General features: G+C 49.5%; 2 protein-coding genes across 8 annotated transcripts; both read right to left on the bottom strand.

Annotated features, from left to right (window-relative positions):
- Nucleotides 1-5,510: 5,510 nt before the first annotated feature.
- B9D1 (B9 domain containing 1) lies at nt 5,511-8,768 on the bottom strand. Of its 6 annotated transcripts, none has more exons than XM_088174236.1 (7): nt 8,691-8,765; nt 8,127-8,195; nt 7,939-8,050; nt 7,776-7,872; nt 7,340-7,402; nt 6,566-6,633; nt 5,511-5,670 (listed from the first exon to the last, which is right to left on the bottom strand). In XM_088174236.1, exons 1-7 carry the CDS (start codon nt 8,745-8,747, stop codon nt 5,516-5,518), a joined length of 621 nt encoding a protein of 206 aa, XP_088030362.1. In that variant the 5' UTR covers nt 8,748-8,765; the 3' UTR covers nt 5,511-5,515. The 6 variants fall into 6 exon arrangements, with proteins under 6 accessions (XP_088030362.1, XP_088030363.1, XP_014749915.1 ...); XM_014894429.2 differs by lacking the exon at nt 5,511-5,670 and adding an exon at nt 5,861-6,460 and having other exon boundaries at nt 8,691-8,768; XM_088174239.1 differs by lacking the exon at nt 5,511-5,670 and adding an exon at nt 5,861-6,453.
- A 6,137-nt stretch (nt 8,769-14,905) lies between these two features.
- Nucleotides 14,906-130,507, bottom strand: LOC106863785 (voltage-dependent T-type calcium channel subunit alpha-1H). Of its 2 annotated transcripts, none has more exons than XM_088174233.1 (33): nt 130,401-130,507; nt 128,723-128,856; nt 125,135-125,232; nt 120,278-120,437; nt 110,979-111,276; nt 99,219-99,311; nt 96,390-97,167; nt 91,724-92,139; nt 67,748-67,899; nt 66,389-66,574; nt 64,935-65,052; nt 63,330-63,485; nt 60,091-60,181; nt 57,840-58,048; nt 55,347-55,781; nt 53,586-53,686; nt 53,104-53,227; nt 52,917-52,985; nt 52,635-52,819; nt 50,448-50,574; nt 49,979-50,104; nt 48,789-48,878; nt 47,710-47,923; nt 39,341-39,492; nt 36,868-36,977; nt 36,265-36,398; nt 35,422-35,492; nt 29,169-29,247; nt 27,211-27,332; nt 26,271-26,576; nt 23,016-23,199; nt 19,645-19,781; nt 14,906-17,680 (listed from the first exon to the last, which is right to left on the bottom strand). In XM_088174233.1, the coding sequence occupies exons 1-33, from the start codon at nt 130,491-130,493 to the stop codon at nt 16,583-16,585; spliced, it is 6,846 nt and encodes a 2,281-aa protein (XP_088030359.1). In that variant the 5' UTR covers nt 130,494-130,507; the 3' UTR covers nt 14,906-16,582. The 2 variants fall into 2 exon arrangements, with proteins under 2 accessions (XP_088030359.1, XP_088030360.1); XM_088174234.1 differs by having other exon boundaries at nt 47,731-47,923.
- Nucleotides 130,508-133,471: the final 2,964 nt, after the last annotated feature.

The following is a 133,471-nucleotide window of genomic DNA, read 5'->3' as shown; positions in this document are numbered from 1 at the left end:
GGATTCTGGAGGGTTCTGGAGAGTTCTGTGGGTTCTGGTGGATTCTGGAGGGTTCTGGTGGGTTCTGGAGAGTTCTGTGGGTTCTGGAGGATTCTGTGGGTTCTGTGGGTTCTGGTGGCTGTGTGATCCAGGGGAGCCTGAGCTGCCCCAGCCCCTGTTGAGGTTTCTGCTGACCTTGCAGATCTGCTCCCCCATCCCACATTTCCTGTTCCTCTCCTGAGGAGTGAGGAGGATTTTCCTGCTCTGCAGAGGAAGAGGGCTCTGGATAAGGATTTATCTCTTGGCTTCCCCTCGCCCACGCTGCCGTTGCTGAAGATTTTGCTGAGGTTTGTGCTGGGCTGAGGCTGCAGCTCTGCCCCTTCTGCTGCTTTTCATGGAATTGTGAGGAAAGGGCCGGGCCCATCCCGTGCTCTGGCTTTGGCACAGCCTCTGTAGAACCCTGCAAGCTGCATTTCAGGGAACCAACGGGATTTATGGACCCCTCGTGCTCAAAACTCCCATATTTTTCCGAGTTAATTGTCAAGCGCTTCCCAGGTCACCTTTTCCCCATTTGAGTTTATGATAAGGAAAATCTTCATGGAAATTTGGCAGTGCTGATGAGGATGAATGAGTTCAGTGTTCACTTGGCTTGGATTTCCTTCCTATTTGAAGACTCCAAGAGGTCTTTTAACCTTGAGCTTCTTTATTTATCTATTTTCAAAGTAATTAAACCCCACCGAGACCTGAAATGAAATAGATTGGCCTTCCCCAGTTAAAACTGTGTTCTGAAAGTGAGGAAAAAAAACCCCCAAACAACAAAACCCCACTTGCATGGTTTTAACTTCAACTGGAACTACTTTAATTCAGTACTGTTTAGCAGTTACATGAGCATAAGAAAAATCAATAATTACGGGATATAAAGCTAGCAATAGTAATATATAGTAGTTATATATTATTTCCAGGGAATTGTTACATTTTAGGTTTCCAGATAAAAATACTTGTCTTCAACAAGTTTTCCTAAGGATTTCCTAAGGACTGCTGTTTGTTTGGGAGCTCAGGAGTGGTGCAGGGGCAGGGTGGGATGTGCTGGTGGCTGCTCTATTTTGCTGTTGATGGATTGTGCCCTGCAATTGTTGAAGCCAAGGAATGAGAAGTTCCCCTTTGGTGCCATTCCCATGGCAGGGTCTGGTGATCCACAGGGAATTGGGAGTGGGGATCCCCTGGGGGGACACAGCACATCCTGGGGCTGTGCAGGGAGAGCCTGGAGCTGTCCCACACCTGTGGGACCCTGATGGTTTTGGGAAATATCTCCCTGAGAGATTAAAGAAAATCCCACCCCTGCCATGGCAGGGACACCTCCCACTGTCCCAGGGTGCTCCAAGCCCTGGCCTTGGACACTTCCAGGGATCCAGGGGCAGCCACAGCTTCTCTGGGAATTCTGTGCCAGGGCCTCCCCACCCTCACAGAGAGGGATTTATTCCCAATATTCCCACAGGGAATCCATTCCCTGTGTCCTGTCCCTCCAGGCTTTTGTCCAAAGCATTCCAGGATCAGCGGTGTCCTCTCAGCCCACGCTCACATCGCTCAGCCTGAGCTGTTCTTGGCACTTGTTGAGCGAACACGTTCCCATTTCAGGTGAAGGGAAATCTGTGACACCTCAAACCACCCGGATAAAGCCGGAGCAAAGGTGCAGTTTGCCTTCCCAGCTCCCTGCCTGCTGCTTCCCGACAGGAGCCCTCTCTGGGCCAGGGGCACTGCCAGCTTCGATCACTCTGAGATCCTCCCAGGCAGGAATGGCATCCTGGGCTCTGCCCTGATTAACCTGGAGCTGCTGGAGGTTGGGTCAGAGCTCCATCCGAGCCAGGGGATGTTGCTGGAGCAGAGATATCGGATTTCCCGGCTCTGATGAGCTGATTGATAACCCCCGAGTGAATCCATCCCCTCCTCCTGCTCCTGCGGGATCAGCGCCCGCGGCTGGGCTGCCTGGGCTGGAGGAGCGGGTGGAGGCGAGGATCCTGCACAGGACCCTGAGCCAGCATGGGCTGATCCCACCCATCCACTGAAAACCTTCCTGATCCCATTCACCCATCCCCAACCCTCCTGATCCCACCCATTCACTTCTGAACACTCCTGATCCCACCCATCCATCCTCCCCTGAGCCCTCCCAATCCCACTCATCCACTGAAAACCTTCCTGATCCCACCCATCCACTGAAAACCTTCCTGATCACACTCACCCATCCCCAACCCTCCTGATCCCACCCATCCATCCTCCCCTGAACCTTCCCGATCCCACCCATCCACTGAAAACCCTCCCAGTCCCACCCATTCTCTCCCAGCCCTCCTGGAATTCTCCCCAGCGCCGTGGCTGAACCACCTCGAGTAACGCCTGCGATGGAAAACCATCAGACACCTTTGTGTCCTTCTTTCCCTGGAACCCGTGAAAACCAGGCCTGCGTTCTTCCTAAGGGGCTTTTTCTACCCATGGAATGAAATTCAGGGATTTTCCAAGCTCCAGGGAGCCAGTTCTGCTGTGCTGAAGCAGCCCTGGAGTCCGTGGGCTGCCTGGGGTTGTCTTGGGTGATGGTGATGGGGGATTTTTCTGCTTTTTTAATATCTTCATCAGCAAGTCTGGCACTAAATGGAGTGATGATATTCTCCGAGGTGAATTTCGGTACTTAAATATCCTGGCCTGAATAGGGAGCCAAAAATAGACATCTTCAGCAGCATCTGCTGCTCTTCCCTCTGAAGGACGAGGCTGGATCCCTCAGATCCTGCTGGGAATGCAGGTTGTGTTATTCCCTCCCTCCCTCCTGGGGGCTCAGCCCTGCTTTCTATGCCCAAAGGATGAGCTCTGAGGGGTTTGTGCTGTCCTGTGCTCCCCAGTCGGGAGCACTGGAGGCTGCTGGGAGCTCTGAGCTGGGTGGGAACTGCAGGTTTGGGAGTTTTTGCTTCCAAAAGTGGAGGTGGCTCCTGAGTTTGCAAATATCCACGGGTGTTTCAGAACTTGGGGTTTGAGCTCGCTCATGTTTCCCTCCCAGGGGATTCCTGAGCTGATGGAAAAAGCCCTCAGGGATCCCCTCTGCACCCCAAGGGTGGATGTTGAGGGGGACAGGGGTGGGATTGGGGTGGTCTTTGCCCAGCTCTTCGCTGGGCTCCTGCTGGGGGTTGTATGGCCTGGAAAACTGGCCTGGAAAACATCCCAAACAGCAGCTGGTGGCTGCTCCAGATGTGCTGCTCAGCTGTGCCCGGACCTTGGGCTGGGTGGTGGGGGGTTCTCAGTGCCCTCACGGGGGGCTGGGACATGAGGGACACCCCGGACATGTCCTGGGGGTCTCCCCAAGGCCACCAGCCCATCCAGCTGTGGAGGCCCAGGGTGGGGGTTCCTGCTCCATTCCCACATCTGGATGTCCCCAGGAATGGGGAATGCTCCACCCTGGGGGTGCCAGCCCAGCTCTGTCACTGCTCCCACCCCAGCTGTCCTGTCCTGTGACCCCAGATGTGTGTCCAGAACCTTTATCCCCCCAAATCCTCAAAGGGAGGAATCGCTACAAACCTCTCAAGAATTGGAGCCAAACCCCCGATTTTCTCCTTGCTCTGCGCTTGAGTGTTCGATTTTTTTTCCTGCTCTTTTTTTTTCCCCTTTGGAGAATTTCACAGATCTCCTGCTCCCAGCCCGACACTGCTGCTGGGGAGAAGCTGCTGTCAGCTTGAATCCGTCTCATTTTCAGACGGAGATCGTTCCCTGGTGTAAAGCAGCCTGGCAGCCTCGGGGCAGAGCTTTGGATGCTCAGATCCCTGGCTCAGCCCCGGGGGGAGTTTGTCCCTGCTCTGGGGACAAGGGGCGGTGCCAGGACAGCCAGCACGGAGCGATTTCCATGGAGGAACGGGAAAAATTCCCAAGTCTTCATTCAGCCTCGGAGTGAATTTTTATTAAACGCTTCCAGCGTTTTTCTAAAGGTTGGGAACAGCCGCGAGAGGGCAGGAGCTGCTGCTGCTGTTCGGAAAGGCTGCAAATGCCAATTCCTAAGGATTGTCCGAATGATTTTCCTTTTCCTGGAGGGTTTGGTGCCCAAGCTGCTGTTCAGTCCCTGGGTAACAGCAGCAAAACTCCCATGGGGTGAATCCAAAGCCTCTCCAGGAGAGCTGCAGAGACCCCAAACCTCTCCAGGCTCCCTGGTTTGTGACGGCCTCGGAGCCCCTCCTGTGTCAGGATTCGTTCTCCAGGAAGATTTTCTCCCTGCCCAGCCGGAATTGGGAGGATAATAACCAATTTCACCATCTGGGAGAGATTTTCCAGCTCAGAGCCTCGTGCTGCTGTTGTGGGCTTGGGAATTTCAGTGGAGGTTTGAAGGGAGAATGATTAACCAGGAAAGGAGCAGGGTGTTCCAGCTGCCTGGAAATCACCCTGAGCCTCTGCTGCTGGCTTTTACTGGGATTTGGCTGCTCTTAAAGCATTGATTCTTCTAGGGTTGAACTTCCATGAACAATTAAGGATCCTAAACCCCTTCCTTGTCACTGTTCCCTGTCCATCTTTGTTCAGAGATTGTCCCCAGGTGCCACACCCGAGGAGCAAAGATTTCAACCAGGAAATGATAAAGGCAGAAGCAATTTCTGGGAGAAGTTTCTGAGGGATATCCACAGCTGGATCTGAGGAACGGCACTGGGCTTGGGAAATGCTGATATCAAACATCAGCTCCTGGATGATGCCCTGGGGGAAACACTCACAGGAAATTTAAGTTAGAGAACTTGCCCAACCCTTGAGGAAGGTAGGTGAAGATTTTAGATGTGCTCAAGCCATTGAGGAATCCAAACCACCCCAAAATCCAACTAAACCCAGAGGAAATAGGCAAAAAGCCCAAATAATGCAGGCAGCAGTGTGGGATCTGCTCAGAGAGCAGCTTAAATACCTCAAGGTGTCTTTAATCCTGTTTTATGGAGTTCAGGATTTTTGCTTTTCACTGTTTTTAACCTCCCTTCCTCTCAGCTGGCTCAGGTCTGGTTGGCCTCACTGGGGTTAAAACACCCAAGAGTTCCTTTGGAACAGGAGGAATTCAGGAGTTTGGAGCAGCAGGAAGGAGCTGCGTGTGAATAAATCCCCTGTGGGCACCAGGTCTGGGCTCTGCCAGGTTCCTGTGCCTTTTTTTCAGCTTTGCTGCAGTTGGAATGTGGGCAGGAGCTGTGCTCCAGGGGAAATTGGGTGTTCAGGCAGCAGCAGGGGGTTCAGGGTTTGCCTCCCAAGCCTTTCAAGCACAGATATTTATCCTGCTGCTGGAGCTGACTGCTTCCCAAACTTCTGAAAAAGAAACAAAATTCCTCGAGTCTCCTCTGAGCCAACAGGAAATGCTTCTGAATTTGGATTCCAGCGTGATTCAGTTCAGAGATTACAAATTACCAAAACAACTCCCCTGGAAGTGTGGAGTCAACAAAAACAAGGCAGATGAAAAATGATCCCTATAAACGTTTGGAAAAGTATTTTTATGTCGTATAAAAGGAGCTGCTGCTCCCAGCAACGTTCCAGTGACCACTTGATGTTTTCAGAAATTGAATATATTCCATCTCACTGTGGATAAGAACAATCTCTGCCTGGGTGTTCGGGTGAGCTGTGTCCTGGAGGATTTGTGGTTCATCCCTGGGTGTTTTTCTGCACTTGGAAATCTTGGTAGTTCCCTTTTAGGGAGGTGTTGTTCTCCTTGGATTTGCAGTCAAATACAAGAGGTTACATGCCCAAAATTAAATAGGAAAATGACTCAGCAATTAATCACTGCATTGAAACACTTATTTTTCTCTTCTACCTTTAAGTTTAGTAGAGCTTGGATGATTTAGAGCTTAAAAACGTCCTGGCACAAACAAATAAATTAATCAGCAGAAAGACAAATGAATCTATTGATGCAACAGAATTTATTCAGCCTAACAGAGCTTAGAGGGGGATGCATTTGACAGGACTATTTTTGGAAGGTGCAATAATTTCAATTCCTCATTTGCAACACAAATACAAAAAGAAAATCACTAAAAAGAAACCGGGCTTGCAAAGTTTTAACAGCAGGGGAACTGCTACAGCTCAAAACTTTAATATCATTTATTAGTGTCATCAATTCTATAAAAAAGTGTGCAAAAGGCTGCTATAAAAATATTTTGTCACGGGCTCTGAGACCCTAAAAACACTGAATATCAATAACACTGTTATCAACAACATCAATTCCCACAATATTCAACCTTACTGAGAGGATTAAGCTTGATCATTTTCCCAAATCCTCCCGGGCTGCTGGTGGTGTTTTTGTTTTTTGGGGGATGATTGAGTTGAAGCAGCTCCTCCTTTCCCTAAGAAGAGTTTTGGGCAGGTCCTGGGGGGGCTCAGAAGCTGTGGGGCCCCTGAGGCCCAGGCCCCTCGGCTGTGCCCACGTCGTAGCCCAGCCTGTGCAGATCTTTGGTCACGACATTGAAGGACACGGTGACAAAGCCCTGGGAACGCACCCTGGTCACTGGCACAGAGAGCAGGGGGATGAATCCAGTGAAAAGAAGCTTTGGGATGGATTGTGGAGCTTTTTTTTTTTTTGTTTTAGCAGCCAGGAGCTGTCAGGACTCACCTTCCCGTCCTTCTCCCTGCGCCACCACTTTGGGGTCGGTGAATTCCGGGCGTCTCCCTGTGAACCAGCTGGGAGCAGAAAATACAAAATCATCATTTTTTGTGGCTCAGATTGACCCAGGGCATGAGAGGAACGTCAGTGAAACTGCCAGGAGGGTTCATTGATCAATCAAAGGTAAGTTGTGCCTTCAGGGAAAAAAAAATGCAACTGGTTTCATATAGATTTTGTTAAATCCAGTTTTTTTTCTGGGAAGAAATTTTTCTGGGAAGATTCTTTTTCAGAAGAATCTTTCTGTGGCAAAGATATTGTTGAAAAATTCCTCTTGATCACCCACAGAACCATAGAGGCTTGGAGATCTTGAATTCCTTACAAAAATGTAGAATGGGAATTGTTTTTTCATGGGTTTTGCTCTTGCTGTGGCTGTTCTTCCAAAACAGCCCCAAGAAGATTCAGGCAGTAATTTAGTGCAGTCAGCAGGTAATTAGTATATTTGCTATGTTATATATTAATATAACATGTTGTATTAATTATTTGATATTATAAAAAATAATTATATCTATTTTATTAGTATAATTAATATTGCAGCTAATATGTTTATGAAAACTTTTCAAAAGACCCAGACACCAGAAAATGTGATTTTTACCTAAAAAACACAAAACTGGTTCTGGCACAGAGCAGCCACACCTCTGCACCACTGAGTGGCTGCAAATGCCTTTGTGGCTAAGGACAGGAGAGAAATGAATTCCTTAATGAATTAAAGTCATTAATTATTACCTTGTGAGCTGCTGCAGCCTCGAGGTGGACTCTGGGACGAACATAGCAATGGTTCTTTTGTGCCTGAAACAAAGAGGAGCCCCCCAGAACCTCAGGGATGAATAAAAAGCAGTTTTATATTTATGAAGGCACAGAATTCCTGACACTTCAGGCACTTTCCTTTCTCACAGAAAGGGTTTGTTTGCACAGGAACAACAGATCTTCCTCCATTCCCAGTGGTGGGAATGAGAATTTATTGTGTGAGCAACTGAGCTTCACATTTGGGTTTTTTATAGGATTACCAAAACTTCTCTGATGATGAAAGAGTCCTGCCAGAAAATCTTTGTGAACTGATATGGCACAACTGAGGAGGTTTTGGGGAGCTTTTTACTTTCTGAAACAACACAATAACTGGCCAAGGATGTGTCTGAGAGCTGCAGGTCAGGCTGGCACTCACCTGCCCGGCACAAAGGGCACGTGGACAGCTCCATAACCTCGGACCACGTCATGGCCAAAGAAGTCAGGCCCGTAGACGCTGAGCACAATCTGTGGCCCTGCAGGGAAATGGGGGTGTGAGAGGGGGCTCGGCAGCAGGGCAGGACCCCCCCAGCAGCACTCACAGCCGAAAGGGTTGGTGCTCTTGAAGGTGATGTCGATGGGGAAGTTCCAGACCAGCGTGGTGGGTGAGACGCTGCTCTTGGAGGTGATCTGGGAGATTCCCTCCTCCAGGCCCTGCAGGGAATGTGGGGTGAGCCTGGGGCGGGGCTGAGCCCGGGGGATGGGGGCAGGGTGGGGACAGAGGCTGTACCGCCGTGGGGACCCAGTCCTGGCCGTAGACAAAGGAGAACTTGCAGTAGAGATCATCAAATCCTGGGAACTGCAGGAGAGAGAGAGAGAGAGAGAGAGAGAGGAGGAGGAGGAGGAGGAGGGTTCACTGGGAATTCACTGGGAATTTCTGGGGGTCAGGATCTGCCCGAGTCAGGGCTGTGAGACTGGGACAGACAGGCTGGGTTTGGGGAATGAGGCTGGGATGGGTTTGAGGGATGAGACTGGGATGGGTGTGGGGAATGAAGCTGGGATGGGTTAAAAGGCAGATTAGGGGGATGAAGGCAGGCAGGGTTATGGGGGGCTGAGGGTGTGCAGGGTTGAGGGGAATGAGGACAGGTTGGGTTTGGGGGCTGAGGGTGTGCAGGGTTGAGGGGAATGAGGACCGGTTGGGTTTGGGGGCTGAGGCCGGCCAGGCTCAGGCAGGGCAGATTCTCATCCTGCGCAGGCGGACGCAGCACCGAGACCGAAACCAGGCCCGGGCGATCCCCCCATCCCTCCGTGTTGTCCCGCTGTGTTTGCCGTGGTGTCCCCGCGTCTCCCGCACCTCCCCGCTCTCGATCTCGCCGCTCACGGCCAGCAGGAACACGCTGGGCGCCGCCATGGCGGGCGCGCCGGTTGCCGTGGCGACGGATGGGGCGGCGTAGAGGCCAAACTTCCCCGGCTCCGCGCTTCGCTTCGCTTCTCTTCGCGGGCCTCCCGATCCGCAAAATCACCCCAAAATCACCCCAAAATCACCCCAAAATCCCCCCAAAGCGCCGTCACCCCACCCCTGGTTCCCACAGCACCCCTGGTACCGCCGTGTGTCCCCAGGCGGATCCTCCCCGCTCCCCTCAGCCGCTGAGCCCGCCCGGCGCTGCCCCGTTATCCTCGCACCGCCACGTGTCCAGAACTTTATTAATTATTATTATTATTTAATATCAGCCTAAAGCAACCCCAACCGGAGATTCGGCCTGCTCAGGAGATGGGCACAGCCCCAGAGCTCAGGGACAGCCTCTGAGGGATGCTCAGGGCCAGGGTTTTGGGCTGTTGGGGCAGGACGGGATTCCAGGATGGGCCGGGATGGTTCCAGCTCAGGATATTCCCGATCCACACATTGACACATGGAGACCGTGGCCACTAGATGATGCTGCCGGGCAAGGGCCGGAGAAAGAGGAGGAGAAAGCAGGGAAATGGTGGATTTAGTGCTCTCCGGAGGGTCAGCGGTGAGCAGAGGGGCTCGCCATGGCCCCAGCACGGCGATTTTTAATTACGGATATCGGGAGAATTGCCCTCATACCGCTGCTGTGGGTGGAACACGGTGCTGGTTTGATTAACCCGCTCTAATTAAAAGGAAATGCGAGTTGGGTGTTTAAATGAGGAGGGTGAATGTGCTGAGGCTTGGCAGGAGTCGCTGAAATCCGCGGGATTGTTCCCCATAGGGAAAGGGGAAAGGGCTGGGACAGTGCTGAGACAGTTCTGGGTGTCAGGAAAATGAATCCACAAACACCAGAGGTTTGTGTCCAAAAAGGAGACAGAGGAGTCCTTTTACTTTATTCGAATAAAGAGAGAGGCCATGGGATATTCCCCTGGGATCTCTCAGATTTTTGGAGGATGCAGCCTCCCTTTTTATCCCAATTTCCCAGCCACATTTCCCTCTCTCTTTTCTCATGGGCTGAGGTACTTGAGAGGTACAGATTTCCCAGAACACCTGATACCTGAGATTCCCCTCTAATACATAACCCTCCCGTTTTAATTTTTAATTCTCATAGAATTCCTTGTTGTCCCCCATTGCTTCTTTCATATTTCAATATCCAATTCCATTTAGCAGCAAACCTACACTTTGTAAAGGAAAATATCTTTTCCCATTCATCAATCAGTGGAATCCTTCCCATTGTTTCTTTTATCTCTCAGTGCTAATTCTATCTACCAGCTTGTTTGTAAAGACAAATTCGTCATTGCTCTCATGGGTGACACAGTGCTGTGACAGTTCTGGGCTGGTGACACAGTGCTGGCCCATCAGGACTGTGGCTGAGCAGGGAATTTGCTGCCCACACACACGTCAGTGCCATGGACGCTCCCCAGCCTGGCCACCATCTGTGGTCGATCCCTTTGCCTCCTTTTTGCATCCCAGACCACGTTCCCCTCTCTGTGAGGAATTTTGGGGGTGATTGATTGCTGCCACACCCTCTGGGCATGGGTGGGAGGACTGGTAGGAGCCCTTCCACATTTCAGTAGATGTGAAATTTCAGTTCTCTGATGTGATTCACATTCTAGATGTGAAGTTTCGCATTTCAGTTCTCTGTCAATAACTATTTCAACTCAGTTTTTCAGGCCAAACAAATTTGGCCAAGAGAAGAATGGGATAGGAAAGCAGGAGAGATGGGAAGGAATGCCTGAAATGTTATCCTTTCTCCACAGCCCTTCAGAAATGCTTCAGGGAAAAGAATTCATTTGAACTGAAAATGATCAGGGGTGTGGGGGAAGTGGAGCAGTTCTGGAGCAGCTGTCTGGAGCAGCTAGTGAGGCTGTTTAATTAACACTGCTCTTGGCTACCAGCTACCTTGGAGCCAGTTTCAGGACATTTTTGTTGCCTGGCAGGTGATATAGAGCTGCTGGAGGAGCTCTCCCAGCACTGGGAGACCTTCCCCATGGCACAGGGACAGCAGGGGGGTTATTCAGCAGCCCTGACTCATCTGTACCTGCATCTGGAAGGATTCTGTCCCCTCCCAGCCATAACAAGACCTTTTATTCTTCCCTTCTTTGCATGCCAGCCTTGTTTTAATTAGCTGTATTTTTAATCTTTGTGAGCAGAGTGAAATCCCAGGCAAGGAAGTGGTTTTATCCTGCTGGAAAACTTAATTAATGCTCCATCAGAGAGTTGGATTTCCATGCATGATGAAGGTTTATTCTTAATAACCATGGGTGTTATTTAGCAATGATGCTGTTTCTCCTGGCCATTTAAAACATTGTCCTCTTCTCCAGGACTTGTCCTGATCCTGTGATTTGTGATGGGACTCACGGGAAGCCTCCCTGGAGACTTTGGAGCCGTGGTCATCCTCACAGGGAGGAAGGACAGGCTCCTGCTGATCACTGACTTGTCACCTCCTCCAGGTTGGATCCCAGCTCCTGGAGAACCATTCCCAGTGTCCCTGAAGCACTGGCTCTGTGCTGGAGGCATGTCAAACAGCTGAGGGAATTCTGTTTGCCAGGGGACTGGAAAAATCCAAACTGTTGGGATCTCTGTCACTGCGAGCTTCAGAATCAAACCCAGGCACTGTGACCTGCCCAGGCTGCCTGGCTCCAGGTCCAGGGGCTCCCAGGGAGGCTGGAGAGAGTTGGGGTGAGCCCTTCCCCTGCATTTCCCTGGAATTACCTCGGGATGAGCCCTGGGCAGAGCTGTCAGGCTGCAGTGCCAGCGGGGGATACCTGTGGGAGGTATCTCCTGCCCATCTCCCCAGCTCTGGCCTCATCCACTGCAATTGCAGATCCCCGGAAAACAGAGTGGGAAGAGGACCCTGTGCTGCAGGGAGGGAGCAGGAGCAGCTCCTTTGTCTCCATTACCTGCTCAAACCCCGGGGGCTGATCCAGGGAAGGTGGGAGAGACACAAACACCACGGCAGTGGCACAGCACAAAAGTTTATTTCGAATCCCAAATATTTATGATCAACACCTGGTAAATGGCCAGTGAAATACATTTGATGGTGTCATTAATCTGCAATAAAGCCTTTGTATTTTTAGAGTTGTTTGCACAGCGTTGACTCATCCCTGCCTGCCAGGAGGCTGCAGGGAGCTTCCCTGCCCTTTGTCTTCCCTGCCTTGTGCTCCTGCTGCTCAAATCAAACAGGGAAGGAGTGGGGTCTCACAGCAGCACACAGCGGGGATATCCCTGCTGTAATTCCTGCTGGATATATTTACCTGGAACCTGAGTGTGGTGGGAAGGCACCTGGGTGAAGCCAGGTGGGTTTTGTGTCCTGTGGCTGAATCCCAGAACGGTTTATGCTGGAAAGGACCTTAAAGCTCATCCCATTCCACCCCCTGCCATGGGCAAGGACACCTTCCCCCATCGCAGCCTGCTGTCCAAGCTGTCCTTGGACACTTCCAGGGATGATCCCTGTGTCCATGTGGCCGCCAGCCCCATGCCAGGGGCCCTGCTGGCTTCTGATGCTGTCACTGCCAAGGGGCTGTGAAGTGCCTGGTCTTCCCTGAAGAATTAATTGGTATTGGAACTCGTTATCATTGGTGAGATTTCTTCTGGTTAATGAGCAGAACTAATTAATGAGCCGGTCAGAATAAACTGACACAGAGGCAGGGAGGGGAGAGGGTGAGGAAGACCCGGGGAGGTGGTGCCCAGCAGGGCAGCTGGATTTGATAAGGACATAAGGAATGAAAGCAGGGAGAAGAGGGGAGGGTAAACGAGCTCCTTCTCCTGCCAGGCATGGAGCCCTCCTGCTTGTTGTCCAGTGGTGGCTGCATTTTTTGGGAATAACTCAGGTGGGAATGCTGTTTTCCATGCATCCAACAGAGCCTGCACACATGGCCACAGGCCCTTGGCAGCTTGTGCCTCCACGTGGGGCAAAGCAGAATCAGAATAAGCTGCTCCAGGGGACTTCAATCAAATATTCAAATCATTAATCTGGTTCTTCCCTGTGGTGTGACTTAATGAGGGTCGTTGGCATTTTCTCCCTTTCATTGTGAACAGATTTATTTTTCACTGGATAACCCAACACCCCCAGCTGGAACAAACCAACCCAAGGCTGACCTACAAGTGAGGGACATGAGTGAGGGGTCCTGGCATGAGGAGCAGCCCAAGCTGGGTATGGAACAGTCCTGGTCATGTCTCTGCATCAGTGAATTTCAGGGAATCACGGAATTATAGAATATCTTGAGTTGGAAGGGACCCACAGAATCATGGAGTGGTGCCAAAATCCAGGGGGTGCATGGGTGCAGCTGCACATCCCTCATCCCAAGCAGCCCCTCAGCACTTTCCCAGCCTCCAGAGAGGGGCTGGCCCCATGGAAAGGGTTAAATAATGCTGGAGGAGGATTGGAGCACCCACCTGGTGTGAGCTGGAGTTATTCCAGGGGCTCAGCAGGGCTCCAGCAGAGAGACACGAGCTGCTCAAAACCCAAAGAGCCACAGAGATTTCAGCCCCTGTGGCTCTGTCAGGGTGTGCTAAAATTCCTAATTAAGCCCCCTCGTCTGGAGGATGAGGTGGCCCCAGCCATTAAAACCCAGCCACGGCTTGAAAACTTAATAGGGGAAATTTAATGGATGAAGTCAATTGAATTATTCATCCCCAGAAAGCTTGTACAAATATCAAATGCTTATTAGCATTCATGCAACCTGTATGATCTCACAGCTCTGACAGATTAAGGTTGGGGCTAATTGCACCCAGGATGGCGTCAGATTTGGTGGTTGGTATTTTTGAAAGCTTTTTTCCCTCCCCAGCACGACAAAGAGAATTTCAGATCGATGCCATCTGAGATTTACCCTTGAAGCAGAGCCCCTGTGATGGTTTCCTTCCTCAGCACGGTGGTTTTTAAATCCCTGCTTGATTCCTGCTCCTCAGAGGGTGCTGAGGTGGCTCTGGGCCAGCCCAGATGGACACAGCTCCCATCCCTGCGGGCTGTGGCTTTGCTGGAATGGAAAGTGGTGGGGCAGAGTCTGGTTGATAAATGGACAGGTCTGAATGGCCATTAAAAATGCAAAATAGAAATCGATCCAATTAAATAATCATGACTTGCATTTACCCCGTGCTTTTCACTTCCGATCTTAAGCAAGGCTTGCAGACAGTCCGGGGGGAAATTGCTTAATGCTGCAGAGATTTAATCAACAAAATTAACACTGGCTGATATTAAATAGTTTCTCTGGTCCTGGCCAGGTCTGAGGATGCAGCTGTGGGGGTTTTGCACCTGCAAGTCCAGGTGAGTGTTCCCAAAAGAGGCACCAGGGAGCAATCCACGGTCACTCTCTGCTCTTGGAAAATTCAGCTGGAGTTCGATCCTCCCCACGCTGCCAGGATGTTCCTGTAGGCTCAAGGATGAGGTTTAGGGTCCTGATGAGCTTTGAGGGATTTGGGAAGGCCTTTGGGAAGGGTGAGCAGGGCCAGAAGCAGGAGCAGATATCCCAACTCATTCCCAACCCTGCCGTGGCCTCAAGCCCTTCCAAGTTTTTCCACGCCCCCCTCTCCATCACCACCATCAGCCACCAGCCCCGTGCCGAGAGGATTTACCCCCTGAAGGGAATTCAGGCCCAAGGCCAGGAGAGAATTCAGACTTTTTCCAGCAAAGCTGAATAATCCCAGCAGTAAATGACACCCTGAGTGTCCCCTTATGTTAAAAACACCCCAGAGCATCCCGCACACCTCCAGGCAGGACTCAGCCTCCCCTCCTTAAACTGCAGCAAAAGGAGTTTGCCATCCTCCCCGAAGCGCAGTTAATCATGGATTTCGCAGCTCTTTTCTGGAATTCCTCGCCATCCCACCGAGACAGAATCATTATTTACAATAATTCTAAATGACTCTTAATTACAGCGGCGCAGGTGCTCCTCGGAAGCAGCAGGATCAACATATGGAGACTCCTGGGTGAGGTGAGGGATTCTCTGAGCTCAGGGGGAGGTGGGAGAGAAGCCCCCGGCTCCAGCAGGGACGGTTCACACCTGGAGGGGGCTGCACCTTGGAGAGGTTGAACAAAGATTTTTTTTTCAGGGCATGCCGAGCTCTGGGGGAGGGAGGGAGGGACACCTGGGCTCCCCCCGCTGCGGCACAAAGGGAGGCCACGCTTCCAGTTTATACAGTTTAATAGATGTGAAACAAGATACATTTCCTTTGGAGTAATGGATGCATCGATAACAGAAGATAAATGTGAAGGCATAAATATGAGGCGGCACGGAAGGAACCAAACGGAAAGGGCTGGATGGGTTCATTCCCCCCTGGGTGTCCACGGGCTCCTTCCTGCTCCCATTTCCCATGGACACAGAGCCTGCAGGAGGGGTGGGGGAGGAGGGGGGAAAAAAGGAAAATCAACCCCAAAAGCTGCAAAATAACCCCCCCCCCCACCCCAAAGTAGTGGTAAAAGGTGACCTGGATTCCTCTAGAGGCTTCTGGAAGGGCCTTGGGAAGGGAAGGTGTCCAGGGATGGGGAGTGAAACTGCCCAGAGGGGTCGGAGTTGTTCTGCCACGAGGAGGACAAATCATCACCTTAAATGCTCACAGAGAACATCACCTACGACAGCTCTTTACACCTTTACACACTGTATCAATAATTTACTTAGAACTGCAGTAAACAAAATACATTTCTTAAATAATTTACTATTTATTTGTTCAGTTTTCTTTTTTTTTTTTTAGTCTCTCTGTAAATGTAGTTTTTTTTTCCTTTTTTTTTCATTAGTCTTTTCTCTTTGTAACACAAGAAACCGTCTTTGTGCACGTTAGTTCAGATTATTGCGACGTTTAACCTGAATTTCAGTTAAAAAAAGAAAAGGGGGGGAAAAAAAGCAACAGGACAGTTGGACACACAAGAAGAATGAATAACTTATTATTATTGCACTGGCTACAATTCAGTAGTGATTTGGTTTTTTTGTCTGTAATTAGGACAACCTCTAAAGTACAAAAGAAAATGAGCAAGACGTCAGAAGCATCAGCTGTGAGAAGAAGCTGGTGGGGTGATGGTGGAGGGAAGGGAAAGAAGGGAAGTGAGGAAAGAGGAGAAACATTTGGAAAATGAATGTCTGGAATAATTAATTCCACAGAAAACCCAAGGAAACACCACCCATGTAATGCAAAAAACAGCATCTCTGTTTCTCTATAAAAATATGTGCATTATGAAGAGAGAGTTTTTGTGGGTCTGTTTTTTTTTTTTCCCAGGTTTTTTTTGTTGTTGTTGTTTCCTCGTTTTGTAGCTCACAAATACAGAATTTTTATTTATAGAACTGCTGATATACAGACAATGTCCAGCTCCCAGGCACTCCAGCGTAACGCGACAGCTCAAAAAAGGTGCCTCAGGAAAAGTTTGAGCATCTTTAAAATAAAATAATAATAATAAAAAAACAAAAAAACAAAAAAACAAATCCAACAAAACAACAAAACCCCAAGAGATTCCCCCCAAATCCCAACCTCCACCACCTTGGACCCGAATCAATGTGATCGAGGCCACGGAGCGGGGTGGGAGGAACGAAGCCACCCCTGCATCAACCCTTAGAAAAGAAACCCCAAAACCTTTTGCCAAAACCCCCCCAAAAAAACCCATCCCCAGTTTCCTCCAGCCGTTGGTTTGGTTTCCTTCTCATTTTTTCCCTCGTGTGTGTCTGTGTGTGTATGTGTGTGTGTGTGTTTTTTTTTTTTTTTTTGCAAACTTCCACAGCGCTTCCCAACGAGTGGGTGGCCCTCGGTCCCCTCGCTTTGGAACCCCCACGTTGGTGACAAGCCCTTGAGACCCCCCCTGTCCCCCATCCCAGCAGCTATACTGGCTCGTCCCTGCCTTCTTCTGTGGCGACAGTCACGGGGCCCAAGTCCTGCTTCCGCAGGGCGCTCTTGGCAGTGCCCAGCTGCTCTTTGCTCCTCTCGCCGTTGCCCCGAGGAGTTTTTAAGAGCTCCGTCTTTTTCGGCTCCGAGTCCGCGGAGGCCGGCGTGGACTGGCCACTGTCCCGCAGCTCCGAGAGGCTGCTCAAGGAGCCGCCGTCCAGCTGCTCGAAGGAGAAGTTGGGGATGCTCAGGTGCTCCCCACGGCACGGGGGTTGGCTCTCCGGGAGCTCCAGGGATTCTCGGTACGCCGGAAACTCGCAGGACGGCGTTCTCCTCCGCAGCAGGGTGTTCTCGGAGGGTTTGGTGCGCGGGGCCGCCGCTCCCTCATCCTCCATGGGAGGATCTATAGAAATGCAGGGCGGGCTCATCTTCTTCTTCCTCCGGGCTCCGTGGATGTAGTCGGCCTCCGGCTGGACGTGGCCAGGGGGCCTCTGCTTGTCCTCGCTGGGCTCCTGGAAGCCGCAGTCCGGGGCGCTGCCGGAGGGGCAGATCTCGATGGAATGCCGCCGCTGCTCGTCGGCCCAGTTGGGCTTGCCGAGGAAGCCCTTGGCGTCGGTGCTGTAGAACTTCTTCAAGTCCTTCTCCTTGCGGGAGAGGCTGCTTGTGCTGCAGTTCTTGAGGGGCACTGGGGACGGCGCCGGGGAGGTGAAAGGCGACGTGGAGCGGCTGCCGGGCTCCGAGCGCTCCTGTGCCCAGTCTTTGGCCGAGCTGTTGATGTGCCGAACCTCCTCATCGGCCAGGTCCGAGGGCTCTCCTTGGCAGCCCTCGGCGCTGGAGGGGCTGCCGGGGCTGGGCGGCCGGCTGGGAATGCCGTGCTGGCCACGCGTGTGCTTCCGTGCCACGGCGGCCGGGGGCCGGTGCGGCGAGGACGGGGGCGAGCGTGGAGGGGTGGCCGGGAGCGGGGAATGGAGAGGGCTGGGGCTCAGGCTGCCCTGGGGTTGTTGTGCCGATGCTTGGGGCTCTCCAGGATCTGCTTGCAGGTTGTCCTGGCGTTCCGCAGCCTGGCCGTCCACCGAGTCCGTCCGAACGGCCTCCTGGAACGGGAGCAGAGAGAAATGGGCTGAGGGAAAAAAATCTTGTGAGAGTTTTTTCCAGTCCACTTCTTTCCTAAAGCCAGCTGGTCTCCTCTGATGTAAACAGAAAAGAAGAATTAATAACAAAAATAAGGCACCTGTTGGATACGTGTCTCAGCCTGTGAAGAGCTGTCACCTTCTCTGCACCCATTTATTCTGCCCTCGGAGTTGTGAGAGACTCTAAGCTGTGTTTTACAATAAAGTTGTCTCTTTAAGGTGACTGTGGGACACAGATTGAGAATAAGAAAATGACAGCCTGAAAAATATTCCAGGTTTTTTTCAGCTCTGTTCCCAGCCCATGAGCTGGTCCAGCTCAAGGCTAGGGAGAATTTCTCCCATGGTGATAATTTGGTCAAAATAAAAAAGAATTAATAACAAAAATAAAACACCTGTTGTAGTGTGTAACCAGACCCTGAAAATAGGGTTTCTTCTCTCTGAACCAATCTCCTTTTCTCTACTCTTGGAGTTGCAGTCCTGCCATAAAACCAAGAGTGTTTCTGAATAAACTTGGCTCTTTTTTCCTGTCAGGAAAGACACCATATAGCTGTGCGTCTTATTTCCGCCACACTTAAAGGGTTAAAAATTTTAAAAATTTGTATTTAAAATCTATGTTTAAAATTTATAATTAAAATTTGTAGCTGAATTTGTGTTTAGAATTTATATCTAAAATTTGTACTTCAAATTTGTATTTCAAATTGATATGAACAATTTGTATTTAAATTTTGTATTTCAATTTTGTATTTAAAATTTATTTTTAAAATTGCTATTTAAAATTGATAGTTAAAATTTATATTTAAAACTTATATTTAATTTTTTTTAATGTATAGATATTTATATAATTTATATAATAATATATAATTTAGGTAATAATATATAATTCTTATAATTTATATTTATATAATTTATATATATTTATATATATTTATATATATTTATATTTATTTATATTTATATATATTTATATATTTTATATTTTATATTTTATTTATATTTAAAATTTTCTATTTTAAAATGATATTTAAAATTGCTATTTAAAATTTCTATTAAAACTATAGATATAAAAATTGTATTTAAATTTTATATTTAAAACTTAGAGTTAAAATTTATATTTAAAATTTGTATTTAAAATTTATATTTAAGAATAATATTTAAAACTTGTATTTAAAATTTCTATTTTAAAAATATATATTTATTATACATATTTATTATATGTATTCATTTAAAAAAAATCTTTCTTATTTAAAAAAATATATACTTGAAATTTCCAGCATGTTTTGTTCCGAAACAGGAATTCTCTCTGCTCCAAAGAAAGACACACAAAGAGACACCTGGCAAAGAAGGGGAGGAAGCAGGTGACAGCTCAGGTGTTCCCTGTGTGTGACACTCAGAGTTACCTGTGTGACACTCAGGGTTACCCGTGTGACACTCAGGGTTCCCTGTGTGTGACAGCTCAGGTGTTCCCTGTGTGACACTCAGGGTTCCCTGTGTGTGACACTCAGAGTTCCCTGTGTGACACTCAGGGTTCCCTGTGTGTGACACTCAGGGTTCCCTGTGTGTGACACTCAGGGTTACCTGTGTGTGACACTCAGGGTTCCCTGTGTGTGACACTCAGGGTTACCTGTGTGTGACACTCAGGGTTCCCTGTGTGTGACACTCAGAGTTCCCTGTGTGACACTCAGGGTTACCTGTGTGTGACAGCTCAGGGTTCCCTGTGTGTGACAGCTCAGGGTTACCTGTGTGACACTCAGGGTTACCTGTGTGACACTCAGGGTTACCTGTTGACACTCAGGGTTCCCTGTGTGACACTCATGGTTACCTGTGTGTGACACTCAGGGTTACCCGTGTGACACTCAGGGTTCCCTGTGTGACACTCATGGTTACCTGTTGACACTCATGGTTACCTGTGCGCGCAGCTGGCCGCTCACCTGTCTGCAGAGCAGCCTGTGCAGCGCAGCCGATCGGGGCGTGCCGGGCGGGGCCGGGACTTTGCCGCGCCGCCCTTCCTCGGGCACCCGCAGCCACGAGCTCCCCACGGGCTGCGAGCGCGTGGAGCTGATGGATCCTAGGGAGGACAGAGGGAACAGTCACTGCTCGGCCTGGGCATCCCCAGCTTTGAGGGAGAAAACGCAGCAGGGAGAAGGGAAAAAGCCTTTGGGGATGGCTGGAATTCCAAACCTCAGCGTAAACCTTTGGGATTTTAATCCCTTTGGGATTATAAACCTTGTCCCTTGTCCTGTCTGCTGCTTGGAACCTCAGCGGGGATGGCAGGGAGGTCACAGATGTTGGGGTGGCTCTGATCCTCCTGGGTCCCTTCTAACTCAGGATACTCTACAACTTCTGCACGTCCAGGGCCACCACAGCCCAGGGCCACCACCAGGGGCTGTCCCCAAGGCTCAGCATTGTCCCAGGGCCACCACAGCCCAGGGCCACCTCCAGGGGCTGTCCCCAAGGCTCAGCATTGTCCCAGGGCCACCACAGCCCAGCGCCACCACCAGGGGCTGTCCCCAAGGCTCAGCTGGGCTCAGCGTGGTCCCACCAGGAGCTGCTCCAAGTGCTCTGACATCCCTGAGCTGTGGACAGGCTGGAATCTTTCCTTCCCAAAGCCTCCCAGGCTGGGTCTGAAGGCCATCCCTCCTCCCCAGCCCATCCCTGGTGCTGCTTTCCTGCACTTGGGAGTTGTTTGAAAGATCTCCTGCTCCTCTGGTTTTTGGCTGCAGGATTTATTGTCCTCATTAGTTTGAAAGCCAGCGGCTGTTCCTGCAGCGCTGCCCAGCTCCGTGTTAAAAACACCCCTATCCATCACTGCAAGAGATCTCACCCAAGGGTCAGGGAACTTGGACCCCTGGCAAAAGCCATCCAGACACATCACAGTTGCACTTCACAGACAGATTTGTTGGTGGGGACAAAGAAAAGTGAGTGTTTAATAATTTTTCTTTTGGAGCTTTTCTCCAGAGCACCACAGAAGGAGTTCCCACCCCCATCCCGCTTCTCCCCGGTTTTTTCTGGGCTCTCCTAGACCTGAGTCTGTGCTGTTCATGTGTTATTCCAGGCTTTATAAAATGCTTTTTATGATGTAGAAAAGCTCTGACATAAAATCTGTCACAAACACAGTCATAAAATCCAGACCCGATGCTCTACTCCCTGTCCTCAGTTGGAATTTCCTCCTGTTGGAAACTTTCCATCGAGCTCTCATTTTAGGAAACCCAAACCCTCTCCAAACTGGATGCTCAGGAGCACTGAAGATCTCTGGAATTGGATATTTTTTCTCTTATTTTTCTAAGAAATCAGCAAACTGTATCTAAAACCAAAATATGCTGAGATCTGCTCATCCCACAAGGTTTTCACTGTGTGGTCAGTGCAGTATTGGGAGAAAATCAGACATCCTGAAAACTGTGGAAACACAGGGCTCATGGGAGTCTCCATGGGCTCAATTTTATTTGGATATAATTTATGGATCTGTGGCTTGAAGCAGAATTTGGGCACCTCAGGATCAGCACAGCTCGGGGTGCTGCTGGTTTTGCCACCAGGTGAAAAGTCACAGCCATCATATCCATCCCTTCAGTGCTTTTGGAGAGAAATTTAGGAATTTGGGAAACATCAGAGAATTCTTGGTGGGTTCTACCCACCCCTGCCAATGTGCCAGCAGTTTTATATGGATATAAATCCTGCTTTACAGCTACTCCAGGGATGAAAAGCAGCCCCAGGAGGCCGCCCATGAAACTCAACCTCTGTTTTCTTTCCTTCACGAGGAATTTGCAGGTGAAATAATAATAAACACTGAGCAGAGAACATGGCCTGGCTCCCAGAGAGCCTGAACAAACACAGAGTTCCTTCTCCCAGGGAAATCAGAGCAAATCAGGGTGTGCAAACCCACTGAGCAGTTCTTGCATTTCAAACCACGCTGGATCAAAGGAAACCAGGCTGGGGAAAGTTCTTGGGAGCCACTCCAGGAGCACGTGTGCTTTTAGGGGAGGCAGAGATTGTATTTCAGATCGATTTTCCCTTCAAAGCAGCTCGACAAAAGAGGCAGAAAGGGGAATTTTCAGGGAAATGCACTCATGAATGCCCCCGCAAAGGCTCCACGCACTCGAGAATCCCGAATTACGGGGTCTCTCCATGACATTCATTACAAGGCTGAGCTTGGGAAGAACCAGAGAGTGCTTTCAAATCTTTCTGCTCCCCAGGAAACTCCTGCAGCTCTGAACTCGGTGTGTGGTGCTGAAAGGCGCTGCCCTGAGGCTGCAGCCTGCCTGGAACCATGAGGAATTGTGCTGGAAGCAATCCCAGCTCCAGCTTTTATTCCTGGGGGTGTTATTGATCGGCAGGAAGGAGTCAGAGGGAATGCAGAGCTCCCTCTTCCTCAGCTAAAATCCTGTACCTGTGCTTGGGAGCTTCACTTCCCCCCAGACATCTGAGCCAGCTTGCTCCTGGGAAAGTGATGGCTTGTAATGCAGGCTTTTCTATTTAATTACAAAATACTACTTACACTTATGAAGAAGAAGGTGAAAAAGAAGGACAAAGTTCCCTTCTAAAACTTCTGTCTTGTTTGATATCTACATTACTATATTTTAAAACTTTAAATTTTTCACTGTGTGATATTACACACTTTTATTTAAGCTACACACTTATAATTTTGGTTCTATTATTCAATTTTGGAAGCCTTTTCCACGGCTTCAGGTTAAATGCAGTGTTCTTCTGGAGGGTTAGCAGAGAAAATCTAAAATTCTCAGTGACCAGGGTTCATTATGCAGAAACCACAGTTGTGCTGATAGAATTAAATGAATGAAAAGGGATCAAACCCTGCTCAGGCCATGCTTGGGTTGGTTCTGAACCCCCCTGGGCACCCCGTGGGTGCAATCATGAATTGGAAAAATTGGGAAAGACCACGGATTCCAATGAATCCATTAATTCCATCAATCCAGCACTGCCAAGGCCAGCACTAAATCAAGTCCCCAAGTGCCAGATCCAGGTTTTTTGAACCTGGTGACCCCACCACTGCCCTGGGAACCTGCTCTGATGCTTGAACACCCTCCCAGTGAAGGAATTTTCCCTGATATCCAATCCAAACCTCCCCTGGCAGAACTTGAAGCTGTTTCCTCCCATCCTGGCCCTATTCCCTGGGAGCAGAGCCTCACCCTGCACCCTCCCATCAGGGAGAACTTTCCCCCTGAGCATCCTTTCCTCCAGGATGAGCCCTCCCTTCCCCTGGACACTCTCCAACCTCTCCACATCCTTCTCGCGGTGAGAAACCCCAAATTTTTTTGCCCGAGAGCAGGGGGATCTGCAGGGCTGGTACCTCTTGGGGCTTTGCAGGGGTAGGTTTCCATCTCCACCTCGTGCAGGGGCACTGGAGCCTGGGCTGGGGTCACTGGCCGGAACATGTAGCTGTCGTTGGGCAGGGAATGCATCCTGGACACCGAGATCTTCCGGACTGTCAGCAGGTTCTGGGGATCCTGGGGCCTCAGGGAGGCTGCACTGCCCTGCAGAGCAACCAGAAAGGGAATTTATGGGGGAATTTCCTTCTCTTTGGTGCTTCCAAACCTTGTGCAGGTGTGTCACCCAGAGGCTGCAGGTGCCGTGATGCAGGAGAGCCAAGGGACAGAGAGGGAAGAGCTCAGGATGGGGATGGAATAAAGGGAGGCATCAATGACCCAGCACTAAAAAAATCAGCTTTTTGTCCAAAGTCAGCTCTTGGACACACAGAGAGAAAGGAAAAGCCAGGGAAAACACACAAGGCAAGCAGCATTTCTCACATTTTCCTCATCTGAGGTTCCAAGGAGCTGCTTCCAGGAGGGTGACATCCTTCTCCTCAAACTGAGGGGCCAGAACAAATCCTCCTGGAAATTCTCCCCAAAACACACTCACAGGGCAGACATTTAAACACATTTAACCACTGCACACCTTGAGGTCTCTCTCCTAAAACCTGGAGCATTTTGGGCACCACTGAGCCCTGAAGGAGGCAGAGGGAAGGAGAAGGTTGTGGCAGTGAGGGTGGGGGTAGAAAAGGGAATTTTCTTTGTTGTCACTGAATGGGTCTGGTCGGAAGTGCCCACACAGAGCACACCACAAACCTCAAACCCGCTCAGCAAATCCATGCTGGGCTCACGGGAAGCTTTAGGGACACAAATGATGTCCCTGAGGTGCTGATGGAGGAGCTTGGCCACAACTTGGCCAAGTGTTGGGGGAGCAGGAGCCCCTGGGCCAGGCCCTGCAGCCTGGCTGGACACTTCCCCTCCCAAATTATCCTTTTATCTAAACCTCAGCTAATCCCTCTGGTTTTTCTTTAATGTCACCTTCCCAGTGACTGATTGAAAACATTTTCCCAGCTGCATGTCTTAAATTAAATGTATTTTGCTTTGCTCTGCTGGGCTGTTTTCCCTCTCTGCCAGCAAAACCTGTCCCTGAGATCTCTCAGGGTTGGAGCTCACCAAGGATCTGGTTAAATCTGTTTTTTTTCCCTTGTATTTCTGCCTTATAAATGTCTTTCCTCATCTCCCTGAAGATGCACACCCCAAGATCAATTATTCCATGCTTGTGGAGCTTGGCTGGGAAGGGGGGGCCAGCAGGTATTTACAGCTCGTTGGCATCCGGCTCTGCCAAGCGTGGCTGTGCCCAGGAGCCACCCAGGGCTCTCAGCTGATGGATTAAAGCCTCAGCAGCCAGTGCCAGCTGGTCCTTGGCCATCGCAGCTCCATCAGCTCCATCCCCACCTGGGCTGGGGGCAGCCTGGGGCTCCTTCACAGCCCGGAGCCACTCTGAGAACAAAAGGTCTCAGCACTCCAACAAAAGGATCTCAGGGTTTGGCTCCTAAAGCTCAGTTTGTCTCTGGCTGGAACAAATGAACAGAGAGCCCTTCTTGACATCAGCCACTTCAGTTTTTAAGGGTTCAGCTGCTGAGACCTGACTGAATTAAGGACGTGGGGAAATTTCAAAAGGAAATAAGTGCTTGAAATATGAAGCCTTTGTTGGCTGCCACCTGGAGAGCTGCTCTGGACAGTGAGGATGGTTTGGAGACATCACTGCTGCTCCTCCTCCTGCTGCACTCCAGAGCCTGATCCCATACCCTGGAAATCGGGATGGGACCTGGGCATGTGGGGTGATGGGGAGGGACTGAGCAGAGGGGGCTGAAACCTTTCTGGTTTGCTGGGAATCTTCCTGGAGCATCTCCTGAAGCCCCAGTTCCTCCAATTCCACCAATCTGGGGATTGCTGGAAGCCCGAGCTGTTGATCCCTCCCTGCCTCAGTTTCCTCAGTATCATAAATTCTTACAACAACAACAACAATAAAATCAAACCTGACGCTGTTTTCTCCACAAACCAAAACTCTGCCTGCAGCTCTGGGTTTAACATTTGAAGTCACCTCACCCTGCACACCAAATGCACATTTTAAGGGCTAAAAAGAGGATTTCACTCCTACCCCACACAGGGCTGATTCCTCTGGGATTTCCCAGCTGCAAAGGACAGAGGCTGGGAAGGTTTGGGACAGTTCAGCACAACCCCACGATGGGTGGGACATCAGCCACCTCAGCCTGGTGGCCTGGGCTTTTGTGGGACGGTGGCAGGACATGGTTAAACCCTCCAGGGTTAAAAGGAGGCTTTGCCTGGCTCCTGATGTCCTTGGGAAGTATTGGAAGATGAGGAAAACCCAAGGAGAATGCACTGTTTGCAATCCCAGCCCTTGTGAAAGGATGTGCCCTCTCTTCCCTGGATTAGAAAAGCAACCTGTGCATTTCCCTGCAGGAATGTCTGTCAGGAACAACATTCAAACAGTCAATTCCCCATTGCTGTGTAACCAAATCTTTTTCCTCGCCCTAATGGAGTCTGATAGATTTCACAAAAATCTAATTTAATGTAATTTAATCTCCAAGCCCCCACTGATTTCGCGGTAGATTTATTTGTGATGGCGGTGACAGAGCAATTCCATGTTCACTCTTAATCACAGGCTGCTGACATGGGATGAGACAATTATCTCACGCCCTCCTTCCCCTCCCTGCACTTCTGATTGTTTTCCTGGAGGACTGATAGGAATCAGTGTCTGGAAAATCAACCCAGGAACCTCCAGCCTCCCAAGTCCTGCATGTCCTGAGCAGAGCCAGTGGGGAGCTGCAGGTTTACACCAGGATCCTCTGGAAATCCCAAAGTGGGATTAAATGGAACCTGAGCAGTGCCCATGTGAGGGGAATTTGTCCCATCCCATGTCAGGGCTCCCAGTGCCAGCATTCCCAGGTTTTTTGGGATTGCTCCTTGGTCCTGCTGCCCTGAAAAATGGCCAGGGGCTGGCTGGGACAGCAGCACAGGGACCTGTGGTTTTTATGGCTCTGAACTTAAAATCCACAACCTGAGAATGAAGTGGGGAGACGGACTTTAAATCCTCCCGTGGAATTACGGCTGGGATAACATTTCCAGCACCTTCCACCTGCAGGGCGTGGAGTGGCAGTGACATCCCTGCTGTCCCTGGGACAGCTCCTTGTCTCCCGTTCCTCTGGCTCCGTGTGGAACCCCAGAGGTTTCCTCCCAAATTTATCCTAACCCAGCTGTGTGCAGGCTCTCACCAGGCTTTGCTGCTTGCCCTGGCTCTGCTCCCGGTGCCCGTGCAGCCCCCGGCTCTCCGTGGCCGCCGCCCCGCTCCTGCTGCCGCCGCTTCCCCTGGACATCTCCAGCTCGATCTCCGCGTCCATCTCTGCGTCCTCCTTGGCCTCCTTGTTGCTCTCCTCCAGGTGCTTCATCAGCACTGCCACCACCACGTTGACCAGCACGAACTGGGCGATGAGGACGAAGGTGACGAAGTAGACGGGGGAGATGACGGGCAGGTACGTGAGGCAGTGCTTGTCCTCCCGGGTGCACTCCCGCAGCGTGTCCTGCACACCAAACGCACATTGTGAGGGCTAAAAAGAGGATTTCACTGCTATCCTAAGTGTTAAGGGACGGGGCAGGGGTTAGTGGGGCTCTGCTGGGGCTCCAGGTGCACAAACACCAAAAGGACACAAAGCACAGCTTTGTAAGTAAGAGAAAACACAGAGATCGTGAATTAAAGGGGGAGAGGCTGCCCAGAAGTTTTGGGTTTCCCATCCCTGGAGTGTTCCAGGCTGGGTTGGACAGAGCGTGGAGCAACCCGGGATGGTGGAAGGTGTCCCTGCCCATGGCAGGGGGTGGCACTGGATCAGCTTTAAGGTCCCTTCCAACCCAAACCATTCCATGATCCCGTATTCCATAACACATCCCAAAGACACAGAGCACATGACTACTCCTCCCAGCCAAAACACTGGCATCATTTTCCTTAACTATTATATCCAGGAACAAACCTTCAGGCTGGCTGAGACTTAGGACAATTCCCTGCTTGAAAACACACCTGGCTTTTACACCAGGAAGCCTCATTTTGATGCTTTAAGAGGAACCATTTTAGTTTTCACCCATGAGTCGCCTAAATCCATTTGAAAACTGTACCTACAGCTCTCCCAGAAGAGAGGAGAAGCCCCCAGAGACTGCACACACCTTCATGATGCCGTTCCAGTTGTCCCCCGTGGACACCCTGAAGAGGGTGAGGAAGGCCATGCCAAAGTTGGTGAAGGTGGCGTGGCGGCTCAGCCCCTCACAGGGATTCTCATCACTGCAATCTGTGGGGCAGGGAAGGAGCAGCACATCAGCCAAGGCACCCTGGGTTACCCACAGCAGCCCCCAGAGCTGGGGGTGGCACCCTGAGCTACGTCCCATGGATTTATTTATTAGGGAGCGGTGATGTCCTGCTCAGGAGGAGCAGGGGGAAAGGGGATTCCAGCTGGAGAACTTTGGGACAGGACACCCAGGAGGTGTGGAAATGCTGCTGGTGGAATTTTCATCCCTGGAAACATTCAAGGCCAGGTTGGACAGGACCTGGAGCAACCTGGGCTGGTGGGAGGTGTCCCTGCCATGGCAGGGGGTGGCACTGGGTGGGCTTTGGAGTCCTTTTCAACCCAAACCCTTCCATGATCTTATAATTCCTGTGATTTTCCCTTCCATTATTCCATGATCTTATGATTCCTGTGATTTTCCCTTCCATGATTCCATGATCTTATGATTCCTGTGATTTTCTTTACTCCTGCTCTCCAGCCTCCTTTGTCTGTTTTCCCGTTGATGATTTTTTTACATCCACCACGAGGGATATTTTCACTGAGATAAAGTGGAGCAATTTGACATTTTCCCCCTGAGAATTAATAGCCTAATGAATGCAAATTGAACATATGAAATATCCATCTTCCCATAAAACACTGCCTCGTTAAATATCCATTAGGACAGGCAGCAATGGCTCTTGCTTGGGCATTTCAGTCTTAGGTAATTATTCTGAGGTAAATTGGAAGGAAAAACAACAAAAAAATATCCAAGAAAAACCCACAAATGACCAGTCCTGGGGGAAGAGAGGGTTGATGGTTCTTGTGGCTGGTGTGGACTGACCAGGAAAAAGGAGAGAATATTTCCATTAAATTGGGCTTGGAAGCAGAGTCCTGCCCCAGTGGGGTTCCTTGGGCTGGCATTGCCCAGCTGGGTGTGGAAACACCAGAAGAGCCATTTCCCACCTCTGTGACTGAACAAACACACCCATAACTCCAGGGATGGAATATGAACCCACACTGTTTCACTCAGGGTGGGTGCAGAACTAATTCTTTCCCCCGGAATTTGTAGGAGACTGAAAAATAATTTGGTTTTGGTTGAAAGAATTATTCTGCTCTCAGGCACTTGTAATCTGAGCAGAGGGCTGGGCTCATAAAGGGGATTAATGACAGCCATAAACTCTGCTCAGGAAGGGCCCTTCTGGTGCTCCTGGAGCTCTAATTGGGATGGAAATGTTGAGGATGCAGACACAGCTCCTTCCACCAGCATTTCCCAAGCTGGGCAAGGTTGGGTTTGCTCTGATTTTAGTGCTGGGCACATTCCTGAGCAGCTCCAGTGTCCTCAGACTGGAGGATTAATTAATTCTGGAGAAGCAGGGAGTGCTGGATGGCTCCTGACTGATGGAGAGAGGGGAAGGTGATGCTGAGAATTTGGGAGAGACGAGCCCTGGGAGCTGGAAGAGCAGTGGCAGCCAAGTGCACAGAGCTGATGTGGGGAGCAGGGACATGTTTGTGGTGGCATCTCTCCAGCAGGAACATGACCCCCATCCAGCTCTGTCTCCAGTAGCAAACTTGAACAAATCCATGATATTTAAACAGCAAAGAGCTCCTCTGCAGCCAAGGGTGGCGTTGGACAAAGCCCTCAATGTGTGTGTGTGTGTGTGTGTGTGTGTCAGAAAGGTTCTGGGTTCCATCCTCGTGTGTCAGCTGTGACCCTGAGATCCAGAGAAAACTTCCATCTCCAGGACATGAGTGTGAAGCTGAGGAAGGCCCAAGAATGAGAGAGGGAGAGAGAGAGAAGGAAGCAGCCAGATACCAAATAAACACCAACCGGATGGAGCGAGCGGCGTCAGAACCATTACTCACCGAGCTTGCCAAACAATTCCACTCCCAGGGCAGCATAGATAAAAAACAGGAGCATAAAAAGTAGGCCAAGGTTCCCTACCTACACAGGGAGAAAGCAGAAGAAGGGTCAGGCAAGTCGAGGTCATGAATGAAATCACTCCATCACATTTTCAACGCGAGCAAAGCAGGGAGAAATCAGCTTCCCCTTGGCTCCCAGCAGCCTGGGAGTTCTTTGTGCAGGGGAAGGAGCAGAAAATGGCCCTGGGGAAAGCAGCAGCTTCTCCATCACCCTCCACTCATCTGGAATTTGGGCACCCCAGGGCAGTCTGTGGGGCAGGGCTGCTTTGGGACCTGGCTCTGCTTTGGGTTTTGGGTTTCCTTTCCCCTTTTTGGGACTCTGAGACAGCAAGAAGCCACAAGAGGAGCTGGATCCCAAAGGTTTCACTGGCATGGAGGGTTTGCAGTGCTCCAGGGAGTGGAGAACACCCTGAGCCTTTTGCTTTTCTTCTCAACAAGAACTTCCCAGATTTCAGCTTTTGGTGTCCCACGGGAAAATCCTTATCCCAGACACCAACACCGGCAGCTCCAGGTGCTGCTGGAGGTGTTCCAAGCCCCCCAGGGGAGCTGAAGGACGTGACAAATGACATAAAAACAGCACAAAAACTCTTCACACCACCAGCATCACAGCTCTCCCTGCTGGATTCCATCCCAGCACAGAACCCAAGCCTCACAAACACCTCCCGGAGCGGATTTTTGGTGATTCAGGCAGAGAACACCAAGGGCAGAGCGACCTGACCCGCTCCCACCTGCAAGGAACTGCTCACATTTGTCTCTGCTCCACTTTAATCGCCCTGTTAGCAGCTCCTGACTGAGACAAAGCGAGTTCTCAGCACCGCGAGAGGGATTTTATCCCTAAAAAACAAAGAACTAGGAGGTGATCCAGGCAGTCAAGCCCAGGGATTCCTGGTCTCTGAGGTGCAATTTAGTGAGCTCTGAGTTTGGGAGAGTTTTCATCTCTGAGGTGGCACAGCCACAGTTTTTTTTGGTTATTTTGACTGTGCTTCATTTAATCAGAAAGTTTATCAGTGTGATATCTGTCATTATAAAATTAACACAGCTCTTGCTGATGAAAGAGGGGATTTTTTATATTAAAGAAATGGGAATAGTCCAATCACCCAGTGCAGGCTGTAATTGCTATAAAGCCTAAACTGGCTCTGCAATTTCCCTAACATTATTACCATCCTCCAGGGAATAATAAAGATAAAACAGGGATGTGGATGGCTGGGCTGGGTTATTTCATCTGCCTCTGCTGCCTTCTGGAATAGCTTTTCCTACTCCTGTCTGCTGGACCACTGATGGTTTGGGAGCCATTAGAAATGAGCACAAACACACCACAGACACTGCTGGGGAGGCAAACGAGCAAATAATTACAGGGAATTAAAATAAAAGTGATAAACAAACTTTCGAGGTCGAGGTAACAGAAGGGGGCGTTGGGTTTTGCTCTAAGCAGCCTGAGTATTTTGATGCCTGAAAAATCAGCCTGCAAACTTGTGGCATCGATGAAACCCCAAAGAATTTAGGGTGACATGGGAGTTATTGCCAGGTTATCTGTAAAAAGATATTGTCTGGATTTTGATGGAGGGAAGAGGGAAGAGGGAAAGGAGAAGGGGATGGAGAAAGAGAAGGAGAAGGAGGAGATGGAGATAGATGGAGATGGGGATGGAGAAGGAGAAAGAGAAGGAGAAGGAGAAGGAGAAGGAGAAGGAGAAGGAGAAGGAGAAGGAGAAGGGGATGGAGAAGGAGATGGAAAAGGAAAAGGAAAAGGAAAAGGAAAAGGAAAAGGAAAAGGAAAAGGAAAAGGAAAAGGAAAAGTCCTCTTCAGCCCTTGGCCTCCAGCAAGGCCTGGGCATGGAGAAGGGCCCCAGGCACATTCCCAGGGATGTGCTGAGGAGCAGGAGCTGGGTCAGGGACAGCCCGTGTGTGTGTCTGTGACCTTGGAGAATCATTGCCATCCTGTAACTCCACGTTCCCCTTTGGAATTCCCTCGGGGATCCATAAGTGATGCCTCCAGAGCGCTCTGAGATCTACTGAGAGCAGACAGGGAGAAGGTGCATGAATCATGCTGGAGGGAATGGGAGGGGGCAGCAGCTTTTCTCCACAGGCTGGGATGCTCCACCAGGAGCAGGAATCCAGCTCTGGCAGCAGCCTCAGCTCTGGCAGCCCCAGCAGGCCCTGAGAAGTGGCTCTGGCTCTGAACAGCTCAGCTCTGTGATCCATCCAGCTCCCCTTAACTTGGGCGCGCAGAAAACTCCAGATTTCGCCTCTCTCTGGCAGCCAGGGGCTATCCATCATTTCCTGGGAATCCAGCGCCAAGGGGGGCTGTGGACTGCAGGGAGAGGAGCACAGATGAAAAATGTTTTGGAGATAATTCTTGGTGCCCTGAGGATCTCAGAGAAGCCACAAGAGCTGGAGATGCTGGTGAGTATCTGTGACTCTCCTGGACCTTCCCTTCTGGGACGCTGTGGGGACACTGCCATTGTCCCCAGGGCACCCAGAGGGGCAGGGAGAGCTTCCAGGAGAGGCTGCAGCCTCTCCCGGTGTATCCCAGCTGGATTTGTGCCCTTCCACTGCAAATACCCTGCAATAACCTCCTCAGCTCTAGGGAAGGGCTTCTCTCTCCACACCCCCAGCTGGCTCTGAAGGAATTTTGTGTTTCCTGCTGCCTCTCTCCTGGGTGAAGCCGCTTCCCCCTGTGCCTCTTGGTGCTCTGGCATCCATTGGCATTCCCGTTGTTGGTGCACTCAGCTCCCTGGGATGCCTGTCCAGAGCAATTCCTCATAAAACTGAACTCCTGCCAAGCCTTTCCAAGGCCCCGAGTCCTCCCCATCTTCCTTCCATCCCTCTCCAGCCAAGGCAGCAATGCTGGCAGTGGGAAAACACAGCCTGATTAATGCACAGGAGAAAATGGGCACATCTGCCTGGAAAACAGAGAATCTGTGAGAATTCCAGGACTGGTGGAGAGCCAGAACCTTGGAGGGTGAAGTCACCTCAGGCTGACCCGAGCAAGGTTCTCCTTCTGTGTGCCCTCAGCCCCAGGAGCCAGCAGGATTTTTGGACCTGTGGAATCCCCAGCAGGATTTTTGGACCTGTGGAATCCCCAGCAGGGTTTTTGTTCCTCTGGAATTCTGTTCGACCCCTCAGGGATCTCTGCAGCACAGCCCACACTTCCTCATCTCCCCAAATCCACCATTCCCAGAGCTGGCTGCTCACACATTCCCATTCCTGCTCCCTGAGTTCACATCCCTGTGGCTCTCCAGGGTCTCCAGGTTGTTGTTTTTGTCCCCCAGCTGCTGTTGGGCAATGCCAGAAAAGGAGCTCGGGTTGAGATAAGCCCAAGAATTACAGCACCAAGAGGAGATAAAATCCTGGACAGGAGCAAATTCAGGTCCTGCCCTTCAGGGCTCTGCTGGGGCGAGGAGTTCTTGGCTTTTTTTTCGTGGCACCGAGTCCCCGTGGGGACAGTTCCAAGCTTTTGAAGTCAGAGAGGAGTCTCTTGTCCAGCCTGCAGGGAATTAATGTTCCATCCACGGATCCAGTGAGACCAGAGAAGGGAAAACAACCCAGATCTTTTGATAGGGAAGCTCCACATCTTATTTCTGCTGGAGGGTGGGAATTGGGCTGGATTCCAGTTGTCCTCCCCACCAGGAAGAGCTGAGGCAGCTCAGCATTGACTGCTGGGGGTTCGCCCCCACCAGGAGCATTTTAACCCAAATCTGACACAGCAAGGCTGAACTGGACTTTGGAAAGCTGAGATTGGGAAAAGGACAAAAGGAAAACCCTCAAACAGGAGCCTTAGAGAGCAGCCTTTGCTTCCAAAGCCAGGCACAGGAGCAAGGAAATGGTCAGTGATGGATGAGTGGTGTAATTCATTATGGAGCCCTAACGAGCAGCAGCTCAGAAAGAGGAAAACACTTGAAGCAGGTCTTGAAAAGCTGCTCCACACCGAGAGATTAAAGGAGTTCACTGCTCTCCTGCTCACCAGACTATCAGAGTATTTTATCTGCTGTTCCTCTGAAAAGGAGAAGGGCTACAAGAAAGAAGCAAAATCACATCCAGTGAAAAAATGAACTTGGCTAATTCAGACTAAACTCACCAGATTTGTATTTTTAGTAGAAGAATAAACATGAGTGTATTCCATCCACAGGGGAGGGCTGATTCCCTAACACTGAATCCTTCAAACAAGAACCAGGAGCTGTTGTTTTGTTTTTTTTTTCTTTTCTTTTTTTTTTCTGGGGTTGAGAGGACGTGGAGAAGGTGAGCAGAGAAAGTGCCAGTCTCAGATCATTCCCTGACCATTCTTTCTGTCTCTGTGGCCTCTCCTCATTTTTTCCCACTTCTCCATCTCATTTTTTCCCACAGATCAGGTGGAGGAGAAGGCTTTGACCTGGCAGACAGAGGTTACCACACAAGGAGCAGCTCAAGCTCAGTCTGAAATCCCAAAAGAGGAGCTCAATCCTGTGACAGTCATGGACCAAAATGTTACATTCCTCCAAATTTGGGGATAATTGGTTCTCCAAGTGTTCCTCAAATTGCTGAATAAAAACCAAATCCAAAGCTGATGAAAATCACCCCCCAGAAATGCAGTGACAGCTCCTTGTCATTGTCAGCCCATAAATGGGAATTCTCCACACACCAAAGAATTTCCCCCCAGACCTGAATGAATAAACATTAAATTAGTATTTTTTTTGTCACTTAGAAACCACATTCTATGAGGATTTTCCAGCTGTGGCTTTAGGATGCTAATTCAATTAGGGTAGGAACTCATGCCCTGCCTTGGAAATGAAAGCTGCAGTTTTTATGAAGAGTGATGGCTGTCAGAGAACTCTTCCTAAAATTCCCTTCTCATTTTCTGAGCTTCACTCGAGGCCAAAGTGGCATTTTTAAAAAAAATCTGCACGAGATGTGCTGGGAATATCCCTGGGGTTTTCCCTTGACAAGGGACCTTGCTGGGAATGCAAACTGCAAGAACACCCCAAGGAAAGCAAAAGCCTGGCCTGGAGCCACCCTATTGTCTGGGGGAGGGACAGAAAACAAGGAGGGAGAGAAAATATGGTCTGTGGTGACAGTGCTTTGGAAATTGAATAAAATAGACACAAACCCAAGGATTTCTTCAAATGCCAGCCCAGGGGTCAGGTTGGTAAATCCCTGCTTTAGCCTCAGCCCAAATCTTCAAGGAAATCTGGATGCCAAAAGGCTCAGACTAGAAATTTCTTCATGGCAGTGATGAAGAGCAAAGCAAAGGGGTCTTTGCAAGGAAAATAAATTCCTTTTTTTTTTTTTCCAAGGAAAATAAATTCCTTTTTTTTTTTTTCCAAGGAAAATAAATTCCCCCCCCTTTTTTTTTTTTTTTTTCCCCAAGAAAGTTTTCCAGCTCTTTTGGAATAGATCATGTGTTGCTGAGTCCCAGGGGTGTTTTTTTGGGTAATTCCATGTTTTCTGCTGATCCTCTTGTGGCCACTCATCCTCTGGAGGAGACTCCCACACTGGGTCTGCCCCTGGCTGCTCCTGGGATCCAGGGGATTGGGATGGGCAAGGATCTGAGTTAACTCCAAACACTGAACCATCAGAGCTCACACCAGCACACCCACAAACCAGCAGAAGACATCTTAAAAAGGATAAAATTAAAAAAAAAAAAAAAATCTACCCAAACACCTTGGAATTCTGATGGAGGACTGAAAGCCAGCAAAAAGTTTCTTTCCTTCTTTTCTCAGATCCATAGAAAGGCAGTCCCAGGAAATGAACACTTGCAGGATTCTATCAAATTCCCAAAATCTGGAAGTGTTGTTTCTCTTGCAGCTCAAGAGAATTTGGTCATTGGTGACCCCAAATCAAGATTTTAACCCTCAGAAGCATCTCCCCAATTTCCCTTTCCAAGGCTGCAGCACCTCTGTCAATAACTGTGGTTGTTCCTGCCTCCCAAATAAAACTCCTGAGCTGGAAGCTCCCAGTGCTTTCTCCAACATCCTTCCCTGTCCCTGCTGCTGGTTCCCAAACCTGCCAGTGAAATCTGGGCTTTGCACGAGCTCAGCCGACAGGAATTTGCCCTCTGGGAACTCTTCTCCCATCGTTTTGGTCCTGCCATCAAACACCCTCCAGGATGAGCCTGGAGAAAGCTGAGACCCTCCCCAGGTGGCTTCTAGAGGCCACCAAGCACAGAGCTGTCCCCAAAGGCACCTCTGTTCCCCTTGGGCATGGAGGAATTTTGGGGGCTTACCTGGGGCAGGGCTTGCACCACCGTGTCCAGCAGAGCTCTCATGCCCGTGGCCATTTTCAGCAGTTTCAGCACTGAAATGAGGAGCAAATCCTGCTCAGCAGGGCTGGGGGGGGGGTGTGGCAGGGAAAATCCAGGATGGAAATCGAGGTTCAGGCCTTGCAGGGAAGGTTTAAATCTCTCTTGTTGCTGTTCAGACACGTGGGGATCTCTCTGCATCCCAGCAGGGCTGAACATCACTGTCAGTCCCAAGGGGAATGGATTCCCACTGCCACAGGGCAGGGTTATGGGATATGGGGAAGGAATTCCTCCCGGGGAGGGTGGGGAGGGGCTGAAATTGAATTCCCAGAGGAGCTGTGCCTGTCCCTGGATCCCTGGAAGTGTCCAAGGCCAGGCTGGATGGGGCTTGGAGCAGCCTGGGATGATGGAAGGTGTCCCTGCCATGGCAGGGGTGGCACTGCGTGGGATTTAAGGCCAACCCAAACCATCCTGGAATTCTATGAAAATGGACAAAAAAACCCTACAAGAACTCCAAAAAAAACCTACAAGAACTCCAACGTGCCCAGGCAGGAAAATGGGAGGCACCTCATTAGTGAAAAGCATCTTCCCAAACCCTAATTGCCATTGCTTCCCACTGTGCTCTGTGATCCCAGGCTGGAATCAGAATCCAACCTCAGAACTGGGAAAAATCCAACCTTCAACTGGGAAACCTCATGGAACCCCCAGCTGAGTCTCTGAGCTGCCCATTCCATGTTCCCCACTGGAAATGGAGCAGCAGGGGCTGGAAGGACAGATGTCCAAAGGGTTTCCTGGGGTGGCTGGAGACCCCCCTGGAGCAGGACACACCTCTGGCTATCCTGAGCACCCTCATGATGCGGATGATGGTGGGGTTGATGGGGAGGGCAGCGTTCATCTCGATCTCCTCCAGAGTGATCCCCACAATCGACAGCAGAACTATGGCCAGGTCCAGCTGGTTCCACCTACAGAGAGAGGGAGGGCACACAAAATCCAAATTACACACGGATAATCCAAGAGGAGGGAGTTTTTATGTTAATAACAGGCATCAGCAAATCCCAAATGCATCTCCTCATCCTCATGGGCCCGTGATTTTTGGGTGGTGTAAAACCAGCTCAGAGCAGTAGGCACAAACATCCTGTGAGCCACAGAAATTGGGAAGTGTTTCTGACCTCTAAGCTGAGCTGGTCAGGCCTGGTGGAAAGGGAAATACTGGGGGAAAAGATGCATGTGGAATTTTGGGAGATTTCCTCCTGCAAAGCACAGCCAGCAGTTCTTAGGATTTTTAGTTCTTACACTGCAAAGTTTGCACCCACAGAGAGCCAGCCCCGGGCTCTTCACCACAGTGCTGCTCCACCTCCCCAAAAACTGGCTCTGAAACGGGGTCAATCCAGCCCTGAATCCCAAATCCAAAGGGATTCAAAATGTTCTCACCTGTCCTTAAAAAACCTCCGGAAACCAAAGGCCACCAACTTCAGCAGTGCCTCGAACACAAAGACAATGGTGAACACGTAGTTGCAGTACTTGAGAGCTTCATCCAGGGACTGGAAAAAGAGATCCCAGTTAGGCCAGCCCAGTTAGGCCAGCCCAGTTAGGCCAGCCCAGTTATCCCTTCCTAGACCCCCCCAGAGGGGCTGGCAGGGAGCAGGGTGAGGGAAGCATAGAAATATCAGGGATTAAGTCATAAAGGCACGCAGAGCTCACTAAATCACCCAGCAGAACTCAAATATTAAGGCTCAGCCCCTGAGTCAAACCAAACCCTCCAAAGCACTAAGATTAGTTCTGCTAAAAATGTCAGGTTCGAGCTCAGTGCACAAAATGCTCAGACACAAAAAAAATTCACCCCTTCCCCATCTCCTGAAGATTCCTTGGTCTGAACTGCCCAGCCTTGGGGAGAAGAAAATCTTCCATGGATCATTTCCTGATTCCAGCCCTGGGGACAAAGGCTTTGCTTAAAAAGCTCGGGGAAAATAAATAAACCTTGGAGATGGATGAAACCTTTCCTTGTTGAAAAATGGGACATCTCCAGAGCTGGGCAAAGCTTGTCCATATTTGGTGCAACGTTCCTGCTCTCCACGGAGCCGCTCTCGGAAGTCAGGAATCCACAGTGTTTATACTTGAGGATGATGAGTGTTTATAATGGATTTCATTGGAGCTGGGGGCCAACAATAGCAAAGGAATCTTGTGGGGCCTTAAAATAGACAGCAGGGGGTGGGGGAAGCAGCTTTTGGGATGGGGAGGGATTGGGGGACAGGAGGGAGGGGAGGGGAATTTAGTTCAGTGTAGCACAAGACTCTGAATTTCCAAGAAAAAATGGGAATTGTGAGCATCAGAGCAGATAAAATTGGAAATAAATGCAACAGAGGAGCCTGCAGGAAAGCCCAGGGCACAGGAAAACTCCTTTTGTCCCCTCTGTGGGATGCCTGGCTTTGCTGACCCCACACACAGCGAGGTCACCAGGGCATCCCAAGCCCTTGATTTTTGGGGAATGAGAGCTGGAAGTTTCTTAGGTGTTGGCAACAATCCTTATTTTTGATCGAGGACCTAAAATAAAGTGTCAGCTTAAAAACCACGGGACAATTCCCTGTTCCATCCAAAACCCGAGCCTGACTTCTCACATTTGTTTGTGACCGTTTGCATTTGGATTTACAACTCTGTGCTAAGTGAACGTAAACCAAGTGTAAATAAAACCTAATCTGGATAAACAACATTTCCATAGGAAACAAAGGAATTACCCTGGTGCCAAAAACACACACACACACACATGTTACACTCTGGCTCAGCATCCAGCAGGCATTTGCAGGTTACCATGGAATGCTGGAAAAGTAAATGCTGAGCCAGAGCTTCATAAATGATAACAAAATTTATACATGGAAAATTTATAAATTGATATAAATTGGTGCATGAGCCCCTTTGATTTATGCCCAAGGTGTTCTGAGGGGAGAATGATTTTATAATACATTAAAAAGGGGAGGATTGTACTTTTGAATTGGTTTAGTTTTAGAAATTCATTGAGGAAAAGAAACGCTCTGCAGCCGTAACTCCGAGTTTATATCTGTTAATGGAATGTTCTAAACTCCAGACTGTTTTCCAGTGTGAGGCTCAGTCACGTTTGGGATGAGGGGAGGAAATGTTTGGATTGGTCTTTTCCTGGTAAAAGCTTAATTCACTCTCCATTAGCTTGGGGTTTTTTTGATTTTTACCCAAAGCAGGGAAATCAAGGTTTTGCCTGAGGCAGAGTTGGATCAGAGTGCTGAGGATGCCCAAGAACTCGTGATGCCTTTTGGGGACTATCTAAAAACAGAGGCCAGACAGAATTAAGGGTTAAAATTAAGGGGATAAAAAGTTTTTTCTATTTATTGAAGGGCCTTCAGGTACATTTAGGGCAGACAAAGCTCCCCCAGGGGTACAGCCAAAAATGGACCATGGGTCATGGGATTTCACACTTTTATAAATTTGGTCTAGTTGCATATTGGGGGTTAATCTTCCAATTACAGCTTTAGGTAATGAAGTAATTGACCCCAAATTTGCTTCCCTCCAACTCCCTTTTGTTCACATTTCTCAGGGCCTGAGGCAGTGAGGTGTCCTTGATTGCCAGCCTGGAGAGGAATTGTTGTGCCTGCCCAAAATGGGAGAGCAGCAGCTCACACTGGGTGTGGAGTTGAGATTTATACACTAAAGAATTACAGGATTACAAATAGACAGAAAATATAAAAGCCCAAACCCTAAGGAATCACTGGGAGTGGCCAATTTTCTCCCAGTGGGGAGCACAGCTTGGGGCTTGTTTATGTCAAACACCTTTGCCATCAACCAAAGGGGCTGATATATATCAATTTATATCCATTTATATCAATTATAAATTCTCCACCTACACCTTTTGCAACTCTGATTGCTGAGTGGCTCCTACCTTGGGCTGGTTGTAGTGCTCCATGGACATGGTGATGACGTTGACGCCGATGATGAAGGTGATGAAGAGGTCGAGGTAGTGGCTGGTGCACAGGCTGTGGATGTATCTCCTGGCCGGGGAGTAGTCGGCGTAGTAGGGCCTGCGCTGGGCTTCTGTGGGGACACGGAGGACAGCGCTGAGCACGGGGGGCTGCAGGGCTGGGGGCGTGGGGGTCACCTCCCACCTGGACACGGGGTGGAGGGAGGGGCTGGGCAAACCGTGGGAAGGGCTGAGTGATTGCTGTGGGATCCCGGAGTGATCCTGAAATGATTGCTGTGTGATCCCTGAGTGATCCCTGAGTGATCCTTGAGTGATCCCTAAATGATTGCTCTGTGATCCCTGAGAGATTCCTGAGTGATCCCTGTGTGATCCTTGAGTGATCTTGAATAATTCCTGAATGATCCCTGTGTGGTCCCTGTGTGATCCCTAAATGATCCCTGAGTGATTCCTGAGTAATTCTTGAGTGATCCCTAGATGATCCCTGAATAATTCCTGAATGATCCCTGAGTGATCCCTGTGTGATTCCTGAGTGATCCCTGAATTATTCCTAAATAATAATTCCTGAATGATCCCTGAGTGAGATCCCTGAGTAATCCCTAAGTGATCCTTGTGTAATTCCTGACTGATCCCTGTGTGATCTCTGAATAATTCCTGAATAATGATTCCTGAGTGATCCCTGAGTGATCCCTGGATGATTCCTGAGTGAACCCTGAATTATTCCTGAATAATGATTCCTGACTGATCCCTGAGCAATCCCTGACTGATCCCTGTGTGATCCCTGAGCAATCCCTGAGTGACCCTGAGTGACCCTGATGATCCCTGTGTGACCCCGGCTCCCACGCCAGCCCCGTGGGGTTTTTTTGGGATGAGCAGACCCCGGAGCCAGCCAGGTCCTTCCCTCTGTGCCCCAATCTCCGGGTGGAATGGGAAGCAGGCAGGGCAGGAGCAGGATGGGCACGGCACCCAAAGCCGAGGGAGAAGCTTCAAACCCAGCAAAGCTTCAGCTGCAGGACAGGGCAGAGCTCAGGGCAGGACTCATCTCTCCCAATCCTGCAGGAATATTCCAGGTGGGAGAAGGACATGCCCCGAGCTCCAGAAGGTTTTTTTTTTTTTTTGGGGATGTTCAGAAGGCTTAAGGAAAAGCAGCAGAGCATTCCTGAGGGATGGGAGCACACAGGACACAGCCACAAAGCGCTGGGCTCTGCCAGGACAACCAGCACAAGCTCCTCTGGAAAAAGAAATATAAATTTATATTCGTAAAAGATAGAATTAAACAATCAATGTAGGGCTCAGGGCATGGCTGCACCTAAAACCATTCACATGAATTTTATATCTCTGCCTCTGCTCGTGATTCCTCCTTTTTTTTTTTTTTTCTCTTTGAAAACATGGAAATTTCTGCCTGTGACCAAATTCCTGGGAGCGTTTGGAGCCCAGGGCTGCATTTACTGCGTGTGTCTCTCTGCAATGAAAGCGTGGCCACAGGGATGCTGTGGGCACTGCTTGGAGTCAAAATTCCTTCCAAACTCCAGCAATGTAAATATTCCAAGTTTACACAAGGCCAAGCATTACTGTGGATTTTACAAGTGGAAGAGACACTGAGGTCACGCCAAGTCAGAGCACGATTGCTCCTCACAGAGAGGGGATTTTGCAAATATTTCAGCAAATTCAGCTTCGAGTGCATGAAGAGCTCAGAAAAAGTTGCTTCACCTTGAAAATAAGGAAGGAAATCAGTTCAGGGGCACTCAGTGCCCTCCTGAAATCCATCTCCCACTCCTCTCATCCTGCTGATACCTTTCAGATGGAAAGACTCTTGAAATGTGGGAGGTTTATTTATTTATTTTTTTATTTTTTGGTGCAACTGATGCCAGATCAGAATCCAAAACCTTAAAATTAATTGGATAAAGGGAAACAGGATCTGCAGCTCTCTTTCAACTTCTTTTTTTATCCCTGGTAGTTAAAAGTACAGTGGAGGCATTTGAAAAACATTTCCTTCTGACCAGGGTCACCAAAGCTTTTTTTTTTTTTTCTCCTGCTAAGGGGTGTGGAAAAACAAGATGAAAGCAACCAGAGCTGGTTTTGAATACATTTTTTTTTTTTTTCTGTTGCTTTCATGTGCCTTAATCCTACGAGTCATCTTGGACTGCTGGGGCTGTCTCTGCTACTGAGCTCAGCCTGCCTGAAAAATAATAATAAAAACATTGCAGTATAATATTTATTTCAGCCTGTACGATGTGCTTTTATGTGTTTTCAGGATTACAACATCCTTGTCCTTTTTAAAAAAAAAAAAAAAAATTAGGGAAATGTCTTCTTGGGAGTGCAAAAAACTTCTTGGGAGATCTGAGAACACCCTTAATAGTTAAATGTTATATTAAGGGGCTATTTATTAATGATGAATGGTTGATTAATGGATTCCAGGTTAATTAATGAGCAGGGATGGGCTGGCAGCACATAAGGAAAAAAGGTTGCAGGTGGTTTTAACCACCCCTCACCTGCCCAAATGTCAGATTTATTCACTATTCAGCCAAAGATCAGGCGTATATTCTATTATTTTATATTATTTTATATTATTTTATATTTAGTTTTACCAACTAATTACAGAAGGACAATCACAAGAAGACATTTCCCATTGTCAGGCACCGAGCTGAAATCCTCCTAAATTCCCTGGAACTCCTTCATCCATGGGCTGGAGAGGAAAAATCCAAGGAGGAAGCAGCCAGACCCAAAGGTGGCTCTGGGCTCAGAGGGGTCTCCCAGGTCTCAGCACTGCCCAGGCCTGCCCAAACCCCTGCTGGGAACACTTAGGCCAGGCTTAACCCGAGGCAGCTCGAGGAGAAGCCTGGCTCCTTTAGGATACACACACAAAAACCCCAAGCCGGAGGGAGGGACAGGAAAGGAAACTCCCACAGGGGGAAAACATCCAAGGCCAGCGGGGATGGAGGTGACAGAGGTGACACAACAGCCACATGCAGCAGGGCCATGCTCACGGGGACCCCGTGCAACGTCCACTGGAGGAGATGCTGCCCCTGCCAGGCTGGGGAGGGAGCTGGGATGTGCCCAGGGAGAGCTGGGATGTGCTCAGGGAGAGCTGGGATGTGCCCAGGGAGAGCTGGGATGTGCCCAGAGAGAACTAGGATTTGCCTGGAAGGAGCTGGGATGAGCCTGGAGGGAGCTGGGATGTGCCCAAGGATATGCCAAGGAGCTGGGATATGCCTGGAAGGAGCTGGGATGTGGCCAAGGAGCTGGGATGTGCCCAGAGAGAACTGGGATGTGCCTGGAAGGAGCTGGGATGTGCCCAGGGATATGCCAAGGAGCTGGGATATACCTGGAAGGAGCTGGGATGTGCTCAGGGAGAGCTGGGATGTGCCCAAGGAAGTGCTCAGGGATGTGCCCAGGGATGTGCCCAGGAGCCAAGGCTGGATCAGAGATCCCGGGAAGGCAGAGGGGTTGCAGTGGGGTGGGAGCAGCCCCACACAGCTCTGGCAGGATGGGGGGAGCGTTCCCGAGCTCCAGAGCCTCAGCTCAGGCCATTGCCAATCCCTGCAGGAAGTTCCAGCTCTGTTGGCAGCACAGCAAAGAGCTCTGGGCTCCTCTCAGGTCACAGCTTTAACTCTTGGAGGGAATTTTGAGTCCCCAAATTGTGCTGAGGGTTCACTGCACACACCCTGACTGCTGCTGGCACACCCAGAGCTGTGGGATCTGTGGGAGAACCTGGATGAGGAGGACACTGCTCCATGGGATGTGGGCACAGCAGCCAGGGGACACCAGGGGACACCAGGGGACACCAGATCCATTGTTAATCCCAGCAGGCAAAACACAACCTGTGCCTCGGGCTCTATGGGAAAATGTTTTTTTGGGATGAGACTCCCAAAAGATTTCTGTCACCATGGAATGGTTTGGGTTGGAAGGGACCCTAAAGCCCATCCAGTGCCACCCCTGTCATGGGCAGGGACACCTTCCACTGCCCCAGGCTGCTCCAAGTCTCATCCAACCTGGCCTTGGACATTTCCAGGGATCCAGAGGCAGCCACAGCTTCTCTTGGGAATTCCATCCCAGCCTCTTTCCACCCTCCCAGGGAACAATTCCTTCCTAACATCCCACAGCCCTGCCCTGTGGCAGTGGGAATCCATTCCCCTTGTCCTGGCACTCCGTGCTCTGTAAATGCTCTCTCTTCATCAAACACAGACAAATTTCCCTTCAGCTGCTGGTTTGAACTGGTGGAAATGCAGGAGGGAAAAAAAGAAACCATCAAACAGATGAAAAAAGGAAATTCCCAGCCTTTCCTGCCCCTGCTTTTAGATGCTGCCTAATACTGGAATCTCACCTCTCTGCAGAGTATTTCAACTTTGCTTGTGGTTCTGCTGACAGGGAAATTAATGAAGCCCCGTCCCCTGGCTTAAAAGCATTTTTAGCTGGCATTACAATCCCCAGCTCCAGCTCCTCCATTACAATGCTCTGCTTGAAACATTAGAAAGCCCTAATGGGGTTATTCATGGCTGGAACAGAGCAGCTCTGTACCTGCAGCTGCCTGGAAAAAAAAAAAAAAAACAAGCAGCAGGGTTTGATAATTCCCTGCTTGGAAACTCTGAACACTCAGGGATGCAGCACCCACAGTTGTAGCTCCAGCCCAAGTGATTCTGCTGGGTACAGAGAGGCTTGTGGCACTGGGAGGATGTTTAAATTGAAATATCACCATGTGCCACCCTCTAGAGAAAGGTTTGCAGTCACTGCTTTGAAAGGCACCTCTGTTTCATCCTTCCACAATTCCCAGCTCTGGTGGGAAAAGCCTGGGGGGGAGGAACAGATTTGTGGCCACTCTCCTCTCAAAGAGCTGAAATCAGGAAAAAGTGTTCCTGAATTCTCAGTTTTCGGAGTTTTCCTGAAGGGACAGCACTGAAAGGCACTCTGCTCCCATCTGGAGCTGTGATTTCCAGCTTTCCCAGCTTTCCCAGCTCTGCTTTCAGCCCCCAGTGTCACCCAGACCCTCTTGCAGCCTTTGAAGTCTCCAGAGCTGACCTGACAAGGCAGATCCAGGAGGGCTGGGTTTGGCCCTGGGTCCCACAGGCAGAGCAGATCAAGCTGATCCACATGTTTTTAATCAAAACCTTCAATCTGGGGAGGCTGGTTCCAGTCTGTGTCTTCTGAGAAGCTCATTAAAAGGCTGAGAGCAGCAGGATTGTTAAATTACACTTGGGTATAATGGATGGAGCAGGGACAGCGTCAGGAAAAATATTCTGGTTTATCTTGAATTTTTTTTTTTTTTTTCTTTTCACATAAAAAAGTTCTGCCTTTAAAACCACATCAAATGCATTTCTCAGTGTCCTCACCCTCTGCCCTCCTTGAGCAGAGTGAACCTGCTGCCAATCCCTTCAGCAAAGTGGCCCTCAGATGGGAAAGAAGAAATTTTCTGGAAAGATCTGAGGTGGTGACAGCAGAGAATTGGGCTCAGAGGGACCTGCCCTGAGAAATCACCCCAAAGCAGGTGATGATTCCCCATCCCACCTGAGACAGAGCTGGGTCCTGCTGCAGGGCTGTGTCCTCCATGGAGCAATCCCTCTGCCATCTCCCAAATCCTGGATCCAGTCTGGGATTGGCACCCAGGACCATTCCCAGGGCTGTGTTTTCCACAGATCAATCCCTCTGCTGAGTTCCCAGACACCAAATCCTGCATCCAGCCTGAGATTGGCACCCAGGCTCACCCAGCTGAGGTTTAACCCATTCCAGAGCTGTGTTTTTCACAGATTAATCCCTCTGCCATTTCCCAAATCCTGGATCCAGCCTGGATCTGGCACCCAGGCTCACCCAGCTGGGGTTTAACCCACTGCCAGCCCCCAGCCCAGCCTGCCCCAGCTCCGTGGTGCATTTTTGTGTGTGCAGGTAAGGACAGATCCCCCAGCCCTCAATCCCCAGGGGACACCACAGACAGGGGACAGGACACACAGACAAAGTGCCAGGCAGACAGCAAGCCCAGAGGGTGCATTTGTGACCTAGGCTGGATTTTCCTCCTGTTAAAACACGAATTCTTCCTCCTCTCCTGCTCTGCCCAAGGCTGGGAATGCTGACTGGGTTAAAAGCAGGGATCTCTGTCAGCGTTCCCAAATTCCTCCCTCGTCTCCCTGGGGTGACCAGGCTCCCTCCTGCTGCTCCCCAGGGGTGGCACACAGCGCTGGGACACATGGAAGGGACACATGGAAGCAGAGGAAGCTGCCAGCTGCTGTCACCATGCAGATCCCACAGCTCCACGAGCACACACACACTGCCCACAGTCACAGCTCACATCTTTCTGAGTCTGCCACCGTTTTTTTTTTTTTTGTTTGTTTTTTCATCAAATCCATCATTACCTAAATCACCCAGGAGGTTCAAACCCCCTCCCAAATCGAAACAAAAAAGAATCCCTTGAATTTAAGCAGCGATTTCCCAAATGTGTAGCAGATATTTGGGTTCACCTTGTGAACAGCTCCAGTTTGGATGCCAGGCTGTCCTTGCAGGTAGAGCCAGACAATTTCAGGGAACCTTCTGGAAGCCCAGCACATGGCCAAATGTCTCATTCCTCAGCTGCTCTATTGGCTTGATCCCCTTCCAGAAATCTGTCCTCCTCCCCGTGTGCTCTCCATGAAATGTTACAACCCTCATCTGTGCAATGGCTGGTCTGAAATAGCTCCTTGGAGGTGGTGGATAAAGAGGGACAATGTCAGTGTCCATCACTTTGACAGGGACTGGCTCTTCCTGGTGTCTGAGCTGTGCAGTCACAGCCAGGCTTTAATAAGATTTATTTCCTAATCAGGAGCTGAGCTGTGCCTCCATACCTGTGCCCCTGTTTTCTCTAAGGATGCTTAAAATTGCTTTTTTTTTTTTTTTTTAATTTCATATAAACTTTGAGTTTATCTGAATGTCTTTTAGGTCAGCACATTGGGGTAGAAGCTGCACAAGGAGGACCCCTGGGACCCTAAAACTGATTCTCCTCCCTGTGCTGGAAATGCTGCCTTCAGTATTTCCACCCTCAGACTCACAAAGCAAAATGGGAAAAGGGGAAGGAAATTGCATTTGAACTCTTGGAAATCTCTGCAGAGACTCAGTGTCTGAGCTGGATCTCATTTTGAGCCAGGCACTGGACTCAGAACTGGCTAAAATCAAATGGGCTTGGCCCTCCCTGTGGTGTCATTAAGGTCCCGTGGGGACAGCAGTGCCACCATTTAGTGCTGAGGTGTCCCCTGGCTCTAACGAGGAGCACCAGAGGAGCAGGAGAGGGGCTGGAGGGATGCAGGGAATGGGATGGGGTTTCTGCCAGCACAGCCTGCCCCTGTTTTTCCAGCTGGAAACGGATAATCCACGGCTGGATGTGTGGGACACAAGCAATTTGTCCCAGTATTTGCTCCTTCCAGGAGATGACACGGCCAGGCAGAGTCACAGCACTGCTGTGAGCAAACAGGGCCACGAAAGCTCAGCTTTACCCCTGACTAAGCTCAGCTTTGATCTCAGTGGCCAAGCCAGGTTTGCTCACTCCCCAGAAATGCCTGGCAGGCTCTCCCTGCTCACTGGAACTTGTGGGAAAGCTGGGGCTGCTCTCCTGGCAGTTTTCCTGGGAATCCCCATTGGCTGCTGGGCTGTCCCAGGTGCAGCCCACCCGGGGCAGGTGGGAATGAGCAGGTTTGGGGCAGGAAAGGAGCACAGGCTCAGGTGGTTTTGGGGTTTGATGGTCCCTATTAGACCCACTGAGAAGGGAATTTTGGCTGAAGGCCTCTTTTGGCTAACGGCCCTGCTCCTGGCCAGCGTTCCAAGGACAAAACGAGTCCCAGGACTGAGTCCCAGCCTGGAATGGGACGAGCATCTCTCGTCATGGACACCTTCCCAAGAGGAATTTTTGGGATTTGCAGTCCCACCCCGGGGCTGCCCTGCTGTCCCCAGGCCGTGGCTCTGCCCATGCCCCCATGCAGTGTCTGTGGCATGCGGGGCCATGCTCCCTGATCCCAAAATCTGAGGAAAGAAATCCCAAATCCAGCCCCACCGATCCATCCTCAGCCGCAGGCGGCGCGTTAAGGCACGGGGCAGGCAGGGATGCTGCTCACCCCGGTGTCCCTCAGTGCTTGGGACACAGAGGGCTCTGCTGGAGGAGGATTTTCTCCCCAGCCAGGTGAGCAGGTGACAATCCCCAGCATCCAAGGTGCCACCAGCCCGAGCCTTACGGCGCCGCCAAAGCGGCAACGAAGCAACGCAACCTCCTGAAAAAAAAAAAACACAAAACCCCCCCAAAAAAACCAACCCCAGAAAAGAAATCTTGCTTTGGGAGCAGGCAGGGCTCAGAAAGATTTTGGTTTGTAAGGCACTCTACCGACCAGACAGGTACATCTCCTTACTCCTGCGCTTTTTCTCCAGGCGCCGCAGCCGCTTCTCCTCGCGGCGTCGCGCCTCCTCCGCCTCCTGGTGCTGCCGGCACTTGTGGAAATTCTCCACCACCACCCCCACGAACATGTTGAGCACGAAGAAGCTGACGATGAGCAGGAAGGAGATGAAGTAGAGCAGCATCCAAGGGTTGTGGTTCTGGACGGGCTGGGGGAGGGAGAAATGAGGGAGAAGCGGTTTAAATCAGGTTTTGGTTTGTTTGGTTTTGTTTTTTTTTTTTTTTTGGAGCAACAAGTTGTGTGGGGAGGAGGAGAGGACTGGGAGGAGGTTTTTCCCAAAGTGTTTTCATCTCACCTTCTCACTGACTGAAATTTTACAGTTTGGTGCAAAACCCACCCAAAACTGCCTTACGGGATTTAATTATTTTGGCATTTATTTCACACAGCTTCAGATAAATCTCAGTGGATGAGCATCAACCCACCAGCAAGATAGTTTCGGCTAAAGATAGGCTCCAGATTTTTAATTTTTTCAGATGTGGGCTCCTGCTTAATGTTTCTCAGTTGTTAGCAGATCTTCAGAAGTGGGGGAAATGCAGTCCAAAGCGTTACTGTGGCTCTGGGTGGGTCCTACTCATGCGAGACTCGACTTCCCACGGAAAATGCCACCAAACTCACAAACTGAATGCCTTTTCCACAACATTCCTGGTGGTTTCCCATCCTCAAGTACCCTCATTCCAATTCATTCTACATCCTCTGATGTAGGACACGTCAGAGCTTGCCTTACATGGGAAGCAGCTGTGGAAAAGCAACTCCAAAAAAATGAGAAATTCAATCAGGACCTTGAGGAGGTTCTGCAGCTCTGCTCGTTCCTGGGATTTCAAAAACCCTGGAGTACCCAGGGCTGGGGCTTGATCATCTTTCTGAGTCTGCCACTGTGTGTTTGTTTTTTTTTCATCAAATCCATTGTCACTTAATCACCCAGGAGGTTCAAACCCCTCCCATTCGAAACAAAGAATAATCCCTTGAAATGGAAACAGCGATTTCCCAAATGTGCAGCAGGTATTTGGGTTCACCTGCTGGTCAATGCCCACGGCATCCAGCCCGTCGTACATGATGTTCACCCAGCCATCCTTGGAGGAGAGCACGAACAGGGACATCAGGGCCTGGAAAAAGGACACAAGAGGTTGGTTGTTGGACCCCAGGAACCTGGGATTTTTGAGCTTTCTGTGTTTTCTGGCACTGACCCTCAGGAGAACACTGCTTTGGACCTGAGGCCTTGGAGAAGGCTTCCAAAATTGAGTGATGGAGTTAAAAATCACGGGTGTGGAGTTAAACAGAAGTGTGTGATTTCACACGGTGAAGGGTTTGGAATTTGAGGTTTTTCTAATGTAGTGATAGGTATGGGACAAGATGGAGGATTTTGGGTGTTGCCTCTTTTCAGTTCATCTTCTTCAAGGTTTCAAGCAGCAGTTTCTGCTTGGACAGTGAGTGCTGCACTGTGGTCACAGGAGTTTGGTTATTGGGTCAAAAGCACAAATAATACAGGTGTTAATTCTCTACTGGACTGTTTATCTTTAAGAGACTTTGTAACCAGCTCGATTCTCCTCCATTTTGCTCACTTTCAGCTGGTAGCCAGAAGTGTTGCAGAACTCTCTGTACTTCAGATAAGATTTAATAAACAACCAAGCCTGAACACAAGAAATTCGTCTCCTTCGTGTTTTTTAATCCTGGCTCTGAGTGAAGAAACTGCAGACAAGCCACTGATTAAGTGCTGCAAACACCACCCTTACATCTGATCTTGCTTTTCAGTCCCCAGAGAAGGAGCTCCCAACCCCTCCTATGGCCTGGCCTGCTTTTCAGCCACCATAAAGCACATTTTTTCCTTCAGCTGCAAACAGGACAGCAAGAAATCAAGAGAATAAAAGGGGAAATTGAGGGATTGCAGCCCAAAGCAGTGGCTTTAGGACAACACTCCTAAAAACAAGCAATTGTACAACTGTAGCAAGAGGTCAAGATTTGATCTGATCCATTTTTACACACTTAGGGTGAAAGACAGAGATTTCCAGATAAAATCACAGAATAACCAAGGATGGAAAAGGCCTCAAAGATCACCAAATTCAAATATTAACCCACTGATAGATGATTGCAGCATCAATTTTGGAAACTTCCTAGGATGGAGACTCCACACCCTCCTGCAGCCACCCATTTCTAGCATCCATCCATGAAAACCTGGCACAGGAAATCCCTGCAGGGAGGACTTTACCTGCCCCAAATTGTCAAAGTTGTATTTCCTCCGGACCCATTTGTAGTGGGCATTGGTGCAGTCAGCCTTCGTGGTGATGTTTTTGACATCAGGGCCATCACAGTAGTAGAACTTGCCTTTAAAAAGCTGCATTTGAGAACACAAATTAAAAAAAAAAAAAATTAAAAAAAAAAAAAAGGAACAAAGGAAAAAAGAAAGCAGCTTTGAAAAGTCTGTTCTCTGATTTATCTTTCATTCCTTTAGTGGAGTTCATCAGGGAGGTCTGTCTGCTCTCCTAATCCTGAGATCCTTGCTGGGAGCTGCTGCCAACCCCACCCTGGATCATTTCTCCTAAAGCCTGGCTCTTCTTCCCAAGCTGAAATCTTCCTTTGGAGGCATTTCAGCTCATTATTTCCACCTCAACCCCAGCAGGTGAGAAGAGCAGCTTCTCTTTTGCAGCAGTCACGTACAGGGGAGGGAAATACTCTACCTGGACCCCTAAAATCCCAAAGATAATGAAGAAAGCACAGCAGATGAGAACAATATTCCCAATAGGCCTCAAGGAGGAGATCAAGGTTTCCACCACCAGCTTCAGACCTGGGGCTCTGCTGATGACTCTGGGGGGAAAAAAAAAAAAAAAAAGACAAGACCAGGAAACTTTGAATTTTTATCCGTGTCCTGTTATCACCCTCTGCTCTCCGAGGTTGGCACGAGCCTCCTCTACCTGCAGGCAGGGATTTTTTTATTTTTTTTTTTTTTCAAGACAGCCAGAACATTCCCAATCACCTCAGGTGGAATTTGTAGCCGTGGGAAGGGGTATTAACCCTTTAGGAAAGAAAGAGGCTCCACCTAAAGGGTTAATTCCCCTTTCCACGGCTACAAATGTAGCCGTGGAAAGGGGAATTAACCCTTTAGGTGGAGCAGAAAAAAAACCACGCAGCTATGTGATCTCTCTTTCCTATCATGAAAGAAAATGATGTGGCTGCGTGTTTTATTTCCGCACCTAAGGGGTTAACACCCCTTTCCATGGCCACAGGAATTCCAACAGCGACAGCCGGGCAGAGTGAGGAGGGGACACTCCCCATGGGCAGGTGGGGTTTTTGGGACCTGACCCCAGCACAGGGACACGGGCAGGACCCTCCTTCCTCTCAAAACACGAGAGCAGCTTCCCCGTGGGGCTGGGGGACTGCACTAGTGACCATGACAACTTTCCAAACAGAGTAATTCCAATTTGTTCCCTAATTAGTTCCTGCACTGGCTCTTAGCTTAACAGCAGCCTGTGATCAACAGCTCCACAGCCAAAGGGTCGATCCCGCTGGGAAGCACATTCCTGGTGTGCTCTGAGGCAGTTTTGGGGTGTTTGGAAGAGTTTGGAGTGTTGCTTTCCTGGAGGAGAGGCTGGAGAATGCACTGCCCTCCCCTGGGGATGGGGGAGTGGAACCAGCCCCAAGCCAAGCTTTCCTGGGAAAGGCCAGGTGGGAGTTTTTGCCTGAAAAACATCCAAGTTGGTTTTTAGGATGGGCTTGTAGAGGGTGAGTCTTGGATAATGATGCCTTGTGCCTGCCAAGCCCAGAGAAAAGGAGTTTTGTGCATTTCCACAGGGTCTTGTTTGAGAGAAATCATGTGGAGACTGAACTGCACCTCCAAAGTGTTAGGAATGGTCCCTGGAGCCATCCTGTGCTCAGTGAGGCCGTGGTGAGAGGTGATAAATTCCTTTCTATTCATAGGATCTGGCCTAGTTATTCTCAAAGACCAATTCCCCCTTTCCTCATGAACTGCCCGTGCCCTGAATTCTGTTCCCACTTCTGTGGTGGCACAGGGTGACTTCAGGGTGTCCTGGGGGGCCAGCACTGCCAGGGGACCCTGGTGCCAGCAGCAGAACAGCGAGGAGCCAGGAACACTGATTTCCTCACCACTAAGGTGACAGGGAGCACAAAGAGCTGTTGTTCTCATACTCCAAAGGATTCTCCCTTCCTCACAAGCACAGCTTTGTCCCAGAAAGTTTCCAGGTTTTTGGAGGTGACTGTCTCATTCCCCTGAAATTTCAGGGGGAAAAAAAGGCTCCCGTTTCTTGCCAAGCAGGATGAAACCAGAACAGGAGCTGATCCAAATCCCACTCCCCAAGCATTATCCCTCCTTATTGCGTGATCATAACCCAAATATAAATTATCTCCTATTATTATTACTATTATTATTATTATTAATATTGCTCCTTTTCTGAAATACTGGAAGCTCTGCCCTCCTGTGCCTCGCTGAGGGAGGAGCTGCTTTGCAGGGATGTTTGGCAGGGTCAGGAGAACAGGGAAGGATGCTGGAGTTTATCAAATCCTCATCAGCACCTGCTCAACTGCAAATCCCTCTTTTCTGGGGAAATTCCTGAGAGGCTGTGCAGTTGAAGGAGGAGGCAGAGTGATTGGGAAGGGCTGATGAAATTGCAGCGTGGAGGAGGCTCTGACTGCACTCACTCTGGATTATGACAACACCTCTCACTCCAAACTCCCGCCGTGCGTATCCGAGCTGGAGATGATGAATTGGAATTCATTTCACCGTTTCCAAACAATTTCTCACCGAGTTTAGGAGATCCCCAAAGATGTTTCTACCCGTGTTGTATTGCAGCTTTTCGTGTTATTAAGCAAGACCTCGTGCATTTCCCAATCTCGGATTTATCAGCGCCTACCGGAGAGGTCTCAGGGTGCGCAGAAGCCTCAGCACACGAAGGACTCCCAGGATTTTGGCTCCTCCCGCTGATGCCATGGACACAATGATGTCAATGATGGATACAAAGACCAGGACTCCGTCCAGGACGTTCCAGCTGCTCTGCAGGTACGTGTTCTCCCCAGAGAAAAAGCCAAGAGCTACCACCTGCAGCCAGGGGAAGGGACACATTGAAATCTTCACTCTGGCACGGTCTGGTCTTTGCCAGAATTTGCTCTGGGCCATGGGATGAAGCTCTAATTACCTTAACCATCATTTCAGCCACGAAGATGGCAGTGAAGATGTAATTAGAGACACTTAGGAATATCCTTTCCTGGAAAACACAGAACAACAAAGAGAGACGACTTAGAAACCCAACATTTATCTTGAGGGGTCTGGCCCTGAGGAGATGAAGGTGAGGCTGGGGGATGGAGGAAGGAAACGCCTCTCACCGTGCTCAGGGGGTCGATGTCTGGTCTCTCCAGAGCAATGGTGATGCAGTTGAGGAAGATAAAGACCAGCACCACGTGGTCAAACATTTTGTGGGCAATGACCTTCTGGCACATCATTCGGAACCTGGGGAAAGGTGGGAAAAACAGATCCTTCCGAAGTTTGGGGCAGGAATAACCTCCTCCCAAAACCCTTCTGTTGATGTGCCACCAGCACCAGCCCAGGTGGTGAGGCAGCATCTCCACAGGCTACAGCTACTATTATCATTAATAATTAATTATTACTAATGCTGGCTAAACCACTGACAGCAATGGGGTGAACCACACAGTTCTGCCCACACCGAACTGACAACTTCACCTCAAAATCAGGAACTGGATTTCTGAAACCCTGAAGGATTTTTTTTCCCAAGGGGAGATTTGCTAGGAATGCAATATTCCATTACCTCAAACACCTGCTGGGCTGGAATTTCACTGGAATTTCTTACCTGTTCTGTGGGGAAAACAAGTAGAGGGACCAGTCCTCGTGAGTCTTGCACCACTGGGGTCTGTAGGGCTCCAGGGCTTTGCGGATCCGGTAGCAATAACTCTGGATTAAAAAAGAAGGAAAACCTTTTCTTCCTCTTTTATTTTCCTGCCTCTTCAACTTTCACAGGTTTTTTTTTTTTTTTTTTTTTTTTTTTTGTGGAAGGAGGGGGCAGTAAATGGCTTTTCATTGTGTCTGTGGGCAGTCAAAGCTTTTGGGAGAGAGCTGTGGTGGCCACTGTCACATTTGTCCAAGAAAATAAGGAGGAAAGGGGTGGGAAAAGGGAAGAGAGATGGACAGGACAAAGCAAGACTTGTGGGAAGGTGTCATTTTGAGATACAGAGTTGTGCCAAACCCAAAAAGGCCTCAAGCAACCAAAAAGTTAAGTGGAAAACATTTCTTTTTAGGCTTTCAAGCTTTCCTGACACCAAGCAGCTCCTGTGAGTAAAACCATTCACCTGTTGTGTCTGCAGCTCATTTTTGGAGGCATCCTGGGCCAGGGGGACAATCCCAATCAGCCCAGAAATGGGGCATTTTTGGAAAAAAAAGGGAAGTTTTACCTCCTGGGACACCACTGCAAAAAGATCTCTTAAAAAAGGGATCTTTGAGGGAGTGAAGACCCATCCCTCAGCTCGGGACTGCCATTCCCAACCCCTTGAGGTGGTAACACATTCCTACCCCAGATACTCATCCATCCTTTCAGGGATGGAAAAACCACTTGAAAGATGAATTCCTCCCAAAAACTCCCGCAGGACTCATATGGTAAATGAGACTGATAGCACTGGAGATTTAATCAGCATGTACAGCCTGATAACGAGGATGCCCTGGCAAGAGCAAACAGAACTCTGACCGCAAGAAATTGAATCAAGTCTGGCTTATGGGAAGTGAGATTTTACTAAGTTGAAAAGTAAAGTTTGTCTGTGTGATGGTTAACTGGATGATTGCAGTAAAATATGACCAGCCCTCCTGTTAATGGTGTGTAAGCACACGTAGTGCTCAGTAAAAATTGGATTCATGGTTCAGTGTCCCTGTTTCTCTCTCATCATCAATAATTGGTGAGACTCTGTCTTAGGCTGCAATACAGGATGTGACCAAAATTATGGATTCTATCACCATCTGTTAACCCAGCTGGGGCAGTGTTCTTTATCTTTTCCCAACCCATCCTTCCTGCAGGAGATATCTGCTGTTAATGGGCCATGGAGTCCCAGTGCAGGGCTGATAAAATTCCATCATCCCATTGGGAGATGCTCCAGCCAGGGGGAGGAGCCAAGCCTTTCCTACCCAGATCAAAGGTGAGATTTGGAACAGCAGAGCAGCCTTTTCCCACTGGATCCCAGAGGAAAACCAGAGCCTTGCACATCATCCCTGCAGCTTTGGAGGAAAACTGCACCTTGTGCAGGAGCCCTGCTCCAGCAGAACCACATCTGTCACTGCAGGAGGATGCAGCCACCATGGAATGGGACTGCACCAACCCTGACTGACTGACAGGGGCACCTTGGATTCTCACTCTGACACTGCTTTGGGTTTGTTCTCTGCAATACTGGATTCTTATTGTAATTTTCCTAGTACAGAACAGTTATTCCCACTCCCATATCTTTGCCTGAGAGCCCCTTAATTTCAAAACCACAATAATTTGGAGGGAGGGGGTTTACATTCTCCATTCCAAAAAGAGGCTCCCGCCTTTTTTAGCAGACACCTGCCTTTCAAACCAAGACAGACTCACATCCTCCATGTCATCCTCGTAGTCCAGGCCGTCCTCCTTGTGGCCATCCACCCTGAGGAAGAACTCGGCGCCGGGGCCGTGGCCCATCTTGCCGTTGCAGTCGTGGAACTCTGCGGGCAGCAGAGCGGCGGGGCCCAGCCCGAGCTGGCGCACCGAGGGCACTCGGAGCAGCTCGGGCAGCTCCTGGGAGCCGCGGTAATCCAGGGATTCCGCCCGGCGCGGCAGCGAGGGCCGGCTCAGCGTGCTGGACTTGGCGTCGTCCGAGTCGTCGTCCGTGCTGCCTTTGCCCTCTCCCGACAGCAGCGATTCCCGTTCTCCCGACTGGTTCTTCTTCTTGAGGCTCGGAGCCCTGCCCAGGCTGTTCCAGCTCGAGCGGCGGCTGCCCCAGTTGCTGCTGGTGCCCCAGTTGGCGCAGGGGGAGCTGCGGAGGCTGGACTGGGAGGGAAGGCAGGCGTGGGATCAGATTTGGAGATCCCCAAAGATCTCTACCCATGGTGGATTTTAGTTTTGTTTCTACCTTGTTATTTTTTTTTGTTTCTACTTTGTTCTTTTCTTGTTTCTACTTTCTTTCTGCTTCTTTTGTTTCTACCCATCTTGTATTTCAGTTTTGTTTCTACCTTGCTCTTTTTTTGTTTCTACTTTCTACTTCCTTTCTACGTCTTTTGTTTCTACCTTCTACTTTTTTTCTACTTCTTTTGTTTCTACCTTGTTCTTTTTTTTTTTGTTTCTACTTTCTTTCTACTTCTTTTGTTTCTACCCATGTTGTATTTCAGTTTTTCATATTACTAAGCAAGACTTTGTTTAAACGGGGTTGTTTGCAGCAGGAAGAGCCAAAGGATTGGGGTTTTTTTGCCCAGGTTGGTGAAAGTCATGGCTTTCCCCTTCCTGCTTTTTGGTTCCAGTCCTCCTCCATCTCCCTGAGATGGGAGCACCAAGGCCAGGCTGAGGGTGGTCCTGGATCATCCCTGGAGCACAGCCACCAACCCTCTGTCCTGGTGACTCCCTGGCAACACCAACTCTCCATAAAAATGAACCCAAAGATGTCAATAAATGGCATTTTGCTGAGCTCACATTCAGGTGGTTTCAGCTCCCAAATTCCTTGCCTTCCAAAGGGAACCTGAGCCCCCCAAGACCCTGCTGGGAACTGTGCCCCTATTTCCATTACTTTCCTTCCATTTGCTGCGTGAGGAAGTGGAGTGAAAGTTTCTCCTCCACAAATTTCAGGTACCAGGCAATTCCCAGGATGAGAGAGCTTAAGGTCAGCGCAGAAAAAGCCAGGAGTAAACTCCCTTTTCCCTCCATGGCTTCCTGCCAGCACAAACCAAGGCAAACTGCCTTCCTCCTCCTCCTCCTCCTCAGTGCTGCCAGCTCTCCCCTGCCTGCTTCATCTGCCTCTGGCTGCTGGCTCTGCCACGCTCCCCGAGAAGGGATTGGAAGGATGAACATCCCTCTCCAGCACTCTCAATCCCGTGAAAGCCCAAGGCAAACAGCAGTCAGCTCTGTTTTCTTTTCAAAGGCATGAGGTTGACTAAGCAGCTTAGAGGGGGGTGGTGGCTGTGAGGTGCTTTCACGGTCTGCTGCCTTGATTTGAACATGATCTCGCAGTTACAGAGCAGAGGGGTGGGATGGAACAGCAGCAGAAATCCACTCTGCCTGCTCCGTGTGTGCTCAGAGCTGCCTTCCCACCCCTCTGCTGCAGGCACAGCCAGCAGCTCCAGCCACGTCCTGGTGCAATCCTGGCATCAGGTGAACGGCACAACCTCCTAAAGGGCCCTGGGGAACTCAGTGCCTTCCAAAGGAATCATGGAATTATGGAATGGCTTGGCTTGGAAGGGACCTTGAAGATCATCTCATCCCATCTCCTCATTTCCAAGCCTCCTCATCCCTTTTTCCCTCATTTCCAACGGGGCTGCAGGACTGTAACCAGAGCTCAAGGGAGAATGCTTCACCCCCTGACACAATGTAAATTCAAGATACAACCCTAAAACACTATGGGGGGAAGCAAGTCTGATCCTCACAGAGCACCTGACAGCTTTTCCAAGACATCCCAAATGGCCGGAGTGGCTGGGAAAGGTTCCTGCTCCTCCTCCTCCTCCTCCGAGGGGAACTGGGCTCGTTGAGGTTGTGGCTCTGCAGTGAGGTGGTTTGGCAAGGGCACCAGTGAGGCACCAGGCAGGAAAACGCTGGATCCTGGTACATTCCCTTTGCACGCACTCACCGTCCTTGGCTGTTCTGTTGTCACCGCACACCCCAGCTCTGTTCTCCTCCTGCCTTTATAGACATTTCCCACCTCCATCACCCTCCTTTTCCTTCTCCATTGTCCCAAACGTCTCACACTGCCCTAAACCGAGCTCAGCCAGTGCTGATCACACCAAACTTGTGGGATCAACCCCCGTAAGGACCATTCCCTTGATCCCGGTGGGTCCCACCCCAGAACATCCCACAGCCCCGTTCTGTGTCACTGAGGGGCAGCTGCCGCCCACAAGAACCTACCAAGGACTTCTGATCGTAGCCCGTGGGGTCCAGCGAGGCGTTGCTGCCTCTCCTCGAGTCCCCGAGGGCGTGCAGGGAGTCCAGGTGTGGGGAGCACTTCGGGGTCGGCATCGGGGTGGCCGCCGTGCGCATGATGATGGGCGGGGGCACGGCCCCCCTGCCCTCCAGGTGCCCGTTGGGGGTGACAGCCAGCGAGTACATCTTCATCTCTGCATGGAGGGGGACACAGGACACCACGTGAGGGGACACTGCTCCTGGGGACCTCCAGCAGCTCTGCTGAGTGGAGCTCTGGGCAGGAAGATCGTCCCACGGCGTTGAAAGGTGTCAGGGGAGTGCCACGACTTCTTAAGGGGCCTTGGGGAACTCAGTGCCCTCCAAAGGAATCCTGGAATGGCTTGGCTTGGAAGAGGCCTTGAAGATCATCCCATCCCTTCCCATCATCCCATCATCTCATCATCTCATCCCATCCCATCCCATCCCATCCCATCCCATCCCCACTAGATTGGGTTTCTCCAAGCCCCTGGAGCCTTGAGCACTTCCAGGATGTTTTGCTCTCTGCTCCTTGGGATTTAGAGAGTGGAATTGGAGTTTTGGGGCTGACAGAGAATTTCCAGGCTGAATTCCACCTGGGGATTTCACCTCCTGTCTGTGTCACTCACAGGTTTTTAGGATTTTGTGATGTGCCTGAAGTTCACCCATGGGGAGGCACTCAGCAAACTTGGGGACAGGAAATGGAAGTTGTCTTTACCCACCCATAACAGAAACCTAATGGCACAGCACTGTGGCAATCCCAAAAATCATCTGTTTTAGCTGTGTGGCAAGAACAGACTGCAAATCCCAATATTTGCACTGAACCAAACCAGACCCAGCACTTCCAGCCCTGTGATAGAACCAAAGGCTGGTTTCAAACTCCAGACTAGAGCTGAACTGACTCCTGTTTTACTGGGCTGAGTGGGCTTTGGTTTTATATCAGAAATAATTGAGATTTCAGAATCAACCTTTTGGAGGGGGAAGGATCAGAAGGGAAGCAGCTCAGGTCTGCAGGGAGAAATCCAAGCGAGTCCCTTACCCCTGCTCTCTTTGTTCCACTGGGGGCTTTTGCAATAAAATCTGCTTTAATTGGATCTGGTCTGTGCACAAATCCTTGATCTGCACCCCAGAAATCCATGGGGACACTGGCATTCACCTTGAGGGTGGAAATTCCAGGTAAAATTTGCTGCTCTGCCAGAGAGGTCCCTGCTGCCCCTGAGTGTGTTACACACCAAGAGCTCTGCACTGGAATTGTTGAAACCTTTTTGCTGTTGAGTCACCAGCTGGTCCCTGGACACTCTCACTCCTGGAGCACGTTCAGCCCTGTTTTTATCTCCTGAGCAGAGGTGACAGTGTTTATTTCCCCCAGCAATCTCTCCTCACCTGGAGCTGGTGCAGGTTTGGTCCTGTGGGCTCCTTCCCAACCATTTTGCAAGGGACATTGGATCACTTGGTGTTGGGGATTTGCTGCTCCCCCTCCAGCCTGAGCAGCTCCATCTCCTCCCTGTGATCCAGCTCTGCCTCAGCCTCCCCAACAAATGATTCTGCCCCTTCCTCAGCTGAATTCCATCTGCTCCCCTCAATCAGCATTTCCTTGGCTGAATCAAATCCTGGTTTAGGAGCATTTGGAGGGATCCTAAGAGAGCCCAGGCTGGGAATCAAAGGAAGCAGGAACTAAAGTGGCTCCTGTTTACCATCATTCGCTGTTAAAATGTGTGATCCCTTTTTTGTCACCCCTCTGGCTGCAAAGTGAAGGCTGTCACCTCCAATTCCATGTTTTTGGTACACCAGAGCAGTGTGGGCCTTCCCCCAAATCGGCTGCCAGACCCTCCTGGAGCACAAATGAGCAGCAACATTTTCCATCCATCAAAGCTCACCCAAATGCATTTTGTGTGGGAAACCAAAAGGAACAGATGAGAACATGATTGACTGGAAAAGCTGCCGAGAAGTGGGGTGAGAACATTGCTGTCAGCAAAGCACTCTGTGCTAATGGTGCAGGAGGAAGGAGGAGAGGCAGCTAAAAATTCTTGGGGACGTTTGAATTAGAAAAAAACATCTGTCTGAAGGAAATATCAGCGCTCATTTAGCATCTCCTGCACTTTGCAGAGCTGCCCTGGTGACTTTGCAACCAGATTAATTGCCAAACAAACTGGATTCTTCCATTGTGGGAGCAGAGCTGTAGCTCCCAGATTCCCAGGAAAATGCAGCCACAAAACCCCACCTGTTGCTCTGAGGTCTTTCAGCTTCTCAAACTCGTCCTCGAAGTTGGCAGATGTCTTGTCCTCATCTGTGTCTGACCTGTTGGCATCTCCCTGCAGAGAGGAGGAGGGTAATTAGCACACCCAATTCATTAGGATTCCTCAGCAGCTCAGAGCTCCCCTTGGGAATGATCCCAGGCAGGTCCCTCTTCCCTGTTTTCACTCATTTGGACAGAAATGTGGCTGTCACCGTGTCCCTGCCATGCTGCTGTGCTTCCTACACTGCTCCAGGCTCCTGGAACAGCAAATCCCAGGGGAAAACATCACAGAGCAGCTGGAATTGCAGGAATGACTGAAAAACCTGGCACGGTGGGGCTCCTTGTCTGCTCCCTGTGTGATCCCAGCTGAAAGCACTCAGGGTTTGATGTCAAAGGATGTCAGGGGGTTTTAATTCTGTGTTTGACAGCACTTTAGATCTGGAAGCCCTGATTTGCTTTCTCCATGCTGGCTGGGAACAGATTGTTTTGGGAAATCTCTTGGCAACCTGAGGCAGAGGGAATGAGGCCAGTTTGCCTGGCAGCCCTGCAGCATCTCAGGACAGGGGACAGCCACCCTCAGCCTGCCTTTCCTCCTGGAAATCCAGCTCCTTTTCCCTTTTGTACCAATGTGCAAGCAGAAATGACCAGCCTGGGACAGACTGATGGCCAGGTTCTCCCTGCTGGGGGAGGGATTCCAGCAGGATGTCAGCAGGACTCTGGCTGGGTTGCTCAGGACTGCAGAAATCTGTGCAAATTGATGGCAAACTGCTGGATTAAAAAGCTGATCCCAGAAAGAGGAGCACAGTTCCTTGCCTGGTGCCTGAACAAATCCCCACAGCTCCCAGAGCCACGGTGCTGAAGTGGCAATGAACTTCATTTTGCCTGTGATTTATTGCAAAGTGCTGCAGCCAGGATGAGTGAAAGGCTCGAGCTCCCTGATTCATCTTTGTTTCAGAGCAGAAACACCAGAGCAGAGCAGATGAAAGATCTGCACAATTTTGGGAGGTTTGCCTGCTCTCCCAGAGCAGCTCTGGGGGAGATTTCAACATGACATGGGAATGGTGTAAGCACAAATATGCAATTATGGCCCTGTTTGAAGCCTGGCTACTTGTACTAAGCACAAATGTACTAAAAATGGGTTTGTGGCCATTTAAGTCTGTTCTCTTCTAGGAAAACTCCTGGCAAACTTGCTCCAGAGGCAGATCAGGAGCTGGCATCAGGCTGAGAGTGTGTGCTGTGGTTCACAGGGGGATTTTTCAGCGTCCTTGCTGAAGCCCTGCTGATGGTTCTGAGCTGAGAGCAGCTCTCAGCAGCACAGATCTCCCAGGAGTCCTTCTCTGGATAAATAAAAGAAACACCTGAGCAAATGGAGGAGAAATTCTCCTCAGTGGCTCCTGTGACTGCCCAGAACAGCCTCTGACAGAGGACAAAGAGGTTAAAACAAGAATTCTGCCCCATTCCCAGCACAGCAACAGAGCCAGGGATGACAAAAGCAAACCCAGCTCCACTGAGAATTTGTCTTTGGTTTGCAGCCAGAGCAACCAAAGTTTGGTGGAAAGTTCCCTGCCCACTGCAGGGGGCTGGAACCAGAATTTTAAAGTCCCCTCCAACCCAAAGCATTCCAGGATTCCATAATTTCTCAGTGCAAGGCTTGAGAGGAGCCCTGGCAGCTGGGAAGGGTTTTGTGTAACACCTCTCCCCGAGACCAGTGACAAGCCCACGGGCCTGATGTCAGGATTGATAATAAATGGGAGTGGAGAGCAAAACGTGCCCTGCAAATGCCATGCCTGTGGTTGCTGGAATTGGGGTGAATAATCCAGAAAAAGCAGATCCCACACATTTAAACGGTGGTCAGTAACAGCTCAGAAAGGAGCCATTAGGGCTGAGCAGGGAAACCACAGATTGTCTGGAGCTGCAATCAGGCACTCAGAGAGCTCTGCTCAGCTCTGGCCTCACATCAGCACCAGGTTCCACCTCCCAGAGGGCAGGGCAGGAACGGGAGCTGCTCCCAGCAAAGATCCCTGAGAGCAGAGAAAAATTCCTTCCACCCTAAAGCATCGCCCGAAAGATCTGAGGATTGAACGTCAGGAAACAGCTTTTGAACAGCTGTGCTTAAATATTCCAGAAGGGACAGAGTCCCCAGGAAAGGACAGCACTCAGCCAGGTCTCATCCTGGCTGGAATATGTGGAATCACAAAACACAGAGTTGTGTACAGCATGGCTTCATGGGGGGAAGGTCCTGCTTGCAGGACAAGGGGAGCACCCCTCAGCAAAGGGAGCCAGCTGATTTCAGTTTCATCTTTTTGGGTTTTAGTAAAACTTTTGGATGTATTGAAAGCCTGAGTTCCACCACATAGAAACACAAAACATGATTTGGGGAGTGAAATTAATCCTAAATTATTTCTTCTAAATCACACAGCAGACTGTGTAGGAGATCAAAGTCCTGGTCCCTTAATTCCCATTCCACATCCAGTGGGCTTTAACTGCAAAGATTGATCCAGAAGAGCTTCATGTGCTCCACACAGATAATCTGCATCCCTTAAATTGAAATTTAGGGTTATAAAGATTGATCCAGGAGAGTTTCACATGCCCAGCCAAGCTCATCTGCACTCCTTAAATTTAAATTTATAGCTGCAAAGATTGATCCAGAAGAGCTTCATGTGCCCAGCACAGTTATGTGCACTCCTTCAATTTTAATTTAAATTTAAAGTTAGGGCTGCAAAGGCTGATCCAGAAGAGCTTCACATGCCCAATCCAGCTCATCTGCACCCCTTAAATTGAAATTTAGGGTTGTAAAGATTGATCCAGAAGAGCTTCATGTGCTCCACACAGATAATGTGCATCCCTTAAATTGAAATTTAGGGTTGTAAAGATTGATCCAGAAGAGCTTCATGTGCCCAGCACAGATCATCTACATCCCTTAAATTTAAATTTAAATTTAGGGCTGCAAAGATTGATCCAGAATAGCTTCATGTGCTCCACACAGATAATCTGCACCCTTTAAACTGAAATTTAAGAGCTGCAAAGATTGATCTAGAAGAGCTTCATGTGCCAAATCCAGCTCATCTGCACCCCTTAAATTGAAATTTAGGGTTATAAAGATTGATCCAGAAGAGCTTCATGTGCTCCACACAGATAATGTGCCCCCCTTAAACTGAAATTGAGGGCTGACTGCGTGGGTGGATGTTTTCCCTGGATTACCCCCCCAGCGTGTGTCCCCTCACCTCTGCCTGGAATCCTTCCACCAGGATGGCCACCAGCAGGTTGAAGAGCACGTAATTGCCAAAGGTCATCAGGGCCACGAAGTAGAGGGCAGCCCAGGAGGAGGTGGAGGCCATCCCGTTGTACAGCACCACGTTCCAGTCCTCCTGAGTGAGGATCTGCAGGGAAAGGGACAGGGAAGAGCCTCAGCCCCTGGAATTCTGCCATTCCCCCTCTCCTGACCTTTCCTGAGTGAAACCACTCACAGGTCCCGTGGGATGAGGCAGCAGGAATTGCCTTTGTTTAGATCTTTGGGCTCACATCACCTTGTAGAAATTTGCCTTTGTTTAGATTTTTGTGTGTCACCTTGTAGAAATTTGCCTTTATTTGGATTTTTGCATCTCTGCTGGCCAAACCTCCCTCCCTGCAGGAAGGTCTGGCACTCCTCTGCCCAGAGACCCAGAGAGGACAGTCTGGATCCAAGATATCCCGAAATGAAGGATGCCCTGTCCTAATCCCATTATTTCCTGGAGGCGTTGCCTCCTTTGATAACCATCAGGAGATAACAGACCTGAGGCCACAGATCTTGTCTCCTTTCAGGCTGCTCTTTAGAAGGCAGCTGGAGAGCTGCAGGGACGGGATATTTAATGAGATAAATGACATTGGGTGGCTCCAGAACCTCAGGGAAGTTTTTTCCTTTCCTGTTAAAAAATACCCATCACAGCAAAGCTTTGCTCTGAGGGATCTTCCTCAGGGATTTCCACTCTCCAGCTTCAAAAATCCTGGCGGCCTTAGACAAATGGATGACAGGCTCATGTTCCACATTAATTCCTGCAATGAAAGTGGCCCCAAATCCCCTGCACCAAGGTGGCTTTGGGGACAGGAGTGCTGCACTGAGTCATGCTGCTCAATAACCTTCCTGGGACACAGCACTGAGCCTTTGTGCTCCGTGCCAGCTGCTTTTCCCAAGGGATTGGGAGGAGAAATGCAGCGATCCGTGTGTTGGGAAGGGAAAAATGGGAAGCTCTGAGGCTGGGGCTGACTTGTCCTTGTTCCTTTTGTAAGAATTTTTATCCACAGTGAAAGCTCTGGACTGGTTTCCACCTTGAGTGATGCTGCTCTGCCTTTAGAAACTTTATTTACACTTGTTGCACTCAGATTCTAAAGCCTGAGCTTTAAAACATGAAAGTCGAATCTTTATATTGAAAATATCCTTGAACCCAGCAGCTGATTCCTCTGTTGTGGAACCTGCCAGGAATTTCAGGCACAAACCAGAATTTGGCTGCGGAGGAAACACAACTTTTTATGTCAAGGCTTCCCCAGCACCTCCAGCTGTGATTTTTGAGGGGATTTGTCACTCCCAGTTACACAGAATTGTTTGCAAAAGGGAATCTTTGGGGCAGTGAAGGAGACAGAGATCTGCAGAGCAGGAGCAGCAAAAAGGAAAATAAGAGTGGATTCCCTCCTTTTACTGATAAGAGATATGGACAGTGCCGATTTTCAGTAGATTTCTTCTCCATCGGGGCTTTTAGACCCAGAAGCAGCACCTCTGACACCTCCCAGAAGTTTTGTGGAATAAAAACTCCCCGTGTTCCCCCTTAAAACATCCCTGAGGAGGCAGAGCTTACCTGGAACACGGTCACAATGGCCCAGAGTAAGGAATCAAAATTCTTCCTGTCTGGAACTGTGTCTCCCGTGTCGGTTTTCAGGCTGAACTTGCATCCAAAAAGGTGCATGCCAAGGATGCTGGAGTGGGGAAAGAGGGAGATGGAGGAAGCACGTGGGTGAAATGTGGCTGCAGGGAGGATTGCAGGGGTTTTATGGATACTTTCCCACTCCCAGTGGTTTGTTTTTTGGTTTTTTTTGACCCTGCAATTCGGCTCTCCTGCCTCACATTTCATTCCAGATGTCTGCACTGAAGGAAAATCAAGGATCTCCTTTGGAAAAATGACAAACCATGCTGCCAGCTCCCTGCTTTCCAAGCAGAGGATCCTGAGGGTCAAAGAGACAGAACTCCTGGAATCTGCACAGCCTCCATCCCAAATCCAGTATGGTCCAGTCAGGGACAGGCACAGCTCAGGAGCCTCTGAGGAGCAATTATTGCCCTTTTGCATCCTTCATTCACCTCTGGAATGATGGCATTCCACGAAAAACAGGCTGGAAAGGGATAAATATCCCTCTGTGAGCACTCCCCCCACGTGGGTGGCTGTGTCAGGCTGGAATGCAGGATGGAACCAGCAGTAAGAGTTCTGTCACCAGGTTAACCCAGCTGGGGCAGTGTTCCTTATCTCTCCCATGACCCAATAACTCTGGGGGGATATCTGCTGTTAAAAACCAGCTGGGGCAGGGATTTCTATCTTTTCCAAACCCATCTTTCCTCCAGGAGATATCTGCTGTTAATGGGCCATGGAGTCCCAGTGCAGGGCTGATCAAATTCCATCATCCCATTGGGTCCCACTAATTAACTGATAAAATTCCATCATCCCACTGGGAGATGCTCCACCCAGGGGCAGGAGCCAAGCCTTTCCCACCCAGATCAAAGCTGGGATTTGGAACAGCAGAGCAGCCTTTTCCCACTGGATCCCAGAGGAAAACCAGAGCCTTCTACATCATCCCTGGAGCTTTGGAGGAAAACTGCACCTTGTGCAGGAGCCCTGCTCCAGCAGAACCACATCTGTCACTGCAGGAGGATGCAGCCACCATGGAATGGGACTGCACCAAGCCCTGACTGACTGACGGGGGCACCTTGGATTCTCACTCTGGCACTGCTTTGGGGTTTTTTTTACTGCACTTTCATTTTAATTTTCCTAAAATTTTCATTTTAATTTCATTTTAATTACTGCGTTTTAATTTTCCTAGTAAAAACCCATTATCCCTATTCCCATATCTTTGCCTGAAAGCTCCTTAATTTCAAAATTACAATAATTTGGAGGGGAAAGGATTTACATTTTCCATTCAATTCCCATTTTCCTCCGAGAGAGGCCCCTGCCTTCCTTAACAGCCACCTGCCTTTCAAACCACGACGGTGGCGCATCCCTATCCCCACAACGCCTCGAGGAGGGGCTGCCAGGCCAGGAAATACCTGAAGATGAAGATGAAGAGCATGAGCAGCATGCAGAAGGTGGCCACGTTGTCCATGGTCTTCATGAGCACCACGAGCTGGCGGCGCAGGGCGGGCATGAACCTCACCAGCTTCAGCACGCGGAGCAGGCGGAAGGTTCGGAGCACGGACAGGCCCCCGTCAGACTGCCCAATGATCTCCCAGACACTGTGGGGACACGGGGACACTGCTAGGACAGCCAGCTCTGCTCCCCAGGAGCTGCTGCCCACCGGGGATTTCCCCTTTTTCCTGCTCTTTTCCCGCTCCAGGAGAAGCAGCTTCGCTCCTCAGCTGCGCGGTCGCGCCTCTCGTGGTGCAACTCGTCTCCTTTATTTGTTCTGGGCTAAATTCCATCCTTAATTCCCTCCTTAATTCCCTTTTTTTCATGTGGTTCTCCATGTCTGCACCACTACAGGAATGTGGATCATAATTTTGCCCCAGGAATATGAATTCCTATCATACAGGAATATCAGCACAATTCTATTCATTAAAACATTTTTCTTCCAGCGTCTCTTAAGAGAATTAGGGGAACCAAAAAACCACTTCAAGTTCAGTAGGGTCCATAGTTTTGTGTCTCTTGACGTGTTTATCTCCCTTTAGAACATCCAGAGGTGGATGGTTTTGATCAGGCCACAGAATGACCTTTGTTCAGAGCCTTGACTTGTGTGAGCCTTGAACCTTGTCTGGATCAGAGGGATGTGCCAAGGGCACTGTCCTGGTTCACATCTCTGTGTTCCTGGAATTCTTTGTCCCAAATTACTGATTGAGGGGTGATCAGAAAGGATCCCAGAGCTGGGGTGTGGCTGGGGCACCCCAGTTTAGGCTGGGACAGTGTCCCCTGGGGAGCACAGCAGAACAGGGCCCTCCCTTCCCCTCCTGCTTGCCCAATTCCAGCAGAGCTGGGATAACTGGGACATGGACACTCCCAGTACCCCTTTCCCAGGACCAGTGGAAAACCCACCCCAGTGCCAGCTGTGGCATAAATAGATTTTCCTCTCCATCTGCCAGGTTGATTTACTTTGGACAGCTCTCCTAAGGACAGGAATACCAAAGCCCAGCACAATTACAGCACATGCCAACACATGGAATCACAGAATCACCAGGTTGGAAGAGAATTTTAAGATCATTGAGTCCAACTCATGCCCCAACACCTCCTCACCAACTAAACCATGGCACCGAGTGCCACATCCAGTCTTTTTTTTGGATGGTGACTCCACCACGTCCCTGGGCAGACAATCCCAGCACTTTATCACTCTTCCAGTAAAAAACCTTTTCCTAACATCCAACCTCCATTTCCCTTGCCATCCCTGATCCCAGTCCCCAGGCAGGACCAGCAGTGACCTGATGACCACGATGATGCCATCGAAGATGTTGTAGGGGTTCTTGATGTAGCCAAAGATTCCGAAGGCCAGGAGTTTCAGGAGCATCTCCAGGGCAAACATGCTGGTGAAGACGATGTTGCTGATCTCCAGGGCGTTGGTCAGCTCGTCTGGCTATGGGCAGAAAAGCAGCGTGGTCAGAGAAAATGGGAAAAGCTGGAATGTTCCTCCTGCTGGGATTTGTGCTCCTGCTGGAAAGCCATGGAGAAAAAGAAATGTCTGAGGGAAGAGCAGATAAATCTCCTGGAGTTTTGGGCTGGAATTACAGGATCCCAGCCCAGTGCTGGAGCAGCCTGGAGAATAGCTGTGCCCAACCCAAAAGAATTCAAGCTAAGCAAAGGAGAGAGTTTGCTTGCTGTTCCAAGATAGAATTATCCAGGCTGGAATTTGCCTGGATTCACATGGATCACTCTGATTTTACTGAATTGACTCCAGCAGAATTTTATGGATATTGCTACATCCAAAGCAGGAACACTGGTTTGGATATAGGAATATCACAGCTTTATTCTTTAAAACAAGGTATTTTACTTCCACACATCTCCAAAGAGCAATAGGAAAAAAAAATTACACTTAAAGTCAGTGTGATCAATAGTTTTAGGTCTCTTGAGGTACTTATCTCCCTTTGGGAATTATCCCCAAAATCCCCAAAATGGTCTTTCCCAAAACCAGCAGATTTTTAAGTGATTCAGGATCTCTGAGTTTCTCTGGGTGTACAAGATTTTAATGGAGCTGAAATCCAAGATTTTTCCATGCCCCTCCTCTATCCCAGCACCACATTCCCTCTGGCTCCAACCTGGTTTCCAGACATTCCATTCCTTTCCTGGGAAGTGCAGCAAAGCCTGCCCAGGCTCCCAAACGTGGCAGGGAGAATGGGAAAAGGTGGAATCGATTTCCTCCCGCTCCTTCCAACAGCACCCAGCTCTGCAATGAGCATTTCTAGTTCCTTTGTGAGGCAAAATGAGTCTTTTTCATTTCCTTTTCCTCGGTGTAATAACATTGTCTGGGAAAAGGTGTGATTTTCATATCTGACTCATCTCCTGGACTGATAATAATTTCCTTTATTCCCCATCCCTCGTTAGGGGGGGGTAAAAACTGGCAGGTTTTTGGGGATGTTGTTGCACTATTTGGGGCTCTAAAGGAGAAATCACTGTAACACCAGCACGCTGAACTCCACACTCAGCAAATCCAGCCCTTGGCAGTGGAAGGAGAGGGTGAAAGAGTTAAGTGGGATTCGGGAAGAGCCCACACATCCCCTCCAGCCCGTGGGCTGCTAATGAGCCATCATTCACTGCTAAATTACTCCCTGCAATCGTCTGTCTGCTGCTCAACCATTTATCCAGGGGGAAGAGCACTCAGAGCTCCTGGTTCTAATCCATAAACTCGAATTGCCATGGGATACCGGGAGAAGGGCTGGGAAATTCGCATTTCTTCCCTCTCCAGCCTGGTTCCCTCCCTCACATCAGGCAGAGCTCATCCATCCTATTCCTTTCCCTCACAGTGCCAAAACAACCTGGGGAGAGAGGGGGGGGGGGGAAAAAAAAAAAACTTCATCAGAGGCTCAGGTCTGCTCTGGGATGGAATTCAAGCAGCTCTCCACTGAGACTGATCCTAAAATAGCCCTGCAGGCTCCCAGGCTGTGCCTCTCCAAGCCACAGTGGTGACAGGACACGGTGCTGGCAGCGTCCCCGAGCTCCTTGTCAGGACCTGGCACGTTCAGGGTCCCCCCGGGCAGGCTTGGACGAGGGAATTCTTGACAAGGAGCAAAATAACTCATTAAAGTCTCGTGTCCCCGCAGGGACACACACAGAGCTCCTGGAACAGGGTGTTGGTGCTGGGAAATGAATGGAAATCCTCAGCAAGGAATCACACAGAATGCCAGGATCACTGATCACCTCCAGGATCTGATCCCCACCTTGTCCCCAGCCCAGAGCACTCAGTGCCACCTCCAGGAACTCCTTGGACACCTCCAGGGATGGAACTCCAAACCTCCCTGGGTAATTCCAATACCTGACCACCCTTTCCATGAATAAATTCCTGCTGATGTCCAACCTGAGCCTCCCCTGGCCCAGCCTGAGGCCATTTCCTCTCATCCTGTTGCTGATTGTCTTGGGGAAGAAGCCACCATCATTCGTGACAGGAATCTGCAGCTTGCTGGGGTTGTTCTGCTTTCCCTGCTGTTTCCCAGCATTTTTTTTCCTGTGAGACACAGAAATCCTGCTCACTGCTGCTCCCAGAACCTCATCCTCTCCCCCAGAGCAGCAGCCTCATGCACTGAAGGTAAACATAATGTGGGGTTCTCCAAATTCCCCTTGCTGCTGCCAAGAGTTGCAGTTTTATCACGAAAATTTGGCTTCCTGGTGGTCACTTTAAAATCCCTAATCCTGGAATGATGTGGATATAGAAGCACAGAATCACTAAGGTTGGAAAAGACCTCAAAGGTCATCGAGTCCAACATGATAAGACAATCTCAGAGCCATCACCCAAAAAGTCAGTGTCGAGTTTGTGTCCTGACACCAGTCCAAAAGCTGCAGAACTCAATATTCAGCACCAAGAGAACAGATGACTGGGGACAGCAGCATCACAAAGTCACCCCAAGACAGTCCAAAAAGATGAACAACCCCACAAACACTTTAAGGCAAACAAACGGGATTTGTACATTGTTATTCCCTAAAATCCCGACTTTTCTTAGGCAAACCTGAGATTCTCCCGCGGAGAATCCTGAATTTATTTCCCAACTTCCTTTGACAATTTGTGCCCTTTTTGCTTTGTCTCCAGCGCCGTGACTTTTGCTTCCGACTGAATTCCGGGAGAAAATCCGCAGTGATCTGTCAGGGAGGGGACAGAAGCCACGAGGGACAGGCAGGGACAGCAGAGGACAGGGAGGTGGCCCGGAACGCCAGCAGCTGTGCCCAAGGAGCTGATCCAGCAGATTGGAGCACGGCAGGACGCCTGGGAAAGGCTGACACGGCAAAATGTCACCTCAGGGATCTCCGTTATCCTTTCGGGAGGCGGGCAGCAGGGATGCGATGACAGGGATGCGGGAGCGGGATCCTGCCGGGACACCGGGCAGGGACAAGGACGGATGGCCCTGAACGGCGGCCAAGCTCTGCTGGGAGCTTGGGGATTGTTGGAGTGGATGCTGAGGAGCAGATGAGCCAAACATCCCAATGCTCCAGCCTTCCAGTGTCATTCCCTTCTCCTGACACCAACGGGAATCCGGGATATTTTGGTGCCTTCTGAGACGGCTCGTTGCTCGCAGCGCGAATTTCCCGCTCCTCATCCACGAGAAGGGTCAAGGAAGGGACATTCAAGATGGATTTGGCCATTCCCCACTAGGAGCCACTGTTGTTTTTTGTCCGAATCAAAGCCAATCCCAGAGCAGGATTTTTTTTTTTTTTTTTCCCCAGGAGTCTTTTTCTCCGGGTGAAACAAATCGTTGATTTTCTGAAAACAAAGCTTTTCATGGTGAGGATTATTTCCGTCCAAGTTTCTGGCTGGGAGAAAACGAAATTGCAACAACAAACTTTCAAATTGCTGCAATGTCTCGTTTTGACCTTCTCAGAGCTGGAAATTTGAGGCTTTTGGCTCAAGCAGTGGCTCTGTCATGAAATGCAGCTCGGGTTGGGATGTGTGACAAAGCTTGGCAGCAGAGCGAGGCATTTCCAGGAGAGTTGGTCTAAAGTGGAGGTTTTTGCTTTTTGCCAATTTTTTTTCCAAAGTCTCAACGTCTCTGGCAGGGAAAATATCTGCCCACCACTGGGCTCCAAGCTGCATCAGGAAAAAAAAGTTCCTTTTCCAAACACAAAGAGAGAGAGCACGACCCTCCCCCAGCAGCTTTGGGGATCTGCTGCTGCTGCAATTATGGACCTTTACATCAGCCCAGGATTCCAGAGCCAAAAGGTGACCACGTGGAATTGCAGGAGGATCCCAGGAATCCCCAGAATACGGGAGAAGATTGGCAATGCTGGAATGAGCATCCCCCAGTCTGGATGTGGGGGGTGCAATGGGAATGGCCATGCTGGAAACTGTCACCAAAAACCAGCACAGAATGGCCAAACCCCAAATCCCACAGGCAAATCCCAGGGGACGCTCACAAAAGTTCAGATTTGAGTCTAAACTTTAGAATTTCAGATTTCAGTCATCCTTGGGCTTGCAGGATTAAGTTTCCCACTATTCCGGGGAAGGGCAGGAACTGTATGGGATCAGTTTGGAGGATTTCAGCATCCTTGAGTTTAAATAAGAGCAAGCCTTGACTGGAGGCAGAACCACTGCCCATTTCCAAGGCCATTTTTATGCTGCAGAATATTCCAGCCGTTCCAAACTAGGCTTTTATTAGGGACAAACCTCAAACAGTTCATCCCAAGTTCAGATAAACACACCCCCCCAAAAAATCCTTTCCTAAACAGTTTAGGTCTAAAAACCTCGGAAGCCCTTGCCGAGAATCTGCCACTTGTGGTTTTAGCAAGGACCCCGGAGCCACGGAATCCAATAAAAGAGAAACCCATCGTGGTCAAATTATCGATGGCTCCTCCAAGCACAGCATGAAAGGGTGGAATTTGCAGCCTTGGATTCTCTTTGTGCCCCTGAATTCCTGCAGTTCTCCAAGGGCTGGGATCTCTTTGTGCCTCTTTTTGCTCTCGCCCACCTTCTCCCTCGTCTCCTTTGATTGCTGCATCCACCGGCTGCTATTTTACATAATTTAGGCTCAGTCCCAGCAGGACAACTGGACACCTTTTTGCTCTGAAACTCGGCAGAAATAATAATCACACCTGCATCCCTCACGGTGGAGAAAAAGGCTCTGCCACACCAGCTCCTTCCTGCTGAATGACCGGGGAAGTTTCCAGAGCTCAAAAAAATTGTGTTTTCCTTCAGAAATGCCCCTCCAAAGCAGCTCAACTTTTCAGAGCCGAGAGTGGCAGAGCCCCGAGGAGCAGTAAACAAACCCAGAACATCGAGTCTCATAAACATCCTTTGCACTCGAGTTGTTTTTTTCTCTCTTAGTCCCGAGCCTAAAGCTGTCAATGGGACTCGCAGCACTTGTTTGTGTTGGCTTTTCTGCTTTAGATGTTGCAGTTCAGCCCGCAGAGGCTCTGACCAGGCACAGTAATGATCTGTCAATCCCTGCCTGCCTCCCGGGCACTCAGTGTTTCCTCCCCTCCTCGTTTTTGGGCAATTATAATTCTCCAATTAGCCGGTTTAGAGTTCACCTGTCTGCAGCCCGACGTCAAGGAATTGAAACCCACAGAGAATGCAGAGAGAGGAGAAGGAATCCAGGGATTTTTTTTTTTTTTTTTTTTTTGGACCATCCAGTCCCACCTAGGGGCACATTCCACTATCCCAGGCTGCTCCAAGCCCTGTCCAACCTGGCCTGGGACACTTCCAAAAATCCACAGCTTCTCTGGGAACCTGTGCCAGGGTCTCTCCATCCTCACAGGGAAAAAAAATCCGAGCATTCCTATGGAATGAAAACAGGGAAGGAGGGAAGCTGTGACACCTCCCAAAGCTCAGTTACACACCGAGGGGACAGAGTGCCCTGCACTCTGCAGTCTGGGTTTTATTTCCAGCTGTGTCATTCCTCTGGAGCAGGCTGGGAAAAGCTCCTTTTCCAGGGATTTTCAGGAGCCCGAGGAAGCAGAGCTGTCAGGGGATGTAAGTGACACCCCAGCAAAGATGAAGGCTCCGTCCTGACCTTTATTTTTCTCTCCTTCTTTGCTTGTCAAAGATCAAACTGAGCAATTCTGATATTTCCGAGGTAAGTAAACAACGCAGCAAAGCAAACAAGCAGAACCCCCCGAGCAATTGGAGACCTGGCTCCTTCCTCCTCTGCATTTCAAAAATCAACCCCCAAAAAAACCCCAGGAATGATCCAAGTGGGCTTTTCAACTCCTGCATCTGAAAAATCTCCTGTATAAACCATTTGGATGGAGTTTATTTACTACGAGATTTGACTCTTCGTGCCTGAAAATCGACTTCAGACTGGTTGGGTCCATCTAGACCACAGGAATTGCCTTCCTTTTTGTGACAGAACTTCCTCAAAAAAAAAAAAAAAAAAATGTTTTGGGTGGTGTTTTCCCAGGCTCGTGAGCACAGTTCAAAGTTATTTCTGCTCTCTGGCCTTGGAAAGGGATCAGGGACTTGAACCAGGATATCCCAGCCCTGGAAACTGAGATATTTGCTATTTTGGGGTGCCACTGCCCCAAATGTAACAGCCAGACACAACCACAACCTCTCAGAAGCACAAGTCCTGCTCAAGAAGGGTTTCTCTGTTATTAAAGCCTCTCCTAAAAGTTGTGGCTTCAAGGACTTTGTGCTTTGCACTGAAAAAAGAAAAAGAAAGAAAGAAAAAAAAGTTTCACTGAGAGATTTCCAAATGGGCTCTGCTTCAAAGTAGGCTGGAAACAGAAGGAAAAAGAGATCTCCTCCTTGTGCCTGCTGATGGATGTTCCCTCTCTGGGTTTGCAATGAAAAATGGGGAATTTATTCTCTCAGTCACCTCCTCTCTCAGGTTTTATGCCTCCCTCTAAATGGGATCCTTCATGTGGAGCGATAACAATTTAATTGAAGATAACCGATGGTAATTTTTCCTCCTTTCAATTGACCTGCTTGATCTCCTAATGCTCTGCAGAATTCCTTTTAACTCTCTGCTCCATGGTTAATGATTCCATAGCCACATGCAAATCTCTGCTCCTTCCTGGAGCTGCCAGCAGGACACTGAGGGGTGGAGGAAGAACTAAAACCCAAAACCAGCAGAGTTCAGCTTGCCCAGATTCCAAATTCGGGCAGGAATCCCCAGGATTTTCGTGCCAATCTTTCAAGTTAAGGTTTGGATATTGGGAAGGAATTTTTCCCTGTGAGGCCCTGGCACAGAATTCCCAGAGAAGCTGTGGCTGCCCCTGGATCCCTGGAAATGTCCAAGGCCAGGCTGGACGGGGCTTGGAGCAGCCTGGGATGGTGGAAAGTGACCCTGGGGGTGGCACTGGATGAGCTTTAAGGTCCCTTCCAATCCAACCCAGCCCATCCCAGGATTCTGTCTCCAGAAGAATCCCTGGATTCCACATCTCCCTGTCCTGCAAGAAAAGCCCCAGAGCTGAGTTCATTCTCTGGGATAATCAACTTCCTTCAGAAGCTTCCCAGGCAGGGGGTCCCACGTGGCAGAACATATTTGCAGTATTACTTTCCCATTTCTCAGTTTCATTCAGCAAAATGCAATTTCATTTCCAGTGACATAAATGCCAAGCAGGATTAGATCAAGTGCTGCCTCCTCCAGCCTCTGGAGGACAGGACCTGGGCAATCTGAAATGTTATCAGCAGAATTATTTGGAAAAGCAGGGCAATCAGCTGGATTATATCCGGATGGAGGATCACTTGCAGCGACAGATGGCTCAGAAATAAACCCTAAAATGAGAAAAACCCACCCAAACCCTCTAAAGCAATGCCCCAAAGCAGGCCAGAAGTGCTCAGGTTCAGTTATTAAATAAGAAGGCACAGCAGGAAGGAGCCAGCTCTCCAAATAAGCAGGGAATGTCTCCAGCAAAGGCCCGGGAGCAGCTGGGAGAGCTGGATCTGCACTCTGCTCCCACTGTCAGGAAAAAGAGGGAAAAGGGGAATGTGGCTGTGCTGAGGCCAGGGAATGTGTCCTGTGCTGGCTGCAGGGATCACCCACCAGGAGATGCTCTGGTATTCCAGAACCTGGTTCTGGAGCCTTTTCCCTGGAAATTGGAGCAGGTTTGTCTCCTCTGCCATCCCACCCTGCGTGGCCTTGGCTCCTTTAAAAGCCTCTGGCCAAAATCCAGGGAATTCATCCAGCCTGAATCATTCCCATCCATATGCTGAGGAGCACCAGTGGATCTGTGGGACAGCTCAGAGCAGGGCCTGGCCTGACTCTCATCCAAGAAATTTGGCTTCTCCCTCGCCATAAAAAAAATTACATTCACACAAGGAATTCTATCCACACGGTTCCTGCCCACTGCAAAGCTGCTCTTGACCACGCTCTGCTCTGAAGTCAATAATTAATGGCCCCAAAATCATCAGCACAACGCCTGAAATCAGCTTTGTTTGGCTGGTTAACCACAAAGAAATATTTTTTTTTTAAATATAATGCAGCATTCCTACTGATTTATGGTGCCTTTTTAATCTATTAATACATATATTTATATATTTAGGCTGAAGAAATCTCAAATCTCATTAATTAGAAAGAAGAACGAGGCTCTACCTTTTCCTTTCAGGTGTGAGCTGAGTCCTGGGATAAGAGGAGTGGGAATTTTTAAGACTGGGATGCACACAAAAACCATGGAATGTGCTACAGCCCCTGGCAGGAAAAAAGGAACAGCAGAGACCCTGTCTGAAGGAATCTGCACAAGCAATGAAGGTTAATTATGGATTTTTCTGGGAAAAACCCTCCAGCCACACCCCACAGCTGCCCAGATGTTCTGGATGCCCATCACAGCTGGCACCAAATCCACTGAAGGTGGCAGGACACGCACACAGGGAGAGCAAAGAGCCATTTCCCAACTCTTTGACGACACTTCAGTGATGATTCCATGATCTTTATCCAGCTCCTGACCCTCTGAAACGTCGGGATCAAAGACCTTGGGGTTGTCATTAGCAGGCAAACCCAATAGAAGCTGTTTACTGCGGCCGAGTTAATGGCACTGGAAATATTTAATCAAAAAATGGACACACTCCCCCCTATTACTGCCAAGATGATTCAGAAGGGGCCACTTAAATCTGGTTTGTCAAGCCATTACTCATCCCCTGCTAACAGAGATTTCTGGAGAGCCCCTTTTGGAAAATGCACTTTGGTGATCCTCGGGCATGGGGAGATGAAACACATCGGGGAACACAGCAGGGGCTGGGCTGGGGAGGAAGGATGGGGATGTGTTCAGCCTGTGTTTGATAAAAACCTCGGCTTAGTCATCCCTGCAGCCCAGGGAGAGGAGCTGGAGTGGCTGGAGGGGGAAATGAGTTCAAGGAGAGGGTCATTCTTGAGAGGAAAAAAAAAAAAGTGGGAGACAGCGGCTGGACACGACCTCTGAGCGCCCAAGTGGGACGTGAAGGGATGGGAAATGATTGGGAGAGATTTTAAAAGGTTCAAGGGTCTTGGAATAGCAGGAGGGATTGAGAATGTTGGAGGACAGCAGGAGAAAAGCTGGGGGTGTGCCTCGTTTGGGCACAGGGGGTTCCTGATGGGTTTCCCTTTGGGAATCTGAATTCCAGAATGGTTTGGGTTGAAGGGACATCAAAGCTCATCCCATTCCCACCCCAGCCACGGAAGGGACACCTTCCCCTGTCCCAGGGTGCTCCAAGCCCCTCCAGCCTGGCCTTGGACATTTCCAGGGATCCAGGGGCAGCCACAGCTTCTCTGGGAATCTGTGCCAGGGCCTGCCCACCCTCACAGGGAACAATTCCTTCCCATTATTCCATCTATCCCTGCCCTCTTGTCAGTTTGAAGCCATTCTCCCTGTCCTGGAGCTCCAGGCCCTTGTAAAAAAAATCTCTCTCCATCTTTCTTGCAGATTCCCTTCAGGCACTGAAAGGCCACGACTGCCTCACCCCAAATCCTCTTCTCCAGGCTGAACAATCCCAATTCCAGTTAATCCCAACTAACCAGGGGTGTTCACCCTCTCAGTGCCAGGAAAGCTCTGAGCACCCTGACATGGGAGCACCTGATCCTGCCTTAGAGCCTGAGGATGGAGCAGCTGAGCTGAGCTGTATTTATTGTGATTTTTGTGACACCGGATCAAAAAGATCCCTTGGGATCAGGATCCAAGTCACTCCTAGGGTGGGTAACTCACATTTTCCACAGGCTGATGAAGTTCAGGGACATCCAGTGGGGACAGCACAGCTGGAGGAACCTCCAGCCCCTTTTATCTCCCAATAAACCACTGGGTACAGCCCCAGTCTTGATACAGCTTCCCAAAGAGAGAAAAGCTCCCGAATTGCTGAGGATCCCAAGGTTTAATAGCACGGAAATGATCATCTGCAAACCCCCAGCTGGGAGCCAGGCAGCAGCTCCTCCGTGCTCAGATCAAACACAGAGCCAGGAGAACAAATCCAGGGGAAATTCACCTTTCCAGCAAACCCAGAGCAACCCCAGCAACCATTCCCGAGCTCCTTTTTGTCCCGGAAAACACAAAGCTGTGAGAGCCCAGGGTGCTGCAGCCCCGAGCCAAAGCAGGCAGATGGGAACCTTGGAGCTCCACGCTGTTCTTTCCAGTGAATTATTGATCCCTCCTTTTAGCCACGAGCACCAGACTAAAGCAGCAATTAAAGCCCATCCACCAGGATCAGAGAGGGAAAAAAGCAAAAAAGACAAAAAGGTACAAAAAGCCGAGGCTGTGCTTGCCAGCAGCCTCCAGCCAGTGCAGCTGGCACCGGGGATGAGCAGCACCCCGGCAGCTCCTGCTCCGTTTTGGCTCGGGAATGATGGAATCGTGGAATGCCCTGAGCTGGGAGGGACACACAAGGGTCGGGGTCCAGCTCCTGCCCTGCTCAGACACTGCAGAAATCCCACCCTGTGCATCCCTGCGGTGTCCAAACCCTGCCCGTTCCCCGGGGAGCTGCTCCAGTGCCCTCTAGACAAGAACTTTTCCCTAAAATCCAACCTAAACCTCGCCTGGCACAGCTCCAGCGGGGAGCAGAGCTCTCCGTGGCCCTCAGGAGAAGGTGCAGACCATTTGTGCCAGAGCAATTTAAAAATAACAACAACAACAGCAACAACAAGCACTGACATCCCTCCTGCTCCCCGAGACGAGAGCAGCTCGCTCTGCTGAGGCTGGGAAGGACAGCAGAGGTCGGGAAGGAATTCCAAGGTGGAGGGAGGGAAAGAATTCCAAGGTGAAGGGAAAGACACCAAGGGTTAGGAAGGAATTCCAGGCAGAAGGAAGGACAGCAGAGGTCAGGAAGGAATTCCAAAGCAGAGGGAGAGAAGGAAGGAATTCCAAGACGGAAGGAAGGACACCAGAAATTGGGAAGGAATTCCAAGCAGAGGGAAGAACACCAGAGGTCAGGAAAGAATTCCAAGGCAAAGGTCAGGAAGGAATTCCAAGGCAGGGGGAGAGAAGGAAGGAATTCCAAGCAGAGCAAAGGAAGGAATTCCAAGGTGGAGGGAAGGACTCCAGAGGTCAGGGAGGAATTCCGGGTAGAGGAAAGGACACCAAAGGTTAGGAAGGAATTCCAGGCAGAGCTGCCCTTCAGCACAGCCAGATCACCTGGACACTGCACTGAGTGAAAGCCTGGAATTCCCAAGTGGGAGCAGGAAGCAGCAGGAGAGCTCAGCGAGTCCTGCTCCTCATCACCTGTTTGCATCCCATAATTCTATCCCGATTTGCACCTGGCAGAATTTCTCGATTTCAGAGTCTGGAGATGGCCCAGCACTCCCACATTTTCACCTTCTTGAATTAAAAAAAAACCCAAACCTGCAATGAAATGAAATTCTGTGAAACCACCACCAATATTCCCAGAAATCACTGTGCTCACTTTGCACCGTGCTCCTCTTGCCAGATTCATTCCTAACATTGGGAGAAGAACTAAAAAGTCTGGAAAACTTCAAAGTGAGGAGGTGAATTTCCATCCCCCAAGAATGCCCTGGATTTCAGAGTGGTTTGTTTTATTGTTATGGGAACAAAAATGACACAGGAAAAAAAAAAGAAAAATCACTGGTTCTAATTTGATATAACGGCACAAAATCACTGCTAAAATAATGAAATTCAGTTGGATTAGTCCTAATAACAGCAGCACTAATTAAAATTATTGCAATTCACTATTACTGTGAGGCTGGAGAACATCTGAGACTCTCTCCAGGCAGATGTGGGTGAGTTTGGTTTTGGGGGTCGTTAGTTCAGCCTTGATGAGCTGGGGAAAGAGGGCTGTTAACGAGCACTAATTACCCATTGCTAATTACAGCAGCAATAGCAACACCTCTCCAATCATCCCGAGATTCCCAGGGATCCAACCCCTCTGCCACATCTCACATCCAGCTGGGGGGGAGATGTCAGCTCTGAAAAACAAACAAAGATTTCACTGGATTCCCCAGGATCCCTGGGAGTGTCCAAGGCCAGATTCCTGCCCGTGGAACAAAATCCCTCTCAAGGTCCCTTCCATCCCAAATTCTGGGATTATTTCACGTGCAACCTTCTCTCTTCCATGCCCCAACCAAGTGGTTTTTTCCTGATTTTTCCTGATTTTTCCCAGCCCTGCCGTGGCTCTGAGTGGCAGAAGTGAAGCAGCTCCTGCAGGAAGAGCCCCGAGGAGCAGGCATTTGAGAAATTTGAATTTGAGAGGGGGAGTGAGAGAATTTTCGCTTGCAGCTCCTACTTGGTGACTCGAATAAACTCCTAAAGCTCCACCACCAACCCAGTGCAAACACCCAGCCCCTGAGGAAAACTCCCAAAAAACTCTTGCCCTGGTGGAAATCCTCCTGGTGGGCTCCCAAAGCAGGCAGACCACGCTGAAAAGCTGCCAGCTGATTTTATTTGTGGCATCCACAGCGGATCTCAAGCAATTATTTGCTGGAAGCCGGGCTGGAGGAGGAGGAGGAGGAGGAGGTGGCGAGGGTTTCCATGGCAATGAGTTGTCATTGCCTTGGTGACCACGGGCTGGTGGTGCTGCTAAAGCACCCTGACCTCTGCACAGCTGAGCACAGCACGGAATTTCCTCCTTCCCTGCCTAATGACGGCTTTTATCAGAGCTCAGCCCCAGCCAGGAGTTGCCCCAGGTGGTTGTGCAGAGCCAGGGAAGCATCCTCAGCTCGTGGCAGCCAACCCTGAACGAACCTTTCCCTCAGCCAGCTGCAAACCCAGCCCAGCTCCAACCCCGGCTGCTCCTCAGCCTCAATCCACCAAGTAGAAAATGAAGCAGAGGAGGCCCAGCACTTCATTAGCCCAGACATCAAAAGCAAATTAATCTATCAGCGTTTAAACCTTTTAAGAGAGGTCACGCTGAGAGACAGATGTGTTAACAAGGTGCAGGAGTAGCTGGCACATCAAAAAGCAGCTTCGCAGTTTCCTCCCAGGTGAGGAGTTCATCCAGATTTCTGTGGGAGAGTCAGAACCGAGCCCGTCTCCCTCCAAACCACCTCCAGATAAAGTTTGTGTTCTCATCAAAGCCTCATCCTGAGCTCACATGGCAGGAAATTGTTGCATCTCTGCGTTTGAGAGCTTCCACTGCTTCCTTCCCCAGCTTTTATGATTGGAGCCACTCCTTCCCTGCTGGCAGCCCGAAACCTGATCCCACTGAAGCATTCCCCGAGTTCCTTTTCAAATCCAATCCACAACCCCAAAGTGGTTTCCGTGGAGATGCTAAAAAACCCCCAACCCTTCGGGGTGCAGAGCTGGGAGCAGCAAAAATTTGGGAGAGCAGCGAAGGGTGGGAGAGAGGAGTGAGGAGGGAATTGGGAACGTGCTGGCTCTGAGTGCAGGGAACAGGCTCCCACTTTGGCTCCACTCACAGAATTATGGAATCGTGAATGTCCTGATGGGAAAGGACCCCCAGGGATCATCCAGTCCTGCACAGACACCTCAATAATCCCAGCCTGGGGAGTTCCTGGAGCTCTGGCAGCCTCGGGAATGTCACCGTTCCCTGGGGAGCCTGGGCAGTGCCCGGCACCCTCTGGGGAAAAAAACCTTTTCCTAAAATCCAACCTAAACCCTCCCTGGCACAGCTCCAGCCATTCCCTGGTCCCAGGGAGCTGCAGATCCCGAGGAGTTTCCCTCAGCCTCCTCTTCTGGCTGACTGAGGCGTGGAAAATCCATGGACACGGCCAAAACTTCGTGTCCTGTTGACACAACTCCCTTGAGCCACACAGAGCCCAACCCAGAGTGCAGTGACCCCAAAGACACACAGCCACACGCTCTAACCAGTCCTCCTACTCCAAGCACACCATTCCCGAGTAGATTTGATACTTTCCAGGCCAAATTCCTCATTTAAACAAAAGCCAGAGGCTATTTTGTCTTATTTCAGAAAAACCTCCCTTAAAAATCAGCCAGCCAGGACATCACACTTCAGCCACGGGAGTGAGGGGACAGTGCCAGCCTGGCAGGGGACACTGGGGGACAGGCAGAGCATCCCTGCCTTCAGCCACAGGAACTGGGACATCTGCAGAACACACCAGAAACGTTCTGGAGCATCCTGTGCCTCCTGGTGAGTGCTCACCCCTGGGATTTGAACATATGGCTGCAGCAAGCCTGCCCAGTGCCATTCTGATTTTTTTTTAACCATCAAACCAATCCCCCAGGCTCCCCAGGCTGAGTTTTCCCCCTCTGTGTCGAACAAGGGGAAAGAATTGGATTTGGGGTTTCGAGAGTTTCCAATGAAGATATACAATTAGAAAAGTATTTGTTGCAGATGATGATAAATAACCCTGGGCTGGAGAATGTTGGGAAAGATCTGTGATGACACAGAGCCTTCTGCAGGGCTGTTTTACAAGCTTTCCCCTGAGCCCAAACTTGTTAACCTTCATTTCCCTGCCTGTTTGCAGAGGAGTGACAGCTGCAGCCATAAATCCAGCGCTCAGGTTTCCTGTCAGAGTTTTGAAAAAATCAAATATGGATGAAACTCTCTGCTGTTACACCCCGACGAGCAAGGAGGAGAGGGGAGGGGAGGGGGGGGAAGAAAAAAAGAAAAAGGAGTGGGAGGAAATCCACGGCTTTCAAATAATTTCTGAAGTACAAGAGGATTTGTGCAAGGCTGGGAAACATCCAGTGCATGGTTTGCTTCCCTCGTTACCTGTCTGGGAGTGTGAGCTGCCTGTCCATCACCTTCTGCAGGTCCAGCTCAGCCTCAGGAACAGGGAAAAGCTGTTCTTGGGAAAGGAAGGCACTTGTTGGAACCCTGGAACCCTGGGAGTTTTGAGCTTTCTGGCACTGACCCCCAGGAGAACACTGCTTTTGATTTGGAGAAACTTCCAAAATTGAGTGATGGAGTTAAAAATCACGGGTGTGGAGTTAAACAGAAGTGTGTGATTTCCCATGGTGAAGGGTTTGGAATTTGGGGTTTTTAGAATATAGTAATGGGTATGGGAAAAGATGGAGGTTCTTGGGTGTTGTCTCTTTCTTCCTTTTTTATTCCTTCTTCTTCCTCCTTCTTCCTTCTTCTTCCTAGTTTCAGGCAGTAGTTTTTGGTTGAACAGTTAATGCTGCACTGCAGGTCACAGGAGTTTGGTTATTGGGTCAAAAGTATAAAAAAAAAATAAGTGTTAGCTTTTAATTAGACTTTTAACTTTGTGACTAGCTAAACTCATCCCGGTTTTGCTCACTTTTAGCTGGCAGCCAGGAGTGATCCCTGCTGCTCTGGGGGTGGCTGAGGTGTCAGTGCCACCAGTCCAGCCTGGAAAGGGAGCACAGCCAGGGAGGGAAGCAGAGAAATGGGAACAGTCCTTATCCCATCCCTTATCCCATGGATATCCTGCAGAAGAGGTTTTGGGGTTATGAGTTGTTCTCCTTATCACCTCGGATGCTTCCAGAGGCACCCAGAGCTCCAATCTCAGCACAAAGTGGGATTTCTGGCACAAAGTGGGATTTCTGTCACACACTGGGGTTTGTGTCACAAACTGGGATTTCTGACACACACTGGGGTTTCTGGCACTGCCCAGCACGAACTGGGATTTCTGACACCAAATGGGATTTCTGTCACACACTGGGATTTCTGTCACAAACTGGGATTTCTGTCACAAACTGGGGTTTCTGGCACACACTGAGGTTTCTGTCACAAACTGGGATTTCTGTCACACTGGGATTTCTGTCACAAACTGGGATTTCTGTCACAAACTGGGGTTTCTGGCACACACTGAGGTTTCTGTCACACAAACTGGGATTTCTGTCACACACTGGGATTTCTGTCACAAACTGGGATTTCTGTCACACTGGGATTTCTGTCACACACACTGGGATTTCTGTCACACACCCCGGGGTTTGTGGCTCTCCCTGCTCTGCAGCTCAGCCCCTGTGGCTCTGGTGGCAGCAGGAGCTGCCAGCAGCACCCAGCACATCTCAGAGCCTCTGCTCCGAGCCCTCCCCGCCGCTGATCTCTGCTGCTGGCAGCACCAGGGAGGGCTCTGCAGCACACCCAGGTCACTGCGAGGAGATAATTGCCCAGCAACCCTCGCTCTTCTCCGCCTCTCTGGCTCAAAATCATCTCCACAAACGCCTTTCAACTCTTTGTCCTGCCAGCAGCAGTGCCCCGGACAAACGGAGCTCCCAGGGTGGATGTTTTGCCCCTGAACCCTTCAGGAATGAAAGGGAAATGCTGATTCTGTCCCATAGCTCGTTCTCTCCCCGATGTTTGATTTATTGCTGGTTATTGATTGGATTGGAGGCTGCTCAGAGCTGGGAAATTCCTGCCTGGGGAATAGAGAGGCAGGGATTTGTGCTGCTGATCCCAGCAATGCTCCAGGTGCAGTTCTGGGAGCTGCCAGCACCCTCTGGCCTCCCATCCCACCCCAATCCTAAAAACTGGGAAGCACGGACCAATCCATGTATAGTCATGTGGAGAGACAGGGAATTACAGGATCCATCTGTCTGCAGCAAAGCCAATTCCCTCTGGAGTATATAAAATTAACTTTTTTTTTTTTTTTTTTGGATGTTGCTTTCTCATTTTTACTACAGTCAGAATTGTCTGCGAGTGGGACAAGGAGAGGACAAGGACAGGGAGAGAGGAGATATTAATCTGGACAGGGATCAGGCAGGAGTGAAAACTCCTGGGAAAGTGGTCTCCTGGCCCATCCTCCCTGCTCTAAAAAAGCTTTGCACTGATGCTCTGGGGCCTGTGCACAGCGTTTTTCCCAAATTGGGAGTCAGGCTGTCTTTAGGGCTGTAAACCAGACAGTGGAAACAAAAATAGAGCTTGAAAAAGAATGTGAGCAGGGATGCCAAACCTCCCTCATTTCCAAGAGTCTCGCTCCTCTCACATCAGCAACTCCTAAAAAAGCATCCCCATCCTGGAACACAAACCCCAGAAGGAGCTTTCAAGGTGACATTTTCAACTTCATTCATAATTCTGGGACATCTCGCTGTCCTGGGTGGAGAATCCTGGTGAAAACCTGAGGAAAATCCGTGTTTGGGTTGGCAGCAGTGGGGAATGGGGGGAGGAGCTGCTTTGCCACCCTGAGCATCCTCAATCCACACCTGGCTGCTCCTTCCATGCCTCCACAAGGTTTTTCCTCTGTTAAATCTGCTTTAGAGGTGCAGGGTTCTGTTCCCATTCCCAATTTTATCGTTACTTTCAATAACTCAAAATCACTAAAATTGGAAAAGACTTCCAAGACCGTCGAAACACCACACCATTAAAATGCCACATCCACTGATTTTTCCCAAAATTTCCAGGGATGGTGACCCCACCACTGCCCTGGGCAGCCCCTTCCCGTGTTTAACCACTCTTCCAGCAAGGAAATATTTCCCAAAATCCCACCTGACACATCTGGCTGGCACAGAGCACATTGCAATCCTTGTCTCAGGGAACAACAACAACAACAAAAAAAAAAATTAAAAAATCCCAGGCAACAAAAGATGGAAGCAGAAACATCCTCAGCAATTCCACCCCTCAATCCAAACCACTCCTTGCTTCCCAAGGTGCCTAAATTTTCCTGGTGGGAATTCTGGCACTGGGATTTACACACATTCCTGGTGGGAATTGTGGCACTGGGATTTACACACATTCCTGGTGGGAATTCTGGCAGTGGGATTCACACACATTCCCAGTGGGAATTCTGACAGTGGGATTCACACACATTCCCGGTGGGAATTCTAGCAGTGGGATTCACACACATTCCCGTGGGATGCAGCTGCCAGCAGCACTCTGCTCTCATTTTGGGAGCTGGACCCTGCTGGGTCGATTTTCCCTTGAGCTCGAACTCCAACAACCCAGCCCAGGCAGCAGCTGCCGGCCCCGTGCCAGCCCTGGGGTTTGGAGTGGGCTTTGTGTGGGATCAGGATGGGAAAAACTCATTTTGGGGGGTCCTGTGGGACCGAGCACATCCCCAGCCTGCAGGCAGCAGGGAAAGCTGTCGCTGCCACCCGGATTTAAATCCCAATCCCTCACCCGAGAGAACAACCAAAGCAAGCACTGCAGGCAGTGGGAAACAGGGAATTCCACGGGGAATATCCAGATATTCTCATGAGCACACCCAGAGGAAGCAGCCCTGGCTGAAGGATCCCATTGCTCTGCCTGTGCCCGGGGTGAGTTCTGAGCTCAGCCCTGCCCTGCTGAGGTGCTGCTCCTGTCTGCTCCAAAGGCCAGGAATAGCAGGATCTCCGGGATCTCTTTCCCTTATATAGTAAAAAAAAATATTCCAAGAGAAGGAAAACAGAGCAGAGGAGGAGCCCTGAAATTGGAGAAAAGGGGGAGAGAGGAGGCTCCGTGTGGTTTATCCATGACAATGATCCAGCAGAGAGCCAGGACACCTGGATTTTCCCTGCCACCAGTCCCTCCTGTCCTGCCTCTGATCCCTGATTCCCTCGGAGGTGACAATGACACTCTCCAGGTGGAAATCTCCCCCTGGCAGCTGCTGCTGGCTCTGCTCAGGGGGGATCCCCAACCTGGTGCTGACCCGACAGAAAGAGGGGCTGGATGTGCAATAAAAACATCTCGGGGCACTAAAGACGGAAAACATCCCTTTCTTCCCAAATTTCCTCAGGAAAAGCCCTTCCCTGAGGCGGAGACACAATTCAGGTAATCCACGAGTTGTGGGAAAAGCCGAATTTCCATCACTGGTGTGTTCTCCGCTGATCCAACCAAGGTTTGGGGGGAGTTGTGCTCTCCCTTGGAGAAGGAGCAGGGCAGGGAGGGCTCGGAATGCAGCAGGCACAGCCCAAACACAAACCACAGCACTCCCGGGGGCACGAGGGGTCTCACACCATTCATACAACAGCCACCAACACACTGGGCCGGATTTTCACAATTTTCACATCCCAGGCTGGGCTGGGGGAATGAGTTTTTTCCTCCAATCCTGCCAGTGTGTGAGTCCTTAAAATCGGATCCTGCAAAAAAAAAAAATCTGGGAGAGAGAACAAGTTTTGCCAGCTGAAAGCGCGAATCTCAGCTCAGGGTAATATTTTATTGACTCGCAACTCAAAAGGAATTTCAGCAATTTGCTTCAAACACTGCTGAAAAATTCTGCTCTGCTTTCTGAGTAAGTGCTGAGCTTCCCATGCCAAACCAATTTTTCAAGCCAAAATTGGCAAAGGCTGGAACAGGACGTCACTGCTGAAGCGAGTGCTACCTTCACTCGCACAGAAGGACTTTTACTCCAGAATAATAAAATGTTCTACTCCAAACCAACGCTCCTGTCACTCTGACAAGCCACGGACCACTGGGTGCCCCTCAAGGTCAGCTCCCAACGAAACACTGCCATGGATGAGGGATCAGAAAAGCAATTAAAAGCTCTTTGAACAGCAATGGCTTGGAACAAATACTAATTTGTACTTCTCTGCTGAGGAGAGAATATAAAAAAGACGTTTCTAGTGCCATTTGATGTAAATGGAGCCTTTTATGTGGAATCATTACAAGTATCAACAACTCCTTCAGAGAATTCTTCTGGGAAGCCAAGAGGGGAGCTCGTGGATTGTTTCCCTCTGCAGGGATAACTCCAAAAAAATAATAATAAAAAAATAACTCCAGCACCTCCCCTGGGCAGATGAAGGGCTCACAGAGCTGGGAATCCAGGCAGGCTGGAGGAGCAGCAATTATTTCCTCAGAGCACTCCGTGGTGCTGACCCTGGGGTAAAAAGGACTCGGTTTTCCATGTCAAAGCAGCACTTGGGAAGATCCTGGAATAGGATCCCTGTGCCAGGTATCCCAGCCCAGCATCCCAAGGGTGATGCCTTTGGAGTGCCCTGTTCCTGCTCAGTGCTGCAGTGCTGTGGCACATTCTCAGATCCTCTGGAGAGCTGTCAGCTGCAATGAATGCAGAGCAGAACTCATCCAATGTTCTGAAATTGCCTGGAAGATTAATGCAAGGATCGCCTCCTGCTTTGTGCTTGGCTCTCCTCATCCACGGGAGCGCTCGTTGTGCTGGGGATGGATGGATTAATAAATTAATAAATTAATAAATAAACACAGCACAGGAGGGGGGGAACCAACAAACCAAAACCAACAAACCTGGGACTCCACAGCAGGCAATTAACCTTTGAAATCCAGGCTGTGCTGATGATGATGATGAACAGCACCCTGGAAGCTCTGAATTCCCAGCCATGTCCCAGGTGGAGCTGTGGGTGTGCCAGGCAGGATCTGACTGCTCCTAACGCCTGGAATGCCAAGGAAAAGCTTCCCACGCGGATCTCCCGCTGCCACCACGGTGGGAAAAGCAGGGGCAGCTCTGCAGAGCAGCTCTGGCATCTCCTCACCTTCCCCACAGCATCCCCTCGAGGCAATGCCACGCTTTGGAATCCAGGTTTGGAATCTGTGTTAGGAAGAGATTCTCCCCTGGGAGGGTGGGAATGGCCCTGGCACAGATTCCCAGAGAAGCTGGGGCTGCCCCTGGATCCCTGCAAGTGTCCCAGGCCAGGCTGGGATGAGGCTTGGAGCAACCTGGGACAGTGGAAGGTGTCCCTGCCCTGGCTGGGGGGGAAAGAGATGATGATGATGATGATGATGATGATGATGATGTTTCAAGTCCCTTCCAACCCCAACCACTCCACGATTCCATGACTCCACCCAAGCTCCGTGCACTAAAGGGGGGTGGTGCCCTTTAGCCAGGTGAGCCAGGTGGGAATTTCACGTTCCCATAAAAACACAGCCTGAAGTCCCGGGGGTCTCGGATGGGGACAGGGCTCTCTTGGTCTGGAGGCAGCACAGCCTCAGCTCCTCCCGATCCCTGCTGCCCCAGGGAATGGGATGGAGCTCTCCCAGGAGGGATTTCGGTTGGATTTTAGGGAATGGCGACATTCCCAAGGCTGCCAGAGCTCCAGCAGTGTTTGGACAGCGCTGCCAGGGATGCTCTGGGTGGCATTTTTGGGGCGTCTGTGCAGGATCGGATGATCCCTGTGGGTCCCTCCGAACTCAGGATGTTCTGGGATTCCTAAAAATCCAAGAAGCCCGGTGGGTTTCACCTCCCAGCCACGAGAGCTGGACAATGATGCTCCACTGCCTCAAGAGGGCTCCGTGAGACTTCTGTGCAGAGCCCTGCGTGTCCCGGGATGAGGGGAGCGGCACCAGCCCCGCTCCATCCCCCTCCCCACCGGGTCAGAACCCCCCTCCCTTCCCGCACACACACACGGCTGCTGCTCTGGCTCTGATCAGCTCCGATTAAAACAAAATAAAAATCTATTTTTTTTTTTGTCTCCATCTATCTGCAAAGCCACTCGTGACTAAGTTGGGAAAAAAAAAAAAAGCAAGAAGCCATGAATAAATTTGATAAAAGGGGTTGGGCGTTTCCCTATGGACAGTGAGGTTTGGGATGGGATTCCCCGGGGCTGCTGCTCTGGTTTGTTTGCAGTTTGATACAAGCAGACAATGGCCTAAAAAAAAGGGGTCAAGATCAAGAGCAGAGAAGCTCTGAAGCTGCTTCACTGTGAATAAATGGTGGGAAGGGTTGGTGGGACAGGTTTCCCAGAAAAGTTGTGGATGTCCCATCCCTGGCAGTGTCCAAGGCCAGGCTGGACAGGGCTTGGAGCAGCCTGGGATGGGGGAAGGTGTCCCTGCCCACGGCAAAGTGTTCGAACTGGATGGATTTGAACATTCCAAACCATTCCAGGATCGTGTGGTTGGGTTTTGCAGGGATTCAGGGCCCAGAAGAGCCCATCCAGCTGGCACAGAGCACAGGCTCCCCTGGATTCCCTAAAAACTGCTCTTGGAGTGACAGGGAACAGCTTAGTGGGAGCAAGGAAAACAGAGGAGAGCCCCAGAGCAGCTCCTAAATCCTTTGGACTTGGGGAATTTGGGAGGGTGGGGAAGACAACACTGGCAGCACCCACACCTGGTGACAGCCTGGAGAGAGTCACAATTCCCCCTTGGAATACTCTGGGATGCTGGGCATCCAGAAAACTCTGATCCCACTGTTTTTCCTGTCAGGATCATGATCCCAAAAGGAGCCAATCTCCCTCCAACACCCCACTGTGGGTCTGGGACACTTTTCCCAGACACCTCCACATGAACCAGCCCCACCCCGAGCCTTGCAGCCAATTCTCACACAAGGGGGAGTTCCCAAATCACCCCAATTTGCCCACAAATTTTTGTGCCAAATCTGGGAGCACAGAGCCTTTTTTTTCCTCCTTGAATTTGGATTTTTCCTGGGATTTGGACAGTGCCTCAGGCCCTGGGACACTGCTGAGGTGAGGTGTCACCAAGCTGGGCTCTGACACTCCACGCCTCATTATCCCCCGTGCCCCAGGCACGTGGAAGAACTTTTCCAGGTTTCACTTCCAAATTCCTCCCTTTTTATTGGGCAGTGCCTGCGAGCAGAGCTGGCAGGAATCTGACGCTCCTCAGCCAAAAAAGCTTCGGAATCTTTATTGCCACTGGCTTTGAGATGCCCTAAAGCCAAGCTTTTACAAGGTAAAATCCAATAAAAGCCAGCCAGCTACAGCTCTCCTTTGTTAGCAGCAAGGCTGTAATTATCCCAATCTGCTTTTATGGGACTGATTGGGGACACACTCCATGTGATCCCTGGATTTTCTCCCTGCTGCCTGCCTCAGGTTTTCCCCCCAGCTCCCATCACGGCAAAATCCAAGGGCTGACAAAGCTGTATCCGCCTGACAAAGGAGTATCCATGCAGAAATGAGGGATGAGTTGGCCTATTCAGAAGCCACTGACAAGGTGTATTTCCCAATTTTAGAACTTCTTGTGGAACAACGAAGCAGGATTCGACAGGGAGCTGACAGGGACAGCTCAATCCCCGCTGGATTTGGACACTTTGCTGTAATTCTGATTTGTCGTTGCATGGCTGAGGTGGTTTTAGCTGAGTCCTGGGTTTTGGTTTGTTTTTTTTTTTTTTTTTTTTTTTTTGAAAGAAAATAAGTCTTAGCCTAAAATAAGGGGGGGTTAAAGCACTGAAGTGGAGAGAAAATGAAGTAGCAGCACTCCAGAGAGCTGTTTGTCATGGCCCTGAGCAGGGCTTAATCCTGGGAAATGATGGCAAAGGAGCTGCAGAGCCTTTGGGTGGATGACACTGCTCTGCCTTTCCTCCTCATTCCCCAATGGAACACCGTGGAGGAGAGGGGGAGCAGCTCTAAAAATAACCCTGACCTGGTCATGACCCTGCAGGGAAGGTTTTGAGGGAGCGCTGGATGCCTTTGATCCCACAAAAAACAGATCCTGGCCTCGCTGGGATGCGTTTCCTGCACCTGACACAGACGTGACAAGAAATTCCCGAGCACGCCTGGAGAAAACAGTGGAAAATCCCCAATTTTTCCAAGAAAGAGAAGCCCAGAAGGGAGAACTCTGCCAGGGTGACCAAGTGGAGATGTTCCCATGTCTCAGTCCCAAGCTGTCCTCATCTCCAGCACCTCTTCCTGCCATCCCAACACTGGGAAGAACGGCACCATTCCTCTTCCCTCCCTCCAAACACTTCAATAAAATCCTACTCACACCCTGTGAGAGCAAATTAAAGGGTTTGGAGCCTTCAAGGACACCCTAATTTCCTTTTCTTTGTTGCTTTTAGTACTGCCTGATAAGTTTAAGTCTTATTTGAAGATCCAGATCAAAGAAGAAATTTCTGCCTGGGTTATCTCCAGCACAACCATCAGACCAAAGGTGTTTCCACCACAAAAATTTAAAAAAAAAACATTTATATCAAAAAGATTCCTACCAATAATTCCTGGCCAGCTGAGCAGACACATCCAACATTTCAGCTCTGCACGCCCCCAGCAGCGCTTCCAGGTGTCCCACACCCCAAATGCTCCTCACGGGAACATCTTCAGCCCCATTTCCAACAAGGAAAACCCTCCCAGCACCCCAAGCCACCCCTCCAGGAGCCCCCACACCCCGAGGAGCCCGCGGGGTCTCTCACCTGCTCGTGGTACTCGATGCCCATGCTCAGGGTGTTGATGAGGATGGCGATCATGATCCCGCGGTTGAAGTATTTGCTGTCCACGATCCTCTTGAGTTTGGTGCCGAACGCCTTCCACAGCTTCACCACCTTGTTCCTCTCCTTGGCCTTCCTCTTCCTCCTCCTCCTCCTGCCTCGCTGCTGCTGCAGCTGGTCGCGGTGGTCGCCGTGCCGCAGGTCCTGCGTGAACTCGTAGACGCCGTTGCTGTCGGAGTCGCCGTTGCTGTCCGAGTCGCTCAGGGCGAACTCGGGGTCGTCCAGGAGGGTGGCACAGAAGGGACAATCCTGCAGGTCACAGCCCAGCCCGGGGCCAGCGGGGCTGGGCAGAGCCCCGGCCGCGCTCAGCCCCGACAGACGGCTGGGGGTGCGGTGGAGACCTGCGGGGAAACGGCAGTGGGGGACACTGAGGGACACTGAGGGACACCAGGAGCCACTGTGAGCCACTGAAAGACATCAGGAGACACTGAGGGACATTAACAGACACTGAGGGACTGTGAGAGACACTCTGAGCCACTGAGAGACTGAGGGACAGTGAGGGACACCATCGAGAGCCACAACACACACTGAGGGCCACCAAGAGGCACCAAGAGACACCGTGAGCCACTGAAAGCCACCACTGAGAGCCACCACACACCAAGAGCCACCGTGAGCCAGGGAGAGCCACCGAGAGCCACCATGAGACACCACTGAGAGCCACCACACATCGAGAGCCACCAAACATTGAAAGCCACCGAAAGAGTACTGAGAGCCACCATGAGCCACTAAGAGCCACCATATGCCAACGAGAGGCCATTCCCCCTTGTCCTGCTGTTCCCTGGGAGCAGAGCCCCAGCCCCCCAGCTGTCCCCATCTGTCAGGGACTTGTGCAGAGCCACAAGGTCCCCACAAACCTCCTTTTTTCCAGGCTGAGCCCCCACAACTGCTCCTCATTGGAATTATTCTCCAAGCCCTAAAAAAGCCTTTTATCCATCCATCCATCCATCCATCCATCCATCCATCCATCCATCCATCCATCCCTCCCTCCATCCATCCCTCCATCCATCCTCCCAATCAGCTCTGGTTTGGCCTCATTTCCCCCTCTTGGTCCCTTTTCCCACCCTGTGCCCCCTCCATGGGCTCTCCATGAGTGTGGCCCTCATTTTGTGTCCTGACCAGCCCATCCTTCCCTTTCCATAATTCCTGATTCTCCCTGAGCAGGCTCCCATCATTAACGACCTCTGAGCACTACCAAGCTGTTCCACCCAATTTAGCCACTGCTGCCATTTAGCTCCTAATGAGGAGGGAGAGGGAGAAGGGACCAAAGGTGGCTGCAGGCCACGGATCACAGCTCAGACAGTCACAGAGTCCCCTCAGCCTCCTTCAGCCTTTCATAAAGCTCAGGTGGATTTGCTCCCTGAGGCACAGAGGGGGTTTAAAATCAAATTAAAATCATGTTTTGTGGTGTGAGGAGAGATGCTGGTTGTCCTGGAGCCAGGGAATGGAAGGACAGGGACAAGAGTGACTGGGATGATTTGGGTGGAACTGCGCCCAGATTTTATTTCCTCATATTTAGGAATCCAATCCTTAGGTTTCCTCATACTTAGGAACCTTATTCTTGGTCTCCTTATATTTATAAACCAGATATTAACGGCAGGAAAAACCTCCTGCATGAGCATGGGATCCTTCCCACAAAATGCCATTTAAGCATCAATTCCCTGAGATTCAGGGATGTCAGGCAAAGGGACAATTTTCCCCTCTCACAGAACCGTGGAAAAAAAACCCTAAGCTCACCAAATCCATTAAACCATACCCAGAAGTGCCACATCCACGTGGTCCCTGTCTGGAGGTGGGGATGGCGACCTCTTGGATGAGTTTTGGGGAGCCCAGGCTAAAAGCAGTGTCTGCTCCTGGCTCTGAGCCCTGGGGCTTGGAGCTCACCCAGCAGGAATGCTGATCCCAGCCCCAGCACCAAACCAAGCCAAGGCATCCCTGCACTGGAAAACTGGGAAGCCACAAGAGTCACAACACATTTTCCTTTCCTGAATGTCCCAGGGATATCAGTGGCCTTCAGAACGGCCTCGGAGGACGGGTCTGGCTCCCGGGCACTGCCTCAGGGCCACCGTGAGGATTTGGGATGTTTGACCCCTTGCCCAGTGTCCCTGCTCGGGACTGAGCCAAGGGGGGAAGGCTCAGCCCAGCCTGGGGAGCAGCACAGGGAGGGGGTTGGCCAGATGGCTTTCAGTGCTATCAAAGTGTTAAAAACGATATGGAAAGCCCTGGCGCCGCAGATGTCTTCAAAATACCAGAGTCTCCTTGGCTGCCTGCTAAAATAACCTCCAGCATTGCAGGGCACGGGAACACGGGGAACAGGCTGTACTCGGAGCTCTTCAAACCCACAACAAAAGAGGCAGGAGAATGCTCTCTCCCACCGCTGCATCCTTCCCAGCAGACACCAACCTCGCCTCCAGCTGGGGCTGGGAGAGCCCGGGCTGCTAATGCTCCTTAAAGCTCTCAATTATCACTTCTGTGCTGTCTTGCACTGAACGAGCTCTGCTTGTTGACTTGGGAGAGGAGAGAGAGAGAATTAAAGGCTCTTTGTTGCCCCAGAAAAGACTGAAAGAGGGTTGGGAGAGCTTGGGATTCTTCCTTTGCTGAGTTTTAGGGATGGAGAAATGGGAATGGGGGGCTGTGCCTGGCAGAGCTCGACCCTGGCACTTAAAGATCATCCCAAAGCCTGGAAGTTACACCCAGCACACCTGGAAGTCACCCCCAGCACACCTGGAAGTCACATCCAGCACACCTGGAAGTCACCTCCAGCACTCCTGGTGCAGAACTGACCCTGACTCAGCCCTGCAGGAGTGGCTGAGTGGGAAGAAGGGTCTGGAAAGAGCCAGAGCCATGGAAGGGAAGAGCTGGGCACTCCCAGGGTCTCCAGGTCTGCCCTGAATCCCTCCCCAGCCCTTTTCCCTCACGGGAACCTCTCCCCACCTGCCAGCCCTTCCCAGCTGTGAGCACACTTCTGCAAGAGACAAAACAATTCCAGGAGATTTGTTTAAAGCATTTTGGCATCCTCTGGGCCGAAATCCCTCTGTGGAAAGAGGACACTGTAATTGCATTATTAATGACAACTCAATCTAATCCCAGCTTTCAAAGAACCACCCCAGGCTAAGGGAAGATCTCCTAAATCACTGAATTGGCTCAGGGATGTCACAGCTGGGACTGAGATTTGGGCCTTTCTTCTCCTAAAAAGGACCCCAGCAGCAAGCAGGAGGATCCAAACTCTGACTTCAACAGCTCTCCTGCTCCTTTCTTTCCCAATTCCAGCCTTCTGCAGAGCCTGGGTTTTTATCTCAAGGTAAAAACGCCTTCTCCTAAAAACCTTCATTAATTTGCACAGCTAAGGATGAAGCAGTGATTTATAAAAAGTCCTTGCTGCACAACAGAACTGTTGGCAGTAACCTTGCCCCCCGTGCCAAGCTCCCGAGCGTTCGGAAGCGTCTGCCCGAGGCAGTTTCTATAAACAATCCACTTTTACCCTTTTGTGTGGTCCTTAGAAACAACCGAGATTAACAAAGGCAAGCCACCCAACTTCTCTGTCAAGCAACCTTTCCTGTGCTCCCCCCCACCCCTCCCCAATCCAGGCTTGGTTTTTTTTCATCACATCCATCACCAGGGTAAATATTTGTGTCCATGCAGACGCAAATAAACAGTTTTGGAAAACACAGGCATTGAAAAAAAAAAAAAAACCCAACCAAAAACCTAAATGACGAGTTTGGCTTAAAGAGATTAAAAAATAGAAGCTGGATCTCTGTGACTTTTCACTGTTGGAGGGCTTAAGAGTATTTTGCAGCTTTTAGCTCCAGCCACGAGGACTGGAGAAACATTTTATAAAATAAAAATCCAAGTGTTGCGTGTAATCACTGCTCCAGTGGGTGATTTATATGTGAGGGGAGATAAAACCTCACTGACTGTGCTGGGGTGGCTGCATCTGTGCAGAGAGGATGGGACAGAGGCACTAAAACAGTTCCCCAAAATGCTCCCCGGATTGAATGGAGCCCCAAATCTGCAGGAGAACTCAGCCCCAGATTTCTTCTGCACTCAGGGAAAGCCTGAGATGTTCAGCTCTGCTCCTGTCCTGTCCTCCACACGTCCTCTGAGCGCTGAACCTGCTGCTCCTCCTTGCCAAAAAGAAATGCAGAGGCTCCAGGGCCCATCAGAGCAGAACTGGAAGTGTCTGATTTGAGTTCTTTCAGTGCCTGCCTGCTTAAAATGTCTGAGTTTGCTTTATCTTGTGCTTCTCCTGCAGATCCCACCTGCTCATCCTTTTCCAGGCAGCATCTCCCAGCCCCTGGGGTTCTCTGCATTCACGGGAGTCAATGCCTGGGTTTGGGTGGGAAGAGTGGGAGCACCTCCAGGATACCACAAAGCACACGAGAGCTCAGATCCCGGTTTTGTAACCACAGCCAAGTGGCCTGGACCATCCACGATGGTAAATCCAAGGATTTACCTGTCCCACCTGTGTCTCCAGCACGCTCACAACGATCCCAACTCTCAACACCCCACGTTAAAACCTCGACTCTCGCTCGAGACATTTACCCTTCTCCCAGTTACCATAAACAAACAAAAAAACCAACGTGGTTACCCTTACCATGTTCTCCCACCAGCTGCTGCAGCTTCCCGTAGGAATCCAGTCCCAAATTCCCTGGGCTGTTCCCCACGGCCACGGGAGAATTCCCATTCTTCTTGCCTTTGGGCAGGGGCGCGGAGCCGCCCTTGCCGCCGGGGGAGGGCAGGATGGTGGGGTAGTTCATGCTGCCGTGGCCACCCAGCCCGGCCAGTTTGTTGCCCCCAGGGCCACTGGTGGCCTTGCAGCCCCCGGGAGGCCCCTCCACGTGGCAATCAGCGTGGTAGATGCTGTGCACGGCCTGGGCGGCGGGGCCGGGCGGCCGCGGCGAGGCCGGAGGGGGCAGCATCAGCTGCCGGCCTGGCTTCATCACCTGCAGCTCCAGCTCGCAGATCTCGGGGTTGGCCCGAGGCCCCCGCGGGCTCCCGTTGCTGATGTGGTAGTGGTGGTGGTGGTGATGGTGGTGGTGGTGGATCAGGTGGTGGATGGAGGTGATCCTCCTCCTGCTCCGCTGGCTCTGCCCGCCGCCGCCGCTGTTGGGGTTGACTTTTTTCCGGCGTTTGCTCTGCCAGTTGTTGTAGAGGCGGATCGTCCTTCTCTTCACCTTCCTGAAGATGTGGGAGATGTACTTGAGCAGCTCCTCGTAGCAGCTGCCCGGCTCTGAGAAGCTGGCGATGGTGCTGTCGTTGGACAGGTAGCGCGCCCGCTGCTCCTGCATCAGCTGGTTCTCCCTCTGCTTGGTCTCCGAAAACTGGGTGGCAATCACCACCAGGCACAGGTTAATCATGAAGAAGGAGCCGACCTGGGGAGGAAAGGAGGGGAAGGAGTCAGCAGGGGGTTTGTCTTGTTGCCACACACAGCTCTCAGCAATCCTGGGATCTCCAAACGTGCCAAATCCCAGAGTCTGCTCGCCAAATGTGCTGTCAGCGTGTGCCTGAGCTGCTAAATGCGCTCTGAACCATGATCAATTATTTTAGCAACAGCCTCCTCTCCTCTCCTCTCCTCTCCTCTCCTCTCCTCTCCTCTCCTCTCCTCTCCTCTCCTCTCCTCTCCTCTCCTCTCCTCTCCTCTCCTCTCCTCTCCTCTCCTCTCCTCTCCTCTCCTCTCCTCTCCTCTCCTCTCCTCTCCTCTCCTCTCCTCTCCTCTCCTCTCCTCTCCTCTCCTCTCCTCTCCTCTCCTCTCCTCTCCTCTCCTCTCCTCTCCTCTCCTCTCCTCTCCTCTCCTCTCCTCTCCTCTCCTCTCCTCTCCTCTCCTCTCCTCTCCTCTCCTCTCCTCTCCTCTCCTCTCCTCTCCCCCAGCACATTTCTTTGGACATTCACACAATGAACCAGCTTGGAAAACACCTTTGAGATCATCGAGTCCAGCCCACGACCCAACACCTCCTCATCAATTAATCACAATTAACCTCATCAATTAATCAGGATTAACACACTGAGTGCCACATCCAGTGTTTTTATAAACACATCCAGGGATGGTGACTCCCCTCCATGGGCAGAGGATTCCAGTGCCCAATCACTCTTTCAGTGAAAAAAATTCCTGAAATTCAGCCAACCTGCAGGGAAAAGATGAATTCAAGTCCAATCTGTGCTGGTTTGAAACATCCTCTTCTCTTCTCCAATCATTTCCCTCCCCAAAAGAGTGTGAAATCATTCTGGGGGTACAGCCAGGGCCCATGGATCTGTGACCTTGTGCTCCTGAGATTCCCCGACCCAGAAAAGCATCCCCAGGACACTCAGTGCTCCCGAGGGGTGATTCAGTGTCTGGGTGAGCTGATGTGCCCTTGGGTGACACCAAGTTTTCAAAGTGAAGTCCCAAGGACAAGACCTAGAGCTGCATCCTCCCCTCAGCTGTGCAGCCCACAAAGGGATTTTTCACCTCCTGGGTTCCTAAATCAGCCAAAGGGAAATGTCAAATATTGCCAGCAGGGAATTTCACCCCTGGGGGTGAAAAGGGAGCGATCTCAGGGCAGTGCCAGGCTCAGGGCCAGCCCTGGACACGGATGGGTTCAATCGGGATTTAAATCCAGGTGAACGCTCAGGGAAGCTGTGATGGTTTGTGGTGCTGCTCTCCAGAGTGTGATACCAGCCTGGATGGTGCCAGAGAAGCAGCCGAGGTGCCTTTCCCAGCTCCAGGGACTCGGGCAGGAGTCACCTGCTGGCTTTTCCACATGGATCCACTTGGAAAGATCAGCTCAGCAGAGCGGAGCTGAATCCCTGCTCAGGAATCCCTGGCTGGGCACTCTCACCCTGCTCTCATCCAGGTTTTCCCACTGCTGCTGGGATCTGCTCTGACCCACCCTGACAAGGACAGGGTTACCTGCAAGGACTGTCCAGTCACAAAATCACTTTCAAACACTTCCATCCCATGTCCTGCCTGGAATCTTCGTGGTACCTTCCCGTCCTGCCTTAAATATTTCACTTTTCCACTTCCTGGAGGAGGTTGTGCCCTTTGGAAAACCAAAGGAGATGGACTGGAAGCTTCTGGAGACAACCCCCAGCACCTCCAGGGGGTGATATTTTGTTTTTTTAGGAATGTGAGAGCTGAGAGAGGAGCACTGCTGCTATGAGAATTATTATTATTTGAAGGGTTCCAGGTGAAATTCAGAGGTTTGAGGGCTCTCCAAAGAAATGAGGCTCCCTCTGGCACACTGAAGAAGTTAAAAGAGGAAAAGCCTGGATTTTTTGGCACAGACACATCCAGGTGGCAAGACCAAGAGTGGGAGGGCACGAGGGAGGGAATTCTCTGAATCCTGAATCCTGAATCCTGCCTGGCTCTTCCCTGTGGAAAAAAAACCAGGGAACAACTTCAGCCCCCAAGGACAAGGAACAGGAGAATCTTTCAGGTCATACTTACTATGATGAGCAATATAAAATATATAAAATTGTAAAAAGAGTGTGCATCCATCACGTAATACATGATGTCCACCCATCCTTCCAGGGTGATCACCTGCAGGGAGACAGAGAAACAGAGTGTGAGCACAAAAATCACCCCAAAAGTTATTAAATATCCATTTTCCCATAGTGCCAGGTGCCCATCCCTCCACAGAAACTCTTGGGATCCATCCAGAACTCCATCTGGGAGAGAAGGAATGGGTGGCCTGAGGTTCCTACAGGAATCTGGTACAATTAAAACCATTTAATTCAAATAAACCACCTGAAGCACAAGTTCTGAGGCAAAGAAATCCCAAGGAGGGATTATAACCCCCTAAAAAAAACCCTTTCCCTGTAGAGATCTGGAGTTTTACCTAAAACTGCTGCATTTGTAATGTAACCCAGAAAATTCCCACATTTTTATCTTCATTTTGTTCCTGCAAACCCCCTCTTCTTGCGATTCCTCCTGGCTCAGCATTCCAACTGCTCCACCACCATCATAGTGGGAGAGCATCTGAATGGAACAGAGGCTTTAATTAAATGTAGACTTGATTTAAGACTCGTTTCCTCAGCCTTCCCTCCACTAAAAAAAGCAGCTGAGGGTTTAATTAACACCACCCAGGCTGTGTGCAGAGCAAAGCGAGCTCTGCCATGTAATTTACACTTTTTATTTAGATAAAACACCCCAAACTTCCAGTGCTGGCTTGCTACTAGAGCTGAAATTCCATCCTGGAATTCCAATTTCCATCAGAATCCCAGCTCCCGTCTGAGCTCACTCCCAGGGGTGTTCCCCACTCATCACCTCACACGAGTCTGGGAGGTCCTGGCAAACCCCACAAACCCCACAACTGCTCCTGCCCCCCAAATTTCGGTGGCACAACTCCTGATTTAAACCATGTTTGCAGGAAGGAATTGCTGTGGGAAGGGAAGGGAAGGGAAGGGAAGGGAAGGGAAGGGAAGGGAAGGGAAGGGAAGGGAAGGGAAGGGAAGGGAAGGGAAGGCTCAGACCTGGCAGGTGTAGGGGAATTCCTGCGTGGTGTGTCCCCAAAATCTGATCCACAAACCCCTCGCTCCCCAGGCAGGGAATAAAACCTTGCAGGGTTTAGTCAGGCGTGAATCCATGAACCCCCTGGATGTTTTATACTCAAGGAAACTCCTGGATTTGGATCTTCAGGATCTTCAGGACGTGACCACACGTTCCCACAACCATCAGAACCCACGGAGCAGCTCGGGGCTGCTGGAAGGGAAACGCTGCCTCTCTGGGATTTCTCACCCGAAATTTAAAATGCTGATGCTTTCCCAGCAAGTTTTCCCAGCTTCTTCCCGTGAGGAATCCCTTGGAGGCTCACCCCCACCGGCTGAGGAGGCAGCACAGCCAAAACCAGCCAGCCTCGTGTGCCAAGGAGGAGAGAATTTGTGGAATTTGTCCCTGCTGCTGTTTCCCGGTGTCAGGGCTGTTAAAGGCTCGCAGGAATCGGGTCTGACACAAACTGCTGCTCCTCACAATCCATCAGCTGCTCTTCCACATCCCACCCTCGTTGAGCACTCAGCAAAGCTTTGCTTCCCGCAGTTCCACAATTCCAGAGTGCTTCAGGTTGGAAAGGACTCCAAAGCTCATCCCATCCCACCCCTGCCAGGGCAGGGACACCTCCCACTCTCCCAAACCCCATCCAGCCTGGCCTGGGACAATTCCAGGGCTGGAGCAGCCACAGCTGCTCTGGGAATTTCATTCCAGCCTCTCAGGGAAGAATTTCTCCCCCAAATCTCATCTAACCCTCTGCCAGCTTAAAACCATTGCCCCTTGTCCTGCCACAAGTGGGTTTTGTTAAATTCTTAATTCCAGAGAATTCCTTGCTCATCATTAACCCCAGGCACCAATCCCAGGCAGGTTTTTATCCCCATTTTTCCCTCTGGTGCTATTATTCCCACCAAGGGAAGGGGTTAATCTGCCTGGGTGCTCATCCACGAGGAGCAGCCAAGCAATCAAACCCTTCCTGCCTCTCCCTGAGCACATTTATAGAGAACAAAGTCCTTTTGGGCCAGGTCCCTTGTCTGTGAGGGCTCTGAGCCTCCCACAGCTCTTGTAGGGTCAGGGGAGAAGAGAGGGATCACATCAGGAGGTGGCACAAGGTGACACCAAATCTCTGCCTCTTCCCCAGGAATGATTTCCTTGGTGCTGTCCAGCTTCCCTCTGGATGAACAGAACATTCCCAGCCATTCCCCCACTGAGGGATGAAAAACCAGCCCAGGGACCCCGAGGATGTGGGATGCACCTCTAGGCTGGATTTGGATTTAGCTGGGAATCCTCCAATCTAATGGATTAAACCCATTAAAGACAGAGCAAACAAAAGGAGTCACCTGAGGGCCTCTGAGCCCACCCTTGGAGGGATTTTTTTGTTGCATGAGATGCAGCATTTCCCACAAGAATCAATCAACACCCCCCTGTTCCTCCTCTGGAGGGTGAAAATGCTCCTCCAGCTCTCCCAATATTCCATGGATAATTGGAATTTCTATTATTTACTGCTCGCTTGTAAAGCAGGAGGGACAAAGAGACCCTCGGGGTTTGTCCTCGTGCTTGACAAAACGGATCCCTCATGTTGGGGGATTCATTCCTGGCATCCCAGGGGAGCCCTCCTGGAAAAGAGGTTTTGAAGAGGCTTTGAATCCCAGAGCTCTGGGGAAATGCAGGACAGCACATGCACAGCCACCTGCAAGGGCTGGGCTTCTTCCAGCCTCGCTCCTGCTGGATTTTCAAGCACTCCCAAGGACTTCCCGAGGTCATTTTTCCCTGATCCAAGAACTCCCTGCACATCCCCAGCGAGGCCCCGGTGGAAATGGGAACCGGAGCACCAGGACTTGCCAGCAGCTGCTTTACAAAACCCCCTTTAAAGCCTTAAACGGCTTCTGGAACCCAAACAGGGGCACCTGCACAAGGCACATTTTGATCCCACCCATCTCTCCTCACTCGGGGCTGCCCCATCCCTGGAAAGGTTCCAGGCCAGGCTGGATGGGCTTGGAGCAGCCTGGAAGGGTGGGAGGTGTCCCTGTCCAAACTGGGATTTTTTATTTTTTTTTTTTTCCCCCAGCCCAAACCCCTGTGGGATTCCATGGACTCGCAGGAAAAGCCAGCAGCTCTCGCTGCTCCCCCAGGAACCTGAGGATGGTTTTTTTTTTCAGCTCTGTTTTGCTTATTCCACTGAGGAGAAACGACTTTCTCCTCTCTTCACTCCCACTCTGATTAATCCACTTAACTGCCCCTCCAGCCATGTGTCCCAAAGCCCTGGAGCACCTTCCTCGAGCTTCCCAGTCTCGGCAATCCCTCCTCAGTAATTAAACCCTGCTCGTTCACACAGAGCCCCATTAAAGAGCCTCTCCAAGGGCTCCAGTTCAAAGCCTCCCACCAGCAGCCCGCAATTATTTACCGGGCGAGATAAGAGGGTGAGAACTCGCTCCTAATTCTGCTGCGATTGGGGAAGATGTGCAAGGCACAGGAAAAATCAGCAGCTGCAGGGCCAGGGCTGCGAGATTCAATTAAGATGATTGGCAAGGTGGTGCTGGAGGTGCTGCTCGTGCTCCTCACCTGGGGCACAGGAGGTGCCTGGGGAAAAGATTTCTGCCTGGCAGGAGAGCAGAGGTGTCCTCTCACCCCACTCAGCTCCTGGGTGATGCTCAAGTCCTTCCCTGCTCCTCCAGTTCTTTACTCCTTCCCCAGGGTTGGGATAAATCATTTCTCTGCCATTAAAACCAGTAAATCTCTCCGTTTTGCCCAATCCTCTCTGCCCTCACTGCAAGAATTTAAAGGGAAAACTCCCTCAGGTGAACACAGAGACAGGTTTGGATTTCACTGATCCTTGGCTTCAACACTCCCTGGGCACCTCGCTCGCAGGAGCAGGATGAGAGTGGACAAAACCCAATCAGATTTAATTTTTTTAGGTCTTCACTGATTCTCATCCCCCTGCTCCGCTCATGCCACAGTAATTTCATCAGCTGTAATAAAGATGCTCGTCTGATTTATAGGAGAGTAATTGGGGACAGAATCAGATCTTCTAGGCAAGCTAATCAGAGTCAATCTAAAACTCCAGAGCGAAAATCACGAGGGAAATGGAGATTAAAGATGCTGGCAATTAACTCAGACCTCCTCAGCGCTCCCAGGGAGGCAGCAGGTTTACATTGCTTTTTCTGGGGTCACTTCAGAGGTTGCACAGAACGATTCCTTTTATTGTGTCGAGAAGTTTTCATCATAAACCCTCTTTTCTTTGAGCTCTGCCAAAATTCTTTGCAAGTCCTTGGCTGCAGCCGACTCGAGAGCAGGACATTTTTTGCTTCGGTGTCAGATAACAAAGAGCAAAAAGAATCATCGGGGGGGCCGGGGGGGAGAAAAACCTCGTTCACACTCCAACTTCAATTAGTCAAGGGCTGAATTCCTGGCTCTTAGAAAGCACCGAGAGCTCCAAACCCACCTCGAGGTGCCACCAAGCAGAGGGAAAGGTTGGAAAATCTCCGTGTGAAGCAAAACCGGGAGGATCAGAACGCAGAGCACACAGAACTCCAGCCCGGAGCTGTCTCATGGCAAGATTTCCCTGCTCTGATTCCTTGAACAAACTTCATCTGGAGTGACAGCCCTCCCAAAGCCAGCATCTCTCCCTTATTAAAACCCTGATAAAATACGGCTCTGGCAAGCAGAAATTCCTTCTGATTGCAGGATTGCAGCTGCTGGCTGAGGCAGGAGATGCTCGGGAAATCCAGAGAAACCCACACTTGAAGTCTTCATCTTGACTGACATGCCTAATTTGCACTCAGCCACCTTTTCTTCAGCCTAAATTGAGTCCTTTGGGGGGGAAAAAATGGGAATTATCTGCATCCAAATCAATTATCCTGAGCCCAACAGCAGCTCTGAGGATGGCTGTGAGCATTTGGGGTCATTTACTTTTTATCTCCTCATTCCCCTGGCTCTGCTGCGAGGCTTTCTGATACTTTATTTTCATCAAACTTATCAAGATGGGATCCAGTGCTATAAATTGTGAGGGCTATTAATTACCCTGATGGCCTCAGGAAGTTTTATAAGGCCTTTAGAATCTGTTTCTGAAAGCCTCTTATCTAAATTCCACCCTCTTGGGCAACATGGACTTGGCTCCCAAGCACTGCCCAGCGAATATTCCAGGGAATATTCCACAGGCAGAGCAGGCTTGGCTGATAATCAAATCCCTATTTTTGAAGCCAACGTCACAATTTTAATTATTTCCTCCCGAAACATCTCGTTAAGGAACCTCTGTGGCCAGAAAAACAGGTTTATTACATTGAGCAACATCCTTTGAACAGATGCTTTTCCTTTCACATCGAGGCCTTGCTCGGTTTGTCGTTTATAAATGGAGCCTTGCAAAGCAGGAATCTGCTCTCAAAAGTGGCCCTAAATGATGGGAAAAAAAAAAAAAAGAGGAAATTGTGCTTCTTTCCATGCCTTGGGTTCCTGACTCGTCAAATCTGTTCCTATAAATGTGACCCCTGGGAAGGGCTGGCAGCTCTTGGTGGATTTTGAGGAGCAAAGTGGGAAATAAAGAGTGGGGTGAAGTCAGACACGTCACTGATGGTGCCCAAAACCTCGTGGAATTGTAGCCCTGGGATCAGAACCAGCCCAAATCCCAGCTTGGCTCCAGAGGGAAGGTGAGTGGTTGTTGTTTAAACAATGCAGGGCCCTCCTGTGACAGCAAAAACCTCCCTGGTTTCCCTCTGCTGCCCCAACAAAGCCCATCCCAGCCCCTATTCCCGAGGTTTGGTCTGCTGGGATAACAACCCTGGGTCTCCAAGGTTTGTGTAAAGGATCCTTGGCAAAGGGAAGGGATTGAAGGGCTCAGCACCAGCAGCACAGAGAGCCCCAGAAATCCCAAATTCCTGGCACAGCCAAGCTGGGAGTGAAGGGTTTGCCACGAGGGAAAGGGAAGCAAAGCCAGGCTGAGATCTTTGATCCAGCTGAAGGGATTTCACAATTTATTCCAGATTATATCCAGGAGGATCAGGGTGCACAGGCTGGGAAATCAGGATGGAGGAGCTGCACCTTCAGGGTAAAAAAATCACAGAGCAAATTTGGGAAATCAAAGCAAAGTGAGATTTCCCTGTGGGAATTATGGACTTTTGGAATATCCTGAGCTGGAAGGAGCAGAGTTCAACCCTGACACCCCAAAAATCTCACCCTGGGCATCCCTGGCAGCGCTGTCCAAATCTCCTGGAGCTCTGGCAGCCTTGGGAATGTCACCATTCCCTGGGGAGTTATTCCAGTGCCCAGCACCCTCTGGGGGAAGAACCTTTCCATAAAAATCCACCCTGATGCAGCTCCAGCCCTTCCCTTGGATCAGTTGTTGATGTTCCTCAGAACCAGCAGCTTTTTGCTCTCCTGACTAAACTCCAGTTTAGGCCAGGCCTGCTGCAGGACCCTTCTTCCTACTCCAAACACAAGAATCCGTGATTGAGGTTGGATGAAACTCTGCCAAAAGTGAGGTTTGGAAATCCAAACTTCATCTACAGGAGGCTTTAATTCCATCCAACACCCCCATAAGTTCTGGGACCACTCCTGGCATCGCTCTCTGCCCTGCCCTAGACGAGACAATTCCTCCCAACCTTCAAAATGAAGATTTTCCAAAGGCAACAAATCCCTCTTGGAAGCACAATCCGAGCTGCTTGAAAAGGGCTGGGTATTTTTAGCTGGGGTATTCAGCCTGAGAGCTCTTCAAATGCAGCAAGTGCTGTTTATTTGGCTGACCAAATTAAAAAAAGCAACAGCAACAGAGCTCCAACCCCGTCATTTCCAGGGAAATATTTTCGGTGATCCAAAACAGATTCGAGTTGAGTGACAAAGCATCATCTCCAAGCAGTGGGAATGAAAAGCTCCAAAACTCTTTTCTTGCCAAATTCAGCACAGAGCAGCGTTGTTGACACAGATCTCCAATTTAAAGGCTGAACCATTGGAGGGAAAAAAAAAATTCCTTTTGGTCCCAAATCCCAAATTTCTCTGCTCAACAAATGCTGAAAACACGGGCACCCGGTGTGACAGCTCCTGAAAACACAGCCCCAAAATGACTTTGGGCACGGCTGGAAACCTCAGAGCGTCTCCTTTTGGCTTTTTGGCTCTTTCCCAAAATCTGCAGGACCCCTGGGAGTGGGAGAGCAGAGGCAGGCAAGGGGATGAGCAGCACCTTTGGACAGTGGGAAACGGGAAAACCATTCCCCATGGATCTGCCTGCGATTGCTTTTTCCTTCAACTTTTGCCAGAATCATCACCCCTGGAGTGAAGTGTGAGTCCAGACCTTGCTTTCCTACAAATCCTGCATGAAATTATCCACTCAACAATTCTCTTCTTCCCAAACTTTCAAACTTTCAGCTTCCCAATCCTTTTTTTTTTTTTTTTTTAAATCAGGATTTCTGCCCTCAGGCCTGACCACCCCGAGGCTGTTGGTCAGGGAGGTTGGTCAGGAAGGTTTTGGTTGCTCCTCTGGGGCTGTCAGTAATTGCAATTAAATTGGACTTGGTTGAGGTGGGTAATTCATCATCTGCCGTGTGACAACAATACCTGTAATTACTGCTCGGATTGTTGGGGCTGGAATTCATGTGCAATAAAGGGATCTTCATATCAGGCCAAACCTCACAGTTAATTTAGGTTCCATCTCCTTTCATTTAGTCTGTAATAAGCTAATTAGTTCACCTAATTTGCCACAGAACGTGCCTTTGTAACAAATACAGACACGAATTAGCCTCTTGCACAACAAATGAGGGGAAGCAAAACATGAATCATTTTCAGGATTACATAAGGAATTATCATCCTTTACAGCACTCAGGGATGCAGCCATTCCCTTGGCTATTCTGAATTTTTTTTTTTTTTTTTTTATTTGCACCCGGTTCTCCTGTCTCTGACTTCTCCTTGGAAGGTTGACAACACATTTCCCTGTTTTCTTGTCACCTGTCCTGGCTCTGGGAAGTTCAGGGTCACTCATATGCAAAGAAATTTTAAAATCCCAGTTCTGGCAGCTGGAAGAGCTCACCCATCCTCGGGGCAGCGTTTTGGAGTGGAAATCTTCGGAGTTTTCTGCAAACTCTGCTTTTCCCTGCTTTTGCTTTGGTTTCTTCGTGGTCTGAATGCTGCCCTTGGAAACTCCTGGCCGCTGCCTGAACTTGGAAAATTCCTTCTGGATCTCCCCCGTGGGGCTCCTTTCGTCCCCCTCCCTTCTGACAGCTCCTAAACCACAGCAGATCACGGAATCATGGAATGGCTGGGGTTGGAAGGGACCTCAAAGCCGGGCAGGGACACCTTCCACATTCCCAGATTGTTCCAACCTGGCCTTGGACACTTCCAGGGATGAGAGAACCTCTGCCAGGGCCCCACCATCCTCCCATTCCTCCCCATTATCCCAGTGTTTGGCAGTGGGAAGCTGTTCCTCCTTGTCCTGGCACTCCAGACCCTTTCCAGCAGCCTCTCCCCCTTTTTCCTGTCCCCTCCTGGAAGGTCACCCCAGAGCCCCCTGCTTGCCAGGCTGAGCAGCCCAAAATTCCTGGTTTATCTGGGATAAATCCTGAGGGAAGCTCTGTCCTGATTCCCACAGATCTGCCAGGGCTCTGTGCACACCAGAACTCCTGCAAAGTGCCTAACTCTAAATAAAAACAAAACAAAACAAAACAAAAAAACAAACAAAAAAAAAACCAACCCCAAAACCAACAAAAAACCCCCCAAATAATTAAGGAATACAACTGTCCCATTATCCTGCAGAATAATGGCTCGGCACAACTGGCCCTGTCTCATCCCAATAATTCAACACAGATCCCCCAGGGAAGCTCCCAGAGTTCCTAAATCCATCACTTGGACTTTCTGCACTGCTGCCTTGGAGCCCTGAGCCAAGTGCTGACCTGGTGCTGCCCAGCTCCAGCTATTGTGAGGGATGAGAGCACAATTCCATGGATTTATTTGCTCAATGTTCTCTGCTTCCAGCAATTGTTTGGATTTAGGAGCTCACCTCCTGCACTGATCATTTCCTCTTCCCACATCCAGGTTGAGCCAGCACCTTGCTCTTTACCTGGAATTAAAGCATCCCCAGCTCCTAAAAACGAGCCCTGACTTCCAACAGGAATAAACACATGGGGAGAGGGTTTTTTTTTTGGGTTTTTTTTTTTTGTTTTGTTTTTTTTTTTTTTTTGGCTGGAAATCCTCTGGAGCCTTTGGATGGCCTGAGCAGCATGAAATGGAATCATCGACCTCCTGGCAGCTGCCAAAACCATCTGAGGACACGAGATCCAGCTTTGCCAGACATTGTTCTGCCCAAAGGAATCAGCTGGAACCTCTCCTGGGGCTGGGGGACCTTCCTGACTAATTAAGCAAATAATTCATAAATTAAACTGAGCTCTGTAAGGATGAGGAGATCAAATGGAGAGGGGGGTGAAGATTTGCAGCCCGGGAAGGGAAAAGGCAGCAGGAACCTCTGGAGAAGCTCCTGCTCCTCCTCAATGTCCCTTCCCTGTGAAAAGGATCCAGGTGGGATCACCTGGGAACATCCCTGAGATCCATCAAAGAGCAGGAAAAGGAGAATTCCCTCTTCCCTTTATCCAGCAGCCACGGGCAGCCAGCAGCTTCTCTCTTCCTCACTAATTCCAAAGCGTTTTCCCAATGGGAAAATCGGGATTCAGATCCCAGTGGGATCTGCCTGAGGCTCTCTGGATTGTGAGATCCCGGGGCCAGCAGAGCAGGGAAGATGCTCAGAGCAAACATTCCCCATTCCACAGCTCCCGGGTGAGAGCTGGAAATTCTGAAATTCCCGGGATAATCTGGAAATGGGGGGAAACTCATAAATGGAACTCAGAGCTCTGGATGAGGAATTATCCCTCATTAACGAAGCTGAGAGGGGAATTCTGCTCCAGGAACAGATTTCACCTCCACTTCAGGGGGACCGAATCCACCAGAGCATCCAGCCAGAGCCAAAGGAATCCTGGAAGAGCAGGAAATGCCCATGAAAAATGGGGAAAAAACACAGGGATCCTCCAGTGCTCATTAAAAATGGGAAAAAACACAGGGATCCTCCAGTGCCCATGAAAAATGGGAAAAAACACAGGGATCCTCCAGCTGGGGCAGCCTCTGCACAGGAGATCTCCAAATACCTGGAAAATCCTTGCCTCAGGAAGAGTTTTATCACCTGTAAAATCTCCCCCAGTCTGAGGGAGAAGCGCTTTGGGTTTTTTTTCTGTTTTTTTTCTCAACAGAGACTGAAATTCCCTGGGGGCAGGATTTCCTCTCAGGATTTTTTCCTCCTTCCAGTTTCTCACCCTCACCAGGCTCACCCTGTGATTTAAAACCGAGCCTAAACCACGCCAGCTTCCTCCATTTTAGCATTAAATTAAATCTTGATTAAAAAAAACACTTTGAGTTTCCTGATGCTCCAGCAATAAAGACTCTGCTCCCAAAAATCCCTGGGATTGAGCTGATTTGCAGAGGTGGAATTTCCAGGAGTTTTTCTGCCTCGAGAAAAACTTTTCCCTCTTTTAAAATGATTTCAAAAGAAAATTTCTTCTCTCCAAATGCTCTCTGATTTATTGCCTGATTCGTTCATTCCCCGTTTCTTTATTTGCAGTTTTACTCAGGGCTGAGTCAATTCCTTCCTCCTCTGCCACATTCACCAAAAACTTCCCGAGCAAAAAATGGCAAACCCAAAACTGGGAAAAAACAGGAAAACAACCAAAAAACCGAACCAACCAACCAACAAAAAAACCAAAAACCAAAAACCAAACAAACAAACAAAAAAATCAAAGAAACAAAAAACCCCCCAAGCCAAGCTAAGCCAAACCAACCAAACAAGAAAACCCCCAAAACCTGGAAAAAGAATCTGGAAAAAAAACAAACCGGAAAAAGAATCTGGAAAAAGAACTTGGAAAAAGAACTTGGAAAAAACAGGGAAAAACCCAGGAAAATAGCAGTAAAAAAACGGAAAATAAACAGGAAAAAATGGAATAAAACTTAGGAAAAACCAGGAAAAAGAAACCGGAAAAAAAGAAACCGGAACCCCCCCCCCCCAAAAAAAGCAGGAAAAAACCGGGAAAGAATGGAAAAAAATGAAACAAAATTGGAAAAAATTGGGAAAAAACCGGAAACAATATGGAAAAAAACACAGGAAAAAACCTGAAAAAAATGAAAAAGAAAAAACCCCAAAACCAAAACAACCAGAAAAGAAACAGAAAAAAAAGGAAAAAAAACACAGGAAAAAACCTAAAAAAAATGAAAAAAAAAAACAAAAACAAAAACAAAACAACTGGAAAAGAAACGGAAAAAATGTAAAAAACCACGGAAAATAAACGGAAAAAAATTTTAAAAACCCGGAAAATAAACGGAAAAAATGAAAAAAAAAAAATAAAACGGAAAATGAACGGAAAAATTGAAAAAAACCCGGAAAATAAACGGGAAAATGAAAAAAAACACGGAAAATAAACGGAAAAAAATTTTAAGAACACGGAAAATAAACGGAAAAAAATGCAAAAAAAACCCCCGGAAAATAAACGGAAAAAAATGCAAAAAAAACCCGGAAAATGAACGGAAAAATTGAAAAAAACACGGAAAATAAACGGAAAAAAATTTAAAAAACACGGAAAATAAACGGAAAAAAATTTAAAAACACGGAAAATAAACGGAAAAAAATTTAAAAAACACGGAAAATAAACGGAAAAAAAAAAAAATTTAAAAAACCCAGAAAACCCCCATTTTTTTTGATGCAAACCCTACCTGAAAAATAGCAATCCAGGCGTAGCCGATGTTGTCGAAGTTGATGGCGCCGTTGTGGGGGTTGAGCTCTCCCGGCAGGCACGTGTTGTAATATTGGTTCCAGTTGATGCAGGAGTTGGCGCTGGGCGCGGCGCTAAGGGAATCCATGCCCAGGGTACATTCCAGGCGCGATTCCTTCCTGCTGGGAATGTTGGAGCATCTCTGCATGCCGTTCTCCCGGTGAGATGAGCAGATGAAGGGATTGTCCTCTGCCTCGTCCGGCCGGTAGTAAGGGTGGAGGAATGTCAGGTTGTGGGTCCTGGGAAAAATGGAAAGGGAAAAGTGAGGGGGGAATAAAGGGTGAGGGGGAAAAAGGGAAAGGATGAGGGGGAACAAAGGGAAAGGATGAGGGGAAAAGAAGGAAAATGATGAGAGGAAAAAAAGGAAAAGGAAGAGGGGAGTAAAAGGAAAAGGATGAGGAGAGAAAAAAGAATGAGGGGGAAAAAGGAAAAGGATGAAAAGGATGAGGGGGGGAAGGAAAAGGAAGGGGGGAAAGGATGAGGGGAAAACAGGAAAAGGATGAGGGGGAAAAAAAGGAAAAGGAAGAGGGGGGAAAAAAAGAATGAGGGTGGAAAAAGGAAAAGGATGAAAAGGATGAGGGGGAACAAAGGAAAAGGATGAAAAGGATGAGGGGGAAAAAAGGGAAAAGGATGAAGAGAAAAAAAAGAAAAGGATGAGGAGAAAAAAAAGGAAAAGGATGAGGAGGGAAAAAAGAATGAGGGGGGGAAAAAGAATAAGGAGGGAAGAAAAGGAATAGGATGAGGGGGGAAAATGGATGAGGGGAAAGGATGAGGGGAAAACAGGAAAAGGATGAGGGGGAAAAAAAGGAAAAGGAAGAGGGGGGAAAAAAGAATGAGGGGGGAAAAAGGAAAAGGATGAAAAGGATGAGGGGGAAAAGAAGGAAAAGGATGAGGGAAAAGAAGGAAAAGGATGAGGGAAAAGAAGGAAAAGGATGAAAAGGATGAGGGGGAACAAAGGAAAAGGATGAGGGGAAACAAAGGAAAAGGATGAAAAGGATGAGGGGGAAAAAAGGGAAAAGGATGAGGAGGGAAAAAAGAATGAGGGGGGAAAAAAGAATAAGGAGGGAAGAAAAGGAATAGGATGAGGGGGAAAATGGATGAGGAGAAAAAGAAGGAAAAGGATGAGGGGGAAAAAAGGAAAAGGATGAAAAGGATGAGGGGGGGGAAGGAAAAGGAAGGGGGGAAAGGATGAGGGGAAAACAAAGGAAAAGGATGAGAGGAAAAAAAGGAAAAGGAAGAGGGGGAAAAAAGAATGAGGGGGGAAAAAGGAAAAGGATGAAAAGGATGAGGGGGAAAAGAAGGAAAAGGATGAGGGAAAAGAAGGAAAAGGATGAAAAGGATGAGGGGGAACAAAGGAAAAGGATGAAAAGGATGAGGGGGGAAAAAGGGAAAAGGATGAAGAGAAAAAAGAAAGAAAAGGATGAGGAGAAAAAAAAGGAAAAGGATGAGGGGGGAAATGGATGAGGAGAAAAAAAAGGAAAAGGATGAGGAGGGAAAAAAGAATGACGGGGAAAAAGGAAAAGGATGAAAAGGATGAGGGGGGAAAAAAGAATAAGGAGGGAAGAAAAGGAATAGGATGAGGGGGAAAAATGGATGAGGGGAAAAAGAAGGATAAGGATGAGGGGGGAAAAAGGAAAAGGATGAGGGGGAAAGAAAGAGAAAGGATGAGGGAAAAAAAGAATGAGGGGGGAAAAAAGGAAAAGGATGAGGAGAAAAAAAAGGAAAAGGATGAGGGGAGAAAAAAGAATGAGGGGGAAAAAAGGAAAAGGATGAGGGGAAATGGATGAGGGGGGAAAGGAAAAGGATGGGGGGGAAAAGGAAAAGAATGAGGGGGAAACGAAGGAAAAGGATGAGAGGAAAAAAAAGGGAAAGGATGAGGGGAAAAGAAGGGAAAGGATGAGGAGAAAAAAAAGGAAAAGGAAGAGGGAGAAAAAAGAATGAGGGGGGAAAAAGGAAAAGGATGAAAAGGATGAGGGGAAAAGAAGGAAAAGGATGAGGGGGAAAAGTTTCACCCCAAGAGTGTTAGTGTTGAAACACATAATCGCAGAATGATTATAAATATTATTATAAATTATATTTTATTGAGGAGCTCTGGGAACCAGGGGTGCAGACCCAAATCTGACTCTGACATGGATGTGAGATGAACATGGTTTTATACCCTTTTCCTTCTATAACTGTATATTAAATATTAAACCCATACTGTTCTATTGCATACATTGATCTCATCCAAGCAGGAATTCTTGTCATTTTCATTAAGCCCCCCCAAATATCATTTCTCATGATTCTTGTTACGACTGCATCGTTTCTCACGATTATTACGATTAAACAATAATTATATTCAATTACCAAACAATCGTTACATTTAACAATCATTTCATTTATCACACGACGATGATGCAGGTGCAGCTTCACATGATCCCGAACAGACAAAGCTCAATATTCATTCCCAAGGCCCGGTTCCCTTTCCCAGCCCTACCAGACCCAACCTTTCCTTCCACCCCCTGAATCTATTGGATGCAATTCCCACGATTTTAGAAACATTTTAACCCTGTGCTAGCAAGGGGAATGTCGAATTTGTCCTTACAAATGTGGAGCTGCTGGTGGATAAATCCAGCACTGAGAGATAAAAGAAATAATGGGATGGATTCCACTGACTGATGAATGGAAAAAGATATTTGCTTCATAAACAAAGTGTAGGTTTGCTGAGAAATGAAATTGGATATTGAAATATGAAATAAGCAATTCTATAAGAATTAAAAATGAAAAGGGAGGGCTGTACATTAAAGGGGAATCTCAGGTATCAGGGGTTTTGGGAAGTCTGTGCCCCTCAAGGACCTCAGAAAATGGGAACAGAGAGAGGGAAATGTGGATGGGAAATTGGGATAAAAAGGAGGCTGCATCCTCCAAAAATCTGAGAGATCCCAGGGGAATGTCCCATGGCCTCTCTCTTTATTCGAATAAAACAAAAGGACTCCTCTGTCTCCTTTTTGGACACAAACCTCTGGTGTTTGTGGATTCATTCTCCTGACACCCCTGATTTTAGCAGCAGGAAAAGGTGCTGGTTGTGATCCCTTCAGTGAAAATTCCAGCCCCTAAAAAATCAAATCCTGTCACACCCTGGAAAGGCCCCAGGTAAAGATCAGTCAGAATTCCCCCAAGCAAAGCAGGTAAAAAACACGAAATGAGAGGAGGTGGAGAGAAAATCGCAGCAGATCAGGTTCTCCCCCAAAATCCAGGGAGCTTTGGGGCTCTCTGGAAGGATTTGGAGACAACTCTCCTGGTGGCAGAGCAGCTCCCCAATAAATTTGTCCCCCAGGATGTCTCTGGTGAGGGGCTGAGCTCCCACAAGAGCAGACCCATCTCCCATTCCCTCTGGATTTCCATTAAAAAAAAAAGAAAATCCCGCATTAATGGGAAAATCAGGCGTTTCCTGCATTTCCGATGGAACTGGCTTGGATGACACCGATGGCTCTGTCCCAGCCTGGAGAAGGAAATGCTGGGATTGCAGCAGGGCAGGAATTGCTTTTTTTTTTTTTTCCCCAAATTTGGAATTTCTGGGTCCGTGCTGAGAGCCTGCAGCACTCAGGGCTCCAACCGAGGGAGCTGCATTGCTCCAGAACCGACTTGATCCCATTTTCCTGAGCTCCAGGGACTTGAGCTGCTCCATTATCACCCCGAGATAAGGGAGAGGCAAAACACACATTGTAAAAGATGTGGGCAGGAGATAACCAGGTAATTCTTCCAGCCAGGACAGCTCTATTTTTATATCTCTCTCTCTCTCTCTCTGAACGTCCCTATCTGGTGAAGAGATTTGGCTTTAACAAGTGTTATTCCAGACAATTGCTTGGAATTGCTCCCCCAAAACCCTGGAGCTAAGCAGGGGATGCACTTTAAGGAGAGAACAATTGCAGCAGGGCAGAGCTGAGGGGAAATCAGCCCTCGGTGACTGCCCTGGGGAATCTGGGGCTGCTCCATCCCCCAGTTACCTGGGATGGGCGTGGAGGGTTCATCAGCTTCGGGAATGGGAGAGGGAAGAGGAGCAAATCCCGGGAATTGGGAATTGTTGGCCGGGAATTGTGTTCACACCTCCAGATAAAAACCTTGGCGTCACCTGCGCCGTTTCTGGGCCTCGGATTCAAGAAAAAAAAAAACAAAAACAAAACAAAACCTGGAAGATGTTTTGATGTTTTTTCTTCCCCCAGGGCTTTTCCTTGCCCTCCCACCAGCTAGTTTCCCTGGGAGGAAAATTCCACGTGGAACAGGCTGGAGAATGGGCCAAGAGCTGCAGCAGACACCAGCCAGCACACGGAGGGAGCACTAAACAGAGGAGGAAAACACACCAAGGTGCAGGAAAACCTGGGAAGAGCTGGAGAATTCGGGAAAAGGATCAAGGAGCAGAGAGGAGACACCTGAGAAGTGACTTTAACCCCCAAAAGGCAAAGGACAGGATCAGTCCCCATCCCACTGGAACGGGACACACACACACAGCGTGAGAGGCTCTGTGCAGCCCAGGAGTCTCCATTTGGGAAGTTTTGGGATGAGGAGCGGCTGCCTGAGGACACAGAGCCCTGGGCTGGGGTCCGAGGAGCTGCACTGAGAAGATCTGGGCACAAAACACCTGGAGAAGCAGAGGAACGGCTCAGTTTGGTGGCTGGGGGAGGAAAATCCGGGCAGGAAAACAAAGCTGGGAGGGCTGGGTGGGCTCTGCTCCTGCCTGCTGGATTTTATCCTCCCTTTCCTCTGCTTTCCTCGCTTTTGCAGCTGTCCCCAAAACGATTTCCAAATTAAAAGTTGTCCCTATGACAAAATCACTCACTTTCTGCCCAACCTTTCCCTGTCATTCCCACTGGGATGGAGCCACTCCTGTGGGAAGCTCCAGCACCACCCAGGGAGGGGGGAAGGGACCCAAACTGGCAGCAAACACTAAAAAAATTGCAGATATTTTCTTAAAACTTCTCCCCCCGCCTTTTTTTTTTTTTTTTTTTTTTTTCCCCTGGCAAAACCAAAAAAGGGAAAGAAGGAAGGAGACCAAGAAGAAGAAATAAAAACGCTGCAGAATGAGGGAATCCCCAATATCCCCCCAAAAATGAAGGAGATCTGCCAGGACCATCCACTTCTTCCTGACCTCCCTGTTCCTTGCCCAACAGGTAGAGACAAATCACTCATTAATGCTGTTAATTAATTAATGAATCCACTAATCAGGAGAGCTCTGAGGGGGAAGCCAAGCCCCAGGAGGGGTCAGTTATCCCATCAGAGAGGATTAACATCCCTTTCCCACCTTTTCCCAGCCCTGCTCCTGGATTTCCCTTTCTCTGTCCCTCGGCACATCCATGTGGAAGAAGGACAACAGAGGGGCAGGAAAATCCATTTTTCTCCCACTCCTACTGGATTATTCTCTGCTCCATCCTCCCCCAGGGGAAGTTTTCCAAACCCATCCATCCCATGCATGTTGGAACCCAAAAACCTGAGAGTTTTGAGTTTTCTGGCACTGACCCCCCCCAGGAGAACGCTGCTTTTGACTTGGAGAAAGCTCCCAAATTTGAGTGATGGGATTAAAATCACAGGTGTGGAGTTAGAATAGAAGTGTGTGATTTCACGTGGTGAAGGGTTTGGGAATTGAAAATGTATTTTCAAATATAGTAATGTTTTAAATACAGCAGTAAGTGTGAGACAAAGGATTTTGGGTGTTGTCTCTTTCTGCCTTCTTCATGGTTTCAGGCTGTAGTTTTTGCTGCACTACAGGTCACAGCAGTTTGGTTATTGAGTCAAAAGTATAAATAATCTAACTCTTATTTCTTTATTGGACTGTTCAGCCTTTAAAAACCCTGCAACTGGCTCAATTCTCCTCCATTTTACTCATTTTCAGCTGGTAGCTGGAAGTGTTGCAGAACTCCCTAAATTTAGATGAAATTTAATAAACAACCAAGCTTGAACACGAGAAATTCGTCTCCTTCGTGTTTTCAATCCTAACTCTAAATAAGAACAACAACAACAACAAAAAAAATAAAACCCCAACAAGCACAGGAAGAGAGCCCAGACAGGTTGGGGCTGACTCAATTCCTTTATTCCCACCGGGAGCAGCTCAGGAGGGTGGGAAGGAGCTGGAGGGGGAGAAGAACCTGCCAGGAGCTGCTGCCCCTTCCCACCAAAACATCCCTGGGGGATTTCTCCTGCAGATCCCACTGCCAGCATCTCCTGCCATCACTCACAGCCCATCCTGGCACTGCTGCTCCGGCATTCCCAGGTTTTGAAGGATCACTTTGGGCGAGAAGAGAGAAATTCTCCCAAGCAGAGACCCAGTTCCAACCCATTCCTGCAACAACCCAGCAAATTCCTTCAGAATCCCGATTAAAAATCCTTAAATAACCTCATCCCGGCCCTGTAACAGCACAGCTCTCAAAGACAGAGAGAGAAAAGTAGAAATTCCCAATGCACCTCCAAAAAGTCCCCAAATTTCTCTCACAATGCTCTCGACTTAAAAATAGTTGCTGTACTCGGAGCTGGCAGCTTTCAAGGGGGGATAGAAAAGGAAAGGTTTCCATGGGGAAAGAAGAATGATGGCAAAAATCAAAGTCAGTCCTTCCCTCTGATGCCTCGGGAAAAGCTGAAGGCGCAGGAAGCTGCAGGGCAGAACCCAGCAGGGCAAAGCTGGATTGGAAGCAGCTGTTTGGGAGCTCACTTACACCTCCTTTCATCCCGAAAATTTGGGGTTAGGACCCCGCCGTGCTGGCCCCTGGATTTTGTCCAGATCCTCCGTTTAAAGCAGTTTTGGTTTCAGCTGGGAGGGTTTGGCAGCAGCACCAAGGGGAGACCCCTCCAATAATTCAGGTTTTTTCCCCTCTCTCCAGGGCTGGAAAGGAAATCAGAGCCAGGATCTCAGCCCCAGCCCCCCTGGAACCTCTGTGTCCTGAGGAATCGTGGATTTCCCATCCCTGGATGTGCCCCGGGCCAGGTTGGAGCAGCCTGGGATGGGGGAAGGTGTCCCTGCCCATGGTAGGGGGTGGAATGAGAATCTTTAAGGTCTTTTCCAGCCCATCCCAGGATTCCACGATCTGTCCAAAGGCAGGAAGATGTAACCCTGAAGTGTTTTCCAGGTCATTCCATACCTTTTTTTTTTTTTTTTCTCCTTTACAATTTGCTGCTGGTGTGTTAACGAGTGCTGCAGGGGTGAACCATACCCTGGCACCTGGGTTGAGAGAATGAGTCAGAAACGATAAAAAAAAAATGGGAATAGTTCCATCTAGATCCCCTAAAACTTCCCAAGCGAGCTCCAAGAAACCTGGGATGGCTGGAAATGCAGGGACTGGATCAGTGCTGCGTTTTTCAGGTTTAAAATTAATGCAAAAAGCCCAACCCAACAGCAGCACTCAGGAACTCGGAGAACCTCACATTTTCCTCATGGACATTGAGCTGGAATATTCCTGCCCCCAAATTCGTTTGGAATTCAGCAACTTCCATCACAATAAACCACAGGAGATGGGCACATCTTCCCAAATTCACCTGTCTGAGTGGGGTAGAACCATCCCAAAGGGAAGGAGACGATCCCAGACAATTCCCCTCAAACACAGCTCATCCCAAAACCTTCCTGACGAGGAGCGAGCCCGGATAAGAAAATCCTGCGAGCTCTTTGATGCCGCTAATGGCCATTACATAACCGCTGCTAAATGTCTGTGCTCGGCGAACGCTTCCCCTGGGCTTCATCTTGAAAGCTCCGCTTTGCAGAAAATCACGGAGCGTTTAAAAACCTGGCTCCGAGAGAGCGAGAGGGGCTGGCTGGAGTTAATTACAGCAACGGGACCACCCGAGCGAGGCTGGAGCAGCACGGTTTGGGCTTGGGGACGGCAGCTCTTGGGTTGGCTCGGAAGGTTTGGGTTGAGCCGGCAAATTCCTGCTGGGGATGCAGGAGAAAGGTTTGGAGCATCGGGATGCGGGAGTGGAAGCACAGCCAGGGCGGGATCATCGATTTTCCACTCTGCTGGGATGGAGAAAGAGCTCCAGAGCTGGGGCCAGGGAAAGGCTGAAGCGCCAGGACTGAGCAGTGAGAGGCAGGAGCAGGACCTGAGGGATGAGCCCTGCCTGTCTCGCAGGCAGCACATGATTACCCCGAGATGGAATTACAGGATCCAGCTCCTCTCGCAGAGTTCGAGCTGCCCTAAGAGCTGGGCTGGGGCATTTCCTCACCTCTGAGCCACTGACATCTCTGACAGGAGCTTTTGGAAGGATTTCTCCAGGAAAATCCCTTTTTTGTTTTTTTTTTTGGTTTTTTTTTTCTTGCTGGCTGCGCTTGGTTTTCATCCTGGTGTTGTCCTGACCCCAGGAAGGGACAGGGACACAACAACCCCAGCTCAGGGAGCAGCGAGGGATGTCCCAAAGCCTGGGATGAGCCAGGAGCCATCCCAGCTCCAGCAGCACCTCCAGGACCCCACTGTGAGCCCAGCAGGAAGAGCCCAGGGCTGGCAGCAGCGTCCAAAGGATGAGCCAGGCCCAGGATTTATCCAAACACCAGCAGCACGGCCCAAAACCGGGACTAAGAGCCTGGGCTGGGCTTAAATTGATCCCTTGGGCAGGGCTGGGGGGTGCCAGGTGAGGCTCAGTAAAATGAAGGTTTCCTAATGAAGGTTTCCTAATGAAGGTTTATTATCAGAGGGGCTGCTCCACCCAGCCTGGAAGAGCCCCAATGAAAATTTGTCTCTTTAAAGTTGGGTTTGATGATCCTGGAGGTGTTTTCCAGCCTCAATAATTCCATGATTCCAGGTCCTGCCCGTTCCCAAAGCCTGTCCCACGCTCTGAGCTGGGCCTAAATGATTTTAATGCTTCTCACATCGAGTTTCTTATCTCCAAACCCCGACAAGGATTTATCTCTGGGTTTCAGCAGCATCTCCAGCTCATCAGGCCCTGCCAGGGGTTGGGGTGTGCTCGGTGACCTGAGCTATTTGGAGAGCTGGGGATTTGTTCTGGGGTTAATCCACCCCACTCCCATCCTCGTCCTTCAGGTGCAGCAGGAATTCACAAAAGAGCCGCTCAAACCCTCAGGAAATTGCTGACAAATGGGATTTTTTTTTTAATTTTTTTTTCTTCCGGACACAAAGTTCCCAGCTGGACCCAGAGCCCTGCTGAGAATTTTTCTAGCAGGGGACAGAAAAAAAATCTCCCTGCTGGAAAAGGAAGAAAAAAAAGGTGGAGAATTTTTTTTTTCCCTTTTTTTTTTTTTTTTTTTTTTTATTTTTTTGCTGTACTTACATGGCAAAATTCCTGTCTAGGAAGCACCTGTTCCTCAGCAGCCCTGCCCAGAGCTGGACCCCGACAATCCCAAAGATGAAGAAGACGAAGAAGCAGAGGAGGAGGACGTTGCCTAACATAGGCAGAGTGTCCAGCAGCAGCGTGACCAGGATCCTCATACCTGGGGGAGAAGGGAAAATCGCCTTAGGATCGGGAAAAATCCCCGTCCCCACCTTGGAGGTGCAGCCAGCACAGAAAAATTGGGATTTGGTGTTTTCCCCTTTAATTCCCGAGGTTGAAATGGGAGGTGCAAACGCCAAAGGGTTTTGGCAGGAAATGGGAATAAAGAGCAGTTCCCAAAGGGTGGGAGTTCCAGGTGTTTTCCAGGTGTTTTCCACGGTGTTCAAGGACCCAAGAACTGCAGGACATTTTTTTTTTTTCCTGGAAAAAAAACTCCCAGGAATTATGAGCCTCTGGAGGAATTGTTAAAATATGGATTTGTCAACATGGCAAACTCCTCTCAGGGATCACAGAAATTGTTCCCCTAAAAACCACGGAGCCTTGGGTGGGAACCCCAAATATCCCAACATTCCCACCCATTTATCCCATCATTCCCACCCATCCATCCCAACATTCCCACCCATCCATCCCAGCTTTCCCAGGCACTACTGCCAGGACTGGAATTCCTGGTGTGTTTATTCTCAGTGGGATTTGGAATTCCTGGTGTGTTTATTCCCAACCAAAGTTGGAATTCCTGGTGTGTTTATTCCCAACCAAAGTTGGAATTCCTGGTGTGTTTATTCCCAAGGTGTCCTGTCACAAAATCATGGAATTCCCCAGGATTGTCACATGCAGCTCCCGGCCCTGCCCAGCGCTGTCACCCCCTCGGGACCAATCCCATTTTCCTGGAAATCCATTTTTGGGAAAGCAAAGACTCAATCCCACTGGATCCATGCTGGGATTTTTTCCTGTTTTTTTTTTCGTTTTTTTGTTTTTTTTTTTTTTTTTAAATTATTTTTCCCCCCCTCTCTCTCTGATCTCCTCCCTCTATTTTTCCAAAAATGGATAAAATTTCCCTCCCGGTGCCAGGGAATTTTTTTCCTGCTCAGCTGCTCTGGGTGTTTGGGGTTGTTTGGTGGCATCATCCCAGAGATTGGATCCAGCTGTTCTCCAGCTGTTCCAGCCGCGCTGGGCTCTGCTCGGAATTCCGAGTGTGCCACGGGAAAAGAGCAGAGCTGGGGCTGAAACTCGGAGCGGGATTTTCATTCCCATTCCATGGGATGCCTGCTTTAAACCCCGCAGCAGAAAAAAAACAAAAATAAAAAATTAAAAATTAAAAAACCCCCCCAATAATAACAAAAATAATAGTAACAATATTAAACAAAAATAAAAATAAAATACGCATAAAAATGATATTAAATAGAAAATTAAATATATAAATAAATGTAAAAGTAAGTGTTAAAATAGGTGTAAAAATAAATGTGAAAGTAAATAGAAAAAGAAATGTAAAAAGAAATTTAAATATAGAAAAAGAAATAAAAATAGAAAAAGAAATAGAAAAAGAAATGTAAAGAGAAATAGAAAAAGAAATGTAAAAAGAAATAGAAAAATAGAAAAAGAAATAAAAAAGAAATAAAAATAGAAAAATAAATGGAAAATTAAATGTAAAAAGAAATAGAAAAATAAATGAAAAATAGAAAAAAAAGTAAAAATAAATAGAAAAATGTAAAAATAAATGTAAAAATAGAAAAAGAAATAAAAAAGAAACAAAAAATAGAAAAATAAATGTGAAAATAAATTTTAAAATAAATATATAAACAAATACAAAAACAAACATAAAAATAAAGCAGTGAAAAAGATTTGAAAAAAAAATAAAAACCAACCCACTGACCACTGCTGAAAAAAACAAAAAAAAATCCCTGACTCCAGCTCCTGCCAAGTGAATAAATTACAAGAATTCTATTTTTCCAGTGGTTTGGAAGGAATAATTTCTAATAGAAATGATATTTTTCTTGGCCAGGATTCCTCTTTCTTTCCTTAACAAAGTGCTTGGAGCTGGGAGAATCCCGTGGGTGAATTTATTGTGCCTGGAAGAGCCCAGGAATCCCAGGGATCCATCTCCAGCTCGATTTTCCCTGGATTTAGCACCTGCATTTATTTATTTTGAAATCCAATTGTGATTTGATCTTATGGGAAATCTCATTCCCCAAATCCCAGAGCGCTGCTGGGATGGGCTGGAATTCCAAGGAAATCTCTTGGTTGGGTTGTGCCGACCCCATGGAAAACAGAACAACAAAAATCCACCAAAATCCCGGGATTTTCCCATCCCCTTCCGCACAGATTCTGGAATATTTCGGTGTGAAACAGCAAAATTCCCGATGTTCAAGGGGATGGGGTTGAAAAAGAGGAAAAAGAAAAAGTGGAGGTTGGATCTGGCCTCCAGGGATGGGGATATTTCTGGGAATAATTTTAGGAATCCGATCTCCTTTGGTGGGGCCAGCCCAGCCCGGCTCCTCAGGCACAAACACGGATTTCCCAAGGATTTCACCCCACACAAAATTAATCACAAATGGGATCTTTCCTAGCGCCTGTCTGCAGGAAAAACATGGAAATCCCATGGGAATGGGGTGAGCTTTCAGGTCCTTTCCCGGTTCAAAAAATTCCAGAGGGAAACTTCCCTGGAGCTCCAAATTCCAGGAGCCCCAAATTCCAGAGGGAAATTTACCCAGAGCCCCAAATTCCAGAAAGAAATTTATCCAGAGCCCAAATTCCAAAAGGAAACATCTCTGGAGCCCCAAATTCCAGAGGGAAACTTCCCTGGAGCACAAATTCCAGAGGGAAACATCCCTGAGACCCAAATTCCAGGAGTCCCAAATTCCAGAGAGAAATTTACCCAGAGCCTCAAATTCCAGAAGGAAACTTCCCTGGAACCCCAAATTCCAGAGGGAAACTTCCCTGAGCCCCAAATTCCAGAAGCCCCAAATTCCAGAGGGAAACTTCCCTGAGCCCCAAATCCCAGAACCCCAAATTCCAGAGGGAAACTTGGTGTTGTGCTTTCCAAAACCTTGGCAACAAAACCTCGTCAGGAAAACAAAACTCCAAAGGATTCCACGGCTCCTTTTGGCCTCTATTTTAATTTTTTTTTTTTTTTTGGTGCTGTTTTTAACTAAAGACCTCGCTGTGGAATTCACTCATTTCATTCCTTGTCTTCCAGAAAAAAAAAAAATAAAAATTCTGTGGAATTGGGAATTCTGGGAGAAATTTCCAAGGCTCCTGGGTGTGCAAACATCCATCTGCCTGGAATCAAATCCCTTCTGGGGGAGGTTGTTTGGCTGTCCCTGGATGTGCTGAATCCAGGCAGGATGTGGGGCTGGCTCACTGCAAAAAGAACAGGAATTATCCCTTTTATTTTTAATATTTTTTTTTTTTTTTTAATTGCCAGGATCCCTATGATTTCCATACAATGATTGGAGTGGATTTGGGTTGGAAATGGAATTGCTGTGGAATGAGCACCTTGCTCAGCAGCTGGCTGATTCCAGCAGGGAATTATTCCAACGTGGGGACTCGCATTTAAAATTGGATTTAGAAGCCAAGCAGCTGAAACCACTTGAAAATGGATTTAGGAGCCACTTGAACTTCCTACCCAGGATGATCCCAATTTTGTTTCACGTGGAGCAAACCCTCCCTGGGGGTTTTAGCAGCACGGGAAGCTCCTGAGCTGCTAATCCCAAATAAAAAAATCCTGGAAAGATCTTCAGTGGCTGAGGAGGGAAAACAAACTCGGCAGGGCAAGAAGATTCCTCTTGGCAGTGACCTTTAGGAGGAACATTGTTTGATTTGCACCCCGAGGGAGTTTTTTCCATGGAAAAGTCACAAAATCCTCGGAAAACAGCTCCGAGGGTCAATTCCCTGCTCCTCTGCTGACATCGATTGTGATAATGATGATCTCTAACTCGCCCTTAAAAATTAAATTAATTTCCTCTCATTAGCTACACAAAGCAGACACCCGGGTGTGGGAGGGGTTATTCCCAAGGATTTCTAATTTTCCCAGACTGAGCTCAGAAATCCAGGTGTGTGTGTGTGTTCCAGTATTCCCAGTCTGAGCAGGGGTTCATTCCCAAGGTTTCCCAGTCTGAGTGGGGTTTATTCCCGAGGTTTCCCAGTTTTCCCAGTCTAACCAGGGTTCATTCCCAAGGTTTCCCAGGCTGAGCAGGGTTCATTCCCAAGGTTTTTCACTCTGAGAGGGGTTCAATCCCAAGGTTTCCCGGTTTTCCCAGTCTGAGCAGGGCTAATTCCCAAGGTTTCTCAGTCTGAGCAGGGTTTATTCCCAAGGTTTCTCAGTCTGAGCAGGGTTTATTCCCAAGCTTTCCCAGTTTTCCCAGTCTGAGCAGGGTTTATTCCCAAGCTTTCCCAGTTTTCCCAGTCTGAGCAGGGTTTATTCCCAAGCTTTCCCAGTTTTCCCAGACTGAGCAGGGTCCATTCCCAAGGTTTCCCGGTTTTCCCAGTCTGAGCAGGGCTCATTCCCAAGCTTTCCCAGTTTTCCCAGACTGAGCAGGGCTCATTCCCAAGCTTTCCCGGTTTTCCCAGACTGAGCAGGGGGTTCATTCCCAAGGTTTCCCGGTTTTCCCAGATTGAGTGGGGGTTCATTCCCAAGGTTTCCCGGTTTTCCCAGGCTGAGCAGGGATTCATTCCCAAGGTTTCCCAGGCTGAGCAGGGATTCATTCCCAAGGTTTCCCAGGCTGAGCAGGGGTTCATTCCCAAGGTTTCCCGGTTTTCCCAGACTGAGCAGGGGGTTCATTCCCAAGGTTTCCCGGTTTTCCCAGTCTGAGCAGGGGTTCATTCCCAAGGTTTCCCGGTTTTCCCGGTGCCGTCACTCACTCGGGACCCTGTTGATGGCGCGCAGGGGCCGCAGGACGCGCACGGTGCGGATGGCAGAGAGGCTCACGTTGTGTCCATCCAGGGAATATTCCATCATCCTGCCCAGGGAGGAAAACAGCACAGGACTCACCACGGGGATGTCACCGTTCCCTCAGTCGGGAAAATTTCGCTGCCTGCAATCCCGGGAATGCAAATCCACCCATTCCGTGCTTCCAGCTCCTCCTGTGGATGCAATTCCACGTGCCTGGAAGTGTCCCAGGGCAGGCTGGATGGGGTTTGGAGCAATCTGGGATGCTGGAAGTTATCCCTGTTCATGGCAGGGGTGGAATGGGATGAGCTTTAAGGTCCTTTCCAGCTTTTGCTGGCACAGGGAACACTTTGGAAAGGAGGATTTTCCTTCTAGGATGTGAAGGAAGTGGGAGAGGGAAACTCCAGCAGGAATTGTGGTGATGGGATAAGGGGAAATGGGTTCACAGTGAGAGATGGGAAATTTAGCTGGGATATTGGGAAGGAATTCCTGCCTGGGAGGGTGGAATCTGGCACAGATTCCCAGAGAAGCTGGGGCTGCCCCTGGATCCCTGGAATGTTCCAGGCCAGGCTGGAGGGGGCTTGGAGCAGCCTGGGACAGTGGAAGGTGTCCCTGCCATGAGATGATCTTTAAGGTCCCTTCCAACCCAACCCATTCCATGATTCCCTGACTCTCCAGGACAAGGAGCTGCACCCCAGCTTTTCTCTCCTCCCATGACCAAACCTGAACACAAAATGCACAAATCATTTGCTTGCTTTTTTTTTTAAAGAATGAAGAACATTTTCTCCTCCATTCTTCCTCCCTGAACATTTTTCCTGGATTGGCACTCAGTGGGTGATTCCCTACACTGGAAAATGGGAGGCACAAAGCTTTGGGATGTTTTGTGCCATCAAAATCTTCCAAACCTGCAGCTGTCAAATCCAAATCCAGTCCTGGGAACCTGGAATGTCTCCAGGGATTGGTTGCACCAGGATGCCAAGCTTGTAAATCCCAAATCCCTTGGAAATGCCCTAGAGAAACCTGCTGGAGCTGGGAATTTTGGCTGGATTTGCACTCAGTGGGTGATTCCCACTGAGCACGAGGCTTTGGGATGTTTTGTGCCATCAAAAACTCCAAACCTCCAATCCTGGCAGGCTGGGATGTCTCCAGGGGCTGGATGCACCAGGAACCTCTCGGTTCCAGCTCTCCTGAACATCCCTGCCCCCGGGGAAACGGAGAGGCCACGAGTTCCACCGGGCTTGAAACGTTCCAGGGAACATTTCTGAGGCAAGGAAAACACGAAAGGACTCTGGGAGCTGGAAGGAACCTCAGCCACAGCCGCAGCCTGTGCTGGAGGCAGGAGCTGTGTTTATTTTGGAGTTCCCCTGCTCCCTTTGGAGCTGCTGCTGAGGCAAACCAGCTCCGAGGAGGAGGAGGCAGAACGGGGCAAACAAAGCTCTGCCAATCACTGTTTCCCTTCCTACCACAAAAAAAACCCCCAAAAACTCGGAATAACTTCAGCACATCCATCCCCTGGCTGGAAAAACCAGCCTTGTTATTCCAGTGGTGAGCTCCCTGCTAAAAGCAGCTCCAGGTTGGGGAGGACGTGCTGGGTTGAGGGGTGCTGGTGCTGAGAGAGGGGAATCCCAACCCCTGGCACGGCTCCTCCTCCCCCAGGGCTACTCCCAGCTCCAGCCTCTCTTTGGAGAGATGGGAAATGATATTCCAAGTGTGGCTGAAATGCACCAAAACCACCTGGGAAAGTGGGAATTGATATTCCAGGTATGGCTGAAATCCACCCAAATCACCTGGAGATAGCCAGGATCAGCCAGGGAAAATGAGAATTCATATCCCAGGTATGGCTCAAACCACCAAAACCACCAGGGAAGGTGGGAATTGATATTCCAGGTAAGGCTTAAATCCACCAAAACTGTCCAGAGATAGCCCAGGATCAGCCAGGGAAGGTGTGAAATATCCCAGGTATGGCTCAAATTCACCCAAACTGTCTGAAGACAGACCAGGATCAGCCAGGGAAGGTGGGAATTCATATCCCAATCATGGCTAAAATCCACCCAAACCACCAGGGAAGGTGGGAATTGATATCCCAGGTATGGCTCAAATCCTCCCAAACCACCTGGAGACAGCCCAGGATCAGCCAGGGAAGGGATTTTTTCTTCTCATCTCCAGCCTGAGTGATTCCACTCCTGCAGCAGCGTCTCCTGCTGTTTTCATCCTCCTCAAACACATTCCAGCCATGGAAGGTGAGGAAAAACCTTGGGAAGCTCCCAAATGGCCTCCCCAGACACTTTTCCCCCTCATTCCAACAGAATTCCCAGTGCTGAAGCTGCCCCTGAGGACGAGCAGAGGGCTCAGCCCTTCAGCCTGCACGGGTTCTCCCAATCCTGGGTTTTGGGGGAAACATCATCCCACACATCCAGTGTGGGAAAACCCCCTCAGCTCCTTGATCAAACTCCTGATCCCGAGTTTTCCCTGCTCTTCCCCTGCCTTAAACACCGCAGCAGCTTTGTAGGAAAACATAATTAAGGAAAAAATAATTAATAATAAGGGTTGGTTTTGTTTGTTTGTTTGTTTTTTGCTGTCCCTGATGTTCCTTCTCGGGCTGGAACTGCACCCGAGTTCCGAGGAAGCTCCGCTCAGGAGAGCTCATGTTTTATTCAGAGCACTAAAACCGTTCCTAATTGTATTCCAGACAAATAACAACGAGCACAACAAAACCCCATTAGTGCAGGGGAGATGGCACAGCATTAATGGAAAGGGGAAAAAAACGCCCCAACATATTCCAAGGATGTTTTAATTAACCCCAGGCTGGTCATTAGGAACGCAGGAATTCAGAAGTCAGGCAGTAATTAAAGCTTTCCATCCCTTCCCAGGATGTACAGAGCAGGTAGGAGAGAGCCTGGGCTTTCCAAAGCCATTTATTTATTGAGATTGGGGGACAGGGAAAAAAAAAAAAAAAAAAGTTTGAGCTTTGCCAAGCTTTTTACTCTACTCGGTAATTCCCTGTGGGGGTGAGGGAAGTGGTGTCAAAAGCAACAGGATCATCCTTGGAGCTGTTTATTAACACATCCTGCACAAACCAGCAGCTGGGGGAGATGGAATTCACTTGTAAAGCAGGAGGAGTTTGGAATTTGGGTGAACTCCCAGCCAGCTTTTCCCACTGAGATTTATGGGGGTTTTTTTGGGTTCTCCTTGTTTGCCTCACTCTGCTGGTGGCACGGGGCAGGAGTGGGGCTGAAAGGTTTTTGGTTTTTTTTTTTTGTTTGTTTTTTGTTTTTGTTTTTTTTTTTTTTTTTGTTTTGTTTTTTTGGAGGGCTGGGACGCTGTGGATCAGCTCAGGATGTTTTAGGATCAAAGGATTGCTCCAAACCCCCCCAGCTCCGCCTGGTATTCACAACCCACCCCCAAACCCAGCGTGGTTTTGGGGTGAGGATCAAAAAAAAAAAAAAAAAAAAAATCAGATTTGGGAGATTCTGCCTATAAAGGAATTCTGAAAACCAGCCAGGATTTGGTTCCCTGGGATTTTCCTGCTCTGGGGACAAGGGGATGGGGCGGGCACTGACCCTGCCATGACGATGAAGAAGTCCAGGCGGTTCCAGGTGTCTCCAAGGTAACATTTCTGCCCAAAGATGCCCAGGGCCACCATCTTGATGACCATTTCCACGGCAAAGAAGGCGAAAATGAAATCGTCAAACGCCTGGAGAGCAGGAAAACAGAGCGGGAAAAGAGGATTTCAGTCAGCCCTGCTCGCTCCCACCACGGGGACATTCCGTGTTCCTGTCACCAAAGTGCCACCTGACAACTCCAAAATCACCCCTGGCACAGCTCCTGGCTCATTCCAGGGCTCGGGAAGAGCCCCCAGCTTTTGTTCATCCCTGGTAAGACACGAGAATATCACAGGGCTGGAGCCAGGGGCTGCTCACCTGGAGAGAATCCAGGGAAACCTCAGAGCCCCTTCCGGGACCTGAAGGGGCTCCAGGAGAGCTGGAGAAGGATTTGTCTTAATTAATCAACTTCCCCTTAATAAGCTACACAGGAATTTCGCTCCATCATTTCAGTTCGTTTAATTACTGACAATCCAAATTCAGGCTTTTCCGCCTCGCATCCTGACGTCCAATCCCTCCCGCAGGCTGTGACAGGGGGATGGAAAATTGAGGAATTTCCAGCCCTTTCCTGCCTAAAACCCGTCAGGAAATTTCCAAGGCCGGGTTGGAGGGGGCTTGGAGCAGCCTGGGATGGGGAAGGTGTGGATAAGGATGGAACTGGGTGAGCTTTGAGGTCCCTTCCAACCAGTTTGGGATTGCAGGGAGGATCCCAGTGTGTGGGAATTCTGTCCTTCCCAGCCTGAGGAATGTGCAGGAAGCCAAGGAGCTGCCCACACAGCAGATGGCCCAGGAGGTGCTTCCAAAGCTGCTCTGGTGGGCGGTGAGGGATGCCAGGAGGGATGAGGGGACAGGATTTGGTGTCCCCTGAGCTCGGGGTGACCAACGGGGCAGAATTCCCAACTCCACTTGTCCCGAGGAGAGCAGGGATGGGCTCATCCCACACTGATTCCCTGATGGAAAAGGGAATGGAGGGGTCCAGGCAGTCCCTGGTGCCCCGTGGCACAGAGCAATCCCAGCAGGGATCATGGAAGGGATCCTGGAATGGTTTGGGTTGGAAAGGACCTCACAGCTCATCCAGTGCCAGCCTGCCATGGGGGGACACCTCCCACTGTCCAGCCCGGCCTGGGACACTCCAGGGATGGCAGCCCATGGGATCTGACCTCCCACTTCCGAGCCCCCTGCCCTTGTGAAGGATGGAGAGAAAGGATCTGACTTGGACAGATCCCAACCGGCCTTTGGGCCACAGGCCAGGCTTTGGAAAGACTCTTTGGAAAACTCATCCCTGTGGGAAAGCTTTTCCCAGGGAAAAGGAACACGGTGGGGCTCCCAGCTCCCAGAGCAGCCTCCCCACAGATGGATCCCACAAACCGCAGAGCAGCCACCCCAAAAATGCATCCCACAAATCCCAGAGCAGCCACCTCACAAAGGGATCCCACAAATCCCAGAGCAGCCACCTCACAAAGGGATCCCACAAACCCCAGAGCAGCCACCCTACAAATGGATCCCACAAATCCCAGAATAGTCACCTCACCTCTGCACCCCACAAACCCCAGAGCAGCCACCCCAAAAACACATCCCACAAACACATCCCAGAGCAGCCACCCCCCGGGGCGGGGTTTTGGGGCCGGGGTCTCACCTCCAGGATGGTGCAGCGCTCCGACTGGCACTCCACGTCCTCGCAGGGCTGGAACATGCCCAGGGTGACGCAGTTGAGCAGGATCACCAGCATGCTGACGTGCTCGAACCAGGTGCCAGCGCGTTAAGGACAGCACAGCTTGGGGAGGGGACACCCAGGGAACGCACCCGGACCCTCCTCCCACCCAAACCCCTTCTCCAAATCCCGGGATTTAGCAGCAGGGAATCGCCCCACGGCGGGAGAGCAGCTCGAGGGCACCGCCAGCCACAGCAGGGAGCAGCTCCTTGGTCCCCTCTGGAGTTGTGGGAGTGAGGATCCCTCGTTCCAGCCCCATTCCTGCATCTCCAGAAGGGACAGATTCCACTCGGAGATTCACATCCCAATGGGAATGAGCTTCTCTCATTCCAACTCCATTCTCACACATCTCAAGGAATAACAGATTCCAATCTGAGTTCCCGATGGGAATGAGGTTCTCTCATTCCAACCCCATTCCCACATCTTCAGAAGAGACAGATTCCACAAGATCCACATCCCGGTGGGAATGAGATCCTTTCATTCCCTACATCTCATGGAATGACAGATTCCACTCTGAGATCCACATCCCAGTGGGAATGGGGTTCCCTCATTCCAACATCTCCAGAAGGAACAGATTCCACTCTAAGATCCAAGTGGGAATGAGATTGTCTCATTCCAGCCCCATTCTCACATCCCAAGAAGGAACAGATTCCAATCTGAGATCCTGATGGGAATGAGGTTTTCTCATTCCAGCCCCATTCCCACATCTCCAGAAGGGACAGATTCCACAAGCTCCACATCCCGATGGGAATGAGATCCTTTCATTCCCTACACCTCAAGGAATGACAAATTCCACTCTGAGATCCACATCCCGATGGGAATGGGGTTCCCTCATCCCAGCCCCATTCCCACACCCCAAGCAATGTCAGATGGACAAAGACAAAACAGATCCAAGCTGGTGGGGCCAAGGATGGGAATGTTGGGATTCAGGATCCAAAGGGTCTGAAAAAGAAGGGAAGGGCTCCCAGCTGGACATCTCCAGAATTCCCTCATATTCCTTACAGGATCCACCAGCGCTCAATTAACCTTTAATTAATTGATCCAAGTAGGAAGTGGTGATTTGCATCAGCGCAAAATAGGCCCAAAGTTGCTGTTTGCTGCTGGCAGGACAATTAAAAATCCCACAAAAAACCCGGAATAATTCCACAAATTAAACAGGAACGAGAGAACTGTTTGCAGGGAAAGTAATTGGAAACATCTGGATGTGGATAAACCTTTGTGCTTCCAAAGCCACACCTGGGGCAGGCAGAGAGAGGCACAGACATGGAATTATTTCTGATAACAGCAGAGTTTCAGAAGCAGAGCATTCTCTTCGGGGTCCTGAATAAAAACCTTTCCATGTTTATTCTTTAGGAATGTTTTATCTGGGATTTTATCCCTCCAGGAGAAAATTTATTGCAGCAGATCAGGGCTGCAGTCTCAAACTGGTTTTGCATGTTCTTATTTATCCAGATTTAAAAAAAAAAAAAAAAAAAGGAAAAAAATCAGTGGGGTCAAATCTTGCACTTCCCTAAAATCTGATCCCAACCCAATTCTTGTTTTAGAGGGGGTTTAATGGGAAAAACAAAATTAATTGAATAAAAAAATGTAATTAAATAAAATTTAATTCAGAGCTGGAGATATCTCAGAGCTGGGAACCAACAGGGCAGACATGGAAAATCACTTGTCTAAAATGGAAATAAATGTATGAAACCTGAGAAATAAATGAAATAAAATCCCAGTCACCCCGGGAGTGAAGCAGGAGAAGCTCCTGATGGGATTTTTCCATCACTGAAATTCCAGCGTTTGTTTAATTTCTCCCTCCTTTCCATGATTTCTCCCACCTTTAGGAGCTGTTTGGATGCTTTTCCCTGACTGGAAGCCCAGGGATATCCAACCCCACAGAGCCAACACCCAAATCCTACCCAAAAAATCCCAGCCACAGCCAGATCCCATTCCCAATATTTCAATGGAGTGATCAGATCCACGTGAAATTCCCTAGAAACAAAACTCCTGTGCTATTCCCAAACCTCCTGCAGCTGCATAAATTTCCTTTATTATATTTGCAGATTTTTTTTCCATTTAAAGTCCCCAGAATCAGAGCCTGTGGATTTGGAACCGTTCAAAGGCTCTGCGGAGCTCCTGGACCTTTGATCAGGTGCTCTGCTCATCCCATCCCCCAAAAATTCCTTTTTTTCCCCATCTTCTGACTGATCTAAAAGTGCTTTTTATGGTTAAATAATCACCAGCAGGAGAAAAATTGTCCCCGGAGCTAAAATCAGATCCTTAATTCCTAAAAACCAGGCAGGTCCCCAATCCCTGTGACCCCAAAGCTGGAATTTGGGGTTTTAGGATGGCAGAGGAATTGTTGTTTGGATTTTCCAAGAGAAAAAGGAAGGCTCTGCCAGAGCTTTGGATGAGGGGGGAAAGGAAAAGGGGGGAAGGAAGGAAAAGAAAAAAAAAAAAAGGGGGGTGAAGAAAAAGAAAAAGAGGGGAAGAAGAGGCACGAAAAGGGAGGGGGGAAAAAAGGGGAAGGAAAGGGGAAGAAAAGGAAAACTTGTGCTGGAAAAGGCTGGAAAAGTGGAGGAAAATCCACAGTGGGAAGAGTTTTGTTTTGGATGGAGAACGAAACAGGGGAGGGAAGAATTTCCTGCTCGGGGCTGGGATTCCCAGGGATGTTCCCGTCCTTCCTCAGCCCCTCCTGCACCTCCAGCTCCTGCCTGATTTATTGTCCCGTTGGATAAATGCCAGGGAAATCCCGCACTGGGGAGTGGGATTATTCCCAGAGCTCCGCCCTAATGGGGCTGAGCTCCCTCCTGGTGGAAAACGACGGGAATTTCAGTTCACTGCCCCAAAAATTGGGATTGAGCCGCCGATTTCCTGCTTTTCCAGAGTGTCCCAAAGCAGGCAGTCCCATGGAGATATCCCAAAAAAATCCCCTGGGTGTGTGGGGGGGTGATGCTGGGATTAGGAAGGACATTCCCAAAGCCTGGAATAGCTTGGAACATCCATCAAGG

Source organism: Sturnus vulgaris, chromosome 16 (genome assembly GCF_052056855.1).
Source record: "Sturnus vulgaris isolate bStuVul1 chromosome 16, bStuVul1.hap1, whole genome shotgun sequence".
In the NCBI taxonomy this organism is placed as follows: Eukaryota; Metazoa; Chordata; class Aves; order Passeriformes; family Sturnidae; genus Sturnus; species Sturnus vulgaris.
The sequence above is the reverse complement of the archived record's forward strand: the minus strand, read 5'-3'. Positions and strand labels throughout refer to the sequence as shown.

What these genes read in the sequence shown, in the direction of transcription:
- B9D1 (XM_088174235.1), bottom strand. Translation starts at nt 8,747, where the DNA reads ATGGCGGCGCCCAGCGTGTTCCTGCTGGCCGTGAGCGGCGAGATCGAG. An exon ending in AGGACTGGGTCCCCACGGCG is followed by an intron (nt 8,051 to 8,126) that starts GTACAGCCTCTG and finishes CATTCCCTGCAG; the next exon opens with GGCCTGGAGGAGGGAATCTC. An exon ending in GTGCCCTTTGTGCCGGGCAG is followed by an intron (nt 7,403 to 7,775) that starts GTGAGTGCCAGC and finishes TCTTTGTTTCAG; the next exon opens with GCACAAAAGAACCATTGCTA.
- LOC106863785 (XM_088174233.1), bottom strand. Translation starts at nt 130,493, where the DNA reads ATGCTGGTGATCCTGCTCAACTGCGTCACCCTGGGCATGTTCCAGCCC. An exon ending in GAAAGACCTCAGAGCAACAG is followed by an intron (nt 58,049 to 60,090) that starts GTGGGGTTTTGT and finishes CCCTCCATGCAG; the next exon opens with AGATGAAGATGTACTCGCTG. An exon ending in TGGTGCAAGCCCTGCCCCAG is followed by an intron (nt 29,248 to 35,421) that starts GTAAGCCCCCAA and finishes CTCCCTGTGTAG; the next exon opens with GTAGGGAACCTTGGCCTACT.